The sequence below is a fragment of the Schistocerca gregaria genome, chromosome 11 (genome assembly GCF_023897955.1).
Source record: "Schistocerca gregaria isolate iqSchGreg1 chromosome 11, iqSchGreg1.2, whole genome shotgun sequence".
Classification (NCBI taxonomy): Eukaryota; Metazoa; Arthropoda; class Insecta; order Orthoptera; family Acrididae; genus Schistocerca; species Schistocerca gregaria.
In genome coordinates, this window is record NC_064930.1 from 57,777,479 (window position 1) to 57,921,657 (window position 144,179).

At 42.2% G+C, this 144,179-nt stretch overlaps 1 protein-coding gene across 2 annotated transcripts; it reads right to left on the reverse strand.

Moving 5' to 3' along the window:
- Positions 1–18,629: 18,629 nt before the first annotated feature.
- Positions 18,630–111,893, reverse strand: LOC126295159 (THAP domain-containing protein 6-like). 2 transcript variants are annotated; one of them, XM_049987454.1, is made up of 5 exons: positions 111,526–111,893; positions 111,230–111,428; positions 91,236–91,273; positions 40,189–40,437; positions 18,630–21,587 (listed from the first exon to the last, which is right to left on the reverse strand). In XM_049987454.1, the coding sequence occupies exons 1-5, from the start codon at positions 111,588–111,590 to the stop codon at positions 21,566–21,568; spliced, it is 573 nt and encodes a 190-aa protein (XP_049843411.1). In that variant the 5' UTR covers positions 111,591–111,893; the 3' UTR covers positions 18,630–21,565. The 2 variants fall into 2 exon arrangements, with proteins under 2 accessions (XP_049843411.1, XP_049843412.1); XM_049987455.1 differs by having other exon boundaries at positions 111,230–111,450; positions 111,526–111,836.
- Positions 111,894–144,179: the final 32,286 nt, after the last annotated feature.

Genomic DNA, 144,179 nt, shown 5'->3' on the forward strand with positions numbered 1-144,179 from the left:
GCCGGGGCAGAGATGTCGAGACTCTTCTGTCACAGCTTGACCTCTGCCTTTTAAACACGGGAGAGGCGACCCACTTTAGTGCGGTCCATGGCTCGTTTTCAGCCATTGACCTTTCTATTTGCAGCCCCGGACTTTCACCATCCATCCACTGGAGGGTCCATGACGACTTATGTGGTAGTGACCATTTCCCCATCTTTCTGTCACTGCCACAGCGTCACTCTTCTGAACGCCCCTCCAGATGGGCTCTGAATAAGGCTGATTGGGACTTATTTACATCTGTCGCAGTGATCGCACCTCCTTCCACTGATCCGATTGATGCGGTGGTTCAGTCGGTCACCACCAGCATCGTTTCTGCGGCGGCATCTGCGATTCCCTGTACATCCGGGTCACCTCGGCGGAGGACTGTGCCGTGGTGGTCGCCCGAGATCGCAGAGGCGATTCGAGATCGCCGGCGGGCTCTTCAGCGCCATAAGCGGCACCCGTCGTTGGAGACCCTCATTGCTTTTAAACAGTTCCGCGCCCGAGCCCGACGCCTTATTCGCCAACGGAAGCAGGAGTGCTGGGAACGTTATGTTTCCACCATTGGCGTCCGTACCTCTGCATCGCAGGTTTGGGCCACGATTCGGCGACTCCAAGGCTATCGGCCACCTGTCTCTGTCCCTGGGCTTTCGCTGAATGGAGCAGTGTGCACCGACTCCGACACGATTGCGGACCGGTTAGCAGAGCATTTTGCTCAGTGTTCCGCGTCAACGAACTACCCGTTGGCCTTCCGCTCCCGGAAAGAGCGGTTGGAAAGTCGGAGGCTTTCCTTTCACACGCGCCACGCGGAGTCGTACAATGCTCCTTTCAGCGAATGGGAATTCCAGAGCGCACTTTCTGCTTGCCCTGATACGGCTCCTGGACCAGACCGCATTCACAGCCAGATGCTGAAACACCTCTCAGTGCCTTGCCAGCGACGCCTCCTAGATCTTTTCAATCGCGTCTGGGTCGAGGGTGTTTTCCCGTCTCAATGGCGGGAAAGCATAGTCCTCCCCGTATTGAAACCTGGCAAGAACCCGCTGGAGGTGGACAGCTATCGCCCCATAAGCCTCACCAACGTTCCTTGCAAGTTGCTGGAACGTATGGTGAGCCGGAGGTTGAGTTGGCTCCTCGAGTCTCGGGGCCTTCTGGCTCCGTCTCAGGGTGGGTTCCGTAAAGGCCGCTCTGCCGTCGATAATCTGGTCTCCCTGGAGTCTGCCATCCGTACAGACTTTGCGCGCCGCCAACATCTGGTTGCCGTCTTCTTCGACATGCGGAAGGCATACGATACGACTTGGCGCCATCACATCCTGGCCACACTTCATGGGTGGGGCCTTAGGGGCCCGCTCCCGATTTTTATTCAGAATTTTCTTTCGTATCGTTCCTTCCGCGTGCAAGTAGCTGCGTCGCATAGTTCCTCCTGGGTCCAGGAGAACGGGGTCCCACAGGGGTCTGTCTTCAGTGTGTCCCTGTTTTTAATTGCCATCAATGGGCTCGTTGAGGCGGTGGGGTCGTCCGTCGCGGCTTCTTTATATGCGGACGACTTCTGCCTATATTACAGCTCCAGTGGCATCGCCGCTGCTGAACGGCAGCTGCAAGGTGCCATCCGCAAGGCGCAGTCATGGGCTGTAGCGTACGGCTTCCAGTTTTCGGCCGCGAAGACCTGCGTTATGCATTTCTGCCGGCGTCGCACGGTTCACCCTGAGCCGCGCCTTTACCTTGACGGTGAACCTCTTGCTGTGGTCGCGACGCATCGGTTCTTGGGACTGGTGTTCGATACCCGGTTGACTTGGCTGCCCCATATTAGGCAGCTGAAGCAAACATGCTGGCGGCACTTAAACGCTCTCCGTTGCTTAAGCCACACCAGGTGGGGTGCCGACCGGTCCGCCCTCCTCCACCTATATCAAGCGCTGATCCAGTCCCGCCTTGATTATGGGTGTGTGGCGTACGGTTCTGCCTCGCCTTCAGCATTGCGATTGCTGGATCCCATACACCACTGCGGGATCCGCCTCGCCACGGGAGCGTTCCGGACAAGCCCCGTCGACAGCATACTTGTGGAGGCTGGTGTCCCTCCATTGCGGTTCCGGCGTGACCGCCTTCTGGCCGCCTATGCCGCGCACGTTTATAGCATGCCAGGGCATCCAAACTACCATCTCCTGTTCCCGCGCTCGGTCGTCCATGTTCCAGACAGGCGGCCCCGGTCAGGGTGTCCCATTGCGGTTCGCCTCCGGGACCTTCTCCGTGGCCTTGACTTTTTTCCTCTGCCGCCTGTTTTCCGGGCCAATCTCCGTCTGCCCCCGTGGAGTGTGCCCCGACCGTGCCTTCGGCTCGACTTGGCACAGGGTCCGAAGGTCTCAGTGCCTCCGGAGGCCCTCCGCCGCCGCCGCTTTCTTTCCATCCTGGCCGAGTTTCCGAACGCGGCGGTGGCCTACACCGACGGTTCGGTGGTCTCTGGTCACACTGGTTACGCTCTCACTCTACGGGATTATTGTGAGCAACGGTCATTGGCAGCTGGCTCCAGTGTATACACTGCCGAGTTGGTTGCCATCTATCGTGCCCTAGAGTTTCTCCGCTCCCGCTCAGGTGAGTCCTTTGTCATCTGTAGTGACTCCCTGAGCGGTTTACGAGCTCTTGACCAGTGTTTCCCTCGTTCCCGTCTGGTGATGGCCATCCAGGAGTCCCTCCATACTCTCGTCCGTTGCGCCGCTCTGTCACCTTTGTTTGGTCCCCGGGTCACGTCGGCATCCCGGGTAACGAGCGGGTTGACGAACTGGCGAAACAGGCGGTCAGTTCCCCGACCATGGAGATCGGTCTTTTAGAGAGTGACGTCCGATCCGTATTGCGGCAGAAGGTCCTTGCTGCTTGGCGTGATGAGTGGCGCACCCTGCCCTCTCCCAACAAACTTCGGGCAGTCAAGGAGACAACCAGTGTGTGGCGCTCCTCCATGCGGGGGTCTCGCAAGGACGCTGTCGTCCTCTGCCGGCTCCGCATAGGACATACCCGGCTCACGCACGCGTATCTCTTGTGCCGTGACGACCCGCCTCTCTGTCGCTGCGGATTGGCCCTGACCGTGGTACACGTCTTACTAGACTGCCCACTTTTAACTGCCCTCAGGCAGACGTTCGCGCTGCCTGATACACTCCCTGCTCTTTTAACCGATGACTCTACTATGGCTGACTTAGTTCTCCGTTTTATTCGAGCAGGGGGTTTTTATCATTCAATATGAGAGTCCCCTTTTTATTTTTTTTTAGTGTCGACTGTGGCTTTTGGCCTGGGGTTTTAGTTTGTGGTGTTTTAATGTGTCCCTTGGTTGTTGGCCTTTCCAGTTTTATTTTCATGGTCGGCCAATGACCGTCGCACTCTGTGTGTCTTTTAATCTCTTTTCTCTGGTCTTCGTCTATGTCTTTCTTGTACTGTGTCGTCCCTTGTCGTCTCCGTTATGTGTTTATTGCTTGTTGGACTTTTCTTCGTGTATTATTATGGTCGTGGAACAAGGGACCGATGACCTAAGTAGTCTGGTCCCTTTAACCCCCACAAACCAACCAACACCCTCACTGGAAACAAAATGTTTAGGCATATGCCTTCAAAATGATTTTAAATGGCAGACATGTGTAACAAAAATGAACTTGACACTGAAAAAAGTATGCTGCAGCCTAAGCTTACTTGCACACAAAGCAAGCTTTCACACTGTTAGAACTGCATATTTTGCCCAGTTCCACAGTATGGAATTATATTCTGGGCTAGCACAGCTGCTAGCTCAGTGATCTCCCAGACCCAAAAAAAGAGCAGTAAGAGCAATGCGCCATGCAGAACAGACTGACTCATGTGGGCACCTCTGTCAAAAGTCTTCCATCTTCCCTCTTTCCTGTCCTTTTCTTCTAGAAAATTGTAAATATGTGAGGAAAAAACATCAAAGAGATAAATAAAAGCTGTAATGTATATGGACATAATACCAGGCAAAAAGACAAACTCCATGTTCAGTCAGTAGGGCAACAGCCTATAAAACCTCCACTACAAAAATACAAATGTACAATAGACATAAAATTAACTTTATTTCTTCATTTCATCTGTTCAATAAATCCATAAGGGCATTCTTATTAGATCACTGATACTATTAGGTGGCAGAATTCATAAACCACATGAAGTACAAATAGACATGAAGCAAGAATATGCAAAAAACCACTACTGCTGCTAAAGCAAGATGAAATATGTACTGTTAAAATAAATGTTGAAGTTATATGTAACCTGTGTGTGTGTGTGTGTGTGTGTGTGTGTGTGTGTCTCAACGCAGCTGCAGAGTTATCGGACGTTGAAATTTCACTGCAATGACACTCAAAAATCAATAACTATCTATGTACACGTAAACTGAAGTGTTTAACATCAACACTGACCATGCTAGCTGCATCTAGCAGTCAATTTTATAAGCTAAGTGAAAGTAAATGGAGAACAGACGAATCGACCCTCTCGCAGAACTGGTATCGTTGGGGGGTAGTGATGGATTATCCTCTCGATATGCTAAGGGTTGAGAGGGAAAGCCAGACAAATTAAAGCATGCGCAGAAGCATTTAAACACTCACTGTTCCTGTGATTCATACACAAGTAGGAAGAAACCCCAACATATGATACAATGCTATGTACCCTCTGAAATGAACTTCAGGGTGGTCTGTGAAGTGTTGACATTGCTGTAGATGTGGCTGAAGTTATTCACCAGAAGGAAAAAGGAGAGGGGCAAGCTGATGATTATCTCTTTGCATGACACACGGATCAAAAGACATAGTATTATAGGAAAAACAAAGTTTTACCTTACCTTGAAACAGATGAGGCCTCAACCACTACACCAGCCACTCAACAATTAACAGAAATGTATTTACATCGGCACTACAGGTTCTCGTGACCTCCAATATTGACAACAAGGCCTTCGTGTCATGTAAAGGGTTCAATGAACTACAGGGTGTTTATAAATGAATATTGGTGTTTTAACACTTAATAATACAGGGTTGGCTAGTGAAACGGGCAGATTGGAGATGGCCTTGACAGCTGGAATGTGACTGGTGGGGGTAATAGAGGCCGGCTCCGTTATACCTGCATGTCCCGCCATTTAGTTGCAATGGATCGTCGGACGGGTGAACATCACGGCTACGCCGTTAAAGCATTATTATACGAATGGTGAGAGTTTGGTGAAAATGCGATGTGGATGCCATTTCAACATACAGTGCAACAGGCCTGTTCCCTCGGATAACGCAATTCGTTCATGGATAAACAACCTTGAACAAACTGGATCAAAGTCTAAAAAAAGAGGTGGGAGTGTAAAAACCGTTCGAACCCCTCAAAACATCATTGCTGCTCAACAGGTAATGCTCAGAATTCCATGCCGATCTGCCAAACAACATGCTCTACGTATTGGAATAAGTAACACTTCGATGAGAAGGATTCTTCATCAAGATTTACATTTTCACCCATACAAAATACAGATTGTGCAATCTCTCAAACCAAGTGACTATCAGAAACGATTACAATTTTGTGAGGAAATGGCCAGAAGACTTGAAGAAAATGACGACCAAGTAAACCACTGTGGATGAGCGATGAGGTGCATTTCCACCTCTCAGCTTTTGTTAATAAACAAAACTTCAGATACTGATCGGAGGAAAACCCTGGCGCACTTCACAAAACGCCTCTCCATGCTCAAAAAGTGACGGTTTGGTGCGCAATGCCGGCAAGAGGAATCGCAGGCCCATTTTTATTCGAGGATATCAATGGAAGTGCTGTGACTGTTAACTCTGAACGTTACGTTGCAATGATCCAGAACTTTCTTACGCCAGAACTCGCCTGTTTTCCAGTGAATGAACGCACGATGTTCCAACAAGATGGGGCAACAAGCCACACTGCAAGTTGGCACGAATGTTGTGAATGCTTTGTTTCTAGGTGGCGTCATTTCCCGAAACGGGGTCTCTTGGCCCCCTGGCTCTCCAGATTTCACAATCTGTGACCTTTTTTTTTATGGGGCTACTCAAAAACTAGAGTTTTTCAGAACGATCCACCCAGAACTACTCCAGCCCAAAAACAACGAATTCAGGACAAAATTGAAGGAATACGAGTCAATATGCTGCAAAATGTAACGGGAAAGTTCCAAGCCCAGCTGCGGAAGTGCATAGATTCCGATGGAGGACATTTGGCAGATTTTATATTCAAAAAATAACGTTTTCACTTATTGTACAGTAAATGGTTACCTTTGTACTTTATACTTCTAACCATTAAATTGAAAAAATAAATTCTCTTAAAGAATTAGTTACTTATTTAAATCTTCCTGTTTCACTGGCTAACCCTGTATTTATTACATTAAACTTACAGTTATAAATGATGTCAAATGAAAGAGCAACTCAAACAGTTGAGTTTGGCACCAGTGCGCATGCGCAGCGCGCAATGTTTTCGCCACGATCTGCTAGACAGTGGTAGTAGCGAAGATAGCAAATAGTGAACAGAAAGCATTTTGTGTTTTGTAGTTTGCAAAGACTGAGTCTGTAGTTACTGTGCTACGGGCATTCCGGCTAAAATTCAGTTGTGATCCTCCAAGTGATAATAACATTTGTAGATGGGATCATCAATTTGAAGATACCGGCTGCCTTTGTAAAGGGAAGAGCACAGGACAACCAAGAGTTAGTGAAGAGACTTGAGTGAGAGAGAGAGTCATACACTTGTAGCCCAAAGAAATCAGTCTGGAAGCCTAGTCGTGAATTACAAGTTCCTGTGTCGACAGTTAGGAAAGTTTTAAAGAAATGCGTACAAGTACGTCCTTAGCATTTACAGTTATTACAGGCTCTAAAGCCGGCAGACCACAATTTACATGCCAACTTCACAAACGAAATGTCGTTACGTAACGATGAAGATTTTCTGGATCATGTTGTCTTCAGTGATGAATCGACTTTTCACCTTAGTGGACACGATAACACCCACAATGTGTACATCCGAGGCTCAGAAAAACCTCACGAGGTGGTACAAATGCAATGAGATTCCCCTACAGTGACTGTCTTTTGTGCCGTATCCTGGCTGAAAGTTTGTGGGCCTTTCTTTTTTGGTGAACCTACTGTAACTGGCACTTCTTACCTTGATACACATAGCAATGGCTCTTCCCTCAGTTGGAAGAAGATGAGCCAGAGAACTTCAGTTTCCAGCAAGATGGTGCGCCACCTCATTGGCATACCGAAGTACGCAATTGGTTGAACTTCGCTGTACCCAAGTGCTGGATAGTCCGCAAGGGGCGCAATGACAGAGCTCGCTTGGTGTGTTATCCACGTTCACCCGACCTAACGCCATGTGATTTTTTCCTTTGGGGCTTCACTGAGGATCGTGTGTACGTGCCTCTGCCGCCAGCATACCTCCCCGAGTTAAGAACCCAGATTGAAGTAGCCATTGCTACAATCACTGAAGACACACTTATCAACATTTGGGAAGAACTCGGCTACAGACTTTATGCGTGCCGTGTGACAAATGGTGCTCACACTGAACATTTATAAGGTTCTTGGTAAAACTGTTTGAGCTGCTCTTTCATTTGACACAGCATTTATAACTAAGTTTAATATAATAAATATTATAAAGCGTTAAACCCCAATATTCATTTATAAACACCCTGTATTTAGTAATACAAAATATTCAATCATATTCTTACTGGTCTTTCTAGTAGCAATGATATATGGTGAGTCAAAGTGATACTTTAATGTAATTACCACTTATACTACAAAATGTGTTATTTTATTCTGTTGCAAGAATGAGACAGCAAGAAAGTGGCACCAAAGGTAGTCTTCAAATGTTAGAGAGCATTTCACCAGCAAGTCGGTGGCCAGAGGGCCAGGCGCGTCAAATCCTTTCTGTGCCTATTTTTGTTAACAATGGGCAAAGAAAAAAATATATAATTTGTATCTTAAAACTTTCAGTAGTCTCGATATCTGAAAATGACAAAGATGTTATCTGATCTTGTAATTAAGTTATTATCTGACAAGACATATGTTAGAATAAAACATTTTTGAAGTGTTGAGATTTATTAGAAAATCATGGTTTTCTGATTATCTTCATAACCGTGCAAAGAGAATAGTTCAAAAAGTGGTATTAGAGACAGTGACCAAATTTTCAAAAACACAAAGACAAGACCCCGACCAATACGAAAGAAAAAGTAAAACTTAATTGTATTTGCAAAATCAAACAATCAAAAATCCAGGATGGAAAAAGACAATACCGTGAAAACGATAGATTGCTACTCACCATACAGCGGAGAAGTTGAGTCACACACAGGCATAGCAGAAAGACTGCTAAACGAGTAAGTTTCCAGCTAAAAGGCCTCCTGAATTACACAACACAACACACAACTAATACCGAAGTGGTCGTGTGTGTGTGTGTGTGTGTGTGAGAGAGAGAATGTGCAGGAGAGTGCATGCGCATGCACTTTCTAAGTCAGAAGGAGACCTTTTGGCCAAAAGCTTAATTCCTAAGCAGTCTTTCTGTTCTGCCTGTCTTTGATTCAACTTCTCCGCTATATGGTGAGCAGCAATCTATTCTTCTCATAATATTATCTGTATTTGATTATACGAATAATTGTAAGAACAGTTATTATTATTATTATTATTATTATTATTATTATTATTATTATTATTATTATGTTCTTTAAGCTTGTTTTTGGGTTTTCCGAAATACTGTGGGAAGAAAGTTTATGTTGCAGATAACGTGGAAGACGTTGCCCAACGATCACCACGAAAGTTCGATGTAGCGGCAAGTGGGCAAGGAATAAAACCAATGCTGCAAACTACTGCGAGCCGTGGAAGAGCCCAGGCTGCGAGGGCGTCGAGCTTCCTAGGTTGTCGTCAGACAACACCAAAGGAAGAGATATTCTGCTTTCTCTTTATAAACAGATCGATCGAGTCTTGAAAGGTTCGTGTAAAACGTATAGGCGGGTGACACATTAGGTGGGACCCAATACCTGTAATACTTCCACAGTTATTAAAAATTTGTTAAACGGCAAAACCAATAGTTGATCATTTATATAGATAAAAAGTAGTAAAGATATAGGAAAGAAAGAGTTGCGGCGTCAGAACGAAAAGTGATACATTGCTCAGCAATGAAGGAGGGCGTAAACAGCAGGCGTTACGTGGTGAAAACAAATCAACTGATGAAACAGTAAGTCTGTAATTAAGCACAAAGCCACGTAACACTGCAAGTGCAGTAGTAGCTACAGTCACTGGTGTAAACAAATTACGTGGATTATAAAACAAAAGTGAAAACATTTGGAATTTTAAGGCCCACATACCTCCGATAAGTGTAACACATTTCAAATTGAATACTCAATGTTCATAAAAAAAGAGACTGACGATATGTTAACTATGTGATTTTTAGGTAATAAAAATATTGCTATAAGTGAGTTGACAAACTGTAAAAAGTCCGGTAAAAAGATAGTAGGTAAGTGTGATCTTTGGAATGAAACAGCAACAGAGAAAATAAAAAATCCAACTGCAGTGGATTTAAAACTTGTTTCCGAAAACAAGAAAATTTACCTAGTACAATATGAAATAATGCCCACATTCAAAACGTGAAAGTATACATGAATCTGTAATCAATGAATTATCTTCATAAGCATGAGAGAGAAAATGTTCGTGCATGCAGCTCACGATCTAATGTGATGAGAAGTAGATATGTTATCTTCGAAACATACAGTTGGCTGAATGATGAGTCTGAAGAACAGATAACCAAGTTTATCATAGTTTATTTATTTAAACAGTAAAACCCTGCTTCTTTAAAGAATTGAGCTCCACATGTATAATACCTTCAAATGACTCATTCTTTGCAAATGAAGTGTCACATATTTGATGTTAAGCACGCAAGGGAGAGAAAGTTTAGAAAAGGATTGAAATTGTGCTCAAAGTTTGTTGGTAGTCACGACATCCCCTCATTATGAAACACTGGATGAACGTTTTCTTTTTTTAATGCAAGGGCTGGTTTTTCATACATCTGAATGTTTATGATGTTTTATATCCTGAACTATAAGCTGTACAATGATATAATTTAGCAGTTACATTCAGTGGTATATGTGGATACTGTCTGAAAAATTTTGGAACAGAGGCGGTAGCAAAGTAGTATTGCTTATGTTTTACTGCATGAACAGTGAAAACATAGTAAGTGGTGAACTTTTTCCATCATTTTGCAGGGCAATGTGAGTGACAAAAAGCTTCATAAAGATTTGAATTTATTTGTAAAGTTTGTTGAAAATAAATAAGTGCTGTCATTTGCAAATATTGGATGAATAAAGTATGGGTATTTTCAAGCTGTCAGTTAGGCTGACACAAGACACACACAGAGTTTCTAATCTTAATAGTTGTCTTACTGCGTTAAAAGTTTAACATACAGTTATATATCTTCATGACGTATGTAGATCGAGATAAAATTGCAGAAAACCACGCTATATCGGAGAACCCTACCAATGTGGAAGACACATGGTTGGTGTTGAGGAATGAAGTGTTACAAAGTGCAAGAGGAGAACTCGCTTGCCATCCAAAACGCAGAAGTAAACCACGGTTCGATGGAGAATGTTGGGAATCTGTTGGTATAAGATCAGCAAAGAGGATACCGTGGTTAGAAAAACATTCAGAAGAAGCAAGGGTAGCCTACTGGGAAGCAAGGCGTAACACAAAAAAACTCACGAGAATGAAAAAACGGGAAAACCATAAAAGACTGCTGAAATCAGTAGAAGCAGCTAAGTCATCACACTCGTTTTTCCAGGCTTCAAGATTTGCCAGAGGCGCCTACCAACATACATACATTGGTTCTAATGTATGAGACAGGTGAAGTGGTACCACCAGAAAGGCAGGCAAACCTATTTTTAAAAAAAAACATTTAGAGAACCTATTGAATCAGGACGTTCCACTGATGGTGGGAGCCCGTTTGATACAGTAGAAGTTCTTGAACCATTAGAGGAAGAAATCAGTGTTGCCCTAAAACTACTCTGGAACAATAAGGCCCCAGGAGGTAGTGGTATCACAGCCAAGATGCTTTGCTTGGGAGGACAACCACTGATGGATGCGTTGAAATGATTAATATCAACCATCTGGGCAGCACTAATAATTCCGGAAGAATGAAACGGAGCAATTATATGTCCCCATCTTCAAGAAGGGTGATGCTGCCCAAATATCGAACTACTGAGGAATTTCACTTCTTGAAATTGGATACAGAATCTTTACAACTCTGCTGCTAAGCCAAATGAGACCACTGGCTGAAGGAATTGTGGGCACACATCACTGTGGGTTCGTCCCTGGACGGTCTACCACTGACCACAAATTTACTTTGTGGCAGCAGATAGAAAAATTCTACGAGTTCAGTCGGGAACTACACCTCATCTTCATCGATCTTCGGCAAGCTTACGACAGCACTGACTGCATCATATTATGGGAAACGTTAGAGGAACTTGGCATCCCGTCGAAATACACTTGTTTAATTGCAGCTTGATACTCCCAGTCAACTTCTAAAGTACGGTTTGACAACCAACTACCACCACCTGTCACTATCCAAAATGGATTGAGACAAGGAGATTCATTGGTGCCAATATTATTCAACTTCGCCTCGGAAAAAGTAAGCCGAGACACTTGCCGAACCAGAGAAGTGGAGATGGTAGGGGCAGAAACAATTCTGGCATTTACTGATGGCGATGTGACCCTCGGCGACACTCTAGAGCAAATGTGTGCAGATACTTCCCGATTCCTTCAAATTACAAAGGAAATTGGGCTGAAGGTGAATGAGGACAAAACTAAATATATTGGAGTATCGCGTCGTCAAGTTCTCCCTCCTTCCATTGTCGCAGACGGGCATGCCTATGAATGAGTTGAACAGCTCAAGTACCTGGACTCAATGTTAACCAACAAAAGTGACGTGATGAAAGAAGTACATCAATGCGTAATACGTGCTAATCGCATGTTCTTTAGTCTGAACAATCTTTTTAAATCTCGTCTGATATCTCGGAAGAACAAAGTCCATCTGTACACGACGCTGGTGGAGCCAGCACATTTATACCTTTGTGAAATTTGGACGACGCCAGCAATGACAGAAGATTCAATTTGTGCGTTTGAAAGAAAGGTACTTCAGAGGATCTATGGACCTGTCTACAATAACATGGAAGGTAAATAGGAACGAAGAAAGAAAGACAGAAAGAAAGAAACAAAGAAGACCTATACCAGAGGTTTGGAAAGCCACACACTGGATGAATATTGGGACAGAAGGAACTACAATGGTTTGGCCACATCTTACGAGTGGATGGATCTCTTCCTGAGAGTGTACTCCACTCTCAACCCACGGGGAAACGATCAAGAGGACGCCCAAGCGCCCAAGAATGCGATGGAAGGATTGAATGACGACGATCCTCTAAGAAGTGGAACCAGCGGCCATGGAGGATGGTGCAAGAGACTGGAAAAGACGGAGTGCCATCTGCAGCAAATACCTCCTCTCATGTGATTGACAGATATTTCTTTCATTGGTTTTTTTTGTCTTTATAATGTTTTTTCTCGATTGTTCTCTTGCTGTAGGCCCCAAAGGTCTATTAATGCAATAAGTGGTGGTGGTGGTGGTGGGGTGATGATGATGATGATGATGATGATGATGATGAATGAGTTCATTATGACAGCATTTTAAATTCTTTCAATAAAATACACAAAATACTGAAAATCAAATTTCTGTTGCACCTACAAACCATTAGATAGACAACCTGATGGTGAGTTTCTGATTAGGGTCTTAGTAAAATAGATTATGATGATATTGTTACAGCTATATTTAACTGTAAAATTGACCATATTTACTCGAATCTAAGCCACACTCGAATCTAAGCCGCACCTGAAAAATGAGAGTCAACACCAAGGAAAAAAAATTTACGCAATTCAAAGCTGCACCTGAAATTTGAGACTCGAAATTCAAGGGGAGAGAAAAGTCTGAGACTGCACCTCCAAATCGAAACAAAGATGTCCATTGCAACATGAGACACAATTTAGGTTGAACGGATGAAGATACAGCTACAGTTGTTTGGTAGGAGTCTTAAGCTTAACAGTTAAGATTTACCAACTTGCCATTGCTATGTGCCAGGCGCTCCGTCCGTATTTATACGGGTACCCTTCCTTTTTCACATGCTTCGTCTGGTTTGCATCGATTGCTTATTGTCCTTTGATCTGTTAAGTGCTGTTCTCTTTGTTATAGGTGTTTACGATACTCGAAGCTGAAAATGTATTGGTGTACTGTGTCATGCGTTGAGTGTCACATTCTGATAATGAGTGCGTACGACCTGTAGCAGCTCGCGGCATAGCTCGCTTTTGTGCACGCTAGCACCGCTTACAATAAAGAAAAAGAGAGGAATTGTCTCATAAGCGAAACAATGGCAAGAGACTGCTACTATTTGTTGTTGTTACTTACACAGCTGCTTTCTTTGATAGTGATCAACAAGAAACAAATAATACACTGCGTATGATAAAATATGTTCTGAATGAGAGTTTAGAGAAATTTTTTTTCCGTTTGGAAATCTTTGCAAACGCCTCTTTAGAAAATTACTTTCTGCACAGAAATTAGAGTCATCTTAGATATAAAAATCTATTAAGTTGCCATGCTTCATTTCTGACTGTATCACTATTCAGCATAAGAATAATATGAATATAAACATGACATGATATGTATATTCTTCTGCGTTTACTGTTGTCTCACTCTAGCTTCGTAGTTTATTACGCAGACAGGATTTAAATGAGATAGCAGCAAACATGAAAGAATACACGGCTTAATGTTTACATTCTTGTACCTTTTCTTTTAGTTTATTTGCTGACACAGAGGTTTTGCTGCCAGTATTTATCTTTGTGCCTGCAAAGCATGTCTGTGTAGTGCTACATATATTCGACGGGAGAAGTTAGTTGTGGCGGCACCTACCAACATTTTTCAGAACTTCCGCTTCCTTCGCACTCGATTCTAAGCCGCAGGCGGTTTTTTGGATTACAAAAACCAGAAAAAAGTGCGGCTTGGATTTGAGTAAATACGGTGATAGGTTCCATACCCTCTTTTGCATGTCGCCTCATTTTCATCAATTTTATTAATGTTCTGTCATTGCACGGTAATAACAAACCGAACAAGGTTATTGTAATGAGAGTATTCGTACTGAGAGCTGAAAAATACTTTTCACTTGATTCCTATGCATGTTGGGTCACTTCCCTGGGTGGCCTGTGTGAAGCGAGCATCGGAGGACGCGGCACACTGCATTTCTGGTTGGGGGCTGCACTTCCCCGAATTCTGAGGGGTTCGCACAATGGGCTTAAGCGCCTGGTGGAACGACTGATGTCTGTCAAGTTTCGCCTATTGACGCAGTGGGAAACGACCTGTGAGACATTTGAGTGAGGCCGCAATTTATGTGTTTACTATTCCGGCGCATCCAGAAACAAGACTCCTGGCACCGACTGACTCTATTGTCCTCTCGATTCTGAGAATACTTGTGGACCGTGTCCTGGTGGGCGCAAATGTCTGGTGCCGGATGGCCGGTGGTCTAGGCACATTGTTTTCGTAGCCGGTCAAACGGAAAATTCAGTGCCCTCAGCTGAATAGCAGAGGCACAATCGGTCAGCTTGAACCGAGGTTAGTTGACGTCATAAAAACCCTGATCGAAATTGGAGGGAACAGTCGCTATTGGCGTGAATGATGTTCTGAGACAGTGTAGGGGAATTTTGGAATCGGCACTGAATGCCGAGTCGTGGTTTTCGAGGATGGTAGGGAGTCGAGCAATGTCGGCTTTGCTCTTCCATTGTGCGGGCGCAGGGGAATTCAGGTTCTGATCTTTGTCAGAGTCGGGCGGTCTTGCGAGATAGTTGCACTTTTTCGGCAAAACTTAGAATTTTCGGACAGCCTTCGAGGCCAGAGGTTGACACAGAGTTGCCGCACAGCAGAAGTCTGTGCCTACATCGTCAGAACACTGCCTACCAATGAACTGCTACAGATTTCAGAATTGGTGAAGTCTTTTGCGGCTCCGACATTGTAGGAGCTATCAGTTTTATACTCAAGTCCTCAACAGCACGTGCACTCGCTTTGCTGGAAGTCCAACTTGCTTGTTTCTCCATGTGATACCATTCGAGCTCTCACTACTCATCGCGATACTGCAATATAGTCGAGAGAGTAATATTTGATTCTTTAGGACCTTCAGTGATTATCATCAATCTATGGCATCACAGAGAGTAGGAGCCCCTTGTACTCGAGGCAAGTCTTATCCTCATCATGTTCAGTATACCCTTATCATTTAACCTACTGTTTGTATCGATAATCGTGTGCATTTATGTTCTGATGTATAATAAATCTCATTGTAATATTTAATCCGCGTATCATTTTGTAGATATTTGCAGAATCCCATTTCCTGTTGTTTATTATGATAAAGTTCTTTTTCTCAGAGTAGATTACAATTTTTATTAAATTATTGTGAGTGTGCACTCCTTATTTTACCAACTAGCAAAACTAATTAGGTGGTAGGTAAGGAGGGGGGAGAGTGCACGTTTTGTTCTCATGCAAAATTCGTCAGAATTAAAAAGGTACAAACTCTTCTCTGCCCCGGCAGCTCGTAAAATAAATCACAGTATTATGCGAACTGATATCTACCTTTTCTTTTCTAGTTACAGTATTTGCAACTCAGTGCAGTAGTACGAACATAAGGGTCTACTTAAGCACCCATCTACAATAAGTGGCCTACATGTGTGCTGTTGATTAGTGTGGAAAAGTGGTGCAATAATTCCTTTAAAACGTTGGCTGACAATGGTACGTAGCTGCGAAAGGCAGATTACTGAAAGTAGTGCCAGGTGGTGCAAACACTGTTTTTTACCTGACGACAATGCCGGGCCCTGTAATTAATGAAAAGAATTTTTAATTTTTTATCACGAGGCATAGTACTCGTAGCTGGGAGGTGGCTGCCCACTTCTGAGAAACTGATGGCAGGCCACAACTCTGTAGGCTACTTGCCAAGCAGTTTAAAACCCTATCCTTAACGTGCTTATAAATTTTAATTTTCCTTCTTTCACAATGCAGCTTTTACGGACCCTAGACAAAAATCCTTGAGCACAATTCCCAAAAAACAAGAAATTAAAGAAAATTACAGGTAACATCACACAATATAAAATTACACAAAATAGTGTACAGTGCACCACAGAAATCAAAATAATCAACCACACTGCAGTAGACTTCCTAACAACCCAGTCAACAACAGGAACTGAAACCCAGCTGAAACAACTTATGAACAGCTATGAAGTGCTTGCTGCAAGCCAGATGTCTATATATTTCCTCTTTTCAATCATCACAAATTGTAACTTTATTATATCTACTTTACCCTGAGATTTGTGTACATTTTGTTGGAGTGCAAGTGACCTACACTGCATATTTCTTTCTTTCATTCCCTACTGCCTTAGTCCCATATCGCGGGCAGTGTCGGCAGGCTTAAGTATGGATTTGGCATGGTTAATGTTAAGGGGTGGCCGGATGCCCAGGATGGCATGATGCCCTTTCTGCCACCATCCCATATGTGCCCGGGACAGAATTAGTGTACCCCAGCTGTCTGCGTCTAGTGCAAATTGTGTGAATGTGTTTCAAATGTCTGCGAGTCGTGTAACTGAGGCGGAATGTGGAGAACAGCCAAGTATTCATCTAGTGGGATGTGGAAAACTGCCTAAAAAGCACATCCAGGCTGGCCAGCACATCGGCCTTTGTCATTAATCTGCCGGGAGGATTCGATCGGGGGCCGGCACGCCTACCCGAGTCCCGGGAGCAGCACGTTAGCGCTCTCGGCTACCCTGGCGGGTGAGCTACACTGCATCAATGCAATAATGTGCTGACTTTATCAATGGGATGAATATAGAACTAAATCGATTAATGATATGTGCCACTGGGAGAATCATTCTGAAAATTGAGTGTAACACGTGACAATTTTTAGGAATATGAAGCAGCATTTCAAATACTAAGAGCAATTGGAAAATCCAGGATGAAATGCAGAAATATTATGAAAAGGAAGTTGCTACTAACCATATAGCGCACATGCCAAGTCGCAGATGGGCACAAGCAACAAAGATTATCACAAATAAGCTTATGGCCAACAAGACCTTCGTCAAAAATAGACAACACGCGTGCTCGCACATGTATGCTGTAATGTAACGGACTACTGAAACTACCGATACCGCCGGCTGGCGAGGTGTGCGGTGCCGTCAATCAACTTGAAGGAGTAAGTGAACTTTAACCAAGTAAACATAAACTGAAATAGTATTATTTTGTTACAAAACTGTTAATATGAGGACAATCATGATGTATTTTGCCACAGAACTATATTATAAACACTTTTCATTTTTCATACTATGTTTTTCATATATGTATACGTGCAATGTGTAAAATATCGATATACAACCAAGGTTGGCAGTACTGCACAGTTTGTAAGCTCTGTGAAGAGGAGCCGGTGGTTGGTGAGTGTAGAGACAATGGGCTGTTGCTGTTGAGACGTCTTGTAATACGCTTGCTTTGAGAAGGTCAAGGATAGAGGTAATGAAATGATTTATTGGAAAAGCTGTTACATTGAAAATTATTGAATATCATCATGATCAGCATTTATAAAATAAAAGTTGGAAGTTTAAATATGTGTCAGTTCTTACGCAGCGGAATACACACCCTGGACCTCAAATTGATTTAACAAACAGCAGATGGCGAGATTCATTACTGGACCACGAGCATGCAACAACGAACAATAAAGGTAAGAAAGTTATATTACTCTAAATTCATATTAGGATGATACCTTTCTTTCTCCATGTCTTCAACCCTGTATGTACTCTGTTGTTAGAGTGAACAGTGTGACGGGGATTTGTGGTCAACTAGGCACACCAGTGAGACCACACAGGTTTAAAATAATAATTTGTAGCTTAATATACTACTACTGATTTTAATATTTGTCCCCCGGAGAAAGAGGTGCAGTACAAAGCGCGCGTATGACAAGTGGTATATATTTCTTGGCTCTACTGACTGATATTGTGTCAGTTACCTCCAATTGAGCTATTTGGTCTGTGCTGAAAGAGATGCAAAGGTAGTTGTAACTGCTTTACAAACTGAAGTAAATTGACCAAAATTACACACACAATATACGCCATCACAAGTTCCCGGTTAGGCGAAGAGCAAATTGTCAACAGGCACAGGAGGTTACAAAATTTGAAAAGTGAGACCATATTTTACAAATAGCAGTGTGCACAAAGTGCACAATGATTTGATGGCACAGATAAGGTTAAGGAAGTGAAAACAACAGAGCACACTTCCACCTATTTTCAGAGGGGGTTCAAGGGTTACATTCAATGATGGCACAAATGTATCACTTTCAACAGAGACTATTAATTTACCGGTTTTGTCTATACGAAGAAGCACTCCAATTACATCAATTCATAAGTTAAAACCACCTTTGCATTACTTTAGTTAAACCTCTCTCCTTTGCGAGCATAAAAATGATTCAATGTTCAACAACTTCAACACTGCAGACCTCAGTGCAAAGACATGTCAATATTACCTCACATTACAAGAGCAAGTACAAATCTGTTTTTATGAACATTAAGAAGCTGCTCAGTTCAACATTTTTCCCATGTATAAAACTAAAAATGATAGCAAAAATATGCTGAATTACATACGATGGAAGCAAACACAAATTGAGCCTTTCATACAGTGGAATTTTACCAATAAATTATTCAAGCTTTCAAAAATTTGAATGACAAGTCGTTTCGGTTGCAAATGTTGCTATTTTATATGCATCACGTAGGTGACTCAAGATGGGATCTTACAATTTCAATATCAATCGCAGTATTACATCTGGACAAATGAAACAGCTATCGTATAATAAACACAGTGTGTAGGCTAGAGAATAATGTGGCCAAATCCAGTGTTCAAGAATGGGAAAGGAAATCATTCTTCTGTGCAGATTACATAACGTAATCTTTGTCGAGGTGTGTACCTCGACAATGGCGTTGCACATAACTGACTTAAATGTTCGAAACTACAACTACGAGGCATGTTTTTTAAGTAAGGTCCATTTGAACATAAGTACACAATGAAAGGTTATTTCAAAAAAGGAAATTTATTTTCAGTAAGTACATACCTCACTCTATTTTTCAACAAGTTTGTTGAAACACGTATTGTACCTCTCAACCAATTTTAAAATACACTTTCATAAAAATTTGCTGCCTGCTCCGATAACCAAGGGTTCACTGCCATTTTCACATCATTGACATCATTGTAACGGTTGCCACTGGTGTGCTGTTTGAGGTGGAGGAACAGATGGTAATCGCTCGGCGTAATATTGGGACTGTAGAGTGGGTGGTCTAAAACTTCCCAGTCAAAACTGTCCAATAAATCGTGGGTCTGAGCTGCAGTGTGAGGTCTTGCGGTGTCACGGAGAAGGACAATTCCCTTTGTCACCATGCCACACTTTTTATTTTGAATCACTCTGCGTAGCTTTCTCAGGGTTTGGCTGAATGCTTCTGCATTGATAGTGTTTCCTTGTTGCATGAAATCGACAAACAAAACACCATGCCTATCCTAAAACACCGACGCCACGATTTTGCGCTGGGGCAGAGTCTGTTGGGCCTTCACCTTTACAGGTGAGTGTGTGTGTTTCCATTTCATTTTCCGTGGCTTTGATTCGGGCATGATATGTGAAACCCACGTTTCGTCTCCAGTTACGATCTAACTCAAGAAGCCGTCACCTTCTTCGTGTTAATGAGTCAAGAACTCCATCACACATTCAAATCTTTGGCTTTTGTGGTCCTCTGTTAGGAATTTTGGGACCCAAAAGGAGCATAGTTTCCTGAACTTTAGGTGTTCAGAAACAATGTCGTCAAGCACTAATCTCGACACATCAGGAAATTCGTTTGAGAGACCTGTTATTGTGAAGTGCCTGTTCTCACAAATCTTCACTACAACTGAAGCCACCAAATTGTCTGTAATCAAAGAAGGGCAGCCAGAGCGGTCCTCATCACAGACGCTGTCATGGCCATATTTGAATTCTCATACGCATTAATGCACTTTGCTTTCACTCATAACAGTATCACCATACACTTCACAAATCTGTCAATGAATTTCTGCAGCAGAAAGGTTCCTTGCTGACAAAAATCTTATCACTGAGCAAACCTCACACGCAGCAGGTGAGTTCCTAAACTCGATTCCTAAACATTTTGAAAGCACAGAACAGAACCTTACAGGTCAGCTCTAGTATCTACAACAAAACGGACCTTACTTAAAAAACATGCCTCGTATAATAATTGGCATAGTGTAATTGTGTTTCCTACAGTGCTAATGTGGATCCTATCTTCTCTGTAGAAATTTTTAAATTTTAAATAATACTTCACAATTCCTTTCAGTTGTTATATTATGTAAGGTGTTAGGAGGTGGTTTTCCATTGGTTGTATAAGACATAGTGGAAGGGATTAGCAGCTACTTAAAGCCCAGCACTCAGCTGGTGTCTTTGGTTGCAATATACTGCTGGAATTAAATGACATGTCACAGTTGGACATAATATCCCACTGCTCAGGGCTTGGGATATTATGCTGATGGGAGTCATTTATACTTGTGTAGATCCAATTTTTAGAATGCTTTTGACATTATTCCGGTGACGGATCCTTAAGATTTTTCAAAAGTCCGATGGTGGTCGGTACAATGAAACCAGTACCTCGTCAATTAAAAAGAAGTGCAACAAAGTCTTAGTTTTTATTGGTAACAACTGGCATCGCAACCAAATGATTCAACTAAAAGTCCCAAATCTAAATGGAACTAAATGCCGCTCCTTCCGAACCTGAGACCCATACCTTAAGAACTGTACCACCCCATTCATAGAGATTCCACGCCCTATCTTTTACCTCAACTGTCTCTTTCTCACAAGCTACATTATTTCTTTGACCACAAATTACAGGAAAGCACTTTTCAAGACATTCATTGCTTCAGTTCGATCACATTGCATTTACCATAACTGTTTGGGGATTTTCACAGATAATTTCAACTTCCGCTGGGAATGCAGTACTTTATATGACATTGCACTTCAGTATCTGACATCACCCAACACACTTTCGGATAACTCCCTCTGCCCCAGACAACAGCACTATAATGTAGTATCCCACTTCTTACGATTCACAACAAATAGTCGACTGCTGAACACAACAAAAACTCTAGGAAAAATTTCAAAATGTCATTTGGTCACTTGGCAAGTGCACCAGTAACACAGCATCAGACGTGCATTACATTAACCTGTGAATTTACCTAACACTTCTGGAAAACAACTTGCAGGTGTGCAATTTGTGAAACATACCGGAAGACTTCTCCCATTTGTTGTGATAATTTTCAGTGGAAAGTTTCAGCTCAACGTGAGGATGAAACGCTCAACATCTGTCAAAGACTGATGCATTCTCTGTCTTCTTTCCACTGTCAAGAAAGTGCAGGACGTCGCCATTCAGGTATCTGTAGTCCATTACTTCTCTCTTCCATTAGAAAATACTTCTCTTCTCACTGCACAGCTGTCTCAGTTATCACCAAGTATGAAACTGTAACAAAAAAAAAAAAAAAAAAAAAAAAAAAAAAAAAAAAAAAAAAAAGCTATGTATCAGGAATTTAAAACAAATTTCACACCGGTGTTGTTATAACTGTTGTGAAACCATAACAAGCACTAACACTGTACAGAAAATGAGTAGTGCTGTAATAAGATAACATGCATGACATTCATTCTAGCAAGTTAAAACACTTGCTTCATCAATGTGTTTGGTGGTGTGTGTGGTTTGAAGTAGTTCTCCTCACTGCTCTATCCTGTGCTGGCTCCTACATCTCTCTGTAACTGTTGCCATCTACATCCATCCGAACCTGCTAATTAGTCGAGCCTGCCGGTCTAGCAGTAAAGCACTAGAGTGGAAACCGAGAGCTCGTGGGGTTTAATCCTATTACAACCTCCGATTTTTCAGTACGCATTTTAAACTAGCCTTCAACTCTCAACGATGTGACGAATTGCTAGCAACGACACCCGGCTCGGGTTCAGCTTTAAACTGTAGGTTTCACAGCCTAATAACTAGGGTAGGTCGCGGACATGGAAGCCGCCGAAGTCGTGTTTGATTGAAAGACTTGCAGCAGGTCACTGAGCCACACAAAATTATCATTACCTGCTTATTGTAGTCAAGTGTTACATGCTATGTGGGCAAATAACATTTCACACTACTCCTAGTACAAGGTAAGATGATCGTGACAGAGTAACATTACATAGGGAATAAGTCACGGAACGTATACTGTGTGCAGGTGTTTGTTTTTGCACATGAAGACACTAAATGATAACAGCAAGGCACGTTGACGAATACACGGCTTTACCTGCCATGGGAGGGGCCTTTTACGTTTTGGCGTCGCGGCTCCACAGTGGCTCGATCGTCAAAGAATGACTGCACTCTCAGAGCAAGAAGACAAACGACAAGACGGTTTTGAGACAAATGAAATATATTGTAATCTGGAATGCCACGTTGAGTCTTCGAGGTGTATCTTGAAGTTATGTTCTAGTCTAATTCACGAGTGACACTAATGGTCTGTATACCCAATGAAGAAAATCTACGTTTGTAAAAGGAAAGTGGTGGAAGGCTGCAGAACGTGAAGATATCGAGCTTTTCTTCGGCTACACGTGGGATTTCAGAGGCACTGGTCAGCCGGATCTCTATTTCGAGAGAATCAACTACCTCGACCGTATTAAATGAAAAAGATAAATATGTCAGATATTACACCGGGTGACAGGTCTCGTGAAGTGTTCTGACTCGACTTCGAGAACAAGGAGCGAGCCTGCAGCTACATAAAACCCTAAACCGATGAGGAAAACTCTTCAGTAGTCGAGTCTCGTTGTCCATCTACAATCTGCCTGCTCCCTCCCCAAACTAACTACTCTTTGATGCCACACGAAACATCTTACTGATGTACTTGTGGACTTCAGTGAGAAAGTTACACATAGGCATTCTGGATAAAAACACCTTCAGTCACAATTTTTTCGAGTTTTATTAAATTACGACGGTTGAATGAAAAGTAATGCCTCCACCTTTGTTAATCGGGTTTGGATGGGAATATTTTAATCAATCAAACACATAAATAATGCTTAGAATGTGATCTTTAATTACCAATATTCACTTTTCCACATAATCACTAGCCAATTGGCTACATTTCTGTCAACAATGAACAAGTTTACTGAAGCCGTCACGGAAGAACAACAACCACAGTCTCGCAGTTCTCTCAACGTCTTCATCAGAAGCATAATGATGTTCCCGCAGATCGTCTTTCATTATAGGGAAAAGATGGAAGTGAGACATTGCTAAATCTGGACAGTATGGAGGATGCCGTACGGTGGTGAGACTCAGTTTCTGAAGTTCTGCTGTGGTTTGGCACTGTCATGCTGCAGAAAAACATTTCCCCTTTCCTTTTGGACCCTCATTAGACGTCGTTTCAGAGTTCGCAGTGTTGTATGTAATGCTCTGAATTTATTGTTGTTCAACAATTGAGGAAATATAACACCATCTGCGTCCCAGAACGCTATGGCCATGATTTTTCCCGCTGAGGGCTGCGTCTTGAATTTCTTTTTCCGGGACGAGTCTTTGTGTCGATATTCCACAGACTGACGTTTTGTCTCTGGGCAGTAATGGTGTACCCAAGTTTTGTCTCCTGTCACAATTGAATGGAGAAAGGTGTCACCTTCATTCTCTTAACGTGAGAGGAGTTCCTGGCAAATTTCAAGTCTGTGCTCTTTCGTTTCAGGAGTCAGCATTCGTGGTATCCATCATGCACAGATCTTCCAATAGCCAAGGAAAGCAATAATGTGACCCACACATTCTAGTGAAATGCTGATTGTGTTTAAAATTTCTCTCAGAGTGATACGGCGATCTTCCTGAATCAATCTGTCAACATTTTGCTTGTGAAACTCAGTGGCTGCTGTCACGGGACATCCAACTCTTTGTTTGTCATGCAGGTCAGATGTTCCCACCTCAACGTCTTCAAACTTACTTGCCCAATGACGCACAGTACTCACATCAACAAGGGGCTGATGACCTTAGCAGTTAAGTGCCGTAAGATTTCACACACACTTGATTTCACATCAACACAATCACCATAAAGTGCTTTCATTCTGTGCTGAATCAACTTTGGGGTGACAACTTCTGCTGTCAAGAATTCAATGACTACACGTTGCATAAATCACACTGACCGACTGTCTGCACAGGGGGATACTTTACACTGTAACAACACAACTGTTCAATGCTAAGGTTTCCCACCAACAGAAGTTGTAGAGAAGAGGCTACGGAACAAGCCAGTACCTACTGCATACCAATGCTGCCAACTATTGAAGAGTTATGAAGCTACAGGCATTACTTTCCAGTCAACCCTCATACACAAAGCGTTTCAGACCCTGTGGGTCCATCTTCAGGTACAAATTGTCTAATACATAATTTACATTTGCTCTGCAATGATGTGAACATTTACCTGATATGAGAAAGTCAGAAGTTATTTTCCGTATTTCATAAATGGAGTGCAGAGAAATATGAGGTCTCTTCAAAAAATTCCGGAACTTTGTCCACAATATTTTCCAAGCTTACCTTTACTTATTGTATAGAATTGGAAGGAAAATCAGCGTTGGCCGTATTTTGTTGTTTTATTGTCAGCAAAATAGATCTTCGGTCACTTAGTGACCATACTCAGTGCTGCAATATACGATTAAAATTGGTAGGCACTGAGAATGGTCACTAAGTAACCGAAAATCGATTTTGCTGACAATAAAACAACAAAATACGGCCAATGCTGATTTTCCTTCCAATTCTATCCACTATTTGGTCGTGGTGCACACAACACACCATGGAGTTGCCAATAAATCAATTTACTTTTCTGCATGGACTGCTTAAAAATATTCTCCTTCACTATTGATACACTACTTCTAATGCTGTTCCCACTTCCGGTAGCAATCTTGGTACGTCTCTTGCTAGATCACATGAAGCACCATCTGAGAATTTTCTTTTGCCTTATCTGTTATTGCAAATCTTCACCCTTTCAGTGGGGTTTTCAACTTAGGAGGAGAAAATAAATAAAATAAATAAATAAATAAATAAAGGTGCACAGGTGTCAGCTCTGGAGAGTACGGAGGATGAGGCAGCACAACAATTCCGTTTTTTGTGCAATAGTCACAGCACCAACAGGGATGAATGTGCGGATGCGTTAATGTGATGCAAAAGCCAGGAATTGTCACCCCACATTTCAAGTTGTCTCCTCCTCACATTTTCTCACAAGCAATACAGCACGCCACCATAGTACCATCTGTTAACAGTTTGTCCCTGTGGCAAGAATTCATGATGAAGTAATCCTTCTAAGTCAGAGAAGACTAACAGCACAGTGAAATTTGACTTGATCTGACGAGCTTTTTTTGGTCTCCGAGAACCTTTTCCGACCCATTGTGAAGATTGAACCTCGGTGTCCACATCGTAACTGTAGACCCACACCTCATCACAAATTGTGATTCTTTTAAGGGACATCTCTTTCTCATTTGCACGATTCAAAAGCTCGTTACAGATTACGAGGCGAAGGTCTTTCTGGTCTTCACATGTGAGCCACGGGATGAACTCAGCTGCAACATGATGCATTCTGAGATGCTGCATCAGTATTTCACAATGTGATCCAACTGAGATATTACTTTCTGCTGCAATCTCCCAGGCTGTCAGTCTTCAATTCTCACGCACAGTTTCGTTGACATTCTTGACACGAACATCGTCAACAAGCATCAAATGACTAACTGTGTCAGGTTGTGCCCCAAGGCACCTTAAACTTTTAATTGCTACCACCAGATAACTGCATTCTATATAAATGAAATAACTAACCCCACACAGATACAAAAACTTTGATTAAATTAGAATAGAACAGCATAGAAGATGGGCATAAGGCAGTTACTCCATGTTCATTCAGAGATATTTGACCACAGTCAGTCAATAAGAAATAGGAAATCTGTATGCCAGTGACTTGACATGTAATACCTAGATCCTTGAATTTTGGAATGGCACTTGTGGTAGGATCTTACAATTTCTATACTATCTTTTTTTTCTCCTTTCCAATCAATCAATCTTATGGCAATTTCTTCTACTAATTTTGCAATCTAATGTTATTTTATTAAAATTTTTGTCTGAAACTTCCAGGCACATTAAAGCCACGTACCAGACTGGATCCCAAACCCTGGGCCTCTGCCTTTTGCCGGCAAGTGCTCTACCGAGGAGATGAGGTGCCGATGGAATCAAAGCTGTGAGGACGGGTCGTTAGTTGTGCTCGTGTAGCTCAGTCAGTAGAACACCTGGCCGCGAAAGGCAAAGGTCACGGGTTCGAGTCCTTGTCGGCACACACCTTTAATCTGTCAGAAGATATTTATCGGCACTTGCTCCATCGCAGTGTGAAATATTCATTCTCAAAGATTTTATTTAATTGTAAAATCATATATACAAAGAAACAATAGAAATGTCTTTTGTACAACTTGTAAAAAACAAGATTCAAAACGCAAGGACCGTCACTAAAGATAAATGTTGTTGTTGAGGTCTTCAGTCCTGAGACTGGTTTGATGCAGCTATCCATGCTACTCTATCATGTGCAAGCTTCTTCATCTCCCAGTACCTACTGCAACCTACATCCTTCTGAATCTGCTTAGTGTATTCATCTCTTGGTCTCCCTCTACGATTTTTACCCTCCACGCTGCCCTCCAAAACTAAATTGGTGATCCCTTGATGCCTCAGAACATGTCCTACGAACCGGTCCCTTCTTCTAGTTAAGTTGTGCCACAAACTCCTGTTCTCCCCAATTCTATTCAGTACCTCCTCATTAGTTATGTGATCTACCCATCTAATCTTCCGCATTCTTCTATAGCACCACATTTTGAAAGCTTCTATTCTCTTCTTGTCCAAACTATTTATCGTCCATGTTTCACTTCCATACATGGCTACACTCCATACAAATACTTTCAGAAACGACTTCCTGATACATAAATCTATATTCGATGTTAACAAATTTCTCTTCTTCAGAAACGCTTTCCTTGCCATTGCCAGTGTACATTTTATATCCTCTCTACTTCGACCATCATCAGATATTTTGCTCCCCAAATAGCACAACTCCTTTACTACTTTAAGTATCTCATTTCCTAATCTAATTCTCTCAGCATCACCCGACTTAATTCGACTACATTCCATTATCCTCGTTTTGCTTTTGTTGATGTTCATCTTATATCCTCCTTTCAAGACACTATCCATTCCGTTCAACTGCTCTTCCAAGTCCTTTGCTGCCTCTGACAGAATTACGATGTCATCGGCGAACCTCAAAGTTTTTATTTCTTCTCCATGGATTTTAATAACTACTCCGAATTTTTCTTTTGTTTCCTTCACTGCTTCCTCAATATACAGATTGAATAACATCGGGGAGAAATACATACATCTATATATTTACATACAAAGCTACACAAAATCAGGGTTGTCACAAGCTTCCCCAAGTCAAATTCCCTGACATTTCCCCCGATTTCCAGACAAGTTTTAGCATTTTTACTTGACAAATTTTGGTATCTCATGGGAAAGTTAAGACGTACGTTGACAATTTGTCTTTGCAGCTACAGTACATGAACAACAGTGGAAACGAGGAAATATCCACAAAAACTTGCAACATGATGCCATTTCCTGATGTGACTTGCTCCATGCAGTATATCAAATCAGAATTTCAAAGCAGTGCATTCAATTAACAATATAAATATTGCAAACTTTAGAGAAAGCCTACACCAGCTAGACTGGGATGAAGTGTATAAGGAAACTGATGCAAACTTGAAATATAACTTATTTCACGATACATTTTTAAGGGTATTTGAAAATTGTTTTCCCAAGAAAATAGTTAAACAAATTCCAAGAAAACATATAAAAAACCTTGGCTAACTAAAGGAATACGAATATCTTGCTACAGTAAAAGAGAACTGTATCTAACAGCAAGAGGGAGTACTGACCCTGAAATTGTTCAATATTATAAAAACTATTGTGCGGTACTAAGAAAAGTTATTAAAAAGTCCAGAAGCATGTGTATCATGTCTGAGATCAGTAACTCTGATAATAAAATTAAAGCAATTTGGAATATTATTGAAAGGGAAACAGGGCAACCAAGAGTACAGGAAGACTTTAGTGCCATAAGACTGAATGGCAAGTGTCCTAACAAACAATCAGAAATTGGAAATATTTTCAATAATCATTTTTTAAATGTTGTGGAGAAAATAGGATCTAGATCTTCACTAGAAGAGGCAAGGCTACTAATAGAAGAGGCCATATCTGTGCAGTTTGATACAACTGCATTTCCACCAATCAGTAAAATAATAAACTCACTGAAAAGTAAAAGCTCTTACGGAATTGATGGCATTTCCAGCAAGGTAGTTAAAGCTTGTTCCCCACAGATAGGTAGGATTCTCAGCCACGTATGTAATAGCTCTCTGGAGCAGGGTGTTTTCCCCTATAGACTGAAATATGCCATTGTAAAACCATTGCATAAAAAGGGGGATACAACGGATGTCAACAACTATCGCCCAATATCTCTTCTGACAGCTCTATCAAAACTTTTTGCGAAAGTAATGTATTCAAGAGTAGCCTCCCATATTTGAAAAAATAAAGTACTAACAAAATGTCAGTTTGGTTTTCAGAAAGGCTTTTCAACAGAAAATGCTATATTCACTTTCACTCATCAAATATTAAATGCTCTGAATAACCGGACACACTCATTGGTATTTTTTGTGATCTCTCAAAGGCCTTTGATTGTGTAAATCATGGAATTCTTTTAAATAAGCTAAATCATTACGGTTTGAGGGGGGCAGTGCACAAATGGTTTAATTCATACTTAACTGGAAGAATGCAGAAAGTTGAAATAAGTGGTTCATGTAGTGTTAATACAACAGCTGATTCCTCAAACTGGGGGGCTATCAAGTACGGAGTCCCACAGGGTTCGGTCTTAGGTCCTTTACTGTTCTTGATATACATTAATGACTTACCATTCCATATTGATGAAGATGCAAAGTTAGTTCTTTCTGCTAATGATACAAGTATAGTAATAACATCCAAAAACCAAGAACTAAGTGAGGTAATTGTAAATGATGTTTTTCACAAAATTATTAAGTGGTTCTCAGCAAACAGACTCTCTTTAAATTTTGATAAAACACAGTATATACAGTTCCGTACAGTAAATGGCACAACTCCAGTAATAAATATAGACTTTGAACAGAAGTCTGTAGCTAAGGTAGAATTTTCAAAATTTTTAGGTGTGTCCATTGATGAGAGGTTAAACTGGAAGCAACACATTGATGGTTTGTTGAAACGTCTTAGTTCAGCTATGTATGCTATTAGGGTTATTGCGAATTTTTGTGATAAGAATCTCAGTAAATTAGCTTGCTATGCCTACTTTCATTCACTGCTTTCGTATGGCATCATATTCTGGGGTAATTCATTGTTGAGTAGAAAAGTATTCATTGCTCAAAAACGTGTAATCAGAATAATTGCTGGAGCCCACCCACGGTCATCCTGCAGACATCTATTTAAGGATCTAGGGATCCTCACAGTATATATATTCACTTATGAAATTTGTTGTTAATAATCCAACCAGTCCAAAAGTAGTAGCAGAGTGCATAGCTATAACACCAGGAGAAAGGATGATCTTCGCTATGCAGGGTTAAATCTGACTTTGGCACAGAAAGGGGTAAATTATGCTGCCACAAAAGTCTTAGGTCACCTACCATACAGCATCAAAAGCCTGACAGATAGTCAACCAACATTTAAAAATAAATTAAAAGAATTTCTAGATGACAACTCCTTCCACTCATTGGCTGAATTTTTAGATATAAATTAAGGAAGGGGGAAAAAAAACTAACTTAAGCATTAGTGTCATGAAATATTTTGTGTAATGTAATATTTTGTGTGATGTAATATCTTGTACAGACATCTTTCTTTAACCGGACACGTTCTACATCATTACGAAGTGTCGTATTCATGATCTATGGAACAAGTATTAATCTAATCTAATCTTAAGTACTAACATCTGCATATTTTGTAATGAACTGTTTTTAGATGGAGACAGCAAGCCAAACGGTACATGTGTTTCATGACGACTTCTGATGTTATTTGATTTCAATAAAACTAAACATATTTGGTGACAAAAATACTCATTTCCTTGGAGTTGCAAGTTCACTGATTTCAGAAATAATCTCAAAAGTAGGCTTCTTGAAAAAAGTGTATAAGGTGGAGAAGAATTCTGTAAACCATTGCTGCAGGTGACTGCCATTAAAATATTGGTTCTATTTTCATTACAGCCTATTATTACGCACTGCGGTACACCTATTATTTTACAGGTATTCTGTGATATTTCTTTCGTGAAATATAGGAGTACATAGCATACAAACCACCAGCGACTGACAATTTTTTTATTCTTTTCGTCCATACTTTGTAACACATAAACTACACTACTGGCCATTAAATTTGCTACACTACGAAGATGATGTGCTACAGACGCAAAATTTAACCGACAAGAAGAAGATGCTGTGATATGCAAATGATTAGCTTTTCAGAGCATTCACACAAGGTTGGCACTGGTGGCGACACCTACAGCGTGCTGACATGAGGAAAGTTTCCAACCGATTTCTCATACACAAACAGCAGTTGACAGGCATAGCCTGGTGAAACATCGTTGTGATGCCTCGTGTAAGGAGGACAAATGCGTACCATCACATTTCTGACTTTGATAAAGGTCTAATTGTAGCCTATCGCGGTTGCGGTTTATGATATCGCGACATTGCTGCTCGAGTTGGTCGAGATCCAATGACTGTTAACAGAATATGAATCTGTGGGCTCAAGAGGGTAAGACGGAACGCCGTGCTGGATCCCAACGGCCTCGTATCACTAGCAGTCGAGATGACGGGCATCTTATCCACACGGATTGTGCAGCCACATCTCGATCCCTAAGTCAACAGATGGGGACGTTTGCAAGACCATCTGCACGAACAGTTCGACGACGTCTGCAGCATCACGGACCATCAGCTCTGAGACCATGGCTGCTGTTACCATTGACACTGCATCACAGACAGGAGCACCTGTGATGGTGTAATCGAAGACGAACCTGGGTGCACAAATGGCAAAACGTCATTTTTTCGGATGAATGCAGGTTCTGTTTACAGCATCACGATGGTCGCATCCGCATTTGGTGACATCGCAGTGAGCCCACATTGGAAGCGTGTCTTCGTCATCGCCATACTGGCATGTTACCCAGTGTGATGGTATGGGATGCCATCAGTTACACATCTCTGTCACTACTTTTTTGCACAGACGGCAGTTTGAACAGTGGACGTTACATTTCAGAAGTGTTATGACCCGTGGCTCTACCCTTCATTTGATCTTTGCGAAACCCTACATTTCAGCAGGATAATGCACGACCACATGTTGCAGGTCCTGTACGGGCCTTTCTGGATACAGAAAATGTTCGACTGCTGCCCTGGCCAGCACATACTCCAGACGTCTCACCAACTGAAAACGTCTCGTCAAGAGTGGCCGAGCAATTGGCTCGTCACAATGCGCCAGTCAGTACTCTCGATGAACTGTGGTATCGTGTTGAAGCTGCATGGGCAGCTGTACCTGTACACGCCATCCGAGCTCTGTTTGACTCAATGCCCAGGCGTATCAAGGCCGCTATTACGGCCTGAGTTGGTTGTTCTGGGTACTGATTTCACAGGATCTATGCACCCAAACTGCATGAAAATGTAATAACATGTCAATTCTAGTATAATATATTTGTCCAATGAATACCTGTTTATCATCTGCATTTCTTCTTGGTGTAGCAATTTTAATTGCCAGTAGTGTACTTTTGGAGTGCCAAAATGTACTAGAACAAATAAAATGTCTATAAAACGCCATACTATACAACAAACTTGCGGTGAAACAGTTGCAGTTCTGGAAATCCATTGCTTGTGTCCTCTGGCCTGCTGAGAAGCACTGCAGTCCTGAGTCCGAGGATAAACCGTGAAAATCCGCTGCATTACGCCACACACAGAGAGACCCAGCCTGCGGGCAGGTCGGCGAGACTAGATCTGACAGGCAGAGCCTGCAGATCAGTGGAAACCGAACGGCTTCAGATCGGCTGGTCCGATCCGTTACAGATACCCGCAGAAACGGCCTGCAGTTTTGCCCCGTCACAGAAATCCACGTGTGTGGCCTCCCATTCGAGAGGCACAGATATCGTCATGATCAAATGACGCCCCAGTGATCGGTCGAGGAAACAGGTAACTTGTTCAACTACTCTGAGGATCAATAATAAACTTATTGTAAGGGCAATTTCTGGGGACTCGGACATGTAGAAAAGACAATCACACTCTCACAACTAAATTTTCAGCCACAGATTTTGTCAGAAAACGAGAGTGCACACACATTCACACAGCCACAACTCGTGCTCACACGACCGCTGTCTCCGACCACTGCATCCACAGTCTCTGATAATCGGACCCGAACAAACCACTCCTCACGCTTCCCCGCCTCTCGTCGGCAGCTACTAGGCTAGTGTCGAGGAGTGGTGGCAGCCCTGACTGCAAGCTGAGGGGAGTGGTAGGAAGGAGAGAAGCAGCAGTAATGGGGGAGTTGGGAAGCAGCGTGTGCACTCAGCTGCATCCAGCCAGTGACGATGCATGATACCTCAGTAAACAAACCATTCCCTGCCCCCCTTTCAAAATTTCCTGTTTGTGTTTGAAATTCCCTGATTTACAGAACCTGTGGCCACCCTGAAAATATGATGTACAGTTCAGCTTTAGAAGTCATTTGACAACTGAAAATGCTATATTCTCTTTTCTCTGTGAGGTAATGGATGGGCTAAACAAAAAGTTTCGAATGCTTGGCGTATTTTTTGATTTAACAAAGGCATTTGACTGTGTTGATCTCACAATATTGCTCAAGAAGTTGGACCATTACGAAATAAGGGGAGTAGCTCACAATTGGTTCACCTCTTACTTTAGCAACAGACAGCAAAATGTCATTATTCACAATGTTGAGAATGGCTGCGATGTGGGATGTGAGTGGGGTACTGTCAAGTGGGGGGTGCCCCAGGGATCAGTGTTGGGGCCACTCCTGTTCCTTATTTATATTAATGATATGGCCTTTAGTATTATGGGTAACTCTAAAATATTTCTGTTTGCTGATGACACTAGCTTGATAGTAAAGGATGTTTTGTGCAACATTGACTCGGTTTCAAGTAGTGCAGTACATGACCTTAGTTCATGGCTTGTGGAAAATAAACTAACATTAAGTCACAGTAAGACTCAGTTTTTACAGTTTCTAACACACAATTCAACAAAACCTGATGTTTTAATCTCACAGATCGAGCATATGATTAGCGAAAGTGAACAGTTCAAATTCCTAGGTGTTCAGATAGATAGTAAGCTTTCGTGGAAAGCCCACATTCAGGATCTTGTTCAAAGACTTAATAATGCCATTTTTACTATTCGAACGGTATCGAAAGTGAGTGATATTTCAATACGTAAATTAGTCTACTTTGCTTATTTTCATTCACTTATGTCGTATGGTGTTACGTTTTGGGGTAACTCCTCCCATTCTAGGAGGATATTTTTGGCTCAGAATTGGGCGGTTTGGGCAATAAGTGGTGTGAGTTCACGAACCTCTTGTCGACCTCTGTTCACGAGTCTGGGTATTTTGACATTGGCCTCTCAATATGTATATTCCTTATGTCGTTTCTTCTTACCAATATTAGTTTATTTCCAACAATAAGCAGCTTTCACTCGGTTAATACTCAGCAGAAATCAAACCTCCATTTGGATCGGACTTCCTTAACTCTTGTGGAAAAAGGTGTGCAGTATACTGCTGCATCCATTTTCAATAAGCTGCCACTCGAATTTAAAAATCTTGGCAGTAATCCACGCGCTTTCAAATTGAAACTGAAGAGTTTCAACATGGGTCACTCATTCTATTCTGTCGAGGAGTTCCTTGAAAAATTAAGCTGATTCTCATTGGATAGCTGATAGCGTTTGCTCAAACTTATGGACTGATTTTCTTGCAGGTTCATGAACATTTATTTTTATCTGTTATTACTTTTATGCCGTAAGTTCATGTACTGACATGTTCCATGAACTTGGAGATTTGCTCCTCAGTTTGGTCATACGGAATTTGACATGCAAATAAATAAATAAATAAATAACAATACCTGCTGTTAGTGTACCGGAGGGGCGGCTCCCAAAACCGACTGTCGAATATGCAATATTTTGGTGTCTTGGAATGACATTATAAATTATTCTTGTGCATTCCTGTTCTAAAGATGCTGTAGGTGACTGCCATTAAAATGCTGGTTCTATTTTCATTACAGTCTGTTATTACCCACTGCGGTACACCTATTATTTTACAGGTATTTTGTAATATTTCTTTCATGAAATATAGGAGTACATAGCATACAGACTACCAGCGACTGACAATTTTTTTTCTTCTTGTCGTCCATACTATGTAACGTATAAACTATTTTTGAAGTGCCAAAATGTACTACAACAAATAAAATGTCTATAAAATGCCACACTATACAACTATACTATATTTTCTCGAGGGGATGCTACTCAGAGTTACGCGGCCTCTGGAAAAATTACAGTTGCAGTTTCCCTCGCTTTCAGCCATTTGCAGCACCAGCACAGAAAGGCCGTTTTGGCTGATGTTACACGACCAGATCAGTCAATCATCCAGACTTTTGCATCGGCAACAACTGAAAAGGCTGTTGCCTCTCTTCAGGAACGACATGTTTGTCTGGCCTCACAATAGATAGCCCCGGCCCCGGCCCCCCCCCCCCCCCCCCCCCCCCATTGCTGAGGCACGTAAGCCACTCACCCGATGGTAAAGTCTGTGTTTCATCAATACTGAAGTACCAAATGTTGTGCCTACATGCGAAGTAGAATCATCACCTCAGCAGACATTGTTCTCGTGAAAATGCTGACCAGAAAGTTACAACATGGCACGATTGAATGACCGACAAGTAGTGTGGGAGAGGAGTTGTGTGTACGTCGTAGGATGCAGCCAGAACATTTGGCCACGTACAGACACTGTCTCCGACTCCAGCTAAGCACGACATACAGCCAAGTTGATTTGGATTTAAAATTGCACCACATAAAAAGCTATTGGTTCTGCAGATGAAAAACAGGGGCTTACAAAAATAAGGAGACTTTGCAAAGCGATCTATGAAGAAGACTCAAATACAATAGCAGTTTTGAGTGAAGAGGGACAGTATCACTTAAATAAATCAGTTAATACACAAAACTCTTCACTGCCCACATGCGACTGAAGTGTGCCTTACTCCTGGTGGAATCGGACCAAGATTTTTGAGGACAATGGCATAATAGTGTCAGTGAACTCCAAATGTTATGTGGAGGTGCTGTACACATTGCTTCTGCCAGAATTGCAGAGACTACAGATAAACATGAGAAGTATTTGTTTTGAACAGCACAGTGCCACATCGCATACTGTAAGTGATTCCGTGGTAGTTGTACACAATATTTTCTGTGGACACCTCATTTCACGTTTCAGTGATGTCCGAGATCACCAGAGTTGCCCACTTGTGACTTCCTTGAGGGGGTATTTTAAAGAGCATGTCTGTGTCAACAAACTGTAAAGTTTCATGGAGTTGAAAGCTGCTATTAAAGAAGATGTGTTTTTGACCTGATTGACCAATATGTATCCACCTCAGTTATGAGTAACTTCTTGCTGAAAATTCTATTGGAGAGAATGTATGTCACTTAGATGACATAATATTTTGTAAGTTACCATGTCAGTCAAAACAAAGCTGTGAGCCCTTGCTATTGTACAAATGGATTCATTTTCTTAACAATCAACATACTACAGTTCAATTGAAAACCACATGTTTGCTGTAGTTCAACCTGTACAGGCACTGTGATAAAAAGTATCTGGACACCTCCAAAAACATACATTTTTCATATTAGGTGCTGTGCTGCCACCTACTAGCAGGGGCTTAAAAAAGTAAGGAGACTTTGCAAAGCGATCTATGAAGAAGACTCAAATACAATAGCGGTTTTGAGCGAAGAGGGACAGTATCACTTAAATAAATCAGTTAATACACAAAACTCTTCACTGTCCACATGCGACTGAAGTGTGCCTTACTCCTGGTGGAATCGGACCAAGATTTTTGAGGACAATGGCATAATAGTGTCAGTGAACTCCAAATGTTATGTGGAGGTGCTGTACACATTGCTTCTGCCAGAATTGCAGCGAACTCAGTAGTCATTAGACATCATCAGAGAGCAGAATGGAGCACTCCGCGGAACTCACGGACTTCGGACGTGGTCAGCTGATTGGGTTTCACTTGTGTCATACATATGTGCTTGAGATTTCCACACTCCTAAACATCCCTAGGTCCACTGTTTCCAATGTGATAGTGAAGTGGAAATATGAAGGGACACGTACATCACGAAAGTGTACAGGTCGACCTCGCCTGTTGACTAACAAGAGACCGCCAAGAGTTGAAGAGGGTCGTAACGTGTAATAGGCAGACATCTATCCAGACCATCACACAGGAATTCCAAATGGATCAGGATCCACTGCAAGTACTATGACATTTAGGCAGGAGATGGGAACACTTTGATTTCATGGTCTAGCAGCTGCTCATAAGCCACACATCACACTGGTAAATGCCAAACGACACCTCGTTTGGTGTAAGAAGTGTAAACATTGGATGACTGAACAGTGGAAAAGTGTTGTGTGGAGTGACAAATCATGGTACACATGTGGCCATTCGACGGCAGTGTGTGGGTATGGTGAATGCTCAGTGAGTGTTATCTGCCAGCATGTGTAGTGCCAACAGTAAGACTACGAGACGATGGTGTCATGGTGTGGTAGTGTTTTTATGGAGGGGGCTTGCATCTTCTTGCTTCCCACTGTTGAAGAGCAATTCGGGAATGGCGACTGCATCTTTCAACACGATTGAGCACCTGTTCGTAATGCACAGCCTGTGGCGAAGTGGTTACACGACAATAACATCCCTGCACAGAGTCCTGACCTGAATCCTATAGAACACCTTTGGGATATTTTGGAACGCCAACTTCGTGCCAGGCCTCACCGACCGACAGCAATACCTCTCCTCAGTGCAGCACTCGTGAAGGATGGGCTGCCATTCCCCAATAAACCTTCCAGCACCTGGAGAGTAGAAGCTGTCATCAAGGCTACGGGTGTGCCAACCCCATACTGAATTCCAGCGTTACCGACTGAGGGCACTATGAACTTTTAAGCCATTTTTCAGCCTTTTGTCCAGATACTTTTGATCACATAGTGTACCTATTTTATGACTATTTTTCCCTAACTGTAGACTACCATGATAAATATTTTGTAATACTGTACGAGGTTTCATTTTTGGAATAACATGCCTCTTTGAGAGAAAATGTCACCCAACATCTACCTAACCGACAAATGATGTTTGTATGATGTGAGAGTATTTTTAGTAGTCAAGAGTTTAGCTTAGAAATGACTGCTGTTTCAAAGTTTGTTCTTATGTGTGCATGTGCATGGTTTCGGTTGATACAGCACATCTGCAAAGCACAATGACAGTTGCAGCTTTACTGTGGGCTGCAGTACATATTGGTTTTATGGGTTATTTTGTGCTGCAGTGTCCTGACTTGAAGATGCGACATGTGCCACAGAACAGTACTGTGACAATGAGAGTGACATCATGGAGATAAGAGTCGGGGTTTAAGAAAATTTTACAGCTTCCAGCACAGGAGAAGTTGCAGGGGAGAAGGGGTCCAGAAGGGGCATATAACAAACAACATGAGGAAAAGGCTAAATTGCTACTCACTTCAAAGATGTTCTGCGAGCGCGCGTGCACACACACACACACACACACACACACACACACACACACACACACACACACACATATGCAAGCAATAATGCGTAATTGTGCCTATCTACTCAACAGATCATCTTTACAGTGAGTAGCAAACTATCCTTTTCCTAATATTGTTGCTATTGAAACATGGAGTTTCCACTGTTTGAAAACATAACATAGTTATCCTGTATGTTAAATCGAGAAGAGAGAGTTCAGAATATAAAAATAATGGGAATCATAATCCAAATATACACATGCTATGAACCTAGGGATCCCTTTACCCTCGGAAGTAAGGATAACATTGGAATTTCAATCCCCCACCTCCACAGTAGAATGACTTGAATCAGATACCTAACTGGGTGAGAAAGAAAGTACGCCCTCCCCTTCCTATCCCATTTCCTCTACTCCCCTAAAAGATCAAAAGTAGCCAAACAGCACAAATTACACTCGGCCCAAAAATGACAACTGCTCTAGCAAGTGGGTCTCCATTCAATGCTTGCAGATGAAAATATATATTAAAAAATGCCTGAATAAAAAAAGTCACGAGCTTGAATCTCAAACAAGAAAAGAACTGGAAACAACAATTGTATACAACAGGTACCCACAAATTTCGAACGAACAGCTTTCCTCGATTCAGGAGGATACTGAAGAGGAGAGGGACAAAAAATGGACATAAGAAAGAGAGAGCAACTTGGGGAGAAGATGAAGTACTGGACAAAAAAATACAAAACAAAGGAACTGAAGTTCCTACATGGTCCCAGAACAGTACAAAAATAAACCTCACGAATGAAACAGGCAAGACAAATTTTGGCCTTGCCAGTCACAGAGCTAAATTATGATTTCCTAGAGAAACTGAATCCCACTTTGCAACCTACTCTCCAGTGATGGCAGGATCTATAAAGTTAAAGTAATCCCACCCCTTTAACTTTATTATACAAGGTGTTGGGAAAGTTGTTTTCTGTTGGGACACATGTTGGAAATGAAGTCCACAGATGTCTGGACAGGTCGGATCCCGAATGATGGTGGTGTGGTGCGGCGCGTCGTAATCCCCCGCTCGTGCTTTGTGACACAAAAACCAAGTTAATTTCATTCAGTTTTTGTGTCACAAAGCACGTGCGGGGGATTACGACGCGCCGCACCACACCACCATCATTCGGGCGGTCACGACGCGTCGCACCACATGTGCAGGTGATTACAATACCCTACAGATTTTGCTGCTCCCAAAAGAAAAATGTCTGGTGGAGTTATGGCTGGCATGTGAGTGAACCATAGTTGTTTTGAGAGGATAAATTTCCCCAGAAATTCTTCCAGAAGACACACAGTGTTCTTAGCTGTGAGCATAGTTGCACCATTTTGTTAAAACCATGAGTGGTTGATTTTGTTTGTCTTTAGCTGACTGATGAAATTGTGAATCGTCAAACACTAATATTCCCTATTCACAGTTTTTCAAAAAGTAAAGGTTCAATAATGCACTATCTGAATATTATTACCCATACTTCAATTTTCCAATCACGCAATGGCATTTGAAGCACAGCACGAGAGTTCTCCCTTGAACATAATCGTGTGCTTTGTGTGTTAACATGACCGAACATGTGTAACCGGGCCTCACCTTTATAGGACGTGTCATCAAGAATATCAACGGTATTCCTCTTCATAAATGATATAACCATTCGCTGTAATGAATTCACTTTTCATGATCCACATCTTTCAACACTTGCACTGCTGTCACTTTATATTTGGAAAGTTTCAATGTTTGCCTAACCAGTTTATGCACAATTGCAAGCCTAATATCTTTCTCTTGTGACAAACCGCACAACAATTTTGCTGGACTCTGCTGCATAGAGCCGGAAGTATGCAACAACTTCTGTTTGTTTACTTTAGGTGACCTGCCAGTTTGTCTGGCACCTAATACTGAAACATGCATGCAACAATAAAAAATACATTCCTCAGTTGAAAGCACAATATGTTAAAAACACATTTCACATCTAATCACTACATGTTGCATTCAACAGTTAAATATCACGCAACAGTAGAACAAATACAAATTAAAAAACAATAGTGTATCTATGGGAAAAAAAGAAAATACAGTTGTCCCAACATGTGTTCGGACATCTCTGTTACAAAATTCCAACATAATCTACATGTGTAGTCTGTAGTCCAGTGCACAGCAACTTACGGAACACACTGTACATTAGGGTGAGAATCTTCCACTACTGAAACTAAACAAACAGGAACGAGACCCACCTGTACAGAGACTGCGCGATGGCCCTCGCAATGAGTGGCTTGAGAGGCGGCGCATCTCTGAGAAATACTTCTGGATTGCAATCCAACTTGTCCCCAAAATCAGTCTTAATGTCTACTACAGATGGAGACAAATTTTGATGTTCCAGCTTCCTCTGACCATTTGCCAGCGGGATACCGACGTGATGGCTGTGTCCAGATGAGCTGAGAGGAGGTCGGTTGTCATTCTCCTGAATGGATGATGTCTTCTTGCTATAATTTGAGGAAAAGACCAGAACAAAGCTGTTAGTAAGCTGTGTACTGTGAGGAGACAAAAGTAATTAGTAAACATATTCCACCTCAACTATCATACAGTAGAGCACCGATTATCGGATCTAACTGGGGATACAGCAGTTCAGAAACATTTTTTTAAATTTTATTTTGTGTTATCAAAATTAATACTTTTATTTACCAACAAAAATTACATATATTCATAACTCCCTGAATCCCTTTTATTATTACAAAGGCAGGTACACTATTAATGTCTGTAGTACAACATAGTAAGCAAAAAATATGCAATACATATGCATTCTGCATGTACAGTATTAACACTTTAAAAAAACACCACCCTTGATTTTGGTCTGTACAAACAAGCCTAACAAGATACCCACTTATGAGCAGCTATGTTATGCACGTTTTTCAGGACAGACATCTGATACTGGTCACTTTCACTTTCCGCTTCAAACCACAAGACAGTATCTAAATACGCAAATGCTTCAGAAACAGCTGGTATGTTTTCATTCCCATTTTCTGGGCCACTAGTTGAGGTGCTGGTGGCATCAGCTTTATCAATGAAGAGGTTTACAATTTTGTTATCCTATACGATTTGGTGCCCTGGATCTGCACTGTTGACATTCATCCATTCTTGAATGCTTCTTCATCACATTCGTGGCAATCGAGTTCTTTCAGCATACCGTGCACTTCGTACATATTGTACCACTCGTCATTTTTAATCAGACTTGAGAACTTTCTGCAATACCCAAAATTTTATTCCAGGCTTTATCACATTTTGTTCCTTTACATTATCCCATGCTGCTCCCATCATGTAAGACATATCTTTCAAATAAATATTTTTATGACTTAATAACGCACTTTCTTCTCCCGCCTATCTGTTTTGAGCAATAATTTATGTCACAGTTCTTTTCTGTAACACTGTAAGAAAGAAATGACGACTAACTGACAACCTCAGCTGCAGTGTAGGATCTGTTTCCTGCTTGTATTCTTGCTGCGCTGTCTGAGGTGTCTTGCCACAGTTCACGCGTCTACGCCTGTCACAGGTTCGAATCCTCCCTCGGGCATGGGTGTAAGGTATTTTAAATTAGACTAAAAAGTGTGTAAGCCTAGGGACTGATGATCTCTGCAGTTTGGTCCCATAGGAACTTACTACCACCACCACCACCACCACCACCACCACCACTGCTGCCACAGCCACTTGTATTCTTTTCCTTATAGCCTTTCCAATACTGTTACTATTTGTTATTAGGGCTCCCAAGTAGTTTAAGAGAGTAGACTTCTTTGAAGCAATTCCCATTGATGTTTAGGTCTTTAGGGTTTCTTTTGGCCTTAGGTTGTGGCATTACCATATATTCATATACAGGGTGTTACAAAAAGGCACTGCCAAACTTTCAGGAAACATTCCTCACACACAAATAAAGAAAAGATGTTATGTGGACATGTGTCCAGAACGCTTAATTTCCATGTTAGAGCTCATTTTAGTTTCGTCAGTATGTACGCTCAATGGAACACGTTATCATGATTTCATACGGGATACTCTACCTGTGCTGCTAGAACATGTGCCTTTACAAGTACGACGCAACATGTGGTTCATGCTCGATGGAGCTCCTGCACGTTTCAGTCGAAGTGTTCGTACGCTTCTCAACAACAGATTCGGTGACTGACGGGTTGGTAGAGGCGGACCAATTCCGTGGCCTCCACGCTCTCCTGAACTCAACCCTCTTGACTTTCATTTATGGGGGCATTTGACAGCTCTTGTCTACGCAACCCCAGTACCAAATATAGATCCTTCGTGCTCGTATTGTGGACGGCTGTGATACAATACACTATTCTCCAGGGCTGCATCAGGGATCCCATGCGACGGAGGGTGGATGCACGTATCCTCGCTAACAGAGGACATTTTGAACATTTCCTGTAACAAAGTGTTTGAAGTCACGCTGGTACGTTCTGTTGCTGTCTGTTTCCATTCCGTGAGTAATGCGATTTGAAGAGAAGTAATAAAATGAGCTCTAACATGGAAAGTAAGCATTTCCGAACACATGTCCACATAATGTCTTTTCTTTATTTGTGTGTGAGGAATGTTTCCTGAAAGTTTGGCCGTACCTTTTTGTAACACCCTGTATTTTGTTTTATTTTCATTTATTTGAGGCCAATTTTTAATCATCTGTTTCCATTGCCCAGTATGTTTCTTGAAGTGTGATGTGTACTGATATTTCTTCCTACTATAGCAATATCATCAGTGTATGAACATACCTGACTAGTTTATAATAAATATAGTGTCACATTTGTTGATTTTACTTACTACACTCTGCAGGGCTGTGTTGATTAGGACAGTGGAGAGGCTATCGCCTTGCTTTGTGCCTTTATTTAAGTCAAACCTTTCACTAGTTAAAGATTTTTGCTTTTGCTTCTGCTCTTGGTCATTGTCATTCTGATTAGTCTTGTTAGTTTAGCATACATGCCAACTTATTTCAGTACTCTGTATAGTTCTTGCCAGTTTGTGCTGTGAAAGGCTTGTCCGAAGTCGGCGAATAGCAAATGCAGATGTATATCACATTTATATAATTTTTCCATCATTTGTCTTATCACAAATATTAGATCAGTCGTTCCTTTGTCTGGTCGAAAGTCAGCTGATATTCCCCCGGTATGTCTTCTGAGCTCTTCTGTATCCTTTCATTTAATATACTTGTGAAGATCTTATAAGCTGTGCTTAGGAGTGTTATACCTCCATAGTTTTCACGTGCTGCTCTATCTTCTTTCATATAAATGGAGATTATTATTTAGTTTTCCAATTATCTGGCATATTTTCGGTTTCCCATATATCTGATATTATTGTGTGCAATGGCAAAGGTATTCCAATTGCACATTCTTGTGCAGGACACCTTTTTAGAGTGGATCTCTTACGGTGTGGGCGGGAAGCAGTAAGACTGCCAAGGACAGATCTGTTCTTTGCGGAGCGTGTGGGTCTTAAAGCACATCGTTATGTGGAAGAGATTCTACCTGAGCACGTTGTGTCTTTCACTGCTCTTATCGGTGACGGTTTCACAGTAACGGGTGACAGTGCACACCCACGTGTTGCGGGAATAGTGCGAGCAGGGTCAGAAATGAAGTGGACATTTTTGTCGTGGCTCGGAGCCCCGATTTGAATCCTAGTGAGAATTCGTGGAACCAGCTGGTGAGAGGTCCTCAGTAGGACTATTCAGAGAGTGTGCAGGACCTACAGGAGTGCCTCCCGAAAGAATCGGAGACGATTCCTCGAGATGACAGTACAGTATTAGTCAGGAGCATGCCTGAATGGCTGCATGCCGTGATTGGTTCGTGAGAAGATAGTGTACCCTTTTGAAGATGGTGAGACAGGTCTTTGAAGTGAAGTATATAGAACCAAAACAGAAGTGCATTACTTCCATGAACTTCTTCAGTATTTGAAGAGTGAATTAGTTCGCGTTACTTCTACGTCAGTGGCTTAATCTGTTTATAACTGTCTTGTTTTTTCGTTCTTACACACTTACCATATTTACTCGAATCTAAGCCGCACCTGAAAAATGTGACTCGAAATGAAGGGGGAAAAAAAAATTCCCGATTCTAAGACGCACCTTGAATTTGAGACTCGAAATACAAGAGGAGAGAAAAGTTTGAGACTGCACCTCCAAATCAAAACAAAGTTGGTCCATTGTGACATGAGATACAATTTAGGTCGAATGGATAAAGATACAGCTACAGTAGTTTGGTTTGAGTTGTAAGCTTAACAGTTTAGATTTACCAAGTAGCCATTGCTATGTGCCAGGCACTCAGTCCGTATTTATACGGGTACCCTTTCTTTTTCACATGCTTCGTCTGGTTTGCATCGATTGCTTATTGTCCTTTGATCTGATAAGCGCCGTTCTCTTTGTTATAGGTGTTTACGATACTCGAAGCTGAAAATGCATTACTGTACTGTGTCATGCATTGAGTGTCACATTCTGATAATGAGTGCTTACGACCTGTAGCCGCTCGCGGCATAGCTCGCTTTTGTGCACGCTACCACCGCTTACAATAAAGAAAAAGAGAGGAATTGTCTCATAAGCAAAACAAAGGCAAGAGACTGCTATTTGTTGTTACTTACACTGCTGCTTACTTTGATAATGTTCAACAAGAACCATTTAATATACCGCGTAATATAGAAGATGTACTGAACGAGAGGTTAGCGAAAATTTTTCTCCGTTTGAAAATCTTTGCAGACGCCTCTTTGGTACATTACATTCTGCACAGAAATTAGTCATCTTAGATTTAAAAATCTTGTCAGTCACCGTGCTTCATTTCTAACTGTATCACTATTCAGCATAAGAATAAAATGAATATAAACATGACATGATATGTATATTCTTCAGTGTTTGCTGTTGTCTCACTCTAGTTTCGTAGTATATTATGCAGACAGGATTTAAATGAGATAGTAGCAAACACGAAAGGATACACGGCAAAATGTTTCTATCCTTGTGCCTTTTCTTTTATTTGCTGGCGCAGAGGTTTTGGTGCCAGTATTTATCTTTGTGCCTGCAAAGCATGCCTGTGTAGCGCTAAATATATTTGACGGAAGAAGTTAGCTGTGGCAGCACCTATCAACATTTTTCAGAACTTCCGCTTGCTTTGCACTCGATTCTGAGCCGCAGGTTTTTTTAAACAAAAACTGGAAAAAAAGTGCGGCTTAGGTTCGAGTAAATACGGTATGTCGGACAGTACCACAATATTGTGTCATAAACTTAGTCTCTAAACGTGACTGGAACTTAAAATAAAAATAAAAAAAAAAAAAACCGAACTGTTGTGGTTTTTGGCCAGTCAGTATTATCAATTTATACATATTGAAACGCTATGTAAATTGAGAGTATACTTGAAAACAATAATACTAAACATTTGAATAGCATCCAAATGAACATCAGTTTTAGTAACAGTTATCTGAATTACACAACAAAAACCTAACTTTAAATGCAAGTACGGTATGTTCAAGCATTACTTAAATAAGCTATCTGGTGATACGATTCATTTGATTGCTTCTTGTATCATTTTGTACCATCCATTGATTAATTATACGCACAAATAAAAAGTGACGATCACATCAGGTACACGTACAACACGCCCCCTTCTGAGAAACAAAGGTACAGTAGAGCACTGATTATCGGAATGTCATTCATCAAATGACCACTCAAGCGAACTGTTACTCGCTCACGTGTGGCCTCCTCTTCTTCCACCCCACTACCGTCTTCCCCTCCCTCGCCCCTCTGCACCGGTGCCAAGTTGCCGACAATAGTAATCGTCTTTGTTTAACTCCCTAATGAAAATTGCAGCTGGCAAGTAGTTACAACATATGTTGTAAATCTGTATACATGGAGAAACATTATTATGTATATACTGTACGCAAGTGTAGTACAACAAATGTACCTTTAATTTTAAGAATTAGAACTCTTACCAATTGTTATCTCTGCCCATTGTTATTTAAAAGTAGAAATATTTGATCATTTATTGTATGTAATGATTGAAACATCATTTGACCAATGTCAACTGTAATAATTTCAAGCCCTTGTTTGCTAACTTGGCACTGCATGAGCATGTACAGGGGTAGCGTTTTTACTGAGATTTGCTGCTCTATTACTCTCAATGTAGTTGAGTCTGTCATATTTTTTTTGTGAGATATTCCCATGAGAATAAAGAACATTCTGTAAAATTGTCACTTGTTTTCATTCAGTCCCTTTTTAGATATTGAACTGTAAAAATTGACGTTAGAAGGGATTTGGCCATTTTTGAAAAGCTCTAGAAAAAAAAGGAGTGCATTCTCAGGACTGCAACTTTTACTGCACTTAGTTATGTAAGTACACAACACATATTATTAGTGAGTCCCTCTTCCTTTATGAAAATTAAAGGCCTTAAAAAGTGAAGATTGATTATTTTTTTTCAGAATCTTTACAGAAAGAGTTTGAGTGACTCTCTTGCATGGTAGAAAAATTTTAAAAAATTATCCCTGAAGTTCATTTCATGCTGAGCACCCTGGTTTTTGAATTATTCTGATATCTTTTAAAATAACTTGGCAATTAAACTTGCCGCAAACATAGATTTCCACTAAAAAATTTTCAAGCCTTGCGCAAGGTGGAGGCATGTTCAGAAAACCACCAAATAAATTACCTCATTCCCTGCCCTGTCCAAGACATTTCGGAGCATATGATAACCTAAAATTGCTTTCATAGGTTTAAGAATCATGAAAGAAGGTTGTATACGTGGAAGAACCCTGGAGATACTAAAAGGTATCAAATAGATTATATAATAGTAAGACAGAGATTTAGGAACCAGGTTTTAAGTTGTAAGACATTTCCAGGGGCAGATGTGGACTCGGACCACAATCTATTGGTTATGAACTGTAGATTAAAACTGAAGAAACTGCAAAAATGTGGGAAATTAAGGAGATGGGACCTGGATAAACTGAAAGAACCAGAGGTTGTAGAGAGTTTCAGGGAGAGCATAAGGGAACAATTGACAGGAATGGAGGAAAGAAAAACAGTAGAAGAAGAATGGGAAGCTCTGAGGGATGTAGTAGTGAAGGCAGCAGAGGATAAAGTAGGTAAAAAGACGAGGGCTGCTAGAAATCCTTGGGTAACAGATGAAATATTGAATTTAATTGATGAAAGGAGAAAATATAAAAATGCAGTAAATGAAGCAGGCAAAAAGGAATACAAACGTCTCAAAAATGAGATCGACAGGAAGTGCAAAATGGCTAAACAGGGATGGCTAGAGGACAAATGTAAGGATGTAGAAGCTTATCTCACTAGGGGTAAGATAGATACTGCCTACAGGAAAATTAAAGAGACCTTTGGAGAGAAGAGAACCACGTGTATGAATATCAAGAGCTCAGATGGCAACCCAGTTCTAAGCAAAGAAGGGAAGGCAGAAAGGTGAAAGGAGTATATAGAAGGTTTATACAAGGGCGATGTACTTGAGGACAATATTATGGAAATGGAAGAGGATGTAGATGAAGACGAAATGGGAGATACGATACTGCGTGAAGAGTTTGACAGAGCACTGAAAGACCTGAGTCGAAACAAGGCCCCCGGAGTAGACAACATTCGATTAGAACTACTGACGGCCTTGGGAGAGCCAGTCATGGCAAAACTCTACCAGCTGGTGAGCAAGATGTATGAGACAGGCGAAATACCATCAGACTTCAAGAAGAATATAATAATTCCAATCCCAAAGAAGGCAGGTGCTGACAGATGTGAAAATTACCGAACTATCAGTTTAATAAGTCACAGCTGCAAAATACTAATGTGAATTCTTTACAGACGAATGGAAAAACTGGTAGATGCGGACCTCGGGGAGGATCAGTTTGGATTCCGTCGAAATGTTGGAACACGTGAGGCAATACTGACCTTACGACTTATCTTAGAAGAAAGATTAAGAAAAGGCAAACCTACGTTTCTAGCATTTGTAGACTTAGAGAAAGCTTTTGACAACGTTGACTGGAATACTCTTTTTCAAATTCTAAAGGTGGCAGGGGTAAAATACAGGGAGCGAAAGGCTATTTACAATTTGTACAGAAACCAGATGGCAGTCATAAGAGTCGAGGGGCATGAAAGGGAAGCAGTGGTTGGGAAAGGAGTGAGACAGGGTTGTAGCCTCTCCCCGATGTTATTCAATCTGTATATTGAGCAAGCAGTAAAGGAAACAAAAGAAAAATTTGGAGTAGGTATTAAAATTCATGGAGACGAAGTAAAAACTTTGAGGTTCGCCGATGACATTGTAATTCTGTCAGAGACGGCAAAGGACTTGGAAGAGCAGTTGAACGGAATGGACAGTGTCTTGAAAGGAGGATATAAGATGAACATCAACAAAAGCAAAACGAGGATAATGGAATGTAGTCAAATTAAATCGGGTGATGCTGAGGGAATTAGATTAGGAAATGAGACACTTCAAGTTGTAAAGGAGTTTTGCTATTTAGGAAGTAAAATAACTGATGATGGTCGAAGTAGAGAGGATATAAAATGTAGACTGGCAATGGGAAGGAAAGCGTTTCTGAAGAAGAGACATTTGTTAACATTGAATATAGATTTATTTCTATTTATTTCTGAAAGTATTTGTTTGGAGTGTAGCCATGTATGGAAGTGAAATATGGACGATAACTAGTTTGGACAAAAAGAGAATAGAAGCTTTCGAAATGTGGTGCTACAGAAGAATACTGAAGATAAGGTGGATAGATCATGTAACTAATGAGGAGGTATTGAATAGGATTGGGGAGAAGAGAAGTTTGTGGCACAACTTGACTACGAGAAGGGATTGGTTGGTAGGACATGTTTTGAGGCATCAAGGGATCACAAATTTAGTGTTGGAGGGCAGCGTGGAGGGTAAAAATCATAGAGGGAGACCGAGAGATGAGTACACTAAGCAGATTCAGAAGGATGTAGGTTGTGGTAGGTACTGGGAGATGAAGCAGCTTGCACAGGATAGAGTAGCATGCAGAGCTGCATCAAACCAGTCTCAGGACTGAAGACAACAACAACAACAACAACAACAACAACAACAGGTACCATTGTCATGTTTTTTGGAGTAAGAAAATGAACATTCATAGCCACATAAATTGCAAATTAATTAAAAATAACAAGCTATTCCTACCCTTCTTTCTTCAACAACTATCATCTGTGTTTTTACACCTAACACACGAACATGGAAACCTTATATCCTGACAAAGAAGCTCTAAATCAATGAATCTGATCCAGAGGAGTCCATATCAAAATCATTCACACACCTGTACGATTCTCCTGTCCCAAGTTTCGATGCTGAAGCTGAGAGCTTATGTTCTTCATTTTGAGTTGCTTCCTCTTTTTTGTCAGTAAACCAATTTCCATGAAACCTCTGTTTTCTAAACACAGTTTTTCCACCGCCCGTTATGCATAAATCTTGACTTCCACGCAAAGGTTTGTGAATTCAACCTTCCATCTACTGATACGTGTTAGTATTGTCAAAACATAAATAAACCACATGCTAGAAAGTTGTCAGGCAAAGATGTAGATGTCAGGCAGACATAAATGACAGCCAAAGATATCAAAAGAAAATAGCCTTCACACTGACAAAAATTCTGCTGAAGCAAGCACTTTCCCAAATGTCGGAAAAAGTGGGAGTGGCCGCCAGTGCAGAGTTAATCAGTTTAACAATTTAAAGACATTTCTAAAGCTGCTACCATGATAAAATTCACACACACAACATAGTTTAAACTGTGTACAAGGAGATAATAAAATTTTTGAAAAATCGATTTTTTTGGAATAAAACGATTACATCCCCCCTTACACAAAAATTACGTGTTAAAAAAAAAGCAACTTTCTGGCACCTAATGTAACCTTGTTACAGCCAATGAATCAAGGCATTATTGAGGCTTTCTTACAGTATATACGAAGACAGTAACTTGTTTTCGAAAGAACAGTTACTGTTGATGACCGTGCAGCTTTTCCCTGGAATAAATGATGACAAACTGACAACCTCAGCTGCCGACAGGTGGTGTTGTTATACCTCGATGTGGACAGCTGAAAATGTGTGCTCCAACCGGGACTCGAACCCGGGATCTCCTGCTTACATGGAAGACGCTCTATCCATCTGAGCCACCGAGGACACAGATAAATAGCGCGACTGCAGGGACTTATCCCTTGCACACTTCCCGTCTATAAGGTACAATACATATGTAGAATTGTGGACAGCTGGGAATGTGAGTCTCACGGGAAGCGTGCAAGGGATAATTCCCTGCAGTCGCGCTATTCATCTGTGTCCTCGGTGGCTCAGATGGATAGAGCGTCTTCCATGTAATTTCTGAATTGCGCAGGTGGGAACTTTCCCTGCAATACATCCTATGTTCCCGTAACCCTCCTGGCCTTAACCTTCATTAATCGCTGTCCTCACCCATCCAGCCCCATCCCTGTTCCCATTTCAGCACTACACAGCCGTCATTTCAACACCCACACCCAGTCTTTTAATTTCTTTTTATTTCTCTCCTTTCCTCTACTTACCCCCCTCCCCCCTCCACAGCTTCTGTCCTGCCCTCCGTCTAAACTGCAACACTTCACTATCTGCCACCCTCACCTTACTATCCCTCCCCCTCCCTGCCCCAGCCTCCTCGTTACCCCCACCCAGTCACAACTCCCATCATGCACTGGTGCTGCTGCTCACAGGTTGGTTTCAGCTCTCTGAGACTGCAGACGTGCAAGTTTTGTGTGTGTGTGTGTGTGAGCACGTGCGTGCGTGTGCGTGTGTGTGTGTGTGTGTGTGTGTGTGTGTGTGTCTACTGCTAACAAAGGCCTTAATGGCCGAAAGCTATGATTGTGTGAATCTTTTTGTTGTACCTATCGCGACTCAGCATCTCCGCTATATGGTGAGTAGACCTTGTGTGAATCTTTTTGTTGTACCTATCGTGACTCAGCATCTCCGCTATATGGTGAGTAGACCTTGTGTGAATCTTTTTGTTGTACCTATCGCGACTTAGCATCTCCACTATATGGTGAGTAGACCTTCTCTGGTATTGTTACATTCCATCCTGGATTTCCCATTGTTTGGGGTATTAATACCAAGTAGGGCATAGTAAAATTTGTGAAATTACAGTGAATATGATGGCTAGGACACATGAGAGAATGGCAGAGGATAGAATTCCAAAGAAAATTATGAAAGATGCGATCCATTCGGCGAGGCGAAAAGGGAGACCCAGAAGATGGACTGATGACACAATAGTAGATCTCACCAGCATGGGAGTCTGGGGTTGGAAAAGAGTAGCGAAGAGTGAAGAAATGTGGAGGAAAATCGTTGAAGAAACCAAGGCTCACTAAGGGCTGTTGCACTACAGAAGAAGAAAATGATGAAGATGAAGAAGAAGAAGAAGAAGAAGAATAAGGAGGAGAAGATGATGATGACGAAGAAGCCCTTTCCCCAAGCCCTCTCTAGCATTGCACAACTGCAGACCAAATCTCAACCCGTCGATGATGAGCAACACCTGCTTCCATTGTTGTACAATCCAGCCACCACTTCCCATTCCGAAACAGTCCAGCTGTGCGATGCTCTCAGGTGAGATCTGGGCCTGTGACAGGTCTTCTAGGTTGAAAATTGGCCTTGTTCAGTTTTCTTCGAATGGTTCTCGCCGACACTGAACCATCAAAATTGGTGGAATCAATTCCATGTTTCAGTGGTGGCAGTGTGAGACTGGCAGAGAAATTTAAGTTATAAGAAGTGGTCCTCTTGCTGAAACTGCTCTTCTCGGGGCCACTTCTGGTTTCCTTGCACCTTCTTAAAGTTTTAGAAATCATGAAAGGTGTAGTTCTGAACACTTCTGCAATGCATTGTATATTGTGACCATTTTCCACCAAAGCAACAGCTTTTGCAGCTCAGTGGTATGTTTACACCAGAAAGACGATTATGATGTTCATAAAAAGAGCCTGGCAAAGACATTTGATTGCAAATGGGGACAATAGATGCTTCTACAATCAGTGCTACAAAGATGGAAAACACTATTGCCTCACATCCAGTGATGCATTTTCACGCTGCACCACAGGGGGGGGGGGGGGGGGGGGGGGGAGGGGGCTAGTGCAACAACCAGTGTTTCACTTTTCCCTGCTAAATAAGGCAAATAACATACCAATGACACACCCCATATAAAAATATAGGATAAAGCACTACAATCTGATTAAATACATAATTACACATCGTAGCGATGCAAGCGGTACCAAATTTGTCATAAAAGTCCGTTAATTACTCAACTGATAGTATTTTTCAGTACAGGTATTTCGTTCATTCCAAACAAGAATCAATTCGTGATGTCATTGTCCAGACACGAGTTGACAGTAATCGGAATCCATTTTAGCAGACTAAGTTTCTTTCATGGGATAAAATTTGACTGATTATGAAATATTTGTTCTTAATTTTATTTAGAATAGGAAATATTTAATTACTAATTGCATGCCATAATTTATCTGTTTAATTGGCCCACCAGCTCGTGCTCGTGCCTACCAGTCTCACCGATGTATGCTTCTCCACATTCACATTCCACCTCGTAAACGCCTGCAGTGTGTAATGCATCCACCTTGTCCTTGGTGAAGCCTAGCAGGTCCTGGATTCTACAACCAATATAGATGACAGGCTGCACCCCAACTCGGCGAAAGGTGTTTGCCTTTTCGGTCAGTAATTTTTTTCACATAGGGTAAGTGTACTGTTGGCTGCAGTTTGTCTATTTCCTGCTTATCTTTCTTGCTTGCGTTCATCGACAAGCCTGTGTTTATCGACTTATGGCTGTAGCCATTGGCTAGAAACGTTGTGCGTAACCTTTTAAGCTTAGGTGTGATGTTTTGAGCATCACTTAGGCGCTGCGCACCTACGTGGTATGAGGTGCATTCAAGTTCTAAGGCCTCCGATTTTTCTTCTAATTAACTACTCACCCGAAATCGATGAAAGTGGCTTTACTTCTCGATGTAATCCCCCTGCAGACGTACACATTTTTCACAACGCTTACACCATGATTCCATGGCAGCGGTGAAGGCTTCTTTAGGAATCTATTTTGACCACTGGAAAATTGCTGAGGCAATAGCAGCACGGCTGGTGAATGTGGGGCCACGGAGAGTGTCTCATTGCTGGAAAAAGCCAAAAGTCACTAGGAGCCAGGTCAGGTGAGCATGAGGAATCACTTTTAAGTTGTTATCATGAAGAAACTGTTGTGTAACGTTAGCTCAATGTGCGGGTGTGTTGTCTTGGTGAAACAGCACACACACAGCCCTTCCCAGATGTTTTTGTTGCAGTGCAGGAAGGAATTTGCTCTTCAAAACATTTTCGTAGGATGCACCTGTTACCGTAGTGCCCTTTGGACCGCAATGGGTAAGGATTATGCCCTCGCTGTCCCAGAACATGGACACCAACATTTTTTCAACACTGGCGGTTACCCGAAATTTTTTGGTGGCGGTGAATCTGTGTGCTTCCATTGAGCTGACTGGCGCTTTGTTTCTGGATTGAAAAATGGCATCCACGTCTCATACATTGTCACAACCGATGAAAAGGAAGTCCCATTCGTGCTGTCGTTGCGCGTCAACATTGCTCGGCAACATGCCACACGGGAAGCCGTGTGGTCGTCCGTCAGCATTCGTAGCACCCACCTGGATGACACTTTTCGCATTTTTAGGTCGTCATGCAGGATTGTGTGCACAGAACCCACAGAAATGCCAACTCTGGAGGCGATCTGTTCAACAGTCATTCGGCGATCCCCCAAAACAATTCTCTCCACTTTCTCGATCGTGTCGTCAGACCGGCTTGTGCGAGGTCCGAGGTTGCTTCAGTTTGTTGTCACACGATGTTCTGCCTTCATTAAGCTGTAGCACCCACAAATGCACTTTCGACACATTCATAACTCCATCACCACATGTGTCTTTCAACTGTCGATGAATTTAAATTGGTTTCACACCATGCAAATTCAGAAAATGAATGATTGCACGCTGTTCAAGTAAGGAAATCGTCGCCATTTTAAGTATTTAAAACAGTTCTCATTCTCGCCGCTGGCGGTAAAATTTCATCTGCCGTACGGTGCTGCCATCTCTAGGACGTATTGACAATGAACGCGGCCTCATTTTAAAACAATGCGCATGTTTCTATCTCTTTCCAGTCCGGAGAAAAAAAAAATGGGAGGCCTTAGAACTTGAATGCAGCTCGTACATAACAAGAGCCAATGGACAACAGTGGTCACGTACTCGCTCCACCCCAATAACCTACTAAAACAAAGTTCCCTCTCCTTCTTCCTTAAGTGACCAATGAAACTAACTACCTTTTTAAAATTATGACTTAATGGCATGCGCAGTGAACACTAACAACAAAATGTAAAGGACACTGCATAGCTAGAACACACCATTAGACCCAGAAGAAGGCCGCTGCAATTGTGGCCGCAACATTGGCTCTTCTATAGCAGCAGTAGTTTTCACATTATGACGTGGTACCAAACCCAGAAAACTTTTGTGATGACTGACTCTGACCGCGGAAGCCTACGCACTTATACTCCCTAGAATGTTGTTCACGAATGGCAGGACAACAAACCCGAATCACCAGACTGGCACACAAATTTGCAGTCAAGGTGTACGGGATAACCACGAAAGTGCTCCTGCTGTCATACGAAATCGAAACCCCATCGTGTAGGTCGCGAGCATCTAGCTTTCAGGCAGGTCGGTTGCAGACACTCACTCGGCCTCCTCCTAACTGACACATGGCCGTCTCTCGCTCGACACCACCATCGTAGCAAACTGCAGTGCTTCGTGGTCAGTGGAACACGCACTACAGGACATCTGTCTCCGAGCTGTCCTCTACGTAAGTGCTTCTTATCAGTTTGCTGTGGTGTCACTGCTGCTCAAATTGCTGCTGCAGATGTAGTATGATGAACTATAGCCATACACGGAACACGACGGTCTTCTCCTGTGGCCACTGCTGCCACCAATGATGTATAGTGGCTACATTCCTGCCATGTCCTTCTGCAATGTCCCAGAAGGAAAATACAGCTCCTCGTAGCCCTATTACAGGACCTCATTAAAACTCAGCGAGCCGTTTGCAATGGTGTCTGTTGTCTTAAAGGCATTCTTGACTAAAATCAACTCACTATGTCCAATCTCCAAGCTAACTAATTCTACGAGCCATTACAGTGCATATTTAAAGAAAACCTGATACGCATGCTCTCAGTGACGTTACTAGCACAACTTTTATGCGACAGGCTCATTTGATCATCTTTCAGATGTGGAAACACGCCTATGAAGTTTTGCTTATCTTGTACAACTCCTTCTTGGTTAATATGCAGGACTCCTCCTCTGTGTTAGGACTTTTTCTTTCCACCAGTGACATCTTATACAGAAGCACACAATGCCTCAGGGTATCGGAACACCAAGTAGAGACAAATAATATTGTTGGAAAACCACCCGCAACTGACCATTATAGCAGAGGTTGAAAACACTGCTTCAATTTTAAATTTCTTTATTCTCACATGACTGGCTTCGGACTGTTATAAGCCAATTTTCGGCTTCGGACTGTTATAAGCCCATTTTCAGGTGTCGTACTGGAAATAGCAAAAGGCGGGAGATAATTTTCACATGCCTGAACACACATAAAACAAAATTTCCAAAAGTTTTAGAAACTTTAAATAAAAAAAAAAAAGGTGCTGTGAATGCTATGTCAATGCGAAAGTGGCACGAGACAGTGCTACAGACGTCTGCCTGGGTAGGAAAATATACAAAAGATATCACGACACTTACACTGTGCTGTGGCCCCCGAGCGCCGCATGTACCAAGTGCAGTGAGCTGCCTATGAGCTTAGAACTGGGAGTAGCGGATGCGAACGAGGAGACAAATCGGTAAACCAGAGTGGCAAAAGTGCTGCCATCTATTGACGGAGAGAAGACGGGGCCACTATCCTGGCCGTTCACAATTTGAATTCAGTGGTTTACATAAAAAAAACCACATAATAAATACACGAAATAAGTAAAAGTGCATTATGTGTAGTAAAGGAGAGTATTGAACAGGTCGGTACAGAACTGTGGTAAAACTGAGTGGAAGGCGCGATATAAAATTATTATATAACCAGTAAAGTTCAATGAAATTTTCCTTTTACATGAGTGGCAAACAAGTTTTAAAGGATGGGCTTATAACAGTCCGAAACCAGTTATGTAAAAATTAAGAAATTTACAACTGAAGCAGTATTTTCAACCTCCGCTATCAAGTGGAGACTCAACATGAATGTGACGAAAAGCCAAGTCCCAGTAATCGTGAAAGGCCCAATCCCGTGGTCACACAAGGTCTCAGCATCACACTTGACAGATACCTGGTGCAGGTAGCGCATGTCTGTGAGGTGAAGGGTTAAGTGTAGTGTAGAGTTGATGATGATGATGATGAGTCCCATACTCCGTTTACCGAGCGTAGGGGAGCGACGCGGGAGACCCGCGCCGCCATACTAGGCAAGGTCCTAGTGGAGGTGGTTTGCCATTGCCTTCCTCCGACCGTAATGGGGATGATTGATGATGATGATGAAGACGACACAAACACCCAGTCATCACGAGGCAGGTGAAAAATCCCTGACCCCGCCGGGAATCGAACCCGGGACCCCGTGCTCGGGAAGCGAGAACGCTACCGCAAGACCACGAGCTGCGGTACAAACACTTTATCCCTGCTCCGACCTGATTTCTACACTACTCACATCCCACGGAGTAATTCTCTAAATAGCCTTAATAAGACTCTTCACAGAATACGCCGCTGCCATATGAAACAATGCTGCCACCACCAACATCGAAAGATAACAAAAAATGCAGAACAGAGCTTTTCAGCTTGCTTTACACCTTCCAAGGTGCTACTCTACATGGGAGCTCTGTGAGTTACTCAATGGGATCCAAAGTATCCGGACACGTGCAAAAATATACGTTTTTCATATTAGGTTCATTATGCTGCCACCTACTGCCAGGTACTCCTTATTAGCAACATTGTCAGAGCAGAATGGGGCACTCCGCGGAACTCACGGACTACGAACGTGGTCAGGTGATTGGGTGTCGATTGTACCATATGTCTGCAAGTCAGATTTACACACTCTGAAACATCCCTAGGTCCACTGTTTCCCATGTGACAGGGAAGTGGAAATGTGAAGGGACACACACATCACGAAAGTGTATAGGCCAACCTCGTCTGTTGACAAAGAGGCCGCCGACAGTTGAAGAGCGTCGTAATGTGTAATAGGCAGACATCTATCCAAACCATCATACAGGAATTCCAAACTGCATCAAGAGCCACTGCAAGTACTATAGTTAGGTGCGAGGTGAGAAAACTTGGATTTCATGGTCGAGTGGCTGCTCATGAGCCACACATCACGCCGGTAAATGCCAATCAATGCCTCGCTCGGTGTGAGGAGCATAGACATTGGACGACTGAACAGTGGAAAAACATTGTGTGGAGTGACGAATCACAGAGCATGGTGTGGTGATCTGATGGCACCTAACTGTCATAGTACTTGCAGTGGCTCCTGATACAGTTTGGAATTCCTGTGTGATGGTCTGGATAGGTGTCTGCCTATTACACATTACGACCCTCTTCAACTGTCAGTGGTCTCTGTCAGTCAACATACGAGGTCGGCCTGTACGCTTCTGTGCTGTACGTGTCCCTTCACGTTTCCACTTCACTATCACATCAGAAACAGTGGACCCAGGGATGTTTAGGTGTGTGGAAATCTCGCGTACAGACGTATGACACAAGTGACACCCAATCAGCTGACCACGTTCGAAGTCCTAGAGTTCCGAGGAGCGCCCCATTCTGCTCTCTCATGATGTCTAATGACTACTGAGGTCACTGATATGGGGTACCCGGAAATAGGTGATAGCACAACGCACCTAATATGAAAAAGTATGTTTTTAGGGGTGTCCACTTACTTTTGGTCACACAGTAGAGATGTCTTTGTGCAGAGAGTAAAGAAACTGTATGTAGGGGTGGACATTGTGCCCAAGGTTGGATGCATACTTCTGTCTATTCAGTGTGCCTTCCTGAATGACAAAATCACCCAGCGAATGGCACAAGATCATTTCCCAGACCAAAAAGCTCTCTCCTCCGATCCCTACCTTTCTGGCGATCGATACAGGGCGTTTGCAGGATGTTCATGTTGACGGAGCACAAAACATATTCGTCCGAAAAGGCCATCTGTCGCCACTCTGAACGTCTAACTGCAGTGTCGGCACACAAATTCCAGCCTCCGTCGGCAACGGACGGCTGTCAGTTCGGTTGCACGAGCCAGGCGCCTGCTGCAGGAACACCCTATATGCAGCAATGTTAGCTGCACAGTCACTGAAGAGACACTGTAGTCCCTCGGTTCACCTGGGCAGTCAGTTGCTTTTTGTGGAGGCAGCACACTTCTGGCTGGGAGCATTTATTTTGTAGCTGTTTTAATCGCTAATCAGGTGGGTTAACTACGTGAAGCAAAAATTATATTACCAATATTGTAAGATGATAGTGATAGTAATTCATTTGAGCCAAAAGCATGCTTAACTGAAAGGAGAAAGGAGGTGGCACGGACGTGCTGTTAGAAAGTAAACCGTCCCTACTGCGAGTACAGGGTGACAATTATTGAACCATAAGAAATAAAAATCAGCATAACTTCTGAACGGTTTGAGTTAGGATCTTCTAACTGTACAGTTGGCCGCGAGGTGGGGTGGGAATTATGTGCTTGTATGGCTCGATTTACTGATGAAGCCCACTTTCATTTGGATGGATTCATCTATTAGCAAAATTTCTGCATTTGGGGGGGGGGGGGGGGGGACTGAGAACTCACACTGCACAACTGAGAAGTCTCTTTACCTAAGTGGTTGACTTTGTGGTCATTCCATTAGAACTACTGACAGCCTTGGGAGAGCCAGTCCTGACAAAACTCTACTATCTGGCGAGCAAGATGTATGAGACAAGCGAAATACCCTCAGACTTCAAGAAGAATATAATAACTCCAATCCCAAAGAAAGCAGGTGTTGAAAGATGTGAAAATTAACGAACTATCAGTTTGATAAGTCACAGCTGTAAAATACTAACACAAATTCTTTACAGACGATTGGAAAAACTGGTAGAAGCTGACCTCGGGGAAGATCAGTTTAGATTCTGCAGAAATGGTGGAACACGTGAGGCAATACTGACCCTACACCTTATCTTAGAAGAAAGATTAAGGAAAGGCAAATCTATGTTTCTATTATTTGTAGACTTAGAGAAAGCTTTTGACAGTGTTGTCTGGAATACTCTCTTTCAAATTCTAAAGTTGACAGGGGTAAAATACAGGGAGCGAAAGGCTATTTACAATTTGTATAGAAACCAAATGGCAGTTATAAGAGTTGAGAGACATGAAAGGGAAGCAGTGGTTGGGAAGGGAGTGAGACAGGGTTGTAGCCTCTCCCCGATGTTATTCTATCTGTATATTGAGCAAGCAGTAAAGGAAACAAACCAAAAATTTGGAGTAGGTATTAAAATCCATGGAGAAGAAATAAAAACTTTGAGGTTCACTGATGACATTGTAATTGTGTCAGAGACAGCAAAGGACTTGGAAGAGCAGTTGAACGGAATGGACAGTGTCTTGAAAGGAGAATATAAGATGAACATCAACAAAAGCAAAACGAGGGTAATGGAATTTAGTTGAATTAAGTAGAGTGGTGCAGAGGGAATCAGATTAGAAAATGAGACACTTAAAGTAGTGAAGGAGTTTTCCTGTTTGGGGAGCAAAACAACTGATGATGGTCAAAGTAGAGAGGATATAAAATGTAGACTGGCAATGGAAAGGAAAGCGTTTCTGAAGAAGAGAAATTTGTTAACATCGAGTATAGATTTAAGTGTCAGGAACTCATTTCTGAAAGTATTTGTATGGAGTGTAGCCATGTATGGAAGTGAAACAAGGACGGTAAATAGTTTGGACAAGAAGAGAATAGAAGCTTTCGAAATGTGGTGTTACAGAAGAATGCTGAAGATTAGATGGGTGGATCACATAACTAATGAGGAAGTATTGAATAGGATTGGGGAGAAGAGAAGTTTGTGGCAGAACTTGACCATAAGAAGGGATCCGTTGGTAGGACATGTTCCGAGTCATCAAGGGATCACCAATTTAGTATTGGAGGGCAGCGTGGAGGGTAAAAGTCGTAGAGGGAGACCGAGAGGTGACTACACTTAGCAGGTTCAGAAGGATGTAGGTTGCAGTAGGTACTGGGAGATGAAGAAGCTTGCACAGGATAGAGTAGCATGGAGAGCTGCATCAAACCAGTCTCAGCACTGAAGACCACAGCAACAACAGTAAGCACCGGAATGTTGAATGCAAGCATGCAAACGTGTTGCACACATGCCGGATGTCAGTTTCTAGAATGTAGTTCCATTCTACTGCATTTGGTTGGACGATTAATAGTGTTTGCAGATGAGACTGGAGTAGTAGTCCAATGATGTCCCACATGTGCTTGACTGGACCCAGAGCTGGTATCGAGCAGGCTGAGGCCACATGTTAACACTCTGTAAGAGCACATTAGGTTACAACAGCAGTATGTGGGTGAACGTTATCCAGTTGGAAAACACACTACCGAATGCAGTTCATGAACTGGAGCACAACAGGTGGAATCACCAGACTGACATACAAATTTGTAGTTGGATAGAATGGGATAACCAGCTGAGTGCTCCTGCTACCATATGAAATGGCACCATAGGCCATTACTCCACCTGTATGTCCAGTGGGTCTAGCATGCAAAGAGGTTGGTTGCCAGCACAGACCTGATCTTCTCCTAACCAACACAAGGCCTTCACTGCCACCGAAGCAGAACCAGCTTTCGTCAGGCAAAAAAAGACGTGCACTCCACTCTCCAATGAGATCTCGCTCGACACCACTGAAGTCGCAAACGGCACTGATTTGGGGTCAGTGGAATGCACGCCACAGGGTGTCTGGCTCTGAGCTGTCATTGAAGTAACCAATTCGTAATGGTATGTGGTGCGACTGCGGTGCCAACTGCTCCTCGAACTGCAGCTGCAGATGCAGTACGATGCACCGCAGCCATACGATGAAGATGACTATCTTCCCGCTCATAGTGTTTCATCACTGTTCGGAGTCTGGTATTCTTGCAACCGTACACCAATACCAGCAATCGTCAACAGTAGTGTTCCTGCGAAGTCTTTCAGCAATACTGTGGATGGAACATCCAGCTTTTCTTAAGTCTATTACAGGATTCGGTGAGCTTTGATAATGACGACTGTCATCTAAGGCATTCATTACTAATATCAAAGAACTACATATAATTAGAGATGGGCAAAACTGTTCTTTTCAGAGATAGGATCAGAACTGTTCACTCCCTGAAATGAACTAGCTCATTTTCATGACTCACCACTCATTCACAATAGAAAATAAATGGAAAGTACATTGCCCTTTAAACTTGGTATTGTATTTTGATCTTATTTGATCCTATTTTGAAGTAACACAGACAATGAGTAAGAATTTTGTATTGTTTATTGAAATTTCCACAATATGGCAAAGTTTTTGATTACTGATTTATTTTGCACTATCGTGGTTTTTTGAGTGATCGTAAGATGATGTAACTTGAGATTTACATTAACAATATATTTGGCTACAATGTATTTAAATTTCATTAACCTCGTACAAATACATCGCAAGCCATCTATTTTTAAAGTGAATATTTCCTTCCGAAGACGCCTAAAAATCGCAAAATCCGTACTACAATAAGAAAAAAATATATAAAGTTGACTGTAAGACCAAAGTGCTGCATATAGCCTTCCGCAGAATAAAACAAAGAAAATATTGATGTATCACATTTTGCTATACGTTTATCGGTTCGCTCGTAATTAAAGCATAAATTTGAGTGTTCATAATAATAAATCCTATAGTAAGACGAACCGTCAGGAACATAATCTGAACAATTTAAACAAATAAAAATAAAATAAAAACAAAGGATGTATACGTAACATAATAATGTAATATAGATATCGGTATTACTACGAAGAACAGTATTCAGTAGAGACGAACTCCGATGCAGAGGCGCCGAGTCGAGCAGGTGGAGCCGCGAGCTGTATTACTGCGTGAGCTGCGACTGCAGAGACCAGAGTGACACCTGAGTTGCTTTGCTCAACGCTCTGGCTAGTCGAGAATGGTGGGGTGAGCGATGAGCGGGCGAGTTCCGAGGGTGGGGGGAGCGGTGAACGGCCACCAGCCGAGACAAATCGTCCGTTCTCTTGCGAGTAGGTTGTTGCAAGCAGTTCTCATGTTCTCCGCTAGGAGGCTCTCTGTCCTGTTGCTCGCATCCACTGCCCAGTGGGCAGGACATGCGACTGAAACGATCGCCGACGGAGTGCGATGCTAAGTTAAGGTGCGCCAGACACTGCACGCGGCAGAGTAAGCACAGAGACGGCACGGCTTATGTGAAACGCAAAATCCAATGGGGCACTGCACAATGCAGGCAGCCAAGGCAGAAGCAGGGCAGAGGCCCGTGCTGGCTGTATTGTGTGGCGTGCAGTGTGCTCTGACCAGCAGAGGCCCCACTGATATGCTCCATCTCTCTCTCTCTCTCTCTCTCTCTCTCTCTCTCTCTCTCTCTCTCTCTCTCTCTCTCTGCTGTGGGAAACGTTTGGAGCTACCGGTCTTTTTTTCTGAATCACTGATTGTTCACTCCTTTGAAAGATTCAACTCTATGAATTAGTTCAGGATCGGATACCCCATCTCTACATACAATCTGGAAGGTAAGTAACACTCACAACTATAACAGTGTGTATTTAAAGCAAACCTGACATGCATTTTCATAATGGCACTACCAGTACTACTATTATGCAATTGGTGTGAAATCTGAAGTGATATCTTCCATTTGTAAGAACATGCCTACCAACTTTCATTTATCTCGGAAAACTCCCCCTTGATGTCGGGGCTTTGTTTTTTTCTGCCAGTGTACATAAATTGGGGGCACCACAAGCAGTCGCATGTTTGTCTGGTCCCGGAAAGAGTATCACAGATGTGCAGGAGAACCTGAGTTAGCAGATGTTTGAAGAAAGAAAGAAAGAAATTTCTCTCCTAAGATTACTTATAAAGCTTCCAGCTCCCTGTATTAGCTGAAGTCTAGAAACATACTATAGGCCCGTACATAAAACTCTCTCAGTGATCTCGCAAACAAGATTATTATACAGGGTGAGTCATGAGGTTTTCCACCTGGTTGCTAGAGGTTATTCCTTAGGTTATTTGGAACAAAAAATGTAAGTACAGTAATATGATCAGATCCATGATTAAGGAGTTGCAACAAAGTTCCGAAACGTGCCACCGTGTATGGAGTGCAGGACACACAATAAGTCTTAGGTAGACAAGTGCACCGAGTGGCACATTAGCGTAACAACCACGTTGTTGATACTGCAGTCACTGTTTACTGTTACTGTCTCCTTTGCACTGTACACTTTGTGATGCCGTACAAGTTTTCATTGCAAGAGTAGGGAGAGGTGGTGTACATTTTGGGCTTCTGTGATGGTGATGCGAAAGCTGCTGTTGCCGAATATCACCGTTGGTATCCTAATTGTAGGATTCCGAGTGCCAAAATATTTAGTGGAACATATCGAACATTGCTACAACTGGTACTCTTCCCAGTATTAGTATTCAATTCGAAAGATATCGTGACGTTCGAGAAGAGGAAAACGTTCTTAACTCAGTAGAGTGCCGTCCTCGTTCAAGTAGGAGATGCCTAGCTACTCGATTGAACATTTCACAACGTACGGTAAGTAGGATCCTCATGAGAGCAGACTGTATCCTTTTCTTGTGCAGAAAGTTCGCCATTTAGAACCTCACGATTCTGCCAACTATTTGCAATTTCATATCTGGTTAGACGGAAATCGGCAGCTCTATCGCTTCATAATGTTCAGTGATGAGGCAACCTCTACTAGAGATGGCATCAACAACATGCATGTCTGGGCAGATGAAAATCCCCATGTGACAATAGTATCACAATTTCAATGCAGATTCAGTCAATGTCTGGTGTGGTGTGGTGAGGTGTGTGACCAGTTACTGGGGCCACTTATCCTCCTGGGAAATTTAAATGGTCAGATGTACGTTAACCTTTTACGAGAAGACTTACCGCAGCTTCCTGAAAATGTTCCTCTGGGAACAAGACGCCACATGTACGTCCAACATGATGGGGTACCAGCACACTTCCACCATGTGGTAACAGCTTATCTTAATCAGCAATTCCCACATCAACGGATAGGTCACAGGGACCCCATCAATGCATTTTCGATGCTGCAACATCAATAAGGAACGATTATGTGAAATTACAAAATGCTACGCAAAGAGTTCACTCCTGTGGAATTTTTGCCTTAAATGCAGGGCAGAAATTTTGAACACTTGCGTTAAATCTACTCTGAATGCAAGAGACTGCTACAAAATAGTTTAAATTAATTATTATGTGGATTTCTGATAGTAAAATCCTACACTAAAATCTTTTTTCTGCAATTTTCTGGAGTTTTTCCACTTACTGTAGCTTCTTAATTATGGATCTGATCCCATTACTTTATTTGCATTTTTTGTTCCAAATAAACCAAGAAATGTGCTCCAGAAACTGGGGGAAAACCTCAGGACTCAGCCTGTAGTAATTACAGCTTGCACAGAGGCCTTTAAGAAACGTTAATATTTGGTTCAATGTGAAGTACTCTCTGGCATGCACATCATTGTGTTTTGTAGAGTTTGGATCTAGCTGGAGATGCTGAAGTAGATGCACGCTGTGCAAGAAACAGCGTAAATAAGGAACCGACCTCTAAACAATCGCAATGCTGGAGCGAGCTCTAAGCACCCAATGACAGGTCAAGTTTCAGCATTGGTGGCAACGGTTGCTGCTTTAGACTCACCCAGTGAGGATCATAACCAAAGGCAGAACGAACAACAACAGTGCAGGTTAAACGTGCTAGTAAGACACAGTATGCTTGTTTCATCATCATCATCTGGCCGTGCCAGCAAAGTGCAAGCAGCCGGGTTGCAGCATAAATGCACCCTTATCATGTCATGTTGGTCATTCCTCCATTAGCAGGGAGCAACAAAATATTTTAGCATTCCGAGCAGAAAATGCTCTGGAGTACAAAACTTAAGGACAAAAGTAACCTTCATACGATGCACCAATGCCGGGCACCAAGCTCGATGAACATGAAATTGTACATAGAAAGATGCGCTACAGATATATTACAGAAAGTAACTGAAAGAAATACACAGTGATATGAACAGAAACGATGTTTCTTTGAAGATAATAATTACACTGAAGTCACAGCTGCAGGATGGTCATTGGAAGACGAGGATGTGCTGCAGTTTATCTCCCCCAATGCTTCTTCACAGGTGCCCAATGGGACAAGAAGTCAGGAGAATGGGAAGGCCAGACCATCCACCAAATTTGTTCTTACTCCAAGAGCTCCTCCAACTCCACAATTTGATACAGTCACATGTTGTCACCCCTAAAATTTGAAGTCAAGGGTCGAATCTACCCCTGAGAAGATGCACAAGTAAGTAGTACAGTGTTACAATAACGCTGACCTGTCAGTGTACTGCGTTCAAAGACCTGGAGTTAACTATGTCTGTGTAACATTATGCCACTCCACACCGCGACATCTAGACCACCGAAGAGATAACATCTGAGAATATGCCTCAACATGTTAGGTGTTCCCAGCTCTCGCCGTATGAGGATACATCCAGCATTGTCGAACATGATCATTTTGGTGATGTAGGTGTTATGGTGCGGAGATGCATAGTGTTGCACAAAAGCAAAGACCTCCAAATCTTTCGATACGGCACACTCACTGGTCAAGGTTACTGTAGCACTGTCACCTTCCCCCTTGGTTTGGTTATGGTTTTTAGGGCGCAAAACTGCTACGGTCATTAGCGCCCAGTCTGTGACTTAGGAAAAGGCAATAATGGGAACGAAACTCAAAAAATTAGAGAAACTAAAAATAGAAGGAAAGCTTAAAAACCACTATAGAAAGGGGTTGGTTGTCCCCAAAAAGAACTTCAAATGACTGACGTCATCTCACTGGCACTAATAAACTCGAGAACGCGATCGGCTGAGCGCATGTCATCTGCTAAAATGGAAGATATATCAGGCGACAGCTGTAGACGGACATGTAATGGAGTAAAATAGGGGCACTCAAGTAAAAGGTGTCTTACCGTCCACAGCTGAGAGCAGTGTGGACAGAGTGGGGGAGGATCACCACTTAAAAGATGCCAATGGCTAAAAAGACAGTGCCCTATCCAGAGTCTAGTTAAAATTACCTCCTCCCGATGACGCGTTCGGGAGGAAGAGGTCCAAGCACAGGGAAGAGCTTTCACTTCCCGCAATTTATTATTGGGAAGTGTCGACCAATGTGCATGCCATAAAAGAGTAACACAACGACATAAAACACTCCGTAGATTGGCGAAGGGAATCGTGCGAAGAGCTGGCTGAAGAAGAGAGAAACCTGTGCCTCTTTTCTGGGTGTGTATTTGGCCCCGACTTTTTTTTTTTTTTATGGAAGACAATGTGCAAACACACCCTACTGTGCAGGTGGAGCAGTTTCGGCATGAAAGGCTATTTGACGAATGGACTGACTTACCCGTTGCCTCGAGCACGTGTGGGTGTATTGTCCATGTCCACATGTGCCGACAACCGTACAGCGATTGTCAGTCCGACTCCATTGGTGGAGAAACGGAACGCCCTGACCCAAGAACTCGTTACCTGTCTGGAGCACACTGCAGAGCACACATTGTCGTCCATTGTGATCACACACCCAATTAAGAACCGTGTCCCACTCTTTGTAACACCCAGGAGCCATCGTGAATTGTGGTGTCTTCAGTGTAATAATCATCTTTGAATAAGTGTGTCATTTCTATCGTTCCACCTCGGCAATTATCAATAGTTGCATCGAGGGGCAGTGACTTCTCTTACAAGGGATAATCTCCATAGCATCCCTCTCAGATTTAGAGACAAGAGCCTGTGAAAAACTGAACATTAACTATGTAATCAAAAGGATCCGGACACCCCCAAAAACATACGTTTTTCGTATTAGGTGCACTGTGCTGCCACCTATTGCCAGGTACTCCGTATCAGTGACTTCAGTAGTGATTAGCCATCATGAGAGAGCAGAATGGGGCACCTCATGGAACTCACAGACTTCGAATGTGGTCAGGTGTTTGGGTGTCACTTGTATTGTACGTTTATTTGCAGGATTTCCACACTCCTAAACGTCCCTAGGTCCACGGCTTCTGATGAGATAGTGAAGTGGAAACGTTAAGGGACACGCTGTATGGTTCTTTATTTACGTGACCATTACGGCTTCCAACCCCAGTTCTCAATACCAGTAATATCGTACTACTTTTCTGCGAAGTAACAGACATATTTTTGTGACAATATTCACATTTGGTTTTATTAATGTATAGGTACTCTGAAGTATCGATATATTACAGTGATATGGTTCTTGTGTGTATTCATTTCTGAGAGACTGTCATAATCTTCGACTTACTTGTAACCGTTTTGGCGCGAATGCGCACAGAACAGTCTTTGTTTGACTTTGCAGAAGTTAAGTTGTTATTTCACTTTGTAAAAGAACAGTTAAGTCTTGTGCTTCGTTAAAGTGAAAATTAAATATATGAAGATTGATACAAAACTGTTTTCTTGATGATGTGACAATTAAGAAGAAGTATGTGTGAATTTACAAGAAATTTAATAAAAATGTGGATTGTGAACACCAAGTCAAAAATCATTTCTACCATACCATTGTTCTGATCTGGGATTGTTTGATCATTACGAATTTCCTAAAAAACGCATTTGTTAGGTCTTGAAATCTGGCTAAAATACAGATCTGGACCTTCTAGCAGTCAAAGTGGAATCACCCTAGAATCAACAAGATGAGTGATAACAACTTCGACGAAATCTACATGGGAATCCATTCAACATAAGTGCCAAAATTAATAACTTTAAACAGTGACTTTATTATTTCCATTCTGACAATACCATCCACAGACAATAACTTTGTTGTTGCCCGATAAAGCGAACATATGCTGCGTGAGCAACATTATTAATCTGATTTTTATCCTAGTTTGCAACTGGTGGTATTGTTAGAACGTACACCACAAAAGCATACAGGCCGACCTCGTCTGTTGACTGACAGAACACCGACAGTTGAAGAGGGTCCTAACGTCTAATAGGCAGACATCTATCCAGACCATCACACAGTAACTCCACATTGCACCAGGATCCACTGCAAATACTATGACAGTTATGAGGGAGGTGAGAAAACTTTAAATTTAATGGTAGAGTGGCAGCTCATATGCCACATATCACACCAGTACATGCCAAATGACACCTTGCTCGGTGTAAGGTGCATAAACATTGGAAAAATGTTGTGTGGAGTGACGAATCACGGTACACAATGGCGCAATCCAATGGCAGGGTATGGGTATGGCAAATGCCCGGTGATTGTCATCTGGCCATTGTGTGTAGTGCCAACAGTATAATTCTGAGGTGGTGGTGTTATGGTGTAGTTGTGTTTTCCATGGAGGGGGCCTTGCATCCCTTGTTATTTTGCTTGGCACTATCACAGCAGAGACCTACATTGATGTATTAAGCACCTTCTCACTTCCCACTGTTGAAGAGCAATTCGCAGATGGGGATTCCACCTTTCAACACGATCGAGCACCTGTTCATAATGCACGGCCTGCGGCGGAGTGGTTACACGACAGTAACACCCCTGTAATGGACTGGCCTGCACAGAGTCCTGACCTGAATCCTATAGAACACCTTTGGGATGTTTGGAACGCCGACTCTGTGCCAGGCCTCACCGCCAGACATAGATACATCTCCTCAGTGCAGCACTCCGTGGAGAATGGGCTGCCATTCCCCAAGAAACCTTCCAGCACCTGATTGAACGTATGCCTGTGAGAGTGGAAGCTGTCATCAAGGCTAAGGGTGGGCCACCCATTTAATTTTTATTTTCATTTCTGTGAGGTGTCTATGTGGTACCTCACCTGTCCTCACTATTCATCACATTTACTCGCAAAGGTAATGTATACTTACCACATCACTCATACTCTATAGTGAGCATACAGTAAGACAATTGCCAATACTACACGAAGAGAACATATGTTTCAATGACTGCATAGACAGTTCAGTTCGTGTTGTTGTTGTTGTGGTCTTCAGTCCTGAGATTGGTTTGATGCACCTCTCCATGCTACTCTATCCTGTGCAAGTTCATCTCCCAGTAACTACTGCAACCTACATCCTTCTGAATCTGCTTACTGTATTCATCTCTGGTCTCCCTCTACGATTTTTACCCTCCACGCTGCCCTCCAATGCTAAATTTGTGATCCCTTGATGCCTCAGAACATGTCCTACGAACCGGTCCCTTCTTTTTGTCAAGTTGTGCCACAAACTCCTCTTCTCCCCAATCCTATTCAGTACCTCCTCATTAGTTATGTGATCTACCCATCTAATCTTAAGCATTTTTCTGTAGCACCACATTTCGAAAGCTTCTATTCTCTTCTTGTCCAAACTAGTTATCGTCCACGTTTCACTTCCATACATGGTTACACTCCATACAAATACTTTCAGAAACGACTTCCTGACACTTAAATCTATACTCAATGTTAACAAATTTCTCTTCTTCAGAAACGCTTTCCTTGCCATTGCCAGTCTACATTTTATATCCTCTCTACTTCGACCATCATCAGTTATTTTACTTCCTAAATAGCAAAACTCCTTTACTACTTTAAGTGTGTCATTTCCTAATCTAATTCCCTCAGCATCACCCGATTTAATTTGACTACATTCCATTATCCTCGTTTTGCTTTTGTTGATGTTCATCTTATATCCTCCTTTCAAGACACTGTCCATTCCCTTCAACTGCTCTTCCAAGTCCTTTGCTGTCTCTGACAGAATTACAATGTCATCGGCGAACCTCAAAGTTTTTATTTCTTCTCCATGAATTTTAATACCTACTCCGAATTTTTCTTTTGTTTCCTTTACTGCTTGCTCAATATACAGATTGAATAACATCGGGGAGAGGCTACAACCCTGTCTCACTCCTTTCCCAACCACTGCTTGCCTTTCATGCCCCTCGACCCTTATGACTGCCATCTGGTTTCTGTACAAATTGTAAACAGCCTTTCGCTCCCTGTATTTTACCCCTGCCACCTTTAGAATTTGAAAAAGAGTATTCCAGTCAACATTGTCAAAATCTTTCTCTAAGTCTACAAATGCTAGAAACGTAGGTTTGCCCTTCCTTAATCTTTCTTCTAAGATAAGTCGTAAGGTCAGTATTGCCTCACGTGTTCCAACATTTCTACGGAAGCCAAACTGATCATCCCCGAGGTCCGCTTCTACCAGTTTTTCCATTCGTCTGTAAAGAATTCACGTTAATATTTTGCAGCTGTGACTTATTAGACTGATAGTTCGGTAATTTTCACATCTGTCATTGGAATTATTATATTCTTCTTGAAGTGTGAGGGTATTTCGCCTGTCGCATACATCTTGCTCACCAGATGGTAGAGTTTTGTCATGACTGGCTCTCCTGAGGCTGTCAGTAGTTCTAAAGGAATGTTGTCTACTCCCGGGGCCTTGTTTCGACTCAGGTCTTTCAGTGCTGTTCAGTTCATAATGTTTTGAAAATATTTATATGGCATGAGGGAGTTTTTAACATAGCTTGTCTGGTTCACAATCCAACACCGTGACCAGTTAACTATGAGTGTTTAACTTTTCTCGATATTGCACTGGTTAAGTTTGGGCCGGTCACTATTTGTATTTTGTTTTGACAGTCAATACGCCTCCTTCCTGTTTTCATACTTGATCTGTGTTCTGATTTGACCGTCTATCCTCTGGGACATCTTACAACTAAATCTGAGGAGCAGGTGCAATGTCGATTTTCCCTCGGTAGCATAGTCTGTGAAATGTGTGTAGGGCATATTTTAGTCAGGAGTCCCATTATGGGGAGCTCGGACGTCAACTGCAAGTCGTCATAGTTGACACCGTTCCGGCAACTTGCCTGTCGATGGTGATGAAGTGATGGTGAGGACAACACTAAAAGACAGCTTTATATGGTGCCAGAGTAATGGCCCAGTGATTCTCTAATAGTTTTTGCAGCAGTCTGACACTACTGGCATTTTATGGGTGCTTGCAGGTTATTTGTTAAGCTGATGAAATGTTATTGTTTCCAGCAGGTAATGTATGCCTGTTGCAGGTTAATGAAACCCTTGTGTAAGTTATACATGCATGAAGTCACGGTCTGTGCCAATGAACTCCATGTAATGTTGCTTCTGCAAAAGGAAAAAAGAACACCAGATGCATGTTCTAGGCCACTGAATTATTGGACAGGATAGTGGCTGCGGATGATGTGTGTTGCAACAGAAGGGAACCATTATTTGTATTCATTATAGACTTCTGTATTTCTGTAAATGATGCTGTAAAATAGTGTTCATCTACTGGGTTCTGACCAAAATCAGAAGGCCATTCGGCTCCATGATAACAGTTTTCTCTATAAAGGGGCATAAATCACGATGATTACATTATCTATCTACTATACAGGGCTAGTCACTAACTATTGCCACCTAGAATAAGTCCGAAACTATGATAGTAGCTGCAAATTTTGTGGTACAAATGTTGCATGGGACAACGGAGGCCATAATGTGATTTCAGTTTTTTGTTTCTAGATGGGCTCACGTGAGAGATATGAAGGTCAACCTTTTTTTTTATGGGATGCTATAGTTTGGTACATACACTACCAGCCATTAAAATTGCTACACCAAGAAGAAATGCAGATGATAAAAGGTATTCATTGGACAAATATATTATACTAGAACTGACATGTGATTACATTTTCACACAATTTGGGTGCACACATCCTGAGGAATCAGTACCCACAACAACTGCCTCTGGCCGTAATAAAGGCCTTGATAGCCTGGGCATTGAGTCAAACAGAGCTTGGATGGTGTGTACAGGTACAGCTGCCAATGCAGCTTCAACACGATACCACGTATTGCCACAAGCCAGATGCTCGGCCACCATTGACCAGACGTTTTCAGTTGGTGAGAGATCTGGAGAATGTGCTGGCAGGACAGCAGTCTAACATTTTCTGTATCCAGAAAGGCCCGTACAGGACCTGCAACATGCGGTCGTGCATTACCCTGCTGAAATGTAGGGTTTCGTAGGGATCAAAAGATGGGTAGAGCCACAGGTTGTAACACATCTGAAATATAATATCCACTGTTCAAAGTGACGTCAGTGTGAACAAGAGGGACAGGCGTGTAACCAATGGCACCCCATACCATCACACCTGGTGAAATGCCAGTATGGCAGTGGCGAATACACGCTTCCAATATGTGTTCACCGCGATGTCGCCAAACACGGACGCGACCATCGTGATGCTATAAACAGAACCTGGATTCATCCGAAAAAATGACGTTTTGCCATTCGTGCACCCAGGTTCGTCGTCGGGTACACCATCGCAGGCGCTCCTGTCTGTGATGCAGCGTCAAGGGTAACCACAGCCACGGTCTGCGAGCTGATAGTCCGTGCTGCTGCAAACGTCGTCGAACTGTTCGTGCAGATGGTTGTTGTCTTGCATACGTCCCCATCTGTTTACTCAGGGATCGAGACGTGGCTGCACGATCCGTTACAGCCGTGCGGATAAGATGCCTGTCATCTCGAGTGCTAGTGATACGAGGGCGTTGGGATCGAGCACGGCATTCCGTATTACCCTCCTGAACCCAGCGATTCAATATTGTACTAACAGTCATTGGATCTCGACCAACGCGAGTAGGAATGTCGCGATACGATAAACCGTAATCGCAATTGGCTACAATCCGACCTTTATCTACGTCGGAAACGGGATGGTACACACTTCTCCTCCTCACACGAGGCATCACAACGTTTCACCAGGATACGCCGGTCAACTGCTGTTTGTGTATGAGAAATCGGTTGGAAACTTTCCTCATGTCAGAACGTTGTAGGTATCACCTCCAGCGACAACCTTGTGTGAATGCTCTCAAGAGCTATTCATCTGCATATCACTGCATCTTCTCCCTCTCGGTTAAATTTCACGTCTGTAGCACGTCATCTTCGAGGTGTAGCAATTTTAATGGCCAGTAGTGTAGTTTCTGATAGCTGCTATCGAGACGAATCGACTGATATGTAACAGTAAGGTCTTTGAAGGTCAGTGAAGGTCAAAAAGGTGGCATGAATGTCCATTTACAGAAGGTGTTCGAAGTGATGACGATTGGTTTCAATGCAGTCCTGCATTATTCTTATCATGGATCGAGTGGTATTCCTTATCCCTCTGGCACTTATCGAAGCACATGCTATGGCAATTCTCTCTTATGTATTGTACAAATAGTAAATATTCGCCCCATACGGCGTATCCATTTAACGTGCCATTGACATGTAAACACCATTTGATGGTTTTGCAATACGACACTAATAGCAACGGAAAGACTAGTATCGTTGAATCAAGCAAATGTGAATCATGTGTTCCTTAGAAAAACAAGTCCATATTCTTCTAATTTATGTAGAACGCCAATGAAATTCAGTGAGAGCTAAAGACTTACAGGCTGGAAGATATCCTCAACATACTCACCCCACACGTCGTAATTTAAATGTGTGTATGATAAGTTGAGAACAACTGGATCTTTAACACATCGGAAACATATGTCACACAAAAGTTACTAACGAGGAAACAGAAATTTGTACTCTTGCCACTGTGGTTCGAGATCCTTGTGCTAAGTGATAAAATCTTCTCAGGTCAACCCGAGAAGATTTTATCATCGAGATTCGCCGAGAAAGCCTGCATTCTCTTAGGCTTGTGCTAGTTCGTGTCAAATCGCAAATCACAAGGGAATCTGGCAAGAGCCAGAGAAGTGTTGTTCCTGTTTCTGATCGCCAAAAATAAGGTCATTACCATATCAGCCTCTACCAAGAATTAACTGCCACGGACTGTATGGGTCCCACTGAATTCTGTCAATGGGCTCATCTTCAGATTCAGAGGGATGACGCATTTATTAATTTGATTTCATTTACCGATGAGGCTACATTCACGAACCATGGAAATGTTTGTTTGCATAACATGCATTTTGGGCAACTGAAAATCCACGTTGGCTGCGGCAAGTTGTACCACATTCCTGCAAGGAAGAAGAAATACCTTTAGGAACAAGAAACAGAACGTGGTATCAACACGATGGGTGTGCGGCACATTTTTTTGCTGGTGGCTAGAAATGAGTTGCAGAGACAATTCCCGAATCGTTGGAGTGGATGCGGAGGAGGTGTGTCGTGGCCAGCTCATTCTCCACACTTGACACCTCTGGATTTTTCTTGTGGTGATTCATAAAAGACACTGCTCATAAAGACGTTCCAACTACACCTGAAGATATGCGAGAGAGAATTTTCAGAGCATGTGCTTCGATAAGTGATCCATGTGATAAGGAATGCCAGTCAATCCGTGATAAGAAGATTGCAGCACAGCATTATACCAATGCTCATCACTTCGATCAGCTTCTGTAAGTGGACATTCGTGCCACCTTTGTGAGCCCTGTTGACATTCAAAGACCTTACTGTTACACATCATTAGATTCGTCTCGATAGCTGCTATCAGAAAGAAAGTACCAAACTATAGCAAAAAAAAAAAAAAAAAAAAAACCAAAAGTTGACCTTCATATCTCTGAAGCGACCCCACTTAGCAACAAAAAACCAACATCACATTATGGCCCTCGTTGTCCCATGCAACTATTGCCCCAGGAACTTTTCAGCTCTTATCATACTTTCGGAGTTATTCTTGGCCGCAATAGTTAGTGACTCACACTGTATAATGAAAAGTAGTAGTTTAAAGTTGTTACCAAAACTCTGCAGAAGTTATTGACTGATTTGCTTCAAATTTTTACACAATAATAACTTCCTGACAGACATTTTTTTTAAAATAATAATGTATAGGTCTTACGTTGAAAATGGCTGTGAGAAAGAAAGTGCTGTACTGTGAAAAATGTAAGATTTCTTTTTATTTAACGGCAGTCAGTTTTAACTTAGATATCACAGCATTTATACAATTAGACATTGTTTCCTCCATACGATGCTTTCTCCTTAAATAAAATCTTAAAGAAAAACTGTATACGCAACAGTATGCTGCTTTGCTTTCTTTGTTGCAGTCAGTATTAAGAGGAAAGAGAAATGTTGCATTCGCGGGTTATCGACTGACGATTAGAATACTGCTCAACTACGGAATGTTAATCACCCAAAACTTTACACTTCTACCCGTACACATGTAAAAACTGAGAAATACTATCAGATAGATACAACAGCTGGAGAGATCACTGCTGTACAACTTATTACATTAAATATACCAACTGATTTACCCTTTCACTGTAAGTGACTTTATTTCCCAATGCAGGTTTCATTTGCAGTAACAGTACACAAAGCTCAAGGCCTGAGAGAGAAAGGTAGAGAAGGTGGAGAGAGAGATAGAGAGAAAGAGAAAGAGAAAGAGAAAGAGAAAGAGAAAGAGAAAGAGAAAGAGAGAGAGAGAGAGAGAGAGAGAGAGAGAGGAGGAGGGAAGAAGGAGAAAATGGACGGAGACGTGTGTGAGGAGGACAAATAAGCAATTCCCACACATATTTAGCAACTGCAAAGTACTGCCATGTTCGCTAGTGGTTTTATAGAAGTAATAAATTTTGATTTTGCATTTGTTGTTTTTAGAGATTCTTGTCTTAATAATACCCTATTAAGCCTTTAATTATCAGAAAGTATACTATGGAAGTTCAGGATTGGAAATTATGTTTAGATAAGAGTTAGCTGCAGCAAGTCTAGGTCTGTGAATGGCCATGGTGGTAACTCAAATTTTGGTAGCTTTATCCTGTTAGTTATTCTTTTATTAGCTTGCATTCATTACGTTGTACTAGTTTTGTTGTTTATACTTTGGAATTGGGGTAAGGAAAGTAAGAGAAAACCGCCTGGTAGAGTTTTGCACAGAGAATAACTTAATCATAACTAACACTTGGTTTAAGAATCATGAAAGGAGGTTGTACGCTTGGGAAAGGCCTGGAGACACTGGAAGGTTTCAGATAGATTATATAGTGGTAACAATATTATAACAAGGAAAGTTGCTACTCACCATATAACAGAGATGCCGAGTAGCAGATAGGCCCAACAAAAAAGATTGTCACACTTTCACTGGTTTCAGCTGACAGACTGCAGTCGTGTGTGCAAGTTGTGTTTGCTTTTGTGTGTGTGTGTGTGTGTGTGTGTGTGTGTGTGTGTGTGTGTGTGTGTGTGTGCGTGCATGTATGTATTGTTGACAAAGGCCATTGGCCAAAAGATTAAAGTGTGAAAATTTTTTGTTGTGCCTATCTGCGAATCAGCATCTCCGCTATACGGTAAGTAGCAACTTTCCTTCTCATAATATTGTTACATTCCACAGTTTTATTATATAATGGTAAGACAGAGATTTAGGAACCAGGCTTTAAATTGTAACACATTTCCAGGGGAGATGTGGACTCTGACCGCAATCTATTGGTTATGAACTGTAGATTGAAACTCAATAAACTGCAAAAAGGTGGGAATTTAAGGAGATGGGACATGGATAAACTGAAAGACGCACAGGTTATAGAGACTTTCAGAGAGAGCGTTAGGGAATAGTTGCCAAGAATGGGGGGAAGGAATAAAGTAAAAGAAGAATGGGTAGTTTCGAGAGATGAAATAGTGAAGGTAGCAGAGGATCAAGTAGGTAATAAGACAAGGGCTAGTAGAAATCCTTTGGTAACAGAAGATATACTGAATTTAACTGATGAAAGGAGAAGATATAAAAAAGGAGTAAATGAAGCAGGCAAAAAGGAATACAAGTGTCTCAAAAATGATACCAACAGGGACTGCAAAATGGTTAAGCAGGGATGGCTAGAGGACAAATGTAAAGATGTGGAGGCGTATACCACTAGGGGTAAGATAGATATTGCCTGCAGGAAAATTAAAGAGACCTTTGGAGAAAAGAGAACCACTTGTATGAATATCAAGAGCTCAGATGGAGACTCAGTCCTAACCAAAGAAGGGAAAGCAGAAACGTGGAAGGAGTACATACAGGGTGTTTCAAAAATGACCAGTATATTTGAAACAGCAATAAAAACTAAACGAGCCACGATAGAAATACACCGTTTGTTGCAATATGCTTGGCACAACAGTACATTTTCAGGCGGACAGACTTTCGAAATTACAGTAGTTACAATTTTCAACAACAGATGGCGCTGCAAGTGATGTGAAAGATATAGAAGACAACGTAGTCTGTGGGTGCGCCATTCTGTACGTCGTCTTTCTGCTGTAAGCGTGTGCTGTTCACAACATGCAAGTGTGCTGTGGACAACATGGTTTATTCCTTAGAACAGAGGATTTTTCTGGTGTTGGAATTCCACCGCCTAGAACACAGTGTTGTTGCAACAAGACCAAGTTTTCAACGGAGGTTTAATGTAACCAAAGGACCGAAAAGCGATACAATAAAGGATCTGTTTGAAAAATTTCAACGGACTGGGAACATGACGGATGAACGTGCTGGAAAGGTAGGGCGACCACGTACAGCAACCACAGAGGGCAACGCGCAGCTAGTGCAGCAGGTGATCCAACAGCAGCCTCGGGTTTCCATTCGCCGTGTTGCAGCTGCGGTCCAAATGACGCCACCATCCACGTATCGTCTCATGCCCCAGAGTTTACACCTCTATCCATACAAAATTCAAACGCAGCAACCCCTCAGCGCCGCTGCCATTGCTGCACGAGAAACATTCGCTAACGATATAGTGCACAGGATTGATGACTGCGATATGCATGTGGGCAGCATTTGGTTTACTGACGAAGCTTATTTTTACCTGGACGGCTTAGTCAATAAACAGAACTGGCGCATATGGGGAACGGAAAAGCCCCATGTTGCAGTCCCATCGTCCCTGCATCCTCAAAAAGTACTGGTCTGGGCCGCCATTTCTTCCAAAGGAATCATTGGCCCATTTTCCAGGTCCGAAACGATTACTGCATCACGCTATCTGGACATTCTTCATGAATTTGTGGCATTACAAACTGCCTTCGACGACACTGCAAACATGTTGTGGTTTATGCAAGATGGTGCCCGGCCACATCGCACGGCCGACGTCTTTAATTTCCTGAATGAATATTTCGATGATCGTGTGATTGCTTTGGGCTATCCGAAACATGCAGGAGGCGGCGTGGATTGGCCTCCCTATTCGCCAGACATGAACCCCTGTGACTTCTTTCTGTGGGGACACTTGAAAGACCAGGTATACCGCCAGAATCCAGAAACAATTGAACAGCTGAAGCAGTACATCTCATCTGCATGTGAAGCCATTCCGCCAGACACGTTGGCAAAGGTTTCGGGTAATTTCATTCAGAGACTATACCATATTATTGCTAGGCATGGTGGATATGTGGAAAATATCGTACTATAGAGTTTTCCAGACCGCAGCGCCATCTGTTGTTGACAATTTTAACTACTGTAATTTCGAAAGTTTTTCTGCCTGAAAATGTACTGTTGTCCCAAGCATATTGCAACAAACGGTGTATTTCTATCGCTGCTCGTTTAGTTTGTATTGCCGTTTCAAATATACCAGTCATTTTTGAAACACCCTGTAGAAGGTCTATACAAGGGCAATGTACTTGAAGACAATATTACTGAAATGGAAGAGGATGTAGATGAAGATGAACTGGGAGATATGATACTGCATGAAGAGTTTGACAGAGCACTGAAAGACCTGAGTCGAAACAAGGCCCCGGGAGTAGACAACATTCCATTAGAACTACTGACGGCCTTGGGAGAGCCACCCCTGACAAAACTCTACCATCTCGTGAGCAAGATGTGAGAGACAGGTGAAATGCCCTCCGACTTCCAAGAGGAATATAATAAGTCTGAAGAAAGCAGGTGTTGACAGATGTGAAAATTACCGAACTAAATCATGGCTGCAAAATACTAACACGAATTCTCTACAGGTGAATGTAAAAACTGGTGCTAGCCGACCTCAGAGACAATCAGTTTGGATCCCATATAAATATTTGAACACGTGAAGCAATACTGACCCTACAAATTATCTTAGAAGATGTATTAAGGGAAAGCAAACCTACATTTCTAACATTTGTAGACTTAGAGAAAGCTTTTGACAATGTTGACTGGAATACTCTTCCAAATTCTGAAGGTGGCAGGAGTAAAATACAGGGAGCAAAAGGCAATTTACAATTTGTACAGAAACCCGATGGCAGTTTTAAAAGTCGAGGGGCACAAAAGGGAACCAATGGTAGGGAAGGGAGTGAGACAGGGTTGTAGCCTCTCCCCGATGTTATTCAATCTGTTTATTGAGCAAGCAGTAAAGGAAACGAAAGAAAAGTTCGGAGTAAGTTTTAAAATCAATGGAGAAGAAATAAAAACTTTGAGGTTCGCCGATGACATTGTAATTCTGCCAGAGACAGCAAAGGACCTGGAATACCAGTTTAACGGAATGGACAGTGTCTTGAAAGGAGGATATAAGATTAACATCAACAAAAGCAAAACGGGGATAATGGAATGTAGTCAAATTAAATCAGAAGAATCTTATTTCAGTTAAGTCAGTCGCTGCTCAAGCCCTGCTGGATGGTCCTGCTGTTTTCTGCAGTTGCAGACTTAATTTTAGTTTAGATATTAATGATTCATTTGGTCATGGCAACGGATGGTTTACTGTAGCCATTGTTCGAGGAGGTACTGGAGTACCAAATGTTCCAGGAGGATATAAGATAAACATCAACAAAAGCAAAACGGGGATAATGAAATGTATTCAAATTAAATCAGGCGATGCTGAGGGAATTAGATTAGAAAATGGAGCACTTAAAGTAGTAAAGGAGTTTTGCAATTTGGAAAGCAAAATAACTGATGATGGTCGAAGTAGAGAGGATATAAAATGTATACTGGGAATGAAATGGAAAGCGTTTCTGTAGAAGAGAAATTTGTTAACATCGAGTATAGATTTAAGTGTCAGGAAGTCTTTTCTGAAAGTATTTGTATGGAGTGTAGCCATGTATGGAAGTGTAACGTGGATGATAAATAGTTTAGACAAAAAAAGAATTGAAGCTTTTGAAATGTGGTGCTATTGAAGAAAGCTGAAGGTTAGATACGTAGATCACATAACTAATGAGGTACTGAACAGAATCGGGGAGAAGAGGAATTTATGGCACAACTTGACTAGAAGAAGGGATCGGTTGGTACGACATGCTCTGAAGCATCAAGGGATAACCAATTTAGTATTGAAGGGCAGCATGAGTAAACTGATGATCAATAAAACTGACCTTGTATTGTACAATCAGTTGACTTAATGAGTAATTATTTTGGGCCCAACTCCTCTGCTTCCATTGTACTGTGTCTTTATAGTCAGGACACCCTCGTCCATTATTTATTTAATTATACAACAAAATGAACTACCCTTCTTTGATGTTTCCCACGAATTCCATCTGGTAACGGTTCCATAATGCACAGAAATACTGTAGAGAAGGACAGACAAGCGTATTACAAGAAGAATCTGTAGCTGATTTGTTGAAACTTTTAAATGTTTCCACAATAAAACACTGCCTCTGGTACACATTCTCTACAACATTCTTAATTAATCATTTCAGTTTAACAAGGGGAAGGCACGGATTACAGATTTACTTCAAACTTTGTACACTGAATAGTCATTAGGACAACATAACGTGCACATAGGATAAGGTATACTCCTTAGGTGGATTCAAGTAATTTTTCATGTCAGTGATGTACTGGTGCTTTGCCACCCTGAGCACAAGACGGTCACCGTCACAAGGTTAGTGCTCGCGCTACGTAATTGGAGGATCGCTGGATCGAGTCCCACTCGCGTCTTGCTTTTTACTTATATTTTTCAACACTAGTCATATTATTTCATGCATATTACATTTGCAAGGTTTTGTTGTTGTCTTCAGTCCTGAGACTGGTTTGATGCAGCTCTCCATGCTACTCTATCCTGTGCAAGCTGCTTCATCTCCCAGTACCTACTGCAACCTACATCCTTCTGAATCTGGTTAGTGTATTCATCTCTTGGTCTCCCTCTGCGATTTTTACCCTCCACGCTGCCCTTCAATTCTAAATTTGTGATCCCTTGATGCCTCAGAACATGTCCTACCAACCGATCCCTTCTTCTAGTCAAGTTGTGCCACAAACTTCTCTTCTCCCCAATCCTATCCAATACCTCCTCATTAGTTACGTGATCTACCCATCTAATCTTCAGCATTCTTCTGTAGGACCACATTTCGAAAGCTTCTATTCTCTTCTTGTCTAAACTAGTTATCGTCCATGTTTCACTTCCATACATGGCTACACTCCATACAAATACTTTCAGAAACAACTTCCTGACACTTAAATCTATACTCAATGTTAACAAATTTCTCTTCTACAGAAACGCTTTCCATTTCATTCCCAGTATACATTTTATATCCTCTCTACTTCGACCATCATCAGTTATTTTACTTCCTAAATAGCAAAACTCCTTTACTACTTTAAGTGTCTCATTTCCTAATCTAATTCCCTCGGCATCACCTGATTTAATTTCACTACATTCCATTATCCTCGTTTTGCTTTTGTTGATGTTCATCTTATATCCTCTTATCAAGACACTGTCCATAACGTTCAACTGCTCTTCCAAGTCCTTTGCCGTCTCTGACAGAATTACAATGTCATCATCAAACCTCAAAGTTTTTACTTCTTCTCCATGAATTTTAATACCTACTCCAAATTTTTCTTTTGTTTCCTTTACTGCTTGCTCAATATACAGATTGAATAACATCGGGGAGAGGCTACGTTTGTATTACGTTTGTATTTGTGGTTCATGGGGGGATTTGCAAGGTAATAAAATGAAAAGATACATGTATTTCAATTAACTTGTATTGAATTTCCAACTTTATTTGGCGGTTTGCTAACTTTAATTATCACTACAGACGCATCATTTATAATTATTGACAAGAAAATGATGATACGTGTGAAGTTTTCTTGAAAATGCATGCCTGTCATGATTTTTGAAATCTTATACGTGCAATCGGGTTAAGGTACGAAGAACTGCATTGCACTTTGACGCTTCGATCTGCAGACACAGGTTTTGAGGACACGGAACTCCCACTATCTAACATTAATAAATAAAGTTGTAAATAACTTTGTTCCATAATACAATGTGTTATATGCCAGACTATATGGGTAATGTACGGTTAATCGTCAGATGTGCTTTTGACATCATGAATTGCAGGATGATATTTTTCATACAGTCACAGAAAACAAATTAGAGCAGCATCTTCAACATCAAATCAATGCAATTTTCCCCACATGCACAGCGAATTTGTTGAGTTTTTCAGGGGAAAAAAAAAAAAGCTCAAGACATTTTGAAAAAATTCTTTTTCTTCTAACAATTTGGAATCAAAAAATGTATAACACAACATTTCTGTAAATATCAGTGCTGTAAATAGACAAAGAATGATTGTACATGTTTTAATAGTGTCTTCATGAGAAGCAATTTCTTGGCCATCGTCAATCAATTACGAAAAAATTTGAAGGCACTTTATAAACTTTTTGATTTCCCTATAGAAATAACAGTTGCATAATATTTGTTATGTAAGTAAAAATTAGCACATAACCAAATAACAACAGAAATTAAACAACAGTTCATGCAAAAACATGTTTTTCGTAATATTACCTTTCAAATGTAATGTGTACAAAATAATACGACTAGCATTGGGGGGGGGGGGGGGGTGGAGGTGAGAGGGTTGTGAGCACAACAAAAAACATTAGTGTGACTCGATTCCATGCTTTGTCGATTGCGGAGCTCCAACGCTAACCGTATGACAGCTGCCAGCCCGTGCTCAGGGTCGCAACACAGCGGAACATCAATCACTGACACGTAATATGTCTTGCGTTTTTCTAAATTGTATGTCTTACTACTTGCACATTATGTTGTCCTAGTGGGTTATTAGAATTGTACAAAGTCTGAAGTAAATGTGTGATCCAAATGTCATGGCCTCCCCTTGCAAGTTGTCCCTAAATGCAAAGTCCATACATTTAGTTGAACAGGCAGCCTCTATATCTGTGTCATTTATTATGTAACATATCTGACAATTCTCTTACACTCATGGGAAAGACTTGACACTTTTTGCTGTCACAGGGCAATTGCAACTTTTTGCACCATTCAGGTACCCGATTTAACACATATTGCAATTCAGATTCATCTTCCGCCAAATTTGCTGGGCAGTAAATGACAGGACTGTCTGGGACCAGTCTCCAAAAACTCCTCATGAACAGCAAGGTCGTGCTGCACTTGTTTGACAGCCACAATAAACAATCTTCTTTCCCTCTCCTTCCTTACAGTAACATTCAAAACAAGCTAATACCTTTTAATTGATGAAGGCCCTCGCTTGGGTTGGGCGCTCTGGACCAGGTGGACTACAAATGGCTTATAGACTTTGTTCAGCGGTGTTGGAAAACTCGCTTCAACAGTTTGCTCGGCAGCAAAAGTGTCAAAATGGTCAGAAATACAATAGTGATAAATCTGCCTGGTAGTCCTAGCACGCACTGCACTATCTGCACTACAGTACACGCAATACTCCAATTGCCAATACCGGGAGGACGAACTGGGTGTCTGGCATCAGGCCCTGTATACCCGTAATCAATAGAGGCACATCAAGGGGAGACAGCTCACGAACGTGGCAAAAAAAAGCGGTAGCACTCTCCTTGTTAAGCAGACTGCAACAGAATGACAATGACGAGTGTAGGATAAGAATTCTGTGGTGATTAAGATTCTTCTGGGTAGTATGCCGCATCATTGCTAAAAACTAACAACAATAATAATAAACTAAAACTGGCGTTTTGGCTGAATTGCGAGTGCCTTTCTCAGGGCACGACTGGGTTTGCATAGGGATAGGTGCTTCTATTTATTACAGACTATCGATGTCTGACATCACTGTTGTAAAACTTTTAATTGGCCCTCTAATATGATTGGCTAGTCATGACGTAAGGGCAGATGGAGGGGAAGAGGCTATTCGTGGATTTCCGTGTCGTCAACGATTGGTAGCTGTCCACCAATTAGCGTTCGGCTTCTGGCCGGCAAGTTTTCCTCCTGGTGTGCGTGTGTGTGTGCGCGTGCGTGCGTGTGTGTGTGTCCGCGTGCGTGTGTGTGTGCGCGTGTGTGTGTGTGTGTGTGTGTGTGTGTGTGTGTGTGTGTGTGTGTGTGTGTGCGCGTGGCGCGCGTACACCTGTCCTTTTTTCCCCCTAAGGGAAGTCTTTCCGCTCCAGGGATTGGAATGACTCCTTACCCTCTCCCTTAAAACCCACATCCTTTCGTCTTTCCCTCTCCTTCCTGAAGAAGCAACCATCGGTTGCGAAAGCTAGTAATTCTGTGTGTGTGTTTGCGTGTTTTGTTCATTGTGCCTGTCTGCCAGCGCTTTCCCGCTTGGTAAGTCTTGGAATCTTTGTTTTTAATATATTTTTCCCATGTGGAAGTTTCTTTCTATTTTATTGACAAGAGAGTGTTATAGAGTTGCTAAACAAACTCCACTGGAGACGTTACAAGAGAGGCGTTGTGCATCACGGAGATATTTTTGAGAAATTAGACCCAATATAGAGGGTTACCGACAATCATTCTTCCCACATACTGGAACAGGGTTGGAGGGATCAGATAGTGGTACCGAAAGTACCCTCCGCCAGACACCATAAGGTGGCTTGCGGAGTATGATGTAGATGTACATGAAAGTATTTTAATTATTCGATCTTCAGTTGCTGATGTATGACTAGGGACAGGAAAATATTGTGTAAACAATAATCTAAAAATGAAAAAAATCTGCAATTTTTTACTGACAACACAAAATCATCAATTTTTGGCAAATGATGTGAAATTTTGCAATTCTTCCATTCCCATATAACAGGATTTAAATAATACGGCACAGCTAAAATAATGTTAACTGACAGTTACTTGATGTCGAAATTGGATTTTTACATTTTTCCTCTGGGCTAAGGTAGGTGTATGAACTTGAAATAGCCATTCATTTCCCTGCTAAGAAACTAGTGTCTTAAATGTGACATCAGCCGATAACAGTTTACCTGCCCATGTCAGATTCCCCAATCCTTACGTGCAAGTCGCAGCAAAAGCTAGGCATGTTATTGAGATCTTTAACGCACTACAGCAATTGATCAGCATATTTTCATATTACGCAAATATAAATGCAGAAGCCACCAAAATGGCCCTTTAGCTTCAAAAACATGTAAATAATGGACACCTGCTAAGTTTGCTACTGTCAGAAAATCAAAACTCGGGCTACCCTACAGATCAGGCTGTAACCACAACTTAATTTTGCAAAAAGATTAAATTTATTCACTAAATACTGAGATGAACACTTTCAGTGTTCTGTTGTAATGCCAGGAACACGTTTGTGTGATTTACGTGCTTGCAGATCTGAAGTACCGTAACTGGTGGTTTTCGCATTTATACTCGAGTACTACAAAAATATGCAGTTGTAGTTGATGTACTGCATCAAAGATCTCTCTAAAATACACCATTCTTCAGTACATCTTGTTGTGCAAAAGTGTCCGAGAATGTTGCATCAGTGGATCAATCTGGTATCTCGATACGGGTTCCTTACTTCGGGAAAAGGAGTTATTAATGTTAATGACACAGCTAGTGCACTTTTTTAAAAAAATATGAAGACAGAGACTTAGAGATGAAAAAAACATGAAAGCATTGGGTTGCAGTCTCAGAGTAGCCTAACCAATCTTATAGCCACACATGCATCCAAGTCTGTATTATTCTTTCAACCATAGGAGTTTTGCTGACAAAGCAGGGAGCCTGTTACTGTGTCTCTCTGGTGTAAACGATATCCATTCGGAAGTTAGTGTATGGAAGATAGTTTGGTTTCCCTATTTAAACATACATTCCCAGCAGCTGTTTTTCACTGAAGTGTTGATGATTTGGTTGCATAATTTTTCAGGAGAGGGATTTTGAAGTTATGACAGTACGAACTTTTGAAAAACTTATTTGTTCACGGTTGACTACCTTTAATAGGTTTAACAGAAATATTTCCTTTCTCCAATAACTGAAATAAATGAGACGTGACGTCAAATTTTATCTAATGTGGGTATATTTTTATTTTCATCATAGCAATGAAGAACACCAAAAATAAAGAACATACTTGACAAATATGACTTATCTCAATGTAACGAAATAAGATACAGCCATATTTTTTGTTAGGTCCTGCCAACTGTCAAATACGGGGTGCCTAGGAAACCTGCTTTCTCGGATCGCTAGACAACAATTCAAGCAAATAATATAATAAATTTTTATTACAGTCAGCTAAGTGACAATACTAACTTTGAGACGTTACAGTGGTGTGTCGAAAGCAATGGGTGACAGACCAAAAAAAAAGAAATCTCATCAGTACAGACAATGCCTAATACAAGTGATATTGCACAGTTCCCAAGTTGCTGCTACAGAGCGCATAGAATGGCTAGTCTTCAACTGAGCCGGGGCCAGGCAGAGCAGTACTTATGTTCTCTTCACCTAGAGGCCGCTGTTGTCTCAAGTGTCATTCTAGAGAGAGGTTGGTCAGCATACTATTGGCCGACATCTTCTTCACCGCCCTCTCTACCCTAACATTCTTGACTGTCGTGCTTGACTTTACGGCCGAACATTTTTTCCTTTTATTTTTATGATATACTTCACTGTGGTAAATTGTAGAGTAATGAGGAGCAAAGATGCAATATTTGTGAAATGGTACATTAAAGTTGACAAGTAGACTACATACAATTTTTTGTATTCAGCTGCTTCTGTTGTAATATGATGCTGACAGAACTGGTTGTACCGAGCAGACGTAACAGTACTGTGAAGTAAAAATGATCATGGGAAAATATAATTGCTAATGTGGTTAAAAGCAGAAGCTTTTTAGCCCATGTCTCTGTGAAATTATGAAGGAAGAATTATTGGTGTACAAAAGTCACAGCAACAGGTGGAAAGCAGAATCACGTCCGATAACTGAATCCGAGCTACAGGGAAACTATCTAGGAAGTGTTGTATGGACCACAATCAACTCAAAGGTGCTGAAATATGATGAAATGAAAAGATAAAAGCCAATATTAACTATTTACAAACACATCAGTACCGATATTTATCTAGAAAGAATGATACACATAAACGTTAATATTGTTTCTGATAAAATGTCACCGTAAAAACATTTATGTAATGTTTCTTTCGGTCTCTGTGAGGGGCTCCTTAAAAGAATAGAATCATACATTAATTATCTTTTTATTTATTAGAAAAGTAACAGCCAAAATGGATGCAAAACAACACTGAAACTAACCAAAAAATTTCTGTCTCGTTCTCTTATAAGGTCAAAACAAAAGCACTGTTTTCCTTTCTTTTACATAAGCTGCCCACAGAGTAGCTTTATTTCTTTGTAGCCAGACCAGAATCAGGCATGCCCAAGGCACATGGCCACCCACACCCACACAGACAGAGAGAGAGGTTTTACGATTTCAAGACTAATTTTTAATTTTTCTTTTAAAAAGGGATAACAGTTTTGAGCTAACTGCAAAACAAGTTTACTGAGCAATGTTCACAGAGTTTAATAGCAATACCTCGCAAACAAATGGTGTTACCTTCCGTACCAAAGTCAATGGTGGTACAAATCATCTCAGTTATCAATTTCATAGCAACAACAGATATTGCTCTATGGTGCTGTGAATTCACCACTGTCTAGATCAGGCTGTTCCAACCGTGCTCCAGGGAGCCGGAGCGCTCCAGAGTGCTCACTGCAGCAGCTCGGAGCCCGTGTGGAGGGGGAAAGCGAACTCACTGCTCCCTGGCCGCATGCAGCCGCAACTGACGCAATAATCAGTGTTCAATGACTGCTATGAGTAGCCACGGGAGCCCTGTACCTCTACTGGAGGACACCTTTCTATTCATTGAGAGGGATGGTGGTCCACAGAGTCTTGTATGTCATAAAGTATTTAATTCAGCGAAGAGGTACAATATACAACGACATTATACACGTCTTCACACAGCGCACTACGATCAGGTAGAAGGCATTGCACGCAGAGAACTGGTAGCCAGGCTTAAGAACGACATACCAGGAGACCTAAGTTTAAAAACGGGTGCGTAATACAGAGGGTATCAAAACATGCAACATAGTTCGTGTTCTGTAATGTGTTTATAATTTTCAGGGCAATTCGAGCAAGCTACAAGGTTGCTCACATCATTGCGACGAGTGGCAAGCCGTTTTCGGTGGGACCACTCGTAAAATCGTGCATGGTAGCAGTTGCAGAATGTTTACGAGGGAGGTGCAGGCAACTGAAGGGGTTTGCCTGTCGAAGCAAACAATGTCTCGTCGAATCCTGGACGTGGCAGTGGATTTAGAGACACAGCTTAGGTAAAAGGCGGAGAGCTTTGTTGCATTTTCGCTAAGCGCTTGACGAAAACACCGACATATCGGACTGTGCTCAGCTTGCAGTCTTTGTGCATGGTGTCGACATGGAGCTGCAAGTAACTGAAGAACTTTTGGATGTGGTACCACTCGATTACACCGCAACAGGATGTGATATTTTTGAAGCTGTTTCTGAATCAGTGGACGGTATGAATTTGCCGTGGGATAAGCTCCATTCTGTAGCGACAGATGGTGCACCACAAATGATCAGGCGTCACCAAGGTTTTGCTTCTCATTTGAAAAATAAACTCAGGGACAAATTCGGGAAAGACATTTTGACTCTTCATTGTTTCATTCACCAAGAGGCAATGTGTGGTGAAATAGTAAAGCTAGGTGGCGTAACGAAAGATGTCGTGAAGTGTGTGAATTTTGTGCGGCGTCACGGTATGAATCATCGCCAATTCAAAGGATTCCTGAAAGATATGGAAGCGGAGTATGGGGATATACCTTACCACAGTACAGTTCGTTGGCTGAGTCGGGGAAAAGTTCTTGATGTTTTACTTGTCATTCGTGAGGAAATATCCCTTTTTCTCTAAATGAAAGGGGCAGAAATGCGTTGCCTGAAAGATATACAGTGGATATCAGACCTGGAGTTCCTAGCTGACATAACTATGCATCTGAATAATTTAAATCTCTCATTGCAGGGCAAAGAGCAGCTAATCGTTGACATGCTCGACCAGATCAAAGTGTTCATGGAAAAGTTACGTTTATTTGAGAGGCAGATGAGTAATGGACATTTGTTCTTCAATTGTCTTGCTTCTTAAAAACTACCTGAACGTACTACTTTCGGCGATTACCAAGCAAAGTTAAAGCAGCTTACACGATTCCGAGACCTCACTAGTTTGTAAATGGAACTTAGGTGTTCAGCACTCCTTTTTCAGTTTTCCCGATGACTTGTTATTGTCACTTCAATTTGAGATTATTGATTTGCAAAATTCAACTTTGTTGAAAGAGGGGTACTACAACATGTTGGATTTGTCACGATAGTATCATTCTTTACAGGAAAAAATATTTCCCAAGCTTCACAACAATGCCGCTCAGATCATGTGCATGTTTGGATCTACATATTGTTGTGAACAGCTTTTCTCAGCAATGAAAAGAGTAAAAAGTAAGGAAAGATTGTTTCTTCAGGATGCAACAATGAAGGCCATCCTCCGCGTTAACACTTTGACGCCTGATATTTCCGATCTTGTAATGAAAAGAAAATGTCAAGCCACAGAGGCCCAATAAATTTAGTATGCAATTTCTTGTAAAACAGTTGTTTCTTGTTTATTTCCTGAACATCGTATTTCCTGGTGTAGCATGTCACCACGTCTTAGCAGCTAAGAGTATGAGGTTGTCGATCTTGTAAGACGCAGCTGGCACATCAAAACGCTTGCCCTGCCGCCTGCCTCAGCCAGCCGTGCCACGTGGCGGCCCACTTGAATGGTCACAGCGAGCGACACGGCTCCCTGGAGCAGGGAGTGCTCTGCGGCTCACAGTGGAGCCGACGTGCTGGAACAGCCTGGTCTAGATTAATTAAAATAATCAATTTATGAAAATATATTGTAACTGGATTGATTAAAAAAATCTACTGACCAAGTGGCTTTTGGAGCCAGTGGCTCCTTTTGGCAGATGGGTTGAAGGAGAAGAAAAGGGGATGAAGGATTTATTTATTCGTATGGCTAGGCCCCCCCCATCGGGCAGAACGTTCGCCGGGTGCCAGTCTTTCAATTTGAACCACTTCGGTGACCACAACACCCAGTTTCTGGGTGGAGAAAATTTGCCAACCCAGTCGGGAATCGAACCCAAGCCCAGAGGATTGACAATCCGTCATGCTGACCATTCAGCTGCTGGGGGCGGACAGGATGAAGGAGAATGACTGGGAAGATTTAGGAAAAGGTGTAGAGTTGGAAAAGTTCCCCACAAGCTCGGGTCCGTGGGGGCTTACCAGATGGGATGAGAAGGGAAGACTAGCTATTGGGAACCTCGCCAGTTGAGATTTGAAAATCCGAGAGCTTAACGGTGGAATATAGGGTAACATGCAAGATAAAGACTGCAGCCGTAACATTGTGCATAAGTTAATAAGAGCAGAAAGCTAAGAGGTGCAAGGCAGAAGGCAAAAAATAGGCACGTTAAAAAATGAAAGATATAGAAAACTAAAAGGGAGTGAAGAATGGAATAGTTCCAGTGAACAAATGTTGAGACAGAGGAAATTAATGAAAATTAAGGACAGTTGGGTGGCAACAATTAAGAACATGTTATAGCAATAGTTCCCACCTGCAGAGTTCTGAGAAACTGGTGTCTGGGGGAAGAATCCAGACGGCACATGTGATCAGACAGACATGGGGGTCGCGACTGTCGTGTTGTAGATTTTTTTATTTATCTAATTACATTATCTTTTTATCTATACCATTGTATAAGACTGTAGAAATTAAGTTTTCCTGGCCCAACATAATTGCGTTCTGAGAAAACGGCACATGTCATTTCAGAAATAGTAGCAATTCTGCACAATTTACCTCATACTGTCCAAGTCTTTTTAATTTCTTTAGTTACTTTTTAAAAAAATGTAGAGTTTTATACTATCAGTTAACATCAGCACAGTATCTGGAGGCAAGTAATGCAAAAACTAAAGCAAATTGGTTACTGGCTACAAAAGAAAACACAAATGTGGGTCGTCCATCACACAAGTCACAAATGACTGATGAAGTAAAAGAAGAAAGAGTTGCAAGCTTAAAAGCTTTGCACACAATTCAGTTCTCTGTTATGGTTACTGCACAAGAGAAATTTCCTGACTTCCCAAAATGTGAAAGTAGAGAACAAAACTTACCGTGTACTGCTGAAAGTGCTGGCTGTCGATTGATCGATCTGTAACAATAGAATCAAATATATACAAATTTGTACAACTACACAATCTCACAGTTTTTTCAACACTTGATTGTAATGCTGTATGTATGTTGAAAGCAGACACTGTAATACCACTTACAAATTCATAGGTTAAAATAGCATTTCTTAAACTAGCAAGTGAGTGAAATGCATTAAACAAAAGAATCACCACGTGTTGTTATTTCTTCTAATAATTATAAAATTGTTTCAAATCTTAATAACAATTCCATAAAAAATGAGAAGTCAAAACACCGAGAATGCTTGTCAGACAACTGTAGAACACAACTGTACATAATACAAGATCTGTTCAAAATTTTCAAAACCAAACCGAAATGCTAGTGTAAACTAGGTGAAAATTATATTTTGTTTCGTGATGGCAGGACGTGAACCAGAATTATTGTATTCACAATTCCACCTCTTCATGCAGTAAAGGGTACTTCACCCAATACACCACAGTGATCATATACAACTTATAACCTTGCCCTGTGTCATAGGCCTCCTGAAACCTTTAAGGGCAACGTATTATCTGATTCTAAATGTCAAGCGTTTGTACCTTCTCAAAGGATCAATATGCTAGTGTAATGAAACAGCATTTTTTGTAGGATATAATCTAATCAGCCAGAACATTATGACCACCTACCTAATAGCTGGTATGTCTACCTTTGGCATGGATACAGCAGGAACGCATTGTGGCACGGAAGCAATGTGGTCACGGTAAGTCACAGGAGGAAGCTGCCACCAAATCTGAACACACAAGTCACCCAAATTCCGAGAAAGGGGGGGGGGGGGGGGGCGACAAGCTGTGATGCCACATTCAAGTGACTGGGTCCAAATCAGGCAAGTTGGGAAGGGGGGGGGGGGGGGGGGGTAGGGAGCAGCACATCAGCTGGAACTCGCCACTGTGTTCCACAAACCACTCCATCACACTCCTGGCCTCGGGATGTCACTGCTGTTGGAAATTGTGATTGTCACGAAGGGGTGTGCGTGGTCTGCCACCAGTGTACGATACTTCTTTGCTGTCACAGTGCCTCGCACAAGCTCCACTGGATGCACACACGAATGTTCCTCAACGCATAATGGAGCTGCCACCACCAGCTCGTCTGTGTCCCAACATACACGTGTTGAGGAGCTGTGCCACCGGAAGACGATGAATTCACACCCTTCGATCGGCACAGTGAAGAAGGTATCGGGACTCGTCAGCTCGTGCAATACTCTGCCACTTCACCGACATCCGGTGACAATGGCCACATTCCCATTTCAGTCACAGTTGCTGATGTCGTGATGTTAACACTGCCACACGTACGGGTCATCAGCTGCGGAGGTCCACCACCGTTAAGAGTGTTCGGTGTACTGTGTATTTGGACAAACTTGTACTCTGCCCAGAGTTAGAGTCTGATGTTAGTCCCACCACAGTCTGCTGCCTGTCCCATTTTACCAGTCTGACCAGCTTATGATGTCAAACATCTGTAATTAGGGGAAGTGGTTTCACCACGTGTTGAAGACACCAGAGCACTGCTCGAACTCCCGACAAGTTGTGCAGTTCCCAAAATTCTCGTGCCGAGCCTCCAGGCCGACAGGATGCTCACTGACAGTACATACTCTGTGGGTGTGTGCGACTAGCAGTCATTCCTACCAGGTAACGCTGCTATGGCCTGGACAGGTTTATATCAATAGGAAGTATGTGGTTGTAGTGTGCTGGCTGATCAGTGGAAGTTATACTGTGGTTATAATATAAAACATACCAAAGACAAGCTTGACGAAATATAATTTGACCTCACCAGGTGCTCCCACCAAAATAGATATTTGAAAGGAGGGCAGCCACAGTATCTCTCCTAATGTATATGTAAACAGAGGCACGTGTTCCCATTAGCCTTTCACAGGAAAACACTCTGGGAATGTAGCTAGCACTTTACAGAATGGCCAGATGTGGTCATGGCCCGACGAGTTCCAGTTATATATGGTACGATCAAAATTGTCTGGAGACTCTCCAACGTATCTCAAATTGGTAGAGTCAGCTATAAGGTGTCTTTAAGAGATCAGCAGAACGGTACTCGGACAGGAAAGGCGTGTGTGTGTGTGTGTGTGTGTGTGTGTGTGTGTGTGTCGGGACAAGCCATCCACCCTTTGACAGCGGGCAGGAAAGGATTTTGAAGCTTTTGCAGAATTTATACACACAGCTTCATGTCATATCTATAGTTTGGGATCGATGAGAGCAAAGAATGACTTCCCACTCGACAATACATGTGAGTGAGCAGTAGATGTATTTATTATGGAGGTTAACCCACAGGACTGGCGAGAAGATAAATGGAGAAATGTGTGTACTGGTATGTTTGGAAAATATTGGCACACACAATTTTATGTGGAGCAATTCCGTCCTGGTTCTTAATTTCGCCCCCTAGGAATTTATAGTTTCTACATCATGTAACTAATGTTTAGCTGTGTGCACATGCATGGCCTCATTCCAGCATCTTGTTGAGTCATCTGTTGTGTGCAGCACATTTAGCTTCTGTGTACAAGAGAATTCACTTTTTTTATGTTGAAATGAGTTAGTGCAGTAGTCAAATTAATATCCTACTACTCCTAATGTGAGCAATGATTTGGATTCAAATATGGGCTGTATTTCAGTCACATGCTGTTGTTTCTGGAGTGTAATTGCTACAGTCAAGATTTTGGCATATGTTACTATAGCAGTTATTATATTAAAAACAAAGGTTCCAAGACTTACCAAGCGCGAAAGCGCCGGTAGACGGGCACAATAGGGATGTTCATTATTTCATTTCCCTTGCAGTTCTTATCTTCATCACTGGAACAAAATATGGAACTCTTATTAACATGCGAGTTTTTTTGCTATTTATAAAGGTTGTTTGCTTTTTTCAGAAGGGAAACGCAAGAAGCGAGAAATTTATTCATTGCACAAAATGCTTGGTTTGGTATCACGAAACATGCTCCTCACCTATACACAGACTTACAAATTCATATGAGGCATCGGTTTAGAAGGTTGAAAATAGTTCTAAACACTATTGCTTCGTGACTTTTCAGTGATTTGGAATAGTGAAAGTATTTGGCAATGTACAAAAAGGCATTTAAATTAATTACACTTCTGAGAATTTTTAAGGGGAATGAAATTAGGAACAATTCTTTAGTATTTCTGTTTTTGCAGTGTTAATATTTACAGTTTTATCTTCCCTAACAGTGTAGAAAAAATTCAGGTATATATAAACCACTTTTTAGCATTTTCCATAATCTTTCACAACTTGTACAAGTCCGTACATACAAAGGTGACAAAACTTTGGGTCCCCTACCTCACAAAAGATTGCGGCTTCAAGCAATGAGCAGTGTAACTAATAACACAAACTTTGCATGCAATCACACCAGCCCTTAAAAACCCTTAAAAACAAGTGAAAAGAAAAACTAATAAAGCTTGTGAGCACCTCAAGCATGCAATCAGATTGACTGATCATTGTAGAATGAATTTTAGATAGCGTAATGTGCAAACAGAGAACCGACTCGTGGCGATAACATATTAGACCTTCTGGTGACAAACAGACCCGAACTATTTGAATCAGTTAATGCAGAACAGGGAATCAGCGATCATAAAGCGGTTACTGCATCGATGATTTCAGCCGTAAATAGAAATATTAAAAAAGGTAGGAAAATTTTTCTGTTTAGCAAGAGTGACAAAAAGCAGATTACAGAGTACCTGACGGCTCAACACAAAAGTTTTGTCTCAAATGCAGATAGTGTTGAGGATCAGTGGACAAAGTTCAAAACCATGGTACAATATGCGTTAGATGAGTATGTGCCAAGCAAGATCGTAAGAGATGGGAAAGAGCCACCGTGGTACAACAACCGAGTTAGAAAACTGCTGCAGAAGCAAAGGGAACTTCACAGCAAACATATACATAGCCAAAGCCTTGCAGACAAACAAAAATTATGCGAAGCGAAATGCAGTGTGAGGAGGGCTATGCGAGAGGCTTTCAATGAATTCGAAAGTAAAGTTCTATGTACTGACTTGGCAGAAAATCCTAAGAAATTTTGGTCCTATGTCAAAGCGGTAGGTGGATCAAAACAAAATGTCCAGACACTCTGTGACCAAAATGGTACTGAAACAGAGGATGACAGACTAAAGGCCGAAATACTAAATGTCTTCTTCCAAAGCTGTTTCACAGAGGAAGACTGCACTGTGCTTCCTTCTCTAGATTGTCGCACAGTTGACAAAATGGTAGATATCGAAGTAGACGACAGAGGGATAGAGAAACAATTAAAATCGCTCAAAAGAGGAAAGGCCGCTGGTCCTGATGGGATGCCAGTTCGATTTTACACAGAGTACGCGAAGGAACTTGCCCCCCTTCTTGCAGCGGTGTACCGTAGGTCTCTAGAAGAGCGAAGAATTCCAAAGGATTGGAAAAGGGCACAGGTCATCCCCGTTTTCAAGAAGGGACGTCGAACAGATGTGCAGAACTATAGACCTATATCTCTAACGTCGATCAGTTGTAGAATTTTGGAACACGTATTATGTTCGAGTATAATGTCTTTTCTGGAGACTAGAAATCTACTCTGTAGGAATCAGCATGGGTTTCGAAAAAGACGGTCGTGTGAAACCCAGCTCGCGCTATTCGTCCACGAGACTCAGAGGGCCTTAGACACGGGTTCACAGGTAGATGCTGTGTTTCTTGACTTCCGCAAGGCATTTGACACAGTTTCCCACAGTCGTTTAATGAACAAAGTAAGAGCATACGGACTATCAGATCAATTGTGTGATTGGATTGAAGAGTTCCTAGATAACGGAACGCAGCATGTCATTCTCAATGGAGAGAAGTCTTCCGAAGTAAGAGTGATTTCAGGTGTGCCGCAGGGGAGTGTCATAGGACCGTTGCTATTCACAATATACATATATGACCTGGTGGATGACATCAGAAGTTCACTGAGGCTTTTTGCAGATGATGCTGTGGTGTATCGAGAGGTTGCAACAATGGAAAATTGTACTGAAATGCAGGAGGATCTGCAGCGAATTGACGCATGGTGCACGGAATGGCAATTGAATCTCAATGTAGACAAGTGTAATGTGATGCGAATACATAGAAAGATAGGTCCCTTATCATTTAGCTACAAAATAGCAGGTCAGCAACTGGAAGCAGTTAATTCCATAAATTATCTGGGAGTACGCATTAGGAGTGATTTAAAATGGAATGATCATATAAAGTTGATCGTCGGTAAAGCAGATGCCAGACTGAGATTCATTGGAAGAATCCTAAGGAAATGCAATCCGACAACAAAGGAAGTAGGTTACAGTACGCTTGTTCGCCCAATGCTTGAATACTGCTCAGCAGTGTGGGATCCGCACCAGGTAGGGTTGATAGAAGAGATAGAGAAGATCCAACGGAGAGCAGCGCGCTTCGTTACATGATCATTTAGTAATTGCGAAAGCGTTACGGAGATGATAGATAAACTCCAGTGGAAGACTCTGCAGGAGAGACGCTCAGTAGCTCGGTACGGGCTTTTGTTAAAGTTTCGAGAACATACCTTCACCGAAGAGTCAAGCAGTATATTGCTCCCTCCTACGTATATCTCACGAAGAGACCATGAGGATAAAATCAGAGAGATTAGAGCCCACACAGAAGCATACCGACAATCCTTCTTTCCACGTACAATACGAGACTGGAATAGAAGGGAGAACCGATAGAGGTACTCAGGGTACCCTCCGCCACACACCATCAGGTGGCTTGCGGAGTATGGATGTACATGTAGATGTAGATATGCTAAAACATTTCAGATAGATTATATAATGGTAAGACAGAGATTTAGGAACCAGATTTTAAATTGTAAGACATTTCCAGGGGCATATGTGGACTCTGACCACAATCTATTGGTTATGAACTGTAGATTAAAACTGGAGAAACTGCAAAAAGGTGGGAATTTAAGGAGATGGAACCTGGATAAACTGAAAGAACCAGTGGTTTTACAGAGTTTCAGGGAGAGCATAAGGGAACAATTGACAGGAATGGGGGAAAGAAATACAGTAGAAGAAGAATGGGTAGCTCTGAGGGATGAAGTAGTGAAGGCAGCAGAGGATCAAGTAGGTAAAAAGACGAGGGCTAGTAGAAATCCTTGGGTAACAGAAGAAATATTGAATTTAATTGATGAAAGGAGAAAATATAAAAATGCAGTAAATGAAGCAGGCAAAAAGGAATACAAAAGTCTCAAAAATGAGATCGACAGGAAGTGCAAAATGGCTTAGCAGGGATGGCTAGAGGACAAATGTAAGGATGTAGAGCCTTATCTCACTGGGGGTAAGATACATACTGTCTACAGGAAAATTAAAGAGAGGGTCTATACAGTGGCGATGTTCTTGAGGACAATATTATAGAAATGGAAGGGGAAGTAGATGACGATGAAATGCGAGATACGATACTGCGTAAAGAGTTTGACAGAGCACTGGAAGACCTAAGCCGAAACAAGGCCCCGGGAGTAGACAACATTCTATTAGAACTACTGACAGCCTTGGGAGAGCTAGGCCTAACAAACTCTACCATCTGGTGAGCAAGATGTACGAGACAGGCGAAATTCCCTCAGACTTCAAGAAGAATATAGTAATTCCAATCCCAAAGAAAGCAGGTGTAGACAGATGTGAAAATTATCGAACTATTAGTTTAATGTCACAGCTGCAAAATAGTAACGCTAATTCTTTACAGACGAATGGAAAAACTGGTAGAAGCTGACCTCGGGGAAGATTAGTTTGGATTCCGTAGAAATGTTTGAACACTTGAGGCAATACTGACCCTACGACTTATCTTAGAAGAAAGATTAAGGAAAGGCAAACCTATGTTTCTAGCATTTGTAGACTTAGAGAAAGCTTTTGACAATGTTGACTGGAATACTCTCTCTCAAATTCTGAAGGTGGCAGGGGTAAAATACAGGGAGCGAAAGGCTATTTACAATTTGTACGGAAACCAGATGGCACTCATAAGAGTCGAGGGACATGAAAGGGAAGCAGTGTTTGGGAAGGGAGTAAGACAGGGTTGTAGCCTCTCCCCGGTGTTATTCAATCTGTATATTGAGTAAGCAATAAAGGAAACTAAAGAAAAGTTTGGAGTAGGTATTAAAATCCATAGAGAAGAAATAAAAACTGAGGTTTGCCGATGACATTGTAATTCTGTCAGAGACGGCAAAGGACTTGGAAGAGCAGTTGAACGGAATGGACAGTGTCTTGAAAGGAGGATATAAGATTAACATCAACAAAAGCAAAACGAGGATAATGGAATGTAGTCAAATTAGATCGGGTGATGCTGAGGGAATTGGATTAGGAAATGAGACACTTAAAGTAGCAAAGGAGTGTTGCTATTTGGGGAGTAAAATAACTGATGATGGTCGAAGTAGAGAGGATATAAAATGTAGACTGGCAATGGCAAGGAAAGCGTTTCTGAGGAAGAGAAATTTGTTAACATCGAATATAGATTTATGTATCAGGAAGTCGTTTCTGAAGGTATTTGTTTGGAGTGTAGCCATGTATGGAAGTGAAACATGGATGATAACTAGTTTGGACAAGAAGAGAATAGAAGCTTTCGAAATGTGGTGCTACAGAAGAATGGGTAGATCACATAACTAATCAGGAAGTATTGAATAGGATTGGGGAGAAAAGAAGTTTGTGGCACAACTTGACCAGAAGAAGGGATCGGTTGGTAGGACATGTTCTGAGGCATCAAAGGATCACCAATTTAGTATTGGAGGACAGTGTGGAGGGTAAAATTCGTAGACGGAGACCAAGAGATGAATACACTAAGCAGATTCAGAAGGATGTAGGTTGCAGTAGGTACTGGGAGATGAAGGAGCTTGCACAGGATAGAATAGCATGGAGAGCTGCATCAAACCAGTCTCAGGACTGAAGACCACAGCAACAACAACAACAACAACAATGTGCAACAATCAGAAGGTTACTCCTGCTGACTACAAACACACAAATATTAATGCATCTGTCAGAAGCAAACACAAACTTGCTGTATCTCCCATTTTAAGCTATGTATAGAGACACACTATTTACCAATCACAGATTTCAGACAGCATGATATTTTGACAGGGAATGCAAGCCAATCATACAAAAGCCATACTGCATCTCTTATTTACAACCATTTGTGAAAAAAGTGTCTAACGGAAATTCGTCTTCCTTTTGCACTTCAGAATCACTTATTATTGTGCCCAGAAAAAGCACTAGCAGCGAGGTAACTTACTGCCTTTGTGTTGGCATGCGAGTCGTGAATCAGTTAAGCACCCCCTAATACACATCCACTGTGTTGTATTGATGACAGTCAACGGATCAGGATATTGCAAATATTTTACTACCTCAGATATGAAATCAAGCTATCAACAAGCTCCTGAAGACAAACCCAAGACAGCACTTAGTGTGCCTCCTGGACTGTAAGTTCCTCAGAATTCCGTTTTGCTAAAGGAACACACCTGCTACTTTTCAGTGGTTTGCAGATTTATTACTGCAGGTATTGAAAACCACCATTTGTTTAGTACATCCGATATCATTGCCCTGTTGCAGACAGCAGATGAACATATCAAATGGCTACAAAGCACACTATTGCAGTTTCAACCTAAGCTTAACATTTTGGACCCAGGCGATGTAGCACCTACGTTGCACAGATTAACTCCGATAAGGTGAATGACGTAGGGCCTACATCGGCCATGTCTCAGCTTTGTAAATGTATTCCAACATTTGTCTTACAATTATTGTCTGTAGAATGTTACTCTATGATGCCTGAATTACCAGGAAAAGAAAAAAGATGGCAGCACACGTCACTCACATTGGCGGGAAAGGAATGCAGAAAACATTGTGCATTACTTTCTTTGTGGCATTAGCATTCCCCTTGTTGAGACACACTGCACTTCACGAGGTCACACACAGTGCTAAGAGCATCGATATTTGTTTCGGCAACAAAACACAAAATGAGTGCATCCAATGTCAATGTCAGATCAAAATTGGTAAAGACAGAGGAGACAAAACCTGTCTGTATGTTTGATTGCAATAAAAACAAGGTACAAGTGGACCACAGCGACAAGCTATGGGGCTACTACCCTTTTGAGAGGGTGCAAATAAAGGCAGATCAAAGCTTCTTTCGTATTTTCATGATGATTGTAAATTCCCATGTTTATAAGTTGAGACCTGATAGTAAATATCTTGTCGAATTGATTAATGAATTGGCAACAGCACTTACAAACGAAGGAGGACCGGTTGAATGAACTTCCACTCAAAATAGTTCACCTGTACAACAAATTCATTGGAATACATTTTCCAAAAATTGATTGTGGCTACAGAAATGTCAAAATGGGCTCAGCGAAGATGTATGCTTTGTGTCAAATGAATCAAAGCAAGATCTCGGCAATCAGCAAGAAGACGTACCAGGTACTATTGCAAAGAGTGTGACGTACAATTTTGTTTTTTTATTCTAAAACGTTTCAAAGTTTTTCATACTAACACAATTTTAACTAAGCTATTTTCAATGAAAAATCTGCATTTTCGAACAGTTTTATTTTATAGCAGTAGTAAATCCTATTTGCATTTAAGAAACAATGTATGAAAAAATTCCGTTATTGTGAATACATTACATTTTTATTTCAATATAAAAAAAGATCACTGATGTAAGTTTCTTTACAATACTTCATAGAATAAAGTCCCCCCTTTCAAATGCAATAAACCAACTTATGTTCTGTGCAGTAGAAAATGCTACATAAAATTCAGAAAAAGCGCAGTATCAACCAATTGAACTACACTCTAGCTGCCTAGTCCTCAAACCGTTTAAGTTAGAAAAATGTTCTTCTACAGAGTCTCAGATGCAATACCTGGGTCACACTAGGTTCTGTTGACATAAAACCCAATTCTGCTGATATAAAACCCTTGACAGTTTCCCAGCCCCAAAAAATGTGAAAGATCTACAATCATTTATTGCTCTCACTAGTTACTATTGTAGATTTGCGCCAGATTGCACCATTGTCGCAAGAAATTTACTGACAAAAGCATTCCTTTAAATTATGTGGACCACAGAATCCAAATGGAGATTAAACACTTTAAAGACGTTCTGACAAAACTCCATCTCCTAATTCATTCGGATTTTGAAAAACCATTTATTACATGCTGCAATGATAGTGACTATACTGTTGGGTTTGTTTTCAATTGGGAGAAAAATGGAGATGAGAAAGTAGTTCGTTATGCATCCCATCCTCAACAAGGAGGGAATTAGCCCTTTCACTCCTACAGACACACTCTCTACATTCCGTGCACAGAGCAAGTTTTTTGTGGCTGTACTGATCACCTAGTGCTGAAACCTGTGAGAAAGATGGCATTCTGTCCACTATGAAATATTCCCTGAGGTAAAAACACGTTGTTTAAATTTTGCGTATGGTCAATTTTAGCTCAAACACTGCACATTCAAGAGTACAGGGCATTGGTAAGCAAAATCCACATATGTTCCTTGAAAAACCTTTTCTAAAATATTTGTGGTTAACTTATAAGTCAGAACTGTAAACAGGTGAGAGTTGAAAACAGTTATTTTCTCAATGCATATGGTGTACACTACTAGACATTAAAACTGCTACACCACGAAGATGACGTGCTACAGACGCAGAATTTAACCAACAGGAAGAAGATGCTGTGATACGCAAATGATTAGTTTTTCAGAGCATTCACACAAGGATGGCATCTGTGGCGACACCTACAACGTGCTGACACAAGAAAAATTTCCAACCGATTTCTCATACACAAACAGCAGTTGACCAGCGTTGCCTGGTGAAACGTTGTGATGCCTCGTGTAAAGAGGAGAAATGCGTACCATCACATTTCCGACTTTCATAAAGGTCGGATTGTAGCCTATCGCGATTGCAGTTTATCCTATCACGACATTTGCTGCTCGCGTTGTTCAAGATCCAATGACTGTTAGCAGAATATGGAATGCTGGGTTCACGAGGGCAATACAGAACGCCATACTGGATCCCAATGGCCTCGTATCTCTAGTAGTCAAGATGACAGGCATCTTATACGCATGGCTGTAATGGATCGTGCAGCCACGTCTTGATCCCCGAGTCAACAGATGGGGATGTTTGCAAGACGATAACCATCTGCACGAACAGTTCGACGACATTTGCAGCAGTATGGACTATCAGCTCGGAGACCATGGCTGCGGTTATTCTTGACGCTGCATCACAGACATAAATGCCTGTGATGGTGTACTCAACAATGAACCTGGGTGCACGAATGGCAAAACGTCATTTTTTCGGATGAATCTAGGTTCTGTCTACAGCATCACGATGGTCGCATCCGTGTTTGGCGAGATCGCGATGAACGCACATTTGAAACATATATTCGTCAAAGCCATACTGGCTTATCACCTGGCATGATGGTACGGGTTGCCATTGGTTACACGCCTCTGTCACCTCTTGTTCACAATGACAGCACTTTGAACAGTGGACGTTACATTTCAGATGTGTAACGACCCGTGGCTCTACCCTTCATTCGATCCCTGCGAAACCCTACATTTCAGCAGGATAATGCATGACCGCACGTTGCAGGTCCCCTATGGGCGTTTCTGGATGCAGGAAATGTTCGACTGCTGCCCTGGCCCACACATTCTCCAGATCTCTCACCAATTGAAAACGTCTGGTCAATGTGGCCGAGCAACTGGCTCATCACAATACGCCTGTCAGTAGTCTTGATGAACTGTGGTATCGCATTGAAGCTGCACAGGAAGCTGTACCTGTACACGCCATCCAAGCTCTGTTTGACTCAATGCCCAGGCGTATCAAGTCCGTTATTACGGCCAGAGGTGGTTGTTCTGGGTACTGATTTCTCAGGATCTATGCACCCAAATTGCGTGAAAATGTAATCACATGTCAGTTCTAGTATAATATATTTGTCCAATGAATACCCATTTATCATCTGCATTTCTTCTTGGTGTAGCAATTTTAATGGCCGGTAGTGATTTTCACTATTTTCAGCGTAAAGAATCACTAGAGACAGCTTGGTTGCACAAACGATGTAATATAATGTTTATTCCTTTACTGCAAATAAAAAAAAAAATACTCCAGTGAAAACAATAAAAGATACAAGTAATAATGAGAGATGTTAATAACTTTTTAAATACATGCCAGCATATACAGATATAAAGATGTGCAAAGAACAGGTTCATAAATAAATTTTAATACAGAATGTACATAAAGTCCAGGAACACTTTCAATTATTTATTGCACATGAGCCAAACATTGTACAGATATCATACACATGTCATTTTGAAGACTAACCCTGACAGTTCCTCCCCCCCCCCCCCCCTCCCCCACATATACCGCCACAGCATAGTTTAGTGATTTGCTGACAGTCAGCGCTAGTCACAAACATGGCGAGTTCAGGTGCGGAGCGAGCTTTCTGTGTGTTGGCGTTCGACAAAACAAGTGTGCTACAGCCATTCAACCGATGTTTAGAACCAAGTACGGTAAGGAGCCACAAACAAGGAAGGGAAGGCCATTTATCATTGGCACAACAAATTCATTACGACGGGTTGCATGTGTCCGGCAAAGAGAAGCGGATGCCCCAGTGTGAGTGAAGTGAATGTGGAGTGCATACAAGAAACATTCATAAGAAATCCAAAGAAATCAGTGTGTTGTGCATCCCGTGAACTCGAAATGGCTCCAATGACAGTGTGGAAAGTCCTGTGACAGAAACTATCTATGGAACCATTCAAATTGGAGCTAGTTCAGAAGCTCAATGGAATGAGGATGTGGATGGCATTGTCGATCGCTTAATTTTTAGTGACTAAGCCACTTTTCACACTAATGGGAAAGTGAACAGGCATAATTGTTGATTCTGAGGTACAAAGCATCCACACGAATGCATCGACTTGAGTGTGATTCCCCAAAGGTAAATGGTTTTTGTGCCTTGTCATGTTGAAAACTGTACAGGTCTTTCTTCTTCGCCAAGAGCACTGTCACTCGATATTCCTACATGTTGCAGCAATGACTGATGCCTCAAATGCAATCAGACTCTCCGTTCATCTTTCACCAGGATGGAGCTCCATCCCATTTTCATCGTGAAGTTTGTGGGTACCTGAACACGGAGCTGCCACATCGATGGATCGGTCGTGCTACAGAAGGGGACAGCTGTTTCATGAAATGGCCTCCCCAATCACCAAATCTCACTCCGTATGACTTTTCTGTAGGGGCACATTAAAGATCTGGTGTAGCAAAAAAAAAAAAAAAAAAAAAAAAAAAAAAAAAAAAAAAAAAAAAAAAAAAAAAAAAAAAAAGTCTGATTCCACCCATCTACTTGGCCCATGGCATCACCAATATGGCGGAAATGGCCATTTTCAACATCTCCGATATGGCACCTGTAACGTCATTACATAAACACGACAACAAACACAAAAATACATATAAAACAAACAAACATATGTCCCTTCAAAAATATAATCAAGCTAATGGGACCAACGCGGGAAATTGGGGGTTTTTGGCCGGGGACAAACTAAATATAAACACATACTGACACACATCGTGATCCCAAAACACACAAAACGACAATATAACACCACCACAAAATTCCCTAATTCCGCTACACTTACAATATTGATAGGAATCCGTCACTTCACTTCACCTACATAGCTCAACCGCAATTGTCGATGCCACAAAATAAAAACCAACTACTCCAAAAATTATAATCACACTAAAACTATTGAAACCACAAAACCAACACCTCTAACAACAAAAATTGGAATCGGGCACATCCCTTGACACATATAGGCCAACAGCAGCTCATGATACCAAAACACACATAGCTACGACACAATGGAATTGGACACTTCCCTTGACCTATATAGGTTAACCGCAGCTCACGATTCCAAAGCACACATAGCTAAACCGTACATTGGAATCTAACACTTTCCTTGAGCTATATAGGTCAACAATAGCTCAAGATACCAAAACACACATAGCTACGATGAAAAATTGGTATTGGTCACTTCCCATGACCTATATAGCTCAAATACAACTGACAATAGCAAAAAACTTGAAATTGAGTACTTCCCCATATGATACATAAATCAACCACAAATGCCGATACCATAACATCAACCACATGCAGTACATAACACTGACTCAACAACACACAAAAACCCCACCGAACATCATAACACGCGGGGGAAAAAAAAGACTACTTACTACAAAAAAGTGCTACAACTCGCACATTCTGGTTGCATATGCAGCATTTCACTATCTCCGGCACAAGCCCAAAATGTTGCAGAAACTTAATGACAGACAACATGTTGTCCCACAGTTCAGCCCACAGACACGCACTATACCTAACAAAAAAGCCAGAAATAGACCTAAACGACTTACTGTGCGACAAACAGCAAACCAATAACATTAAATGACACCGCAATAACATAAACACAACAAAACCTAATTCTTAACTCACTGAAGCTAATTTCCGTTCTTCTAGTCTGACATAAATGCACACTTAAAGCACTGACACCCAAATGAACCCAATACACCACATAACACGCGGACCTTAAACCACCAGAGGATATCACCAATCGCAACACGACATCTACAAACACAACACACTCATAAACTAAACTCTGCGCCGTCAGGGTGTCACTCACCACAACACCCTTATGTCACAGGTCAAAGCCAACGGGTAGGATCGGATGTCTCCATTGACCTGAAATCTCAAAGATTTATCCTACCTTTTCCACATTATATCAACTTAATGACCTATATACAAATGGATAAAAATTTTATAACTGTAGGTCAGCCCATTACCAAGTTGTTTTCTTTGAAAATAGGGAAAGTGGTTCCTGACTAGTGACCACGTACACACCCTTGAGTCTCCAAACCTGAATTTATCAAAAGTGGTTAGAGTTAAGACAGTGCTATCTGGCAGTTATACTATTAAGATATGTAGGTACCCATGAGCCAAATATAACTACATTCTGAAACAGTTACCTTATCACCTCCTGCGAAATTGCATGGAATGACCCATTATTACAATTATCAGCAGTGAAAAATGTATGGTCTCTTATTAATTGAATTGCATAACAACCTATGCCTAGTCATTATCAGTCCAGTCCTGAAGTTCCTTCATCCACTAATGTCTCATTTGCAATGCTGAAGAGAAGCATCTCTTTTCTTGTCCACTCTTCCCAGTCATTGTATCTAGTATTTACCTATTCCCTCCAATGAAATCATGGTTCTGCTCACAGTCTGTTTACTTGTGTTCACAGCTCTGGAGGTTGGTTTTTTTTTTTTTTTTTTTTTTTTTTTTTTTTTTTTTTTTTTTTTTTTTTTTTTTTTTTTAAGGAATGACATTTTTCCCAATGGTCCATTATTAATGGAACTATCCATTCATGATTTTTGGATATGCTGCTGTTCTTGAGTGACTTATCAACAAACAGCTAAAGGATAAGGCCTAATCATTTTTTTTTGAAAGTGATACCACTTCCTACCTGCTGTGAAATTACCGTAGTTGACATAATGAGAGTAGCAGATATGGATTGACACACTTCCTAATGAGACAGGAAAGGGTACAAACATTGAAAAATAATTTGGTTTTAACAACACTTTTTTCTTTTAAGAGCAGTATGTCTTCTTAAAGCTCCATTGATCTCTCAGAAATATATGTTGTTACAGCTATAAATTGATAATAACTGAATAACAGACATACGAAAACACGAACTGTGTGTGATCACATTTAATAAGACACACTGCAGAATACTTATCATTAAAACTCTCTCTCTCTCTCTCTCACACACACACACACACACACACACACACACACACACACACACGCACACACACAGAGAGAGAGAGAGAGTAGGCACATTAAATGTGTCATGACTATGTGGAGAATCTGTGGCACACTGACATGAAGATGGGCGATCTGTCACAAGTAAAACTAAAATCAACTAAACAAATGTAAGAACGATTGCTTATAGAATATTATTATTATTTCTTTTTTTTTTTTTTTTTTTTTTTTTAGAATGAAGGCTGTTTGTTTTTATGCCATATGAAATTCGCTTCCTTTAATTTATGAAATACAATTAGTAGACCGTAACACACGTTTGTTGTGTGCCGGTAATAAATTCATTGTAAAATTTTCTCGGATACATTATTGACTTTACGTCATTTTCTTATCGGCAGGTACGAAAAGACTTCTGGTGTACAAGTTTTCTGATCTTAAATTACTGTTTGTTTCTACATACTCTCTCTTGGAGATGATCTTATTACGTATGTCTCGCCCTCGAAACTTCTCTCCGTGTCCAGCGTACACAAGGTGGTCTGATTTTCTGACTCTGGGAGCAAATTTCTCCTAAACACCTCATTGTCCCAGCACGTCATTCAAAAAACGAGAGTTGGTTGCATTTGTTTATTGTTTATAGTGTTGCCAACTATCTCAGTGTGTTTTTCAGTCGTCTTTATGTTTAGTCCCATGTCCTCTCTCCCCTCAATCTGTCATCTTTTTGTCTTTGTTGAGGTGTAGTTCCATACACAATCGTTTGTTATATAAATGCAATAAGTTGAAATCGTGGAGTAACCAAGGCCAATACACAGTCAGATTTTTGTACGTAGTTAGATACGACATGCTTTCGTGGAGGAGTTGAGCAACTGACAGAGACCCATTGCCTGTCCTACAATGATTGTAAACCATCATGTATCACCACTACAATATTATTAAGAATTCACACAACTATTCACAATAAATGGAGCCAGAACCACCAATACATATAACAGGATATTAGCATTAGCAGATATGAAAACTATCCAAAACAACCTAATTATGTCGCTATAAAGGAATCTTAACTACTACGTAGTCATCTCATTACAATATGCATCACAAAGAATTCCACAAATATTTTTTTGGGCAGCTACATATGTGCGCTTTGGAAGAGAATTCTCACAACACCATTTCTAGTTGGTCGTGTAAAACCAACAAAATCGATTCGGGAAAACCGTTTCTGGCTGCCTGTATTTCACTTCCACAGTTGATTTTCGCTCCCGTGTAAACCCACAACCGTTTCTGGAAAATGCCCGATTACCTGGACTATCAGTCTTAAGAGTTAAGACTTGTTTTCAAAATATTCGAGTAATATGAACAGAGTGACTTATTGTGCAGTGAAGGAGATGCAGATATTTTAGACTGATCATGAAGCTGTGTATCTTAAATATATCAGGGAAGACAAATAGGAACTGTGTTGACTAAATAACAAACCGGTACAGCTGTTTTCCGTATGCCATGTTCAACTGGGGTGGCAAATCTGCTTCACTGTTTCAGACCTTTAATTGTAAACGCTATTGAGAAAGAACCCTGGAGATACTAAAAGGCATCAGATAGATTATATAATGGTAAGGCACAGATTTAGGAACCAGGTTTTAAATTGTAGGACATTTCCAGGGACAGATGTGGACTCTGACCACAATCTATTGGTTATGACCTGTAGATTAAAACTGAAGAAACTGCAAAAAGGTGGGAATTTAAGGATATGGGACCTGGACAAACTGAAAGAACCAGTGGTTTTACAGAGTTTCAGGGAGAGCATAAGGGAACAATTGACAGGAATGGGGGAAAGAAATACAGTAGAAGAAGAATGGGTAGCTCTGAGGGATGAAGTAGTGAAGGCAGCAGAGGATCAAGTAGGTAAAAAGACGAGGGCTAGTAGAAATCCTTGGGTAACAGAAGAAATATTGAATTTAATTGATGAAAGGAGAAAATATAAAAATGCAGTAAATGAAGCAGGCAAAAAGGAATACAAAAGTCTCAAAAATGAGATCGACAGGAAGTGCAAAATGGCTTAGCAGGGATGGCTAGAGGACAAATGTAAGGATGTAGAGCCTTATCTCACTAGGGGCAAGATACATACTGTCTACAGGAAAATTAAAGAGACCTTTGGAGAAAAGATAACCACTTGCAAGAATATCTAGAGCTCAGATGGAAACCCAGTTCTAAGCAAAGAAGGGAAAGCAGAAAGGTGGAAGGAGTATATAGAGGGTCTATACAGTGGCGATGTTCTTGAGGACAATATTATGGAAATGGAAGGGGAAGTAGATGAAGATGAAATGGGAGATACGATATTGCGTGAAGAGTTTGACACAGCACTGAAAGACCTAAGTCGAAACAAGGCCCCAGGAGTAGACAACATTCCATTAGAACTACTGACAGCCTTGGGAGAGCCAGTCCTGACAAAACTCTACCATCTGGTGAGCAAGAAGTATGAGACAGGTGAAATACCTTCAGACTTCAAGAACAATATAATAATTCCAATCCCAAAGAAAGCAGGTGTTGACAGATGTGAAAATTACCGAACTATCAGTTTAATAAGTCACAGCTGCAAAATACTAACACGAATTCTTTACAGACAGATGGAAAAACTAGTAGAAGCCGACCTCGGGGAAGAGCAGTTTGGATTCCGTAGAAATACTGGAACACGTGTGGCAATACTGAATTTACGACTTATCTTAGAAGAAAGATTAAGGAAAGGCAAACCTACGTTCCTAGCATTTGTAGACTTAGAGAAAGCTTTTGACAATAATGACTCGAATACTCTCTTTCAAATTCTAAAGGTGGCAGGGGTAAAATACAGGAAGCCAAAGGCTATTTACAATTTGTACAGAAACCAGATGGCAGTCAGAGTCGAGGGACATGAAAGGGAAGCAGTGGTTGGGGAGTGAGTGAGACAGGTTTGTAGCCTCTCCCCGATGTTATTCAATCTGTATATTGAGCAAGCGGTAAAGGAAACAAAAGAAAAATTCGGAGTAGGTATTAAAATCCATGGAGAAGAAATAAAAACTTAGAGGTTCGCCGATGACATTGTAATTCTGTCAGAGACAGCAAAGGACTTGGAAGAGCAGTTTAATGGACAGTGTCTTGAAAGGAGGATATAACATGAACATCAACAAAAGCAAAACAAGGATAATGGAATGTAGTCGAATTAAGTCGTGTGATGCTGAGCGAATTACATTAGGAAATGAGACACTTAAAGTAGTAAAGGAGTTTTGCTATTTAGGAAGTAAAATAACTGATGATGGTCGAAGTAGAGAGGATATAAAATGTAGACAAGCAATGGCAAGGAAAGCGTTTCTGAAGAGGAGAAATTTGTTAACATCGAGTATAGATTTAAGCGTCAGGAAGTCATCTCTGAAAGTATTTGTATGGAGTGTAGCCATGTATGGAAGTGAAACATGGACGATAAATAGTTTGGACAAGAAGAGAATAGAAGTTTTCGAAATGTGGTGCTACAGAAGAATGCTGAAGATTAGATGGGTAGTTCACATAACTAATGAGAAAGTATTGAATAGGATTGGGGAGAAGAGAAGTTTGTGGCACAACTTGACCAGAAGAAGGGATCGGTTGGTAGGACATGTTCTGAGGCATCAAGCGATCACCAATTTAGTACTGGAGGGCAGTGTGGAGGGTAAAAATCGTAGAGGGAGACCAAGAGATGAATACACTAAGCAGATTCAGAAGGATGTAGGTTGCAGTAGGTACTGGGAGGTGAAGAAGCTTGCACAGGATAGTGTAGCATGGAGAGCTGCATCAAACCAGTCTCTGGACTGAGGACCACAACAACAACTGAGAAAATCTGTGTCCTAAATTTCGTTTTTGTGTTTCGGAAGAAATGTCGCATGAAAACTGACCCAATATTAATACAGAGAACACAATAATATGCACACCATAAAATAAACTCGCATATTGAACGTTTTAAATGGAAGTTTCCTTCCTGTTCACAATATTCAAACTAAGGATTGTGTCAAACAGAAACAATGAGGTAAAAATATACAGGTCACAAACTGCTGCTGTAATACAAGATGTCGATAGCACAGGAAGACATTTTTTCATCGAACTGTCATATACATGTCGTACGCATAACCATTAGAATCATTTACGAAACACTTAGTGCAACTTACATTCTCCAAGTACTGGGGGAACGATGAAAAAATGGAAGACACGCCGTTGTCTCTGAGGCGAATGGTTGATGACGACGTTCGATCAATGTCAGCTTCTCGAAAATGCTTTGAACACACTGCACTATATTGCGTTGATTCCCAATCTTTTCGTCGCAATGCCTTGATCCACAAGCTTCTCCTTGCGGCGTCCTTGGGGAAACTATGCATCGTAACTTAGAAAGCTTGAAGGCACTAACAACTTTGACTCACACAATCCAAATTTAAACCACAAGTATTAGTTTAGCTACAGCATTTACCTGTGGAAACTAACGGCTGATTTTCCACTTCTGTTTGCGCATCCGTAGGAGGAACAACTGACCATTTTTCTCCCAAATTTACGTATTATTTCGATGAGCAACTTTGCAATACACAAACGCAACTCACAATGTTTTGGTCTCGAACAAATGGCGTAGTCCGTAACTAGCAGCCTTTACGTTAATTGTGTTGGGAACCGGCATCTTCATAGATCTTAACCTCCTTGTTTGTGTCCAACGATTTTAAACTCAAACACGTTGTTCGTAACACTTTGTAATCAAAAACGGTTACAATAATTTTTAACCTCCTTGTTTTTAACACACGGTTAAGGTTCCGTTTCAATTTCCCACAAAATTGACGTAATTTGGACGTCACACACGATATCGAAAACGGCATGATCGGTTATCGATTTCGGTAATCGTTCCATACCAGCCTCTCGCAAGACCGTGTGCGCATACCAAAGATTTACAAAAAGACGTCATTCTTGGAAACATTAATTATAATTATTGTTACAATAAAATGGGTAATTTCAAAGAATGATTGCCTACAGAAATCGCGGGATCCAAACGATACATATCGAGCGCGCGATCGTAAATCGATCATGCGACCCTGGCGGGCGTTATGAGTATGTTTACATTGGTCACTACAGCAACGACAAAAAAAAAAGAGGGTTACAAAAATACTTGTAATTAGTGATGGGCTAAACTGTGATTTTTCGATATCAGTGATTTCTGTGAATGCTACTTTTCAGTATCTGCTATTCTTAACTGTGATTTGTCGCAGTTAAGAGTCTCAGTTAAGGACCATAGGTCGCGTATCCCTCCGCCACTGCTATTTCTGCTACTTTCGCGATTTTTGTGACTTCTGCTACTTCTGCGATTTCTGACTTCTGCGATTTCTGCGACTTACCACCTTATGAAAAAGTTACATCTGCTCACACAGAAAATTGCATCTCAAGAAATCTGTCATTGGTAAGTAAGTTTTACGTTTGTTCTTCCGTTGGCTTTAATTATGTCTTAAAGAAACAACTGTGAAAATATTAATAGTGTAATTAATATGTAAGTAGCCATACAGTAGCGTAATAGTTCGTGTTTAGAAAATGAATTCTAACATATTGTTATGTTCACAGGTACCTGAACTACTTTTCAGTCACTCAGTAAGTTGTTAACTCAAAATATCATTGTCAACAGATCTGGAGAAATTGCCACTGCGTCTTTAGACCGTTTTCGTCAGACGAGAGGTTAGTTTCTAAGTGTTTCGATGGACTTAATTACTTCAGTGAGATCGTTCTTGCAAATGTGAAATATACCCCATTGAGTGGCTTTCATTACAGCAAATATTAGCAATCTATAATACTCTGTCAATTATATTACTTGTAATTAGTGACAGCAAAAATTGTTTAATAATCCTTGTGATTTTGCAGACACAGTTCTGACTCTTGATTGCTGGTTGCTGTGCGTATCTATCCACATCAAGGCTATTGAGAGAGACTCGTGAAGATTAAAGACAGCTCTTAGAGGATTTGCAGTTTAAAAGTGACATAATTGTGGAATAAGTGTGCAGATGAGTGATTAAACTGTGTTTTATTGAAGTTGTTATGCGATTTTAAAGGAATAATAAATGTTAAATACAGTGATTGAATAATGAAAATCTCATTTTCCACATGTTTAAGCCGCCCTATACCCGTAATTTTCCACCACATATTTACTGGTAAACACTAGTTGAAGAGTGACATCCCGCCGCCCCCCCCCCCCTCCACAATCTTGGTGTGACACTGACCTGTAACATAGCCTGAGGTATAGAATATGCATTTTGAGGCTGTTGATATGAAAGTAGGAAGTACAGATCTTCCAGTTAAATCAGGAATAGCTTAAGTGCAGTACTTGAAAGTAACACAGGAAAAGCTTACTTATGTAGGTGGTTGTAGTGTCGGCAAAAAGTTCGTGTGTGTGAAATTGCCATGCAAAACCAAGGGCAAAACTTTTATCTCGAGTCTTAAACTGTGTCGGAATAAACGTGAGGCATTCATATGACTCAAAAATGCTGTTTTCATTTCACTACACTTATACAGATGTCTGAGTTCTGCTGTGTTAACATTGCAAAGTCCTGTAGACATGCGGAGTATTAACCAAAATTGTCATATTGGAAGCAGAATCACATTTGTTACGTTACTTGATATTTTTAGGAGAAAAAGGCAATGTTGCTTCTTATTAATATAATACATTCAGAGTCACAGCTGTGTTTGACCAATCATAACTGATGCTGAATGTGCATGTCGTCATATAATGTGAAGGGCTTATTTCAATAGTGGTACAAGTCCATTACCTCTACTTTTCTGTCTATAATGCTTCTGAAATTAATGATCCAAACAAACATTAATAAAGGTTCGTTTCTAGCAAGAAGCCATATGCTTGAATATTTCTGGTATCTCAACTGTAGATTTTTCAGCGCTCATTTAACTTTACGACTCCGTATCTCAAAATGAACAAAAATGGACTTGTGCCACTAATGAAATAAGTCCTTCATACGAACACACAGCACACCGATCTCGTGAGGCACAAGGCTCTTATAACGAAGTACGTACGTCGTTCAACAGATGGCACTAGGAAAAGAATGTTATCTGCGCTTTTTAGTTGCTACTTGTGACTCTTAGTTGCGATTTGTCAAGGAAATCTCAGTTTGACTCGGTAGCGAATAGCATAGTATGAGCTTTGCTCAACAAATGGCACTGCTAACTGCGCTTTTTAGTTGCTGCTTGCGACTCTTAGTTGCGACTTGTCACAGAAATCGCAGTTAGACTCGATAGCGTGTCGCAGAGATGAGCGTAGTACGACCTTTGGCCAACAGATGGGACTGTTAACTGCGCTTTTTAGTTGCTACTTGTGACTCTTAGTTGCGATTTGTCACTGAAATCGCAGAAAGCAGTATGGAATTCGGCGAACAGATGGCTCACGGCGTTTATTGTGAAATGCTATTTGCGACTGCTAACTGTGACTGAAATCGCAGTTAGATTTTGTAAAGTTGTTACTGTGATATCTGTGACTTCTCAATCACTGTGATTTCTAACAGATACGCGATTTCCTGCCTACCACTACTTGTTATTGCAAAGGAGACGACTTACCTTACTCGTCGTCGGTGTTGTCGTCATGTGAAAGTCCATTATGGTGGTGTGGATGGATAATTTGGAAGATGCGAACCATGTATTCTTCCTGATACTCACTCGTTTTTCACACTGTCCGCAATGAAATTGTAACGGTATTTCAGGGTCGAAACTGTTCTTACGAAGTTTTACGTATTTCGCACCACCGCAGTCTACACAGTCCCTTCTTTCCTCATCCGGTAATACTCCATATTTGCTACAAAAAGTCGAACAATTTTCTACGCTGCCTAAACATGAAATTAGATTCTTCCATGTGAGAGAATCCGCTGAAGAAACGTCAAGAACACCAGATATCCCACTCACTAACGACATAAATCGTCTGGGTTTCCCTAGCAACTCACAAATAATTCGCGAAGGTATGTAATTTAGAGACGTAAGGGAACAACGGAAAAGAGATAAAAATGACAGTCAACACCCACCACCAGGTTTACACGATCGATTTACGATAGCACGTTTGATATATAACGTTTGGACTCCGCGACTTTGATAGGCAATCATTTTTGGAAATTACCATAAAATGCCACATAATTATCTATCAACAGTTAAATCCTTCACACAAGAATGTTATCTCAATTGTGAGCTATTATCGTCAGTAATTTACATATTAAGCATGAAACACGTGTTTTTGTATAATTTGCAGTACGCCATTTCAAGGTAACCGGCATTGAAATTTTGTCACAAACACGTCACCATTATCATTAAATGCCACATAATAACTTGAACCATGGACCTTGCCGCCAGTGGGGTGGCTTGCTTGCTGCAGACAGCCTCAGCCAGCCGTGCTGTAGGTACGAGGGCTATATGTTGAGAGGCCAAACGTATGGTTCCTGAAGAGGGATAGCAGCCTTTTCAAGAGTTGTAGGGGCAACAATCTGGATTATTGACTCATTTGGCCTTGTAAGATCAACCAAAGTGGCCTTGCTGTGCTGGTATCGTGTAAGACTGAAAGCAAGGGGAAATTACCATCATCATCATCATCATCATTTAAGACTGATTATGCTTTTCAGCGTTCAGTCTGGAGCATAGCCCCCTTATAAACACATTGGTGCCAAGTCTGATGTTAAACCTATTATTCAAAATCACTCTTAACCGAATCCAGGTACCTTCTCCTTGGTCTGCCCCGACTCCTCCTACCATCTACTGCTGAACCCATGAGTCTCTTGGGTAACCTTGCTTCTCCCATGCGTGTAACATGACCCCACCATCTAAGCCTGTTCATCCTGACTTCGGTCGCGCAGCTTGAGGCTGTTGCCAATGGGCACCACTGTGGGGAGCCGGACTTGGGTATCACGGGGATGTCAACCTCGTCCCGTCTGTCCCCAGATTGGTCTGCTGCTGTGGTTGCCCCGGTTGCTGCCCGCAGTGGGGCTGAGCCCTCGCCTGTGGTTGATTGGGAGGTCGTTCCAAGGCGTGGCAGGCAGCGAAAGGCGTCCCCGGAGGCTGATCAGAAAGCCTCCCCGGTGCGTCTGACAAACCGGTTTCAGGCATTGTCTCTGGCTGAGCCAGATGCAGCCGCCTGCCCTGTTTCAGAGGATCATTCTCAGCCTTCAAGGTCTGGGCAATCGCAGAGGGTGGGCTTACTGGTAGTTGGGAGCTCCAATGTTAGGCGCGTAATGGGGCCCCTTAGGGATACGGCGGCTAAGGAGGGGAAGAAATCCAGTGTGCACTCCGTGTGCATTCCGGGAGGAGTCATTCCTGATGTGGAAAGGGTCCTTCCGGATGCCATGAAGAGCACAGGGTGCAGCCAGCTGCACGTGGTGGCACATGTCGGCACTAATGACGTGTGTCGCTTTGGATCTGAGGAAATTCTCTCTGGATTCCAGCGGCTATCTGATTTGGTGAAGGCTGCCGGTCTTGCTTATGAGATGAAGGCAGAGCTCACCATCTGCAGCATCGTTGACAGAACCGACTGCGGACCTTTGGTGCAGAGCCGGGTGGAGGGTCTGAATCAGAGGCTCAGACGGTTTTGCGACCGTATTGGCTGCAGATTCCTTGACTTGCGCCATAGGGTGGTGGGGTTTCAGGTTCCGCTGAATAGGTCAGGAGTTCACTACACTCAGCTGGCGGCTACACGGGTAGCGGAGGCTGTGTGGCGTGGACTGGGCGGTTTTTTAGGATAGAAGGCCTCGGGAAAGTGCGGGGTGGGCTGCAATGTCAAAGGGTGCTTGGCAATTACAGGACGTGCTTGGATCAAGGAACAGTCGGAATTATAGTTGTAAATTGTTGTAGTTGTGCTGGGAAAGTCCCTGAGCTTCAAGCGCTAATAGAAAGCACAGAAGCTGATATCGTTATAGGTACAGAAAGCTGGCTAAAGCCTAAAATAAGTTCTGCAGAAATTTTTACGAAGTCTCAGACGGTGTTCAGGAAAGATAGATTAGGCAGAATTGGTGGTGGAGTGTTTGTGTCTGTCAGTAGTGGTTTATCTTGTAGTGAAGTCGAAGTAGATACTCCGTGCGAATTGGTATGGGTGGAGGTTATACTTAACAGCCGAATTAAGTTAATAATTGGCTCCTTCTACCGACCCCCAGACTCCGATGATACAGTTGCGGAACAGTTCAGAGAAAGTTTGGGTCTCGTAACAAATAAATACCCCACTCATACGGTTATAGTTGGTGGGGACTTCAACCTACCCTCGGTATGTTGGCAAAAATACTTGTTCAAAACCGGTGGTAGGCAGAAAACGTCTTCCGAGATTGTCCTAAATGCTTTCTCCGAAAATTATTTCGAGCAGTTAGTTCACGAACCCACGCGAATTGTAAATGGTTGCGAAAACACACTTGACCTCTTAGCCACAAACAATCCAGAGCTGATAGAGAGCATCATAACTGATACAGGGATTAGTGATCACAAGGTCATTGTAGCTAGGCTCAATACCATTTCTTCCCAATCCATCAGAAACAAACGCAAAATAATTTTATTTAAAAAAGCGGATAAAGTGCCACTAGAAGCCTTCCTAAAAGACAATTTCCATTCCTTCCGAACTGACTATGCGAACGTAGACGAGATGTGGCTCAAATTCAAAGATATACTAGCAACAGCAATTGAGAGATTCATACCTCATAAATTGGTAAGAGATGGAACGGATCCCCCGTGGTACACAAAAAAGGTCCGAACGCTGTTGCAGAGGCAACGGAAAAAGCATGCGAAGTTCAGAAGAACGCGAAATCCCGAAGATGGGCTAAAATTTACAGACGCGCGAAATTTGGCACGTACTTCGATGCGAGATGCCTTTAATAGGTTCCACAACGAAACATTGTCTCGAAATTTGGTAGAAAATACGAAGAAATTCTGGTCGTATGTAAAGTACACAAGCGGCAAGACGCAGTCAATACCTTCGCTGCGCAGTGCCGATGGTACTGTTATCGACGACTGTGCTGCTAAAGCGGAGTTATTGAACGCAGTTTTCCGAAATTCCTTCACCAGGGAAGACGAATGGAATATTCCAGAATTTGAAACACGAACATCTGCTAGCATGAGTTTCTTAGAAGTAGATACCTTAGGGGTTGCGAAGCAACTCAAATCGCTTGATACGGGCAAGTCTTCAGGTCCAGATTGTATACCGATTAGGTTCCTTTCAGATTACGCTGATACTATAGCTCCCTACTTAGCACTCATGTACAACCGCTCGCTCACCGATAGATCTGTACCTACAGATTGGAAAATTGCGCAGGTCGCACCAGTGTTCAAGAAGGGTAGTAGGAGTAATCCATTTAACTACAGACCTATATCATTGACGTCGGTTTGCAGTAGGGTTTTGGAGCGTATACTGTATTCAAACATTATGAATCACCTTGAAGGGAACGATCTATTGACACGTAATCAGCATGGCTTCAGAAAACATCGCTCTTGTGCAACGCAGCTAGCTCTTTATTCGCACGAAGTAATGGCCGCTATCGACAGGGGATCTCAAGTTGATTCCGTTTTTCTTGATTTCCAGAAAGCTTTTGACACCGTTCCTCAAAAGTGACTTCTAATCAAGCTTCGGAGCTATGGGGTATCGTCTCAGTTGTGTGACTAGGTTCGTGATTTCCTGTCATGAAGGTCGCAGTTCATAGTAATAGACGGCAAATCATCGAGTAAAACTGAAGTGATATCAGGTGTTCCCCAGGGAAGCGGCCTGGGACCGCTACTGTTCCTGATCTATATAAATGACCTGGGTGACAATCTGAGCAGTTCTCTTAGACTGTTCGCAGATGATGCTGTAATTTACCGTCTAGTAACGTCATCCGAAGACCAGTATCAGTTGCAAAGCGATTTAGAAAAGATTGCTGTATGGTGTGTCAGGTGGCAGTTGACGCTAAATAACGAAAAGTGTGAAATGATCCACATGAGTTCCAAAAGAAATCCGTTGGAATTCGATTACTCGATAAATAGTACAATTCTCAAGGCTATCAATTCAACTAAGTACCTGGGTGTTAAAATTACGAACAACTTCAGTTGGAAGGACCACATAGACAATATTGTGGGGAAGGCGAGCCAAAGGTTGCGTTTCATTGGCAGGACACTTAGAAGATGCAACAAGTCCACTAAAGAGACAGCTTACACTACACTCGTTCGTCCTCTGTTAGAATATTGCTGCGCAGTGTGGGATCCTTACCAGGTGGGATTGACGGAGGACATCGAAAGGGTGCAAAAAAGGGCAGCTCGTTTTGTATTATCACGTTATAGGGGAGAGAGTGTGGCAGATATGATACACGAGTTGGGATGGAAGTCATTAAAGCATAGACGTTTTTCGTCGCGGCGAGAGCTTTTTACGAAATTTCAGTCACCAACTTTCTCTTCCGAATGCGAAAATATTTTGTTGAGCCCAACCTACATAGGTAGGAATGATCATGAAAATAAAGTAAGAGAAATCAGAGCTCGAACAGAAAGGTTTAGGTGTTCGTTTTTCCCGCTCGCTGTTCGGGAGTGGAATAGTAGAGAGATAGTATGATTGTGGTTCGGTGAACGCTCTGCCAAACACTTAAATGTGAATTGCAGAGTAGTCATGTAGATGTAGATGTACATCTATAGAGTTCATTCCCAGTTTTTCTTTGATTTCCTCACTGCGGACATCCTCCTGCCATTGTTCCCATCTACTAGTACCTGCAATCATCCTAGATACTTTCATATCCGTAACCTCAACCTTGTTGATAAGGTAACCTGAATCCACCCAGCTTTCGCTCCCATACAACAAAGTTGGTCGAAAGATTGAACGGTGCACAGATAACTTAGCCTCGGTACTGACTTCCTTCTTGCAGAAGAGAGTAGATCGTAGCTGAGCGCCCAATGCATTAGCTTTGCTACACCTCGCTTCCAGTTCTTTCACTATGTTGCCATCCTGTGAGAATATGCGTCCTAAGTAATTGAAACTGTCCACCTGTTCTAACTTTGTTCCTCCTATTTGGCACTCAATCCATTTATATTTCTTTCCCACTGACATTACTTTTGTTTTGGAGATGCTAATCTTCATACCATAGTCCTTACATTTCTGATCTAGCTCTGAAATATTACTTTGCAAACTTTCAATCGAATCTGCCATCACAACTAAGTCTATTGTTTTTAACATATGATCCATAAATAATATGAACAACAGTGGAGACAGGTTGCAGCCTTGTCTTACCCCAGAAACTACTCCGAACCATGAACTCAATTTACCATCAACTCTAACTGCTGCCTGACTATCCATGTAAAGACCTTTAATTGGTTGCAAAAGTTTGCCTCCTATTCCATAATCTCGTAGAACAGACAATTACTTCCTCCTAGGAACCCGGTCATAGATCTAGAAAGCATAGATACAGTTCCCTGTTCCACTCATAACACTTCTCCATTATTTGCCATAAGCTGAAGATCTGGTCCTGACAACCTCTAAGAGGCCTAAACCCACACTGATTTTCATCCAATTGGTCCTCAACTAATACTCGCACTTTCCTTTCAACAATACCTGAGAAGATTTTACCCACAACACTGATTAAAGAGATACCTCTGTAGTTTTTACAATCTTTTCTGTTTCCATGTTTAAAGATTGGTGTGATTACTGCTTTTGTCCAGTCTGATGGAACCTGTCCCGACTCCCAGACCATTTCAATTATCCTGTGTAGCCATTTAAGACCTGACGTTCCACTGTATTTGATGAGTTCCCACTTAATTTCATCCACCCCAGCTGCTTTTTGCACTGCAATCTATTGACTATTTTCTCCACTTCCTCAAATGTGATCCTGTTTCCATCATCATTCCTATCCCATTCTACCTCGAAATCTGAAACATTGCTGATCGTATTTTCACCTACATTGAGCAACTCTCCAAAATATTCCCTCCCTCTGCCCAAGGCATCCACAGAATTCACTAGAAGTTTTCCTGACCTGTCCAAAATACTTGTCATTTCCTTCTTACCTACCTTTCGAAGACTGCTAATTACACTCCAGAATGGTTTTCCAGCAGCTTGACCCAATGTCTCCAACCTGTTTCCAAAGTCTTCCCAAGATTTCTTCTTGGATACTGCAATTATCTGTTTGGCTTTGTTTCTTTCTTCAACATAACTTTCTCTGCCTACCGTGTTCTAGTATGTAACCGTTTTTGATACACCTTCTTTTTGCTTTTACAGGCTGCCTTGGCTGTGTCATTCCACCAAGCTGTTTGCTTCATCCTACTTTTACACACTACTGTTCCAAGACATTCTTTAGGCATTTCTAGTACTGTGTCCCTGTACCTTGTCCATTCCTTTCCCAATTACTGTAATTGACTACATTCAACTAATTGATACCTTTCTGAGATTGCTGTTATGTACTTGTGCCTGATTTCCTTATCCTGAAGTTTCTCCACTCTTATCCTCCTACATATGGACCTGACCACCTACAATTTCGGCTTCACAATTCCAATTTCACTGCAGATTAAATAATGATCAGTGTCCTCAAAGAATCCCCTGAATACACGTGTGTCCCTCACAGCCTTCCTGAATTCCTGATCTGTTATTATATAGTCAATGACAGATCTGGTTCCCCTGCCTTCCCAAGTATATCGGTGAATGTTCTTCTGTTTAAAAAGGAGTTTGTGATTACTAAGCCCATGCTGGCACAGAAATAAAAGAGTTGTTTCCTGTTCCTGTTGGCCTCCATATCCTCTCCAAATTTACCCATAACCTTCTCATACCCTTCTGTTCGATTTCCAATCCTGGCATTAAAATCACCCATGAGCAGAACACTGTCCTTGTCCTTTAACAACTACATCACTGAGTGCCTCATAAAAACTATCCATCTTATCTTGATCTGTCCCTTCACAATGCGAATACACTGACACAATCCTAATTTTCTTGCTAGACACAGTCAAATCTATCCACATCAGTCGTTCGTTTACGTACCTTATTGCAACTACGCTGGGTTCCATTTCTTTCCTGATGTAAAGCCCTACACCCCATTGTGCTATTCCTGCTTTGACTCCTGACAGGTAGACCTTGTAGTCTCCCACTTCCTCTTCTTTCTCACCCCTTACCCGAATGTCACTAACAGCTAAAACGTCCAGCCCCATCTTACTTGCAGCCTCTTGCAACTCTACCTTCTTTCCAGAGTAGCCCCCATTGATATTAATAGCTCCCCATCTCATTATCATTTGCTTGCCAAGTAGTATCTTAGGAGTCTCTGGTTTGTCAGTTAGAGGTGGGACTCCGTCACCTCCAAAGGTCCGAGGCATTTTGCTGTGATTGTCGCCAGCATCATATTTAAAGTATCGGGGAAGCAGGTTGCTAGCCTTACTTGCCCTGAGTCCCATTGAGTTCTATCCCTAACGGTTGAGGGACTAACCGGTGGATTTGGAAGTCTTTGCCGTCTGAACACAAAGGTGACCACGACTCAGAATATGTCCGAGATGCCCTGCCTTATTCCAAAGTAACTGGTATCCCGACTGTCAGGACCACTTACTTGGCCACTCATAAGTTGCCCGTGGTTCATGAACTGGGACATGACTACAGGAACCCACACCATGAACCACATTGAAAATTTTTCCCAAGGACATGCAGCTCTACTGTATGGTTAAATGATATTGGCATCTTCTTGGGTAAAATAATCGAAAGGTAAAATAGTTCCCCATTCAGATCTTCAGGTGGGGATTACTCAGGAGGATATCATCATCTGGAGAAACAAAACCGGCATTCTATGGATTGGATTGTGAAATGTTAGATCCCTTAATTAGGCAGATGGTTAGGTAATTTAAAAAGGGAAGTGGATAGGCTGAAGTTAGACATAGTGGAAATTAGTGATGTTTGGATGCAGGAGGAATAGGACGTCTTGTCAGGTGAGTACAAGGCTATGAAGACAGAAGCAAATAGGGGTAATACAGGAATAGGTTTAATAATGAATAAGAAAATAGGAATGCAGATAAGCTACTGTGAACAGCGTAGTGAATGCATTATCATAGCCAAGACAGACATGAAGCCCATGTCTAAAACAGTAGTAGATGCCAACTAGCTCCACAGATGATGAAGATATTAAATAAATGTACGATGAGGTAAAAGAAATTATTCACATAGTTAAAGGAGACGAAGAGCCAATCATGACCAGGGATTGGAATTCGATAGTAGGAAAAGAAAGAGTAAGAAAAATGATAGGTGAATATGCACTGGGGAAAAGAAATGAAAGAGGGACTTGCCTGGTAGAATTATGCACAGAACATAATATAGTCATCGCTAACACTTGGTTTAACAGTCATAAAAGAAGGTATTATACACGGAAAAGACCTGGAGACGTTGGGACGTTTCATTTTGGTTATGTAATTGTTAGACAGAGATTTAGGAACCAATTTTAAATTGTAAGACATTTCCATGCGCAGATGTGGATTTTGAACACAATTTATTCTTTATGAACTCCAGATTAAAATTTAAGAAATTGGAGAAAGGTAGAAAATTAAGGATATGGGACCTGGATATGCTGAAAGAACCAGAGGCTGTTGAGAGCTTTCTAGGGAGCACTAAATAATAGTCGATAAGAACATGGAAAAGGAATACAGTAGAAGACGAATGGATAGCTTTAAGAGATGAAAAAGTGAAGGCAGCAATGGATCAAATAGGTTAAAATACAAACCCTAATAGGAATCCATGGATAACACAAGATATATTGCATTCAATTGATGAAAGGAAACAATTTAAAAATGAGGCAGGCGATAACACAAGATATATTGCATCCAATTGATGAAAGGAAACAATTTAAAAATGAGGCAAGCGAAAGGGAATATGTTGTTGTTGTGGTCTTCAGCCCAGAGACTGGTTTGATGCAGCTCTCCATGTTACTATATCTTGTACAAGCTTCGTCATCTCTGAGTAACTACTGCAACCCATATCCTTCTGACTCTGCTTAGTGTATTCATCTCTTGGTCTCCCTCTACGATTTTTACCTTCCACGCGTCCCTCTTGCACTAAATTGGCGATCACTTGATACGTGTCCTATCAGGCTATCACTTCGACTAGTCAAGTTGTGCCACAAATTCCTCTTCTCTCCAATTCTACTCAGTAACTCCTCATTTGTTACTTGATCAATCCATCAAAACTCTGCATCATTCTTCTGTAGCACCATATTTTGGAAGCTTCTATTCTCTTCTTACGTAAACTATTTATCATCCATTTTTCACTTCCATACATGGCTACACTCCATAAACATACTTTCAGAAAGGACTTCCTGACACTTAAATCTATACTTGATGCTAAAGGGAATATAAATGTTTAAAAAATGAGATTGACAGCAAGTGCAAAATTGCTAAGCAGGAATGGCTACAGGATAAATATAATGATTCAGAAGCATATTTCACTACGAAAACAGGAAAATTGAAGAGACTTCTGGAGAAAAGAGAAGTAGCTGAGTGAAAATCAAGAGCGCAGATGGAAAACTAGCACGAAGCAAAAAAATGATAGCTGAAAGGTGGAAGGAGTATAGTGTGTGTTTACACAGGGGTGGTGAACTTGTAAGCAATATTATGGAAATGGAAGTGGACGTATATGCGGATGAAATGGGAGATACGTTACTGCGAGAAGACAGACTAACTTTGCATCAAGGACCCTGGAGTAGACGATATTCCATCAGAACTACTGACAGCTTTGGGAGAACCACCCACGAAAAAACTCTTCCACCTGGTGTGCAAGGTGTACAAGACAGGCGAAACACCCTCAAATTTCAAGAAGAAAGTAGTAATTCCAATTCCAAAGGAAGCAGTTGCTGACTGGTGTGAAAATGAGCGAGTAATCAGTTTAATAAGTCATTGTTGCAAAATACTAACACGAATTCTTTACAGAAGAAGGAAAGAAACTGGTGGAACCCGACATCAGAGAAGATAAATTTCGTACAGGTGCTGACAGATTGAGTACGGGAGTCCTTTATTTTCAATAAAAGAAAAGGGAAAATGCGTGAGCTATGGATGGCAATGGATCTTCACAAAGCTGTGTACGGGCCCTGGGTTGGCGACACATCACATTTTTCCAGTATGTGCCGCTATCCCACGGCTTGTTCACGTGCTCGACGAACAAACAACCTTTCTGCTGACGGGGTGACGCTTAGGGAAGCGTCGCTTGCCTAGGCAGCTCTCCTACAGCAGCCAATCAGAAAGGTCCAGGAGATCACGTGTGAGCGTCCACCGCGCCGAGCTGCGGGGGCGAGGCGTGTGGGTCGCTCTCTTTTTACTGACAGGCCCCCGACGAGATCAGACGCATTGGCCGGTTGCCGCCGTGCACTTTTTGAGCCCCGGCTCAATCTGTTTGCGCCTTAGGGCCGATAAACTCACATTAATGTACTCCGGCTAGGCCATCAGTAAATGTTGCTTTCAATAAACCAGAGGCAGTTTGCCGAGTTGAAAAATTAAACTTGTTCTTTTTTAGATCCCACTTCCACCTCAGCCACATCCTGACATGTACAACTGGTGTCAGTGAAATGGGATCTGACCCATCATGCGGTCCAACAAGTATTGAAATTACGGCTAGATGCCGGGACATTCTCTTTGACCTGGGGGCCATGCAGTAAATTAACTTTTTGTGGTGCTGGAAGCGCCGATACGACACTGCATTATTACATGCAGCTGTCCCTGTTGCCGTCGCGTCGGCCCTGGTGGCCCGTTTTACACTCCTGGAAATTGAAATAAGAACACCGTGAATTCATTGACCCAGGAAGGGGAAACTTTATTGACACATTCCTGGGGTCCGATACATCACATGATCACACTGACAGAACCACAGGCACATAGACACAGGCAACAGAGCATGCACAATGGCGGCACTAGTACAGTGTATATCCACCTTTCCCAGCAATGCAGGCTGCTATTCTCCCATGGAGACGATCGTAGAGATGCTGGATGTAGTCCTGTGGAACGGCTTGCCATGCCATTTCCACCTGGCGCCTCAGTTGGACCAGCGTTCGTGCTGGACGTGCAGACCGCGTGAGACGACGCTTCATCCAGTCCCAAACATGCTCAATGGGGGACAGATCCGGAGATCTTGCTGGCCAGGGTAGTTGACTTACACCTTCTAGAGCACGTTGGGTGGCACGGGATACATGCGGACGTGCATTGTCCTGTTGGAACAGCAAGTTCCCTTGCCGGTCTAGGAATGGTAGAACGATGGGTTCGATGACGGTTTGGATGTACCGTGCACTATTCAGTGTCCCCTCGACGATCACCAGAGGTGTACGGCCAGTGTAGGAGATCGCTCCCCACACCATGATGCCGGGTGTTGGCCCTGTGTGCCTCGGTCGTATGCAGTCCTGATTGTGGCGCTCACCTGCACGGCGCCAAACACGCATACAACCATCATTGGCACCGAGGCAGAAGCGACTCTCATCGCTGAAGAAGACACGTCTCCATTCGTCCCTCCATTCACGCCTGTCGCGACACCACTGGAGGCGGGCTGCACGATGTTGGGGCGTGAGCGGAAGACGGCCTAACGGTCTGCGGGACCGTAGCCCAGCTTCATGGAGACGGTTGCGAATGGTCCTCGCCGATACCCCAGGAGCAGCAGTGTCCCTAATTTGCTGGGTAGTGGCGGTGCGGTCCCCTACGGCACTGCGTAGGATCCTACGGTCTTGGCGTGCATCCGTGCGTCGCTGCGGTCCGGTCCCAGGTCGACGGGCACGTGCACCTTCCGCCGACCACTGGCAACAACATCGATGTACTGTGGAGACCTCACGCCCCACGTGTTGAGCAATTCGGCGGTACGTCCACCCGGCCTCCCGCATGCCCACTATACGCCCTCGCTCAAAGTCCGTCAACTGCACATACGGTTCACGTCCACGCTGTGGCGGCATGCTACCAGTGTTAAAGACTGCGATGGAGCTCCGTATGCCACGGCAAACTGGCTGACAGTGACGGCGGCGGTGCACAAATGCTGCGCAGCTAGCGCCATTCGACGGCCAACACCGCGGTTCCTGGTGTGTCCGCTGTGCCGTGCGTGTGATCATTGCTTGTACAGCTCTCTCGCAGTGTCCGGAGCAAGTATGGTGGGTCTGGCACACCGGTGTCAATGTGTTCTTTTTTCCATTTCCAGGAGTGTATTTCAGCATTAACGCACGCGATACAGCGACATCGCCGCTCGTTCACCATCACGCTGCCAGCCGAGCCGCAGTCAGCTGGATGCCGCTGTATCAGATGCTGCCGGGGCAGCACTTCTCACCGCTGCTGTAGCGTCGCTGCCGCTTCGTCTGCCGTCTTCGCCGCCGCCGCCAACGTCACCTTCGCCGCCGCCGCCAACGTCGCCGCCTCCAGCATAATGAAGTAGTGTAAGTCGCGAGCAATTGCAGTAGCCTGGCCTCGCTATCTTTGTAGCAATTCCTTGAGTTTGTTTGTGAAGTCATTTTGTAAACATGCCTGACACCCGTTCAAATAAGCAAGCGAGAGCTGCTGCCGAAATTTCTGGCGCAGACCCTGTCACTATGTTATAAGAACAGATAAGACAGTTAACTGTACAAAAGATGGAATTGCGAGAGCAGTGCATTGCGCTTGCGTCGGAAGGCAACAAAAAAGTTACAGAATGAGATTTTCACTCTGCAGCGGAGTGTGCGCTGATATGAAACTTCCTGGCAGATTAAAACTGTGTGCCGCACCGAGACTCGAACTCGGGACCTTTGCCTTTCGCGGGCAAGTGCTCTACCAACTGAGCTACCGAAGCACGACTCACACCCGCTACTCACAGCTTTACTTCTGTCAGTATCCGTCTCCTGCCTTCCAAAACTTTACAGAAGCTCTCCTGCGATCCTTGCAGAACTAGCACTCCTGAAAGAAAGGATATTGCGGAGACATGGCTCTGCCACAGCCTGGGGGATGTTTCCAGAAAGAGATTTTCACTCTGCAGCGGAGTGTGCGCTGATATGAAACTTCCTGGCAGATTAAAACTGTGTGTCCCACCGAGACTTTCGCAGGAGAGCTTCTGTAAAGTTTGGACGGCTGGAGACGGATACTGACAGAAGTAAAGCTGTGAGTAGCGGGCGTGAGTCGTGCTTCGGTAGCTCAGATGCTAGAGCAAAGGTCCCGAGTTCGAGTCTCGGTCGGGCACACAGTTTTAATCTGCCAGGAAGTTTCAAAAAAGTTACAATTGAACAAGCAGCTGCAAGCGCTAGTTGCGCCTCTGCTGTTAGCCCAGTTCCGCATATGTCCACTCTTGTTGGCACTTTTCCTGCCGTAATTTCTTCCCGCCTTCGCGGGTAAAACTAACGAAAATGTAACGACATTTTTGCCGTGCGTCAAAGATGAAGCAGGACTTGTGGGTGGCCTGATAGTTTCCTTTTGGGTGTGCTGAAACTGAAACTAGCAGGAGACGCTCAAACATAAGCTGAGTCAGTCGACGCTCTGCTAGATGCTATTACTTTTGAAGCCTTGGCTAAAGGGTTAGCAGAGAGCGCTATTCCGACAAGAGAGGTGTCAGTTATTATCGGGATTTGCTGTCTACCTTACGACAGAAAACCAATGAAGATTTAGAAGTGTTTGCTGATCGAATCCGCACGGTACCGTGTCGCACGTACGAGCTTAGCAACTGCCAGGCCCGTAATTAAGTTTTAATAGAGGAAGCAGAAGCAAGGGCTATAAATCTGTTCATTCGAGGGATTAACCCACAAACCGGGACAGAAGTGAAAGTGGCTTCCACTACTACATTGCACGAAGCTGTGCGAATTGCACTGCTACGTGAGGAAGTACTAACCCATCGCGAAGTAACGAGCTGCGGCGCGTGTTTCTTAATGATGTAAAATGTCAGCGGTGCGGGAAGTTTAGTCCGCGCTCCGTGTTGTGGCAGATGCCACAAGATCGGGCATACTAATGCCACATGCCCCCAAAACAATGTAACCAGACAAAGGCAGCAAAATGTTCCGCAGACAAACAGGCAGTGGGGCAGTTTCCAACAGGGAAACGGTCGGGGGGCAAGCTCAGCCACCAGCCCTCGCCCCCGATAAAAATAATGACACCGGTGTATAAAAAACAGCAGAGAGATGAGGTGGCAAATGTTTTGCTAGAGGGTAAACTCAGGGGTAGAACAATTAGAGCGTTAGTAGATACGGGAGCATAAATTACCGTGCTGTTTGTCCCCTATCACGATAAGCGGAGGTTGAAACCGCCCCGCTATCACATTGCTGGATTGGGTGAGGGACTGATCATTCCTGCCGGGTCATCTTTCGTTAGTTTTCAGTTAAGTAAAAAAAAAACATATGGTTTTAATATGGAGGTTGTACGGAAACGTAGGAGGGACTTTGATATCATTCTAGGCAAAGATTTCCTCAGTGAGTACCAAGGGGTAATCGATTATAGGACGCACACCGTCCGATTTAGTGAGGAAACTCACTTTTTCGGCGGCGTTCGGACCGAAAACGCGCGAGGAAACTGTGAGGGACGGCCGCTCTCAGGATCCGACAGAACCGCGTACATGGGCCATTAAATCGTTACGCCCAGTCACCATTGAGAGTGGGACAGGCAAGGTTCTATGGATTGATATCAAAGCTCCACTGCCCACTAGTTCAATCGTTTTTGTGGATCCGCTCCGTCAAAATGATGTGTTGGACAGGTTACAAGTTCATGTGAAGAGAGGTTTATGTGCTGTAGAGAGAAAAGGAAAGAAGTATTGTGTACCTGTATGTGTCGATAATTTTGGTTTGAGAAAGATAGAGATTCCACGTGGAACAGTTTTAGCAAGTGGTCAGGAAATAGGAGATGATGATTTTTCAGTGATAAATGAAGCCAAGAGTCAAAATAGGAAGCAGTTCCCTATTAAAAGTGTGCATACCCTGATACCCTCTTTGCAAAAGCAATTTAATGAAAAGTTAGAGCATTTGAGTAAAGCAGAGCAGAGGCTTATATGGCCCGTATTGGAAGAGTTTGCGTGGTTGTTTCAGGAAAAGCAATATTTGCCTGCTACTGACTTCATACAGCACGAGATTCCGACCGGGGATGCTAGACCTATATCTCAAAAGGCATACAGGATCCCTTACCACTTACAACCGATAGTGGAAGTCACAGTTCAACAGCAGCTAGCAGCAGGGATTATTCAACCCTCTGCCAGAACCTGTTCGTCCCCAGTCGTTCTGGTTCGTAAGAAATCAATCAATGGCGAGAAGAGTTACAGGCTCTGTGTTGGTATGAGAGCGGTGAATAAAGTAACAACACCTGATACTTATCCTTTGCCTCCTATTGACGAAACCCTAGATCAATTAGGAAACTGCAAGTATTTCACCACTTTAGATATGCGATCAGGGTATCATCAGATTCCTATAGCTCCCAAGGACAGACCTAAAACCGCCTTTGTTGTGCCTTCGGGTTTGTATGAGTTTTTACGCATGCCATTTGGTCTCAGGAATGCTCCTGCAACCTTTGAAAAATTTGCTGACTTATTGTTACGTGGTTTAAAGCCCACCACATTTTTAGTTTATTTAGACAATATTATTGTATTTTCTAGAACTACTGAAGAACATGCAGAAAGGTTCAGGTGTGTTTTGTCACGTTTGCAGAGTGCCAGTTTAAGTCTGAAGATAGAAAAATGTTCCTTTGCACAGTCACAAGTCCAGTACTTGAGACATGTCGTTAGTGCTGAAGGTGTCAAACCAGATCCTCGGTTGACTGAGGCCGTGAGAGATTTTCCCACCCCAACCAATGTAAAAGAGTTGCATTCACTGCTTGACCTATATAATTACTACCGTCGGTTTGTGAAAGATTACGCCATCATAGCTAAGCCATTAACCAAGTTGTTGAAAAAAGGTGCAGTTTTCGAGTGGTCAGTAGAATCTGAAGTAGCTGTAACGAAGATTAAAGAAGTACTAACAAGCTCACCTCTGTTAGTCTATCCCGATTTTGAAAAACCTTTTATTCTTGCAACCGATGCCTCAGATTTGGCTCTGGGTGCAGTCCTTAGCCAAGAATACAACGGAGAGGAAAGGCCTGTTGGGTATGCCTCCCGACAGATGAATCAGGCCGAAATAAATTATATTACTACTGAAAAGGAATTGCTTGCACTTATGTTCGGGGTAAACTATTTTAAATGTTATTTCTATGGTAGAAATAGGAAGTGAGACACTTAAAGTTGTAAAGGAGTTTTGCTATTTGGGGAGCAAAATAACTGATGATGGTCGAAGTAGAGAGGATATAAAATGTAGACTGGCAATGGCAAGGAAAGCGTTTCTGAAGAAGAGAAATTTGTTAACATCGAGTATAGATTTAAGTGTCAGGAAGTCATTTCTGAAAGTATTTGTATGGAGTGTAGCCATGTACGGAAGTGAAACATGGACGATAAATAGTTTGGACAAGAAGAGAATAGAAGCTTTCGAAATGTGGTGCTACAGAAGAATGAATCACATAACTAATGAGGAAGTTTTGAATAGGATTGGGGAGAAGAGAAGTTTGTGGCACAACTTGACCAGAAGAAGGGATCGGTTGGTAGGACATGTTCTGAGGCATCAAGGGATCACCAATTTAGTATTGGAGGCCAGCGTGGAGGGTAAAAATCGTAGAGGGAGACCAAGAGATGAATACAGTAAGCAGATTCAGAAGGATGTAGGCTGCAGTAGGTACTGGGAAATGAAGAAGCTTGCACAGGATAGAGTAGCATGGAGAGCTGCATCAAACCTGTCTCAGGACTGAAGACAACAACAACAACAACAACAACAAACAGATTCAGAAGGATGTAGGCTGCAGTAGGTACTGGGAGATGAAGAAGCTTGCATAGGATAGAGTAGCATGGAGAGCTGCATCAAACCAGCCTCAGGACTGAAGACAACAACAGCAACAACAACAACAATGGTAGAAAGTACACCGTAATAACAGATCACGCGGCATTAACTTGGATGTTGAATCTGAAAGACCCTAGCAGTCGTTTAACTAGATGGGCTTTAAAACTTGCCGAATATGACTACGAGCTTAAGCATAAACCTGATAGACTGCATTCTAATGCTGACTCCCTGAGTCGTAAAGTAAGGCTAGTTCAAATAAATGATGTTTTGATTGAGGAACTGAAAGAGGCGCAAAGCCGAGATGTGGAATGTCATAGGTATGTTACCAGTGTGGATTTCATTACTGAAGATGGTATTTTATACAGAAAGACTCCGGTTGGTAATAGAGTTGTAATTCCAATAGCTCAATGCCATGATAGTTTGCAAGCATGCCATAATGGGCGAAGAGCAACAAATTCAAGGATAGCTGCATGGTGTTGGTGGAAAAACAGAAAGAAAGATGTTCAAAAGTATATTCAAACTTGTTTACCGTGCTCTCAAAGAGCACCCCCTCCTAGGACCAAAATACATTTACAAAGCCTTCCAGAGGCGACGAGAACATTTCAGAATATTGCTCTCGATCTCGTCGGTCCTTTTCCACCAAGCAATCAAAACAATAAATATATCCTGTCCATTATGGACCACTTTTCTCGATACCTTGTTTTGGTACCTCTCGCTGATACGACAACAGAGACAGTTGCTAGAGAATTTGTCAATCACTTAGTTTTGCCTTTCGGCAGCCCTGACGCTGTTCTAACAGACCAAGGGACGAACTTTATGTCGGCTTTATTTTCGTTCAAATGTGGAAGCTTCTAGGAATCAAAAAGTGGAGAACCACCCCCTTTCATCCAAAGGCAAATGGCTGCCTGGAAGTGTCCACAGGACAATTAAGAAAATGTTAAGTTACTATGTAAACAGAACGCATTCAGATTGGGACCGTTATATCAATATAGTCGCTTCAGCCTATAATAGCTGTGTCCATGAGTCAACAGGCTATAGTCCTTTTGGCAAACCTATGAACTCTCCTTTTGAATTGGTCAAATTGCCCCCAGGTGTGGAGATAACTGAAGTCGAGAGGTTAGCTCCCCGTTTCAAGTCATTTTGGAAACAAGTTCAAACCAATAATTCCAAAGCCACCCAAAAAAATTACAGCGGAGTAATAAGAATGCAGTAATGCCCCTTTACAAGCCTGGAGATTTAATCTTGTTGCATAACCCAACAGTAAGACGAGGCAGAACAAAGAAGTTTGCACCTCAATATGAGGGACCGTACCCTATCATTCGGTTAACCTCTCCAGTAAATGCTGAAATCCAGTTGCCAGATCGGTTAGTGATAGTACATTTTGATCGTCTGAAACCCTTTTATGGAAAAGCACCTTCCATTCTGACAGTTTTGCCTGATCCATCGCCTAGTAGTGTATCAAATATGCCAGGACCTACAGTGACTAAAGAAAAAGAAGGTAAAACCTTTACCTGCCAGACCTAGATATTCCTTAAGAAACAAGCACCCTTATGCCTTGAGGTCAAGAGACTAAGTTTGTATCTTGTTTTGTAGTGTATCAAGCGTAGCTGCTAAATCATATTCATTTGAAGTTTCACGTAATACTTGTTCTGTTGCTTGGGCTGCTGCAGCCTTGAGTGTAGCTTACTAATATGTAAGTGCAAAATGTAGAGTAAGTAGAGAGCAAGCAATGTGCTGGAAGTATGGGTTGGAACGGCAGAATAGTTATATTCGACGATGAGATATCTGCTCAAATAGTACGATAAGTTGTCACAAGGGCTGGTAACCACTTCCTGAATGGAAACAGTAATTGTCAAATAATACGAGACTATCATGAGCCTACACTAACACGAGTTTAAAACTCAATCCTGGGAAATTAGATCAGTTATAGCCACTGCTTGTATCTTCCATGTAATTAAATTCCCCAGAGCTTAAGATAACGGAATGATTACAACTGCCCACATTTTCTGCAGTTCCTGTGTATCACACTAGAGGATGTCAGACCCAATGCTTGTAATCGCTGGGTCACTCTCATACTAGCTTTATCTGCCTCGTCGTAAATACCACACCACATCTCTCTCTCTCTCTCTTTCTGTTTCCCACCCTGAGAGTACAAACCCATGATGTAACTATGGAGTTTACTCCAGAGTTTAGTCTATGTATCAATAAGATAACAGGACTAGAATAGTGAGGTTTTGGAATCATTTACTATCGAAAGAAATAATTACACCTAACATTCAGCCTGGAAGGACACAGCAATTTTAATGATATTTCTTTTCACACGTTGCTCTGTCCATCTACACCTATGCAAAGTACGTATGACTATTAGTAACAAAATACACTTACTAGTGTCACTGCGATGAAAGAGAGCTGGTAGCTGCACCGAAGTTTTAGCGCGTCATATGCCTACACTGAAATGCTGGAGCATATGACAAAGAACGTTGAACGGTTAAGTGTTCTGTGAAGAGGAGTGATGTGTGTTATGGTTCCTGGTTATGGGAACTACACTTGTAGTATTTATGCCATTCATCCTCCATACGACAGTACTAGTAACTTCCCTTTTGAATATCGCTGCAATAGCTATTAACCACAAATCGTTTTGCCTAATGCTCAAATAAAGTACACTTTTTCATAATGTCTGCCGACGTACACAACACAAATTGCTATCTTTTAAGAGGAACTTTTATTGATAGCCTAGCAGAAGCTAGTCAAAACTTTTCCCAGGTTACAAACCAAGTGAATATTTAATGTAAATTCTTCAATACTGTTGTTGTTGTTGTTGTGATCTGCAGTTCTGAGACTGGTTTGATGCAGCTCTCCATGCTACTCTATCTTGTGCAAACTTCTTCATCTCCCAGTACCTACTGCAACCTGCATCCTTCTGAATCTGCTTAGTGTATTCATCTCTTGGTCTCCCTCTACGATTTTTACCCTCCACGCTGCCCTTCAATACTAAATTCGTGATCCCTTGATGCCTCAGAACATGTCCTACCAACCGATCCCTTCTTCTGGTCAAATTGTGCCACAAACTTCTCTTCTCCCCAATCCTATTCAATACTTCCTCATTAGTTATGTGCGATGAGAAAGTAACTTATTTAGCCAAAGTTCACATAGAAAGATACTGGCACTACTACGTAATTGGTAGAGGACACAATCATTTCTAATGTAATGTATCTCAGTTCGTATAGCGCCCAATAATATTTTTCCGCTGTCTTGGAAAACAGGGATTAAAAGTTTTTGTGTTCCACCGTTAAAGACACCATTGGTATTCGTGGTTGCAAGTTAAAGGAAGTAGTGCCTCTTTTGGGCGTACTCCTTCGACATACTCATTCAGCAATTGGCGGATCTACACTCCTGGAAATGGAAAAAAGAACACATTGACACCGATGTGTCAGACCCACCATACTTGCTCCGGACACTGCCAGAGGGCTGTACAAGCAATGATCACACGCACGGCACAGCGGACACACCAGGAACCGCGGTGTTGGCCGTCGAATGGCGCTAGCTGCGCAGCATTTGTGCACCGCCGCCGTCAGTGTCAGCCAGTTTGCCGTGGCATACGGAGCTCCATCGCAGTCTTTAACACTGGTAGCATGCCGCGACAGCGTGGACGTGAACCGTATGTGCAGTTGACGGACTTTGAGCGAGGGCGTATAGTGGGCATGCGGGAGGCCGGGTGGACGTACCGCCGAATTGCTCAACACGTGGGGCGTGAGGTCTCCACAGTACATCGATGTTGTCGCCAGTGGTCGGCGGAAGGTGCACGTGCCCGTCGACCTGGGACCGGACCGCAGCGACGCTCGGATGCACGCCAAGACCGTAGGATCCTACGCAGTGCCGTAGGGGACCGCACCGCTACTTCCCAGCAAATTAGTGACACTGTTGCTCCTGGGGTATCGGCGAGGACCATTCGCAACCGTCTCCATGAAGCTGGGCTACGGTCCCGCACACCGTTAGGCCGTCTTCCGCTCACGCTCCAACATCGTGCAGCCCGCCTCCAGTGGCGTCGCGACAGGCGTGAATGGAGGGACGAATGGCGACGTGTCGTCTTCAGCGATGAGAGTCGCTTCTGCCTTGGTGCCAATGATGGTCGTGTGCGTGTTTGGCGCCGTGCTGGTGAGCGCCACAATCAGGACTGCATACAACCGAGGCACACAGGGCCAACACCCGGCATCGTGGTGTGGGGAGCGATCTCCTACACTGGCCGTACACCTCTGGTGACCGTCGAGGGGACACTGAATAGTGCACGGTACATCCAAACCGTCATCGAACCCATCGTTCTACCATTCCTAGACCGGCAAGGGAACTTGCTGTTCCAACAGGACAATGCACGTCCGCATGTATCCCGTGCCACCCAACGTGCTCTAGAAGGTGTAAGTCAACTACCCTGGCCAGCAAGATCTCCGGATCTGTCCCGCATTGAGCATGTTTGGGACTGGATGAAGCGTCGTCTCACGCGGTCTGCACGTCCAGCACGAACGCTGGTCCAACTGAGGCGCCAGGTGGAAATGGTATGGCAAGCCGTTCCACAGGACTACATCCAGCATTTCTACGATCGTCTCCATGGGAGAATAGCAGCCTGCATTGCTGCGAAAGGTGGATATACACTGTACTAGTGCCGACATTGTGCATGCTCTGTTGCCTGTGTCTATGTGCCTGTGGTTCTGTCATTGTGATCATGTGATGTATCTGACCCCAGGAATGTGTCAATAAAGTTTCCCCTTCCTGGGACAATGAATTCACGGTGTTTTTAATTTCCAGGAGTGTACATAGCTTAGTGTAGCCGGCCACTACGATGTGCATTTCTGTATCCAACCTGGCTGTGTACGGAGGAGAGCTGGGCTCGGAATCTTCCGATAGAGAGCACCACTTTAAAAAGAATAGAATCAGAATCGTAGTTAGTGATGAAGTACTGAGTATCGCAACTTTACTGGTTTGGCATAGTCAAACACTGGTGTACTAAAGTCATTCACCCACATAGTGACAAATAACAGGCCACGCCATCGCAGGCAAAAACAAAACATAACTAAGCGTACGAAGAAGCGCACAGCTGACTGATGGAGCGTCGTTGCTGGAGGCGCCAGAGCAGCGCATTCCGTTAGATACGCAGCCGCACGCACGCCCACACACCAGCACACCCTACGTCCAATGAATCACTGCGCCACATTTTGTCCTTTGTTACGTCATCTAATGAACCACGCGCGTCCTAGTTGATGAATTACACTACTACACGAAGTATCTTATACCTAACCAAACGCAAATCACGTAACACACCAGTAAACGAAATTATTCCTACCTTATCTACAGCCTTGTAACTAATTCACACTCTTATGCCGTCTTAAATGCAACCTAGGGCGTTCAACAAGAACGTATGAGAATTACAGGATACACAACTGCCGTGATACGCCATGAAACGGGTTCTGCACTACCAGTGCAAATACGTTTCACATATACACATTTGCGGTCTTCTACAATGCAGATAATTATTTTTCTTAGCTAATGAATAATAGAACACTATTAGCTTTCATACAAGTGATCACTATGGAAGGCTAACTCAGAGAATTATTCACTGTTTACATACGACACACATGAAATTGTGTCTTACTGATCGCAAGAGCGGCTCACCCAGCAGACGCCACAGGTAAGTCATGGATCGTCGAGATGTCGCCGTGGCGCTACAGTTCGTGCTCAGGTACGTCTCTCCAGGATCAGGGAGATACATGATAGAAAGACACACACCTACTGACCATAATAGAGGCAGAGTTAATGACAGCTGGTCTGCATAATTACTCATGCAAGTCCATACTTCGAGTCAAGCTCAATAGGGAATTCTTTCTTCACTAACGTTTTCCAGCCTCTTCCTTTGGCAGTGGTCCCGCTAGATAGTGGATAGGAAGCGAGGATCTCGTCAATCCATTCATGCGCGTCACTAATTAAATGACGAGACCCTCACGTATCCTCACAGCCGTCGTTATCCAGCATGGAATAGCGTAACTATAGATAAAACACGCATACTTTACCATAACAGAGTAAGTGGACCTAAAGAAAGAACCATTTATTAGAGATTGTGTCAGGGGTTATAGGTGGTACAAAGCAAGTGAGAGAATCTCATCATTTCACTGCCACGATTTTATTACAATTTAACATCTCAATGAATTACATTTGACTCATATCACCACAGTCCCACTGGCTCCTATTTGCTATTACCGTCATTTACGCACTTTGTACCCATCACACAACCTTGCATCACCAAAAAAAAAAAAAAAAAAAAAAAGTGGTTCACATGGCTCAGAGCACAATGGGACTTAACATCTATGCTCATCAGTCCCTTATAACTTAGAACTACTTAAACCTAACTAACCTAAGGACATCACACAACACCCAGCCATCACGAGGCAGAGAAAATCCCCGACCCCGCCGGGAATCGAACCCGGGAACCAGGGAGTGGGAAGCGAGAACGCTACCGCACGACCACGAGATGCGGGCCTTTGCATTACAAGTAATGTTTTCACACACCCAGTAATGGATGTCCTTAGTATTAATAGCCATGGGCCATGACAGTCTCCTGTCAAGTGACGTAATTCTTAATGCCAACTCGTAGCAGATTGCACATCTATTAGTCGTGAGACGACTATACTGCCTTCCAGTCGCTTTGCAATGCTTGCTCACTGATCTAAGTCCTAAGCTAATTTAAGCTGTGTATTTCATTTTATTGTTTTGTATTTTTTTTATTGTGCTGCTAATTGCATTACGCCTCATGTCAGTTTATTAGGTTGTATGTGCGTATTTTTTTGTCATTTTATGTTGTATACCTTCAGTTTGTATACGCAGGGAGCACGGGGCCATCTCTCAACCCTCCCCCTCTCTTCATTGTATTATGAGATAGTTACTTACTATTATCTTTCTTTTATGAATAAAGTAGAACCTAAGCCATGCCGGTCACCATGCTACCTTGCGTAACCTGGAGCGGCTCCGCGATAAAGACTAATACACCTGCTCGTTTGTGGGCATGTTTCGCTGCCACCGCAGCGATGGAAGAGTATCTGGCGCAGTCACTGACGTGTCAGGTTGATAGGTTGGACTCAGTAAATTGGGAGAACTACTCAGGAATGGGCTCAAGCGCTACGTAGTAATTGGCCAAGGGTGAAGGAACGCCTGCTGAGTTGGCCTGAATCCCAACTGGCTAGTTCAGCGAGAGACAGATTCGCACTCACAATGGCCAACGAGTAATAGGGACAGCTATTTCGTCGCCTCGGTTTTTTCACGCTACTGACAACACACGACATGCTGGTACCCGCGCTGCCGAATTGGTGGATACCTGCAGTCGCCTGTGGTTGCACTTAATTTTTGAAGCCCTCCCCTTTTATTACTTACTCTACTGCGGAGCCCTCGGATCTATCCTGTCTTTCTTCTTTTGTTGACGAGTATGCAGTGCTACTGTAAATTACTCCAACAATACCGGTCCTGTCCGTCTTTCGAGCCATTTTTCTCGTCGAGGTATCGCTCCTCCCTTGTTGCAGTGTCCATGTTTAAGCTATTCTCCGACGATCTATTGTGAAGTGAGAATCGTGTCTCTGCTATCTAGCCGAGCGAAGAATCAGTGTCCTTCAAAAGTAGGCGAAAACCTGCGTTGGAAATTTTTTAAGACGTAACCATGGGCATTGCTTGGTTGTCCCTAAGGAGAGCTTTGTTCCTCCCTTAAAGTACACAAATACAATCATCGTCTTCGCATTTTCACTTTTCCTTGCTGCTCGTGACTTTTCGTGCAACGATACGATACGTACTTGTAAGAGCCACCACACAGCTCTTAGTGCCAACATAAATTATCTCTCAGCGTAACTCGCTAAAGTAAGTACGCCAAACACTCGGTCGTGTAAGAGGGAAGCTTTATTCCCCGCGCGTTCTGCTGTGAAGCAATGCAGCGCGCAACACACCGTGTGCGGGCACAAGCTGCCTGATCAGGAGCCACGCACGTACTTGTTGTAACCGGTAAACTTTACTGTGCAGCTACGCTTCACCTCTCAGAATCGTCATCCACAGAATGGACAGTAAGTCACTCTAAGCTTTAAAATTCTATACATTATTACAAAGTCGATCCGCCTTTCCTTGTACTACACTCATTACATACTGCGTTATTTCGCCGCCTTCTTAAAACCCGAGTATTATGCCAGATGTTGGCACATTTCTCCAACAGTCACGTCAGCGAATCTCAAGTTTTCATAGAAGTAAAGAGCTGAAGTATCTGTCTTGTTAAGCTGCTGTTCCCAATTTGCAATCGGGGTGTAGTCACCACTTCAGTCATGCTGTCAATTGCTTAATGCCTTGATATCATAACGTGTGTGGTCCTTGGTTGTAGACAATGCTTCTCACGTAACCGTCTCTCCGCAATGCTTGCTATTTCATCCTTCTCTGCCGTGCTCTGCCTTACTTTTACCTGATGCCAGGAAACATTTTGTTTTCCTCGTAAATAATCACTGGTTTGCTTAATCCACGAATCTCGACCACTGAATAACAGCAGCAGCAAGTCCTTCTTCAAGTTAGTTACTACTCAGCCCATCTGGCAATCGCAACCTTGTACACCAGAGTCTCTTTTACGGCCGCTATCATCGGTTTTTCCTCTCATTACCTCTGGTGCTTATATGATGATGAAGTCCCATCTCGCTTTGGTAACCCATAGCGAAGAATAGCCACATATTGTCAGACATAGTGTAGGAACTACATGTTACCGCTTCGTGAACGCCCACACAACGTTCCTGACACATTCACAGACACCTCATCCACATGATACGTATACAGTCATACTCACCGCACCCTGAAAGGGAGAGTATAAACTCTACTACAGTAGATTGATTAAAAAGGTTCAGCTGCACTTGTTTTGTTTTCATTTCTTGCGGTTAAACCCTCTTTCTGGTTATCGCTTTTGCATCTACTCACTTTATTTGGAGAGAATTATTCGTTAAATGCTTCTCACCGGGAAAACCTGTTACAGTTCGCGCAGAAAAGGCTTTTCAACATTAGTGCGAAATGTATTGTCTAGGGTAGCTGCAGCGATCTGAGCAGTAACCCCGGAAATAAAAACTCCGTAGATATAGGGCCTACGGAATTTTCTGAAAATTGTCGTCACTTACAAAATGTAATTACCGCCATTCTCTACGTGAGTGTAAACTTCTCTGTGAAGGAAACAAGCAGTCATGTACTTTATCGCATGGTTAAGTGCTTCCATCAACACGATTAACCGTTTATCTGCATCTAGCGCCTAAGAAACCTTCTACCTCAACAGACTGACTCCCATTGATATCGCACCAATATTCTGGGCGAAGATCCATGTCTATATATAAAACAAAAACACACACAAATAACACATAGGCGATGCTGATCCCCTTTCAGTCACACTTCTGACATAGGCGCGGGCTTATTCCGCTGACTAGTTCACTCAGTCAGATTGTGAAATTGGCGTGTCAGTCTTCTACACGTGATCGCTGACTGTAGGTACTTGTCAGCAATGCTGACAACCCTCTTTTGGCTACTTGCTATTGTATAAAGACCCGTGACCGCTCACTTGCTGGCCAGTTCAGTATTAACAGTGAAATTGCATCCGTCTCACCGACTCCGTTGCACGGTAAACATTAACCAAACACTATTACGCACTGCTGTGATATATTCTGTCGTCATTATTACATACAGTCGCATAGAGATATTCTCACGCCTTCTATCTCTTCTGAATGCAGGACAGTACTACACTCTGTCGTTTCATCGGCCACTTCGGCGGTGTCACTCATAATCTATTGGAGTTGTTGAATAACTGCCGGGAGAATATGGACCAGACATTACACCATGAGATGCTGTGCTTTATTGATTCTTTTTACTGGAGCTGTCAGTCTCCCACCCTTTAGTAATCATCCGTCATCGTCAGACATCATGTTTGAACGACTGAACAACTTGCTATATACCCCCCATCAAGCGGTAATACGTGCCGATATACAACTAACCGCCATTAAGGAAGAAGAGCTAGCTTTACAACAACTTATCAATCGCCTATTGGCCTGTGAACCTATACTTGAACAATCAGGGCAGACTCCCAACTTACTCACTCTGTGGGATTTAAAACAAGCACTGCTAAACACTCAAGAGCAACTACAAAGCATCTTCGACACTGTGCCCCTAACTCGGGTTAAGACAGCCTGGTTCAATGCCCGAGGTGCGATACTCAAAACTATCTTTGGTACCCCCGGCCATGCCGACGATAACCGCTGGGACCAAGCCCTTCGCCAATTAACTTTTACTACTAACCAAAATCGGGACGTACTGGTCCTCCAGCAATTACCCCTCACCCGTATTGAATATAGTTTACTAGCTGCTACTAGGCAAATTCGTGTCGTGGCAACTGAGCTTGTACACCGGTACGAAACATTTAGGAGTCTTATGCAACGGGACCTTAAGTTTTTACATCATACCATAACTAATGTGACCTATACTTTGGAGATAACGGGAGCGCTACAGATCTTATACACCCATGCCATTCAGTTACATATTAACACCTTCCATACTATTACTCTGCTAGGACTACAGCATAAGCTTAACCCTACGTTAATGCCTGCAGAACTGTTCCTGCAAACTCTGGCTAATGTTTCGTTTCATCTGGCATCGCCAATGTAAATGCTTTATCCTCTATGGAAATCTTTGCTACCTCATTATTATGCGGCAGCTACAGTACATCTTGTGCTAACTTCTGAAGGACTGTGCGCCCAGATTTCTCTACCCGTCACATGCGCCAACTGTGAGTTTGAATGCTACCGACTACACACCTTTCCGGTTACTTGGGTTGCCCTACGAAAGCAAGTGACTTGGCAAACTAATGATATCTTAGCTATTAGCAAAGATCGCCAAAGACATTCTGTCATGCAGCTGCCAGACCTCCATCAGTGCCTTCACACTAATCACTATATGTGTTCAAACTTATCCATTCATACTGGAACTAAGGACTGTGAGGTGACATTGTTTTTAGAGGAAAGAAAAACGCCCTCCTGTTCTCGTATGTTATCGATCTTGCGTGAGCCTTGGTTTAAACCAGTAGGGAATAGTTTATTATATTTTGTACCTCGTTGTTGTTGTTGTGGTCTTCAGTACTGAGAGTGGTTTGATGCAGCTCTCCATGCTGCTCTATCCTGTGCAAGCTTCTTCATCTCCCAGTACCTACTGCAACCTACATCCTTCTGAATCTGCTTACTGTATCCATCTCTTGGTCTCCCTCTACGATTTTTACCCTCCACGCTGGCCTCCAATACTAAATTGGTGATCCCTTGATGCCTCAGAACATGTCCTACCAACCGATCCCTTCTTCTGGTCAAGTTGTGCCACAAACTTCTCTTCTCCCCAATCCTATTCAAAACTTCCTCATTAGTTATGTCATTCATTCTTCTGTAGTACCACATTTCGAAAGCTTCTATTCTCTTCTTGTCCAAGCTATTTATCCTCCATGTTTCACTTCCATACATGGCTACACTCCATACAAATACTTTCAGAAAAGACTTCCTGACACTTAAATCTATACTCGATGTTAACAAATTTTTCTTCTTTAGAAACGCTTTCCTTGCCATTGCCAGTCTACATTTTATATCGTATCTACTTCGAACATCATCAGTTATTTTGGTCCTCAAATAGCAAAACTCCTTTACTACTTTAAGTGTCTCATTTCCTAATCTAATTCCCTCTTCATTACCCGATTTAATTCGACTACATTCCATTATCCTCGTTTTGCTTTTGTTGATGTTCATCTTATACCCTCGTTTCAAGACACTGTCCATTCCATTCAACTACTCTTCCAAGTCCTTTGCTGTCTCTGACAGAATTACAATTTCATCGGCGAACCTCAAAGTTTTTATTTCTTCTCCATTGATTTTAAAACTTACTCCGAACTTTTCTTTCGTTTCCTATACTGCTTGCTCAATAAACAGATTGAATAGCATCTGGGAGAGGCTAAAACCCTGTCTCACTCCCTTCCCAAACACTGCTTGCCTTTCCTGTCCTCCGACTCTTATAACTGCCATCTGGTTTCTGTACAGATTGTAAATAGCCTTTCGCTCCCTGTATTTTACCCCTGCTGCCTTCAGAATTTCAAAGAAAGTATTCCAGTCAACATTGTCTCAAGCGTTCTCTAAGTCTACAAATGCTAGAAACGTAGGTTTGCCTTTTCTTAATCTTTCTTCTAAGATAAGTCGTAAGGTCAGTATTGCCTCACGTGTTCCAGTATTTCTACGGAATACCTCAGACATCTACAATTGCTTTAATATGCTATGACCATGTTTTCGTGTCT

Excerpts from the sequence above, each read along its gene's own strand:
- LOC126295159 (XM_049987454.1), bottom strand. The coding sequence starts at position 111,590 with ATGGTCAGTTGTTCCTCCTACGGATGCGCAAACAGAAGTGGAAAATCA. Across the intron at positions 111,429-111,525 it reads TCAGCCGTTAGTTTCCACAG|TTTCCCCAAGGACGCCGCAA; the intron begins GTAAATGCTGTA and ends TACGATGCATAG. Across the intron at positions 40,438-91,235 it reads AGCACTTTCAGCAGTACACG|CAAGAAGACATCATCCATTC; the intron begins GTAAGTTTTGTT and ends CTCAAATTATAG.